The sequence below is a fragment of the Electrophorus electricus genome, chromosome 2 (genome assembly GCF_041902795.1).
Source record: "Electrophorus electricus isolate QZ-2024a chromosome 2, ASM4190279v1, whole genome shotgun sequence".
NCBI lineage: Eukaryota > Metazoa > Chordata > Actinopteri > Gymnotiformes > Gymnotidae > Electrophorus > Electrophorus electricus.
Window position 1 is genome coordinate 17,251,621 of NC_137498.1, and position 144,179 is coordinate 17,395,799.

The 144,179-nt window shown below is 40.6% G+C and overlaps 2 protein-coding genes and 3 long non-coding RNA genes across 5 annotated transcripts; 2 read left to right on the plus strand and 3 right to left on the minus strand.

The window, feature by feature from the left end:
* Nucleotides 1-15,648: 15,648 nt before the first annotated feature.
* LOC145653184 (matrix remodeling-associated protein 8-like) lies at nucleotides 15,649-116,419 on the minus strand. Its single transcript, XM_081706079.1, has 4 exons — nucleotides 116,250-116,419; nucleotides 110,747-111,058; nucleotides 16,474-16,791; nucleotides 15,649-15,653 (listed from the first exon to the last, which is right to left on the minus strand). Exons 1-4 carry the CDS (start codon nucleotides 116,293-116,295, stop codon nucleotides 15,649-15,651), a joined length of 681 nt encoding a protein of 226 aa, XP_081562205.1. The 5' UTR covers nucleotides 116,296-116,419.
* On the minus strand, nucleotides 23,427-24,677 carry LOC145643485 (uncharacterized). Its single transcript, XR_014115921.1, has 3 exons — nucleotides 24,579-24,677; nucleotides 23,729-23,839; nucleotides 23,427-23,513 (listed from the first exon to the last, which is right to left on the minus strand). It is a non-coding gene; the product is annotated as an uncharacterized LOC145643485 (long non-coding RNA).
* LOC145660346 (alpha-1-antitrypsin homolog) lies at nucleotides 32,361-33,606 on the minus strand. Its single transcript, XM_081724899.1, has 2 exons — nucleotides 32,916-33,606; nucleotides 32,361-32,820 (listed from the first exon to the last, which is right to left on the minus strand). The coding sequence occupies exons 1-2, from the start codon at nucleotides 33,592-33,594 to the stop codon at nucleotides 32,546-32,548; spliced, it is 954 nt and encodes a 317-aa protein (XP_081581025.1). The 5' UTR covers nucleotides 33,595-33,606; the 3' UTR covers nucleotides 32,361-32,545.
* On the plus strand, nucleotides 76,840-80,002 carry LOC145660347 (uncharacterized). Its single transcript, XR_014126608.1, has 3 exons — nucleotides 76,840-77,600; nucleotides 77,732-77,799; nucleotides 79,137-80,002. It is a non-coding gene; the product is annotated as an uncharacterized LOC145660347 (long non-coding RNA).
* On the plus strand, nucleotides 86,709-92,186 carry LOC145660351 (uncharacterized). Its single transcript, XR_014126610.1, has 5 exons — nucleotides 86,709-86,764; nucleotides 86,851-87,049; nucleotides 87,124-87,196; nucleotides 88,695-88,878; nucleotides 91,947-92,186. It is a non-coding gene; the product is annotated as an uncharacterized LOC145660351 (long non-coding RNA).
* Nucleotides 116,420-144,179: the final 27,760 nt, after the last annotated feature.

A 144,179-nucleotide genomic window follows, 5' to 3' on the forward strand; every position in this document is an offset into this window, starting at 1 on the left:
ACACGTCCATGCTTCTTTTTTGGTTTTGTGGGCTTTAGGTTCTGTTGTGATCCAGCTATGAACTTTGTGTTTTAATCAATCAATCACTACTGTCTCAGGCAGTATGGTTTCTGTCACATTCACTCCAGTTTAAAGTTTTCTTAAGCAGTCTTAATTTTTTTTTCTTTTGTCTCTGTTTTCAAAGCAATGAGTTTACAAATGTGAAAATTCCCAGCATGCCTGTCTTTCACCTCCCATAAGTATTGCCACAGCAATTGGTCAACAACTCTGAACATGTTTTACTAAAGGCTATCCTTATTCAGTCCTTTTACTGATATCTACATCTCAAGGTGCAAACTTCATGATTAAACCTCCATGTCATCTCTTGGAAAGACTAAAACAAAAACACTGAATGAATGATAGAACTTTTAAAAAAAATGTTATTCTCTATACATTTGTCCCAGTCAAAAAGTCATCTGCACAGAATATAACACAAAGAAGTAGGAATTAGACATGTTGAGACGGTACAGTGTAATAGAGTTTGTGGAGAAGCATCATCCATCTTGGTTCTCCAAGTCAGTTTCTCCCAAAGGATGGCAGTGCCATCCTGGAGTGATAAAGGCAACATGAGTCAGAGGGAAACACCTGATAGCCAGAGTCCAGTCAGTGGGAGGAAGTGGACTGCAGTGTTTACACAGGTATGGTGGACACTCCCCCATCCTCCTCAGTCAGGGGTGATATGAGTAGAGAGAGATTTCCTGGAGAATCTTTAAGATGCTGAGCTTTGCCTGTGTAACCCTGAGTCTGGTAAGTGGGGTAGATTTCTTTCTCTCTGAAGATCCATTTAACAGTGTGTGGTATGTGATGTTCACTCCAGGAGCAGGTCAGTAGAACAGACCCTCCCACATCAACCTTTTGGTTCCCCCAGTTAATGTGTAGTCTGTGAAAAACACCTGATGGAAACAGTTCAAAATTCCCAGGATGAGGATCTCTGCCATCCATTTTGAATATCAAACAGGCCTTGACCTCCATAGTAACCTACAGTAACATACACACTCTTTAGAAACATAGTCTACTGAATGTTCTACACTTACAGTGGAAAGGAAGTGTATTCAAATGAAATTTTGACAAACTTCTAACCCCAACATGCACGCCAAATATTTTTACCACCCTGTTTTGTCATTTCATTTCACTATCGGTTCAAAGGCATCTTTTCTTCTTATTAATGAAAATAGCACATGAAATTAGAGCAGCTAAAGAATTGGCTTCCTGAGACTTTTAAAAAGTGTTGAACAGATGTTAAGGAGCATTTTAAATTCAGAGCATTCTTATTACCCGCAATGCAGTGTGTTAAGCATTTGGATGGTCAACCCTCAGTGAGGAGTCCGGTTTCATCTTTGTGAACCTCAGGTGCCTGGAGAGAAGTCCTGAGTTGCACACAGGACACTGAGTCAGCAAGCACTCAGAAGTGCTCCAGCTTATTGTCACACAGAGCTTAGAATATATAGACAGCATGAGTGACAAAAAAGAGGAAAAATGTAGTTTTGGCAGACAACAAACATAGAAAACCTGCTTGACAACATTATAAAGTAACTAAAATGTCTATAGAATCTCTGCTTGGCAACAGAGCAAAGATAAATGATTTAAAAATAGCTATTATACTGTTTTTAAATGGAACCATTTGTCAGAGGATATTTGAAGATCCTGACAATGGTGTGCAGCCTAGCATTGAAAGGTCATGGAAATACCAACCTGTTCATTGTACAGTTGTGGCGTCCTCCAGTGTTGTTAATTGATGTGATGTTGGTTAAGTAACAGGTGGCTCGCCAGTTCACAGCTACCAGAGGGAGGCCACAAGCCGGGAGCTAATCAGGGTTTGTTAGCCGGATCTCCTTCAGGTGGCATCACCCTACATAACAGCTTCACAAAGGCCCCTCTTAGAAAAGTCTTGTTGTGACATACGTATGTTACATCTGTCAGGGTGCCTCACCCCTGATCAACCTGACAGTCACAGGTTACATATTGAAATTGTGATTGGTGGGATGTGGGATTGGTGGGTTGTGGGAGTTGTGCATGCAGACAAAACCACACCGAGGCACATGGTGCATTGCATTGCTCCTCCATGTTTTCCTCAGTGTCGGTTGGCAGTTGGTTTATGGGGCAGAGTTGGTGGCTCTTAATGAGGGTACAACCTAATCAGAGTGTGCCAAACAGCTAGCAGGGGGCCTGGTTGGCTCAAATGGTCTTCCCATCAAAACTTCGAAAGGGGCCACTTTTGTGGTTGCACTAGGAGTCATATGCATTTCACATAGAACTGCAGCTAGCAGTTTTTTGATCATGTAGTGTGTTCATTCCACTATGCCTGACGACCGAGGGTAATAGCGGATGTGAAATTTTGATGCTCAGATATCTACAGAGATGATGAGTCATGCAAAACATCAAAGCACTCATACAGGCAACATTCAGGATGGTAGAGAAAAACAGAAGATGTATTTATTGACACCAGTATGGTTTACAACAAAGGAGTTGCCTCGAGAACAACTGCAGACCTTACATTTGGGATCTTCTTTTACCCTTTTTGATCCTCCCCGACCAAAGTAGAGTGTCACCCTCCAAGGACGCCATTTCTTATTGTCTTGTGTCTCAGTGAAATGTTGTCTCTCCAGTCTTAGCCCTCCATTACTTTTTCACACTTATCTGTACCATCTTTGCATTAGAAAAATCATCGTTGTGTGTTAATATCTGCTTTGGTCATTATTTATATTCCAGCATTCAGCCGATATGTGTCATTTCGCCCGATTCCTCCTCACAGTACAGCACCCAGCAGACTGTTTGTCACCCAACCCAGGACTCCACCAATCATGAACTTCACGTCAGATCGTCATTACCGGAATATTGAACTCCCCTGTGTACTTGATTATTTAAGCCTGTCTCGAACATTAGGACACTGTGAAGTATTGCCTCTAGAGTCCTATGCATACCGAACGTTCTTTGGATTGTTTTTCTGTGTACCGACCCTTGACTTTCTAACAATGTTATGGCCATCTGGTGGTGCTACCACTGCAGTAGGACTACAAGTTCAAATGTAGCCAGTTGTGCTGTTTTGAGTCTGGGCCTATACTTCACTATGTAGTACTGTGCACAGTGGCTTGGTGGTTAGCATGTCTGCGTTTCAGAATTGGTGTCTCAGGAGTTTCTGCATGTCTGCGTAGGTTTCCTCTTTGTTTCCTGGGTGCTTTCTCCCACACGCCAAAAACATGGAGGTTAGGTTGATTGGTTACTCTAGAATGTCCTGGTGTTAATGACTGCGAACTCAGTGGTGGATGGTGCACTGTCCTGGGTGTTGTCCTCTCGCTCCCCTTCCTGTACATGATGCAGTCCCCCGGGTGGCTGTGGTTTCCAGTTGACTGAAGATTGGGCACAATTGACTGCCGATTGCTCTTGTGTACTGAGAAAGGCGCTATATAAGGGTAAAGTCATATCATAGAAAACTCTAGCAATAAATAGACTTGAAACAAAAAAACTTGTGTGTGACCACTGCTCCACCACAGCAGTGCAGAAACAGTTGCTGTTTCTGGTCTAAAATGGGCTTTAGACTCTGATCTGGTGGACGCCCACTGCGTGAAACCTTGAGAAATGAAACCACAACAGACGTCAGACACCTTGATCTCTCAGACCAGAACAGATACACTTTATTCTGGGGCATTCACAAGATGCTTTGAGATCATCGTTAAACATGGGCGTCCAAACCACAAAAATTAAACATACCATTTTGCATTTTATATATAACAAATGACGTTTAGACTACATTTGTCTAATGAGCTAGCACTGACACTGAAGCGTAGATTTTACCAGATTAAAGCCAGAGCCCTTTTTAGACCATAAGCAGCAACTGTTTCTGCACTGTTGGGGTGAAGCAGTGATCACACACAGTTTTTTTGTTTTGTTTCGAGTCTATTTATTGCTAGAAATTATGATTTTACCCTTATATAGTGCCTTTCTCAGTACCCAGGAATGCTTTACAATCAACACACTGTACCATGTTTTTATATCCTGTCAACACAATCAGCAGTCAATTGTGTACAGCATACTCTCGTCTGGAAACCACAGCCCCCTGGGGGACTGCATCGTGTGCAGGAAGGGAAGAGAGAAGATAACACCCAAGACAAAGCACCATCCACCACTGAGCATGCAGTCATTAACACCTGGACAATCCAGAGTAACTTGCGTATCTTGAATATGGTTTCACAGAAGCAGTCGTTTGGGCAGTGTGGGTGTTTGTATCATGAAGCATCGTGTCACAGAACAGGAAATGACAGCAAGATTTCTCAGCAGTCAGAGGATGATGTAGCACCATGTCTGTTCGGGGAAGTCTAAAAAGAACCGCTAATGATAAAATGAAAAGAAGAAATAAGAGCTCTGGCCAAGTTCATTTGTTCCCAGTTCCTCTCTGCTGGGTGGACATTAGGGTCAGGTGGACTGAAGTACTGCTGAGAGACTGCTGGAGTCAGTGTGTGTCCACAGTGGTAGTGGAGTTCTGGGTGTAGAGTTGTCAGTGTGTGCTGGGAGGTCAGTGGTGTTTCCATAGTGACAATGCTGCTGAGTTTGTGTCTTCTCTTCACTAAAGGTGAGTGTGAAATTCTCTTTTAATGCTGAATTCCATTAAATTGTACATTTATTTGTTAATATAAAATGTTATTTAAGCAAGCTGACTTTCTCAGGTAGAACTGGAAAAATATTTTGCTTAAAAAATAATTATTAAATATTTCTGCATATCTTATGATTCCATCTTATGAAGTCTGTGTACTTTTTAATATAGTTAAAATATAATTTATTGGTCTGAGAGCTCAGGATGTCTGACGTCTGCTGCGGTTTCATTTCTCACAGTTCCAACCAGTGGGCAGTGGGTACCAGATCAGAGTCTAAAGCCCATTTTAGACCAGAAGTGACAACCGTGTTGCTTCTGTCCCTCTGCAGCTGAACTGTGGTCACACACTCACAAGCTCAGTTTCCTTCTAGTCTATTTCTTGCCTTATGCCATGACAGGCTTATCAGTGGTTTCTAGCTAGAAATAGTACAAAATACTACTTTTATTCGGTAAAGTGTAGTTTAATAATCAAAACAGCACAACTCTGACTGCTGGGTCTATTCTAACGTGAAATTGGGATAAAGGATGATGCTTTAAACAAAGACTAAAACTAGGACTAGGCTCCAGTGTGTTCTCAATGGCAGGTCTAGTTTGAATTTAATTTAGTACAAAACAGGTTTAGTATGTGTAGGACTGGTATGGTTACTGATAATTTGGGGAATATTGTGTACTGTGAGAAGAGATGTCAGTACTTCACTGAGAAAAGGGACTGCTCATGTACTACCCAAACCATGTCTATGTTCAAAGGCTGATTTACAGAGTTTATCAAAGTTCAAATAGGTTCTTATTGTGAGTAATGCAGGTTTTTGTTGTTTGTTTTTGACTCATTCAGTAAATTCAGAACTTCATATTACTCACAAAAAATCTTAAAGAACTTTTCTACATAAGCAATGGTCCACAAGAAATTATTGTGATGTGGAAACTGAAATACCAAACAAAAAGCAGGTCCTCTCACTATCTATAAATTCTTAAATGTGTGTGTGTGTGTGTGTGTGTGTGTGTGTGTGTGTGTGTGTGTGTTTGCATGCTTATAGACTCTGAAGACAAAGCACACAGCATTCTGTAGTGACAGTGCATAATAGTTCAAAGTATATTTACCAATAAAACAAATTTGATACAATGAATGAAACATTAAGTACACAGGACATCATAAGACAGTGCAAACATAAAATATATCAAGCTATGAAAAAGTAATGCAAAAATTTGTATGTGCGCAAGCTTTGTGGTGATTAACTCTATAAACTGCATTTTAAAACTATAAACTTAGAAAGAGGAGTTTGAGAATAAGAGTGAGGGGATAGTATGTCTGTTTGTTTCTCTCCTCTACATCAGACTCCACCCCCTTTGCTTTATAATGAGCATGTGTGTCTCCTATATGGTTTCACAGATGCAGCATCATGGTCAGTGTGGGGTTGTGGGATACATTACAAAAGAAGAAACAACCAGAGTCCTCACAGGTCAAAGGACATGATGGCACTGTGTGTGGTTTTGTATGTCTCTGTAAAGCTGGTGATGTGAAATTGAAAAGAAACATAAGAGCTCTGGCCAAGTTCATTTGTTCCCAGTTCCTCTCTGCTGGGTGGACATTAGGGTCTGGAGTACTGAAGTAATGCTGTGAGAGTTCTGGAGTCAGTGTGTGTCCACAGTGGTAGTGGAGATCTGGGTGTAGAGTTGTCAGTGTGTGCTGGGAGGTCAGTGGTGTTTCCATAGAGACAAGGATGCTCAGTTTGTGTTTTCCCTTTACTGTACTTCCTCTCACTAAAGGTGAGTGACATGAAACTGTACATATATGTGCTAATCTAAAAATGTTATTAAAGTGAGTTGAATCATTCAAGATTTATTTGGCTGAATTAGAATCATAACCTGGCTGGTCTTAGAATGAAAAAATATGATTAAATGGTCCAGAATGCAAACAGACTATATCTTTGCATGAATTAAAGTTTATTAATCAAAAATAAATCAAAAAGTCAAAAGATGTTATTTCAGAAAATGAAAAGACAGGTTGGGGAAAATGAAGGGAAAAAAGAAATACAAAATAAATTGGTAAAAAGAGCTGGGAAAAGTTAAAGAGTAGGGCTAATTTTGTTGGAGCGCTTGGCACAGGACAAGGTGCTTTTTATAGCCTGCCATGCTCGTCTGAAGAAGATGCGTACTCTCTTCAACCTCTTGCATTCTGAGCCTTTATATTTGAAATAAAAGTAGAATTTTTAAGCTGGTGTCCATGGAGAGGATGTATGTAAACTCTGATTATTGATGTGGTGCTTTGATGCTACTCACCAGCTGGGGTGTTCTCCACTTTGACTGCCTCTGTAATAGATTCCCCTACTCCACCCAGATCCTCTCTTACATCTACAGATGTTTATTTTTCCCAAAAATCAATACAAATGCAATTACATAATAAAGTACAGGCACATATTTAATGTGAACAAATATCATATCCTACTGTGTGTTCTTAATGGAAAGCTAGATTTATGCAAGAAAGTACATCTGCACCTTCTACATGGGCGCTGTGGTCCAAAGAGCAAATCTCTTCCGTTGACTCTATGATCATAAAGTGTTCAGCAGTTCTGCTCCGGATGGTACGAACCTCCTTACAGTCCTGCTGTTTCTTGGGTGAGAAATGAGAAATAATCACTGATTAATTGTAACGGAAAGGAATCATCCATTGACCCCACCTGGGCAGTGGAAACTCCACTAATGGACAGCATATTTTGGATTGCCATCTGTACAAGTCAGGGAAATGTGAAGGCAAAATAAATAAAACTGTGGATGCATTAAAAAGATGTAGACACTTACACTTTCTCCCAGATTGGCACAGTAATGTTGCTTAAACCAAGCAATAGGAGCAGGGTATCTATGACTCTTCTTGCTTCTGGTGATAATATTAGTAATTAAGTTGTCTCTTGGCATCTAGAAAGGGCAGAAGAAAGCTCTATTGTCACTGAACGATAATAAAGCTGTTTACTTTCTTTTAAAAAGTTTGCATGTTTTTGGACATTAAAAAAAAAACTTTAATTTTTAAGAATTAAAGATTTATTCCTAAAAAGTAATTGAATTTGAAATGAAAATTAGGCTTTGATTACAACACCATTTTCTATAAAACAAGGCTTATTTTACATGCATTTGTGCACAGGATTACCTTTGTACCCCAGTTTCATATCTCTATATGGAAATGAAAAATCAGAGCCTGTATACTTTAAATATGTATATACAGTTATTATGTAACAGAACAAATGGCCACCCGTAGCTCAATTTCTTCTACAAATGTTAATAAATGTGAAACAAAGGTTGTCTGTTGTGCGACAGTGCATAATGGCCACACTCGTGGTCTTGCAGAGGTTTTTCTAAAACAAGCCCATAAGTCACTTTCCCTTGTCTCAGTCAACGTATTTCATCTAATGGAGTTCGGTTACCAGAATATTTTCAGCTACGTCCCCTTTTATTTATCAAGGTTTCCTTTTGTTAGTTCACTCTCTACTCACTTATTCCGCATTGAAAATATTTGTGCGGTCTGTGAAATTAAACAGCTGTGAGGGCCCGAGTGCCGCAGGTCCCACAAACTCCCTTGACGTAGACAGACGTTTATTAGACGAACACGAATAACGAACACAGTGGCGCTCACACCAAAAAGGCAAGATGAACATGTGCAGCATTGAACACAGCTTACAAACATAAAGTGCACCACGTACGTGAACATTAGCGAACACAGACCGACAGGGATACACACACCAACCGGGGTTTAAACACACACAGACATTAGGAGAATAACGCGGTGCAGGTGTGTGACTACATAGTCGTGGTTTCACACAAGACCATGAACTCCCACTGCAGGCGGCGGGCCGTACCACGTGACTAGTGGGACGGGGAGCTCACTATCAGCCCACTAATTAGTTCTCCGTTCAGTCAAAAGTTCTCCATCATTAAAATGTGTGTTCTCTTTTTAAATTCGCATATTGGCTACTTGTTTATAATACGATTCCGTTATCAAATATTTAGTATCTGCCTTTGTAGATAAAATTAAATTCTACTTACGTTTTGTTTTCGTTTCTCAGTACCTCTTATGCGTGAAGAATTGTTTGTAGTCTCTGTTGATGTTTTGTCTAAAATGATCGTCATCGGCAAATCCACTCAATAAACTGATCTGGGGTCAGAAATAGAATGACACACATTATGACATAATCGAGCGCTAAATTCTGTTCAGTGGTTGTTTAGAACAATGACAGAAGTGCAGCTGAAATGACATTATAGTCTCATATTATAAATCACATTTTAAAATCATTTCCCCCTCTTTACGCTATCATTTTGTTATCAGGCTCAGATTAAAAAATCTAAATAAAGTAAATATAACCTATACATGTAAACTATATATTAATTAATTAGTAATCATTCCACATAGGTACAGTTCACTCACTCTGTATTCGTTATAATCCAAAGTCATTTGAACACTCATTAAGGATCAAAATGCAACCTAAACAACAACAATAATAAATTCTTAAGAAATTATACAATTTTAACTGAAAATTAGGCTAATTGATCACAATACAATGTTCAACAAAACAAGGCTTATCTTTACTCGGGTGTTTCAGTACCAAGGCTACACAGTTATGCAAACACTTTCTTGCATAATATATGCTTATATTATGAAATTGAGCAACTGGAGAAACAGAATTAAATGCTCCATTCATTACCGCTTCAAATGGTTTATTATTTTTTAAAAATATATTTTTTAAAAGTGCAGGATTGTAGCCCCAAAATATATCCTATATGAAGTGACCTGCATTAAGAAATTAATTGTTGATGTCACTTACTATTATTATTGTTATAGTAGTAGTATTTAGTGGGGAATCATTTTATGGTGTTGATTGGAGAATACTACTAAACAAATTAATCTTACCATCAGTAGTAGTTGATGAAATTAATAACTTCTAACCATTTGGAGGTGTCATTGTTGTAGTAGGTTTAGTTGAAGCTGTTGGACTTGATGTGTCAGTGTCCACTGGAGTAAGATTTACAGGTTTATATGGAGCCTCTGCAAGAATAGAAAAGTGTGGTCAGTTCTAAGTATGAACTCTGTTTCTGTACTGTTCACTCTCACTGGAGATCACTTCCCATGTGTTTCTGTTTGTGTTGTATTTATACCAGGTGAAGCTCTCAGCTTTGGTGTGTATATCAGTGCAGGAACAGGGCAGCAGCCTGAGTGCTGCAGCTGATATGCATGAGATTTAACTGCACCACAATAATACATTGATTTCAAGATTTGGTTTTATGACTGATGGCAGTCTAAAAAGTAAATCGTAATTGTTCAAATTCTACCTTATATGTTCAGATAACATGGAGTGCCTCTTATACATTATCAGAAATATATGACATGTCGTCTCTAACTGGACTCCTACTAGATGTTTTCAGTGTTTCTTATAAAGTAGCTACTGAGAAGATATTTGATGATCTACAGATGTAGAGAGAAAGTCAACTCACCATCAGCAGCAAGGAGCAGATAAACACACACCTGCATTCTTACTGAGTTCCACACACTACACACGGCTACAGCAGGACTGCTGATACACACCATACACACTCTTCAATACAGTCTACTGAATGTTCTGATAACTACAGTTACAGTGGAGATGAAGTGTATTCAAATGAAGCTTTGACAAACTTCTATCCCCAACACACACAACAAATATAGGGAGGCAGTAGGGTTTTATAAGTTTTTAAAAGTCATTTGGTGTGTCCTCTTTCTTCCTTAACAGTCTCACATTATAAGTGAAAATGTCATCATTCTTACTTAAGTTGGCTCAGTCCGTTGTCACAGAGATGTGGCGGCCCAGTGGGACAGACCCAAAATGACTCCCTAAGTGCTGTTAGTTCAGTCTAGCACACCTGCCCCTTTGTACATGCATCATTTATGAACGTATTTAAATCCCTCTGTCACCGGAGTGGTTGTCGGTCTTTGTTCGTACTCAGGTTGGTGTTAATGGTCGTTTAATAAATGCATGTCTTCGTCAAGAGACGTCTGCGCTTCCTGCGCCTTGCCTTGCGGCACTTGGGCCATCACAACAAACAAAATATTTGTATTTTCTTATACCTGCATGCAGGGGGTGGCATAACGTGAATAAGTGAATAAATCATATAAAAGCAGACATTGTGTTCACTTTGTTTTCAGTAGGCTACACCAAAAGTGAGGAGAAGGCCTTCAGTATTTTGAGGAGTTCCCTTCAGTATTCTGGGAAGAGTCTCATATATAGTCAGGGCCATTGGACCTGGACTTCACCATCTCTCACACCAATCTTATTCCCACTTCCTAAAAAAAGAGAGAAGCCTGCAGCCAAGGGATCAGTTAAGATGAGACAAAGAGCAAACGTAAAAATAATGTATATGTAACATGCTGCAACCGTCCCTGATCTGGGCTGAGACCTTCCCCAAGGTCGGGGTCAGTTGCAACATCTGACTTCTTCGATTCAAATAAATAAGTGGATGTCATGTGTAATCATTTACCATTTTTTCTTCACAAACTCAAATATTTACTGTATAAACTGAAAAATCTTTAGGATTTAGCGTTGTTGTGCATCACTAAACTAATATTTAGTTGTATAACTACTGTTTCTGAGAACTGCTTCACATCTGTGTTGCATGGAGTCGACCAACTTCTGGCTGCTGTAAACAGGTATTCCAGCCCAGGATGCTTTGACAACTTTCCACAGTTCCTCTCCATTTCTTGGTTTTGCCTCAGAAACAGAATTTTTTATGTCCCCCTCAAGTTTTCTATCGGATTAAAGTCCGGGGATTGGGCTGGCCACTCTGTAACTTTAATTTTGTTGGTCTGGAACCAAGATGCTGCTCGCTTACTGGTGTGTTTTGGGTCGTTGTCTTGTTGAAACATCCATTTCAAGGGCATTTCCTCTTCAGCATAAGGCAACATGACCTCTTCAAGTATTTTGATATATGCAAACTGATCCATGATCCCTGGTATGCGATAAATAGGCCCGACACCATAATAAGAGAAACATCCCCATATCATGATGCGTGCACCACCATGCTTCACTGTCTTCAGAGTGTACTGTGGCTTGAATTCAGTGTTTGCGGGTCATCTGACAAACTGTCTGCGGCTCTTGGATCCAAAAAGAACAATCTTACTTTCATCAGTCCACAAAACGTTTCTTCATTTCTCTTTAGGCCAGTCCATGTGTTCTTTGGCAAATTGTAACCTCTTCAGCACATGTCTTCTTTTTAACAGTGGGACTTTGCGGGGGCTTCTTGCTGATAGATTAGCTTCACACAGGCGTCTTCTAATTGTCACAGTACTCACAGGTAACTTCAGACTGTCTTTGATCACCCTGGAGCTGATCATTGGCTGAGTCTTTGCCATACTGGTTATTCTTCAATCCATTCAAACGGTATTCTTCCATTTTCTTCCACATCTCTCTGGTTTTGTTTTCTATTTTAAAGCATTGGGGATCATTTTAGCTGAGCAGCCTATCATTTTCTTTATATCATTTTCACTTCTTTACATGTTTTCCCCTCTCCAATCAAAGTTTTAGTCAAAGTATGCTGTTCTTCTGAACAATGTCTGGAACGACCCATTTTTCTCAGATTTTCAGAGAGAAATGCATGTACATGTGTTGGCTTCATCTTTAAATAAAGGCCACCTGATTGACATCTGTTTTTTCACAGAAGGAATGACCTCACTAATTGAACTCCACAGTTATTATTTTGAACACACCCATTTCAATTAATTATTCAATTACACACCTACTGGTAAATTATTTACCATGTAGTAATATAATTTCTACCAAAAACAGTGATTGATATGATTAGTCATGTTGGACTGCTATTATTTCATCTCCCTTTGTAACTCAGTACAGTAAGTGATGTGGAGTCTGAGCTTCCTAGACACCACCATCTCCACTGATTTCAAACTAGAGATCACAACAGCCATAATCAAAAACGTTCATCAGTGTATCAGGAGCTGCTTTGTATCAGAAACTCACCATGGACCCCACACAACTAGGGAACGCCACACACTATCTGTATAAAACCCTCTGCTCAGGTATTTGTTACTGCTTCAACAAAACCTGAACTTCACAACTTGTGTTTCCCAAAGATGGTTTTCCTTTAAAAAAAATTTAAAACCATAAAAAAGTGCTATATGTGATATATGTGATCCTTTATTTTAACTATATTGTACTAATTGTATTGTATCATCTGAACCCCCCTCAGATACAAAGTAGCACTCACTTGAACATGTGAACAAAGCACAGCAAAACAATCCTGTAAACAAACACACACACACACACACACACACACACACACACACACACACACACACACACACACACACACACACACACACACACACACACACACACACATACACACACACACCATGGAAGATTTGACCTTGAAGGACATGTGCCAGTAATGATGTGGAGGTTGTTTTTCTTATGTTACAGTGGATGGTATGTGAGCATTCACCTGTGTCTCCTGCTCTCTCTTCTCTTCTGTTTGCCCCTTTCTTAGCCTCGTTTGTCCATGTCTCTGGACTACATTAGAAAACCAGACAGTGTGACCCACAACTTGTATGCATGCATGCGTGTGTGTGTGTGTGTGTGTGTGTGTACCTTTGTATCTCCAGCACAAGACCCCCACGAGACCCAGCAGCAGGAGGAGGACAGCTCCCACAACAGTAGTCATGAGGATATATGATAGATCACCAGCAGGGTTTTGGACATCTGAAGGCAAACGTTATACAAATGTTATGTGTATTTGTGTGCGTGTTAGTGTTTGTGTTTTTACACAGCATGCATTTTAATTGCTTTTTAAGATATTAGGAGACCATGTTGATATGCAGTAAATGCATGTTACCGTCAGTCAGAGTCTTTGCACTGTCAGTAGTGGAAGCGTCAGCTGGAGCCTTTGCACTTGTTTTGCCATCAAATCTTGATGTAAATTCTGTTGTTGAGATTCCTGGAGAGGGAGATGTGTTTGTTAGCATAAGATGGTGTACTGCTTTAGTACTAGCAGTACTAGGGTAGCAGTACTGAGTCTCCTGTGTGTGCAGTGATGTGTTTTGTCTCCCTGTTGTTTTTTAATTGCTCAATTTAATACTGATTTAATACTCAACCTGTAGAAACACACCCTACTGTCATACTCCATCACATTTGCTTGTTAAATTAATAAATATTTACTCTAATATTATATGATTTTTAGCATTGTTCTAATGACATTCACTATCCTTATAACAATGATAGTTATAAGGTGTAACTGAGCAAATTGGTTGCTCCATTTAGGTAACAATTTGAGCTTTGTTTGATATTAAGTACCAATTTAACAATTTTTTAATATTTGATCAGAATCTACATTTCAAATTTACTAACATGTTTGTTAAGAGTGGTCTTCATAAGTCCTTCATAACAGCTAACACAAACCTAAATACACTTTTATAAAGGCTGATTCTGACAGACAGCTGTCATACAGTCTTCTCTTCATAACACAATACTATCAGTTGATTAGTTGACATAACACTTCATTCAAGGGCTATAGGTTGTTTTTTTGTTTGTTTTGTTTTTTTACCTAAGTTTTAAATATGATTCCAGTTAAAATAACATAACGGGACCCCCCAGCAGACAGAGTCGGCTGAGAATGAGGATGGCCACTATAGCCACCCCAATACCCCCAGAGAAAAATCGGGGCTGATGACCAATACCGTTTGTTCATCTTATGTAGCCCAGTTCTGTGTTGTTCCCGTTTGTCTGTCTTTATGCTCACTGTTATGTTTTATTATTGTTGTTCTCCGTTAGTCTTCCCTTAATGTTGTATTCCCTTGTTGCTCATTTCTCGCCCTCATCCTGTTCTCATATTATTATTCTTCTGTTAGCCTGTTTGTTCTTCATTCTATAATGTGTTGTTAGTCTTTGTTGATTATTAAACTTATTATTCATTCTATTCAATCAGTTTGGTTCGTTATGGCGTCGTCACTTCACACGAGTGTTCACTCTCCACCCCTCCCACGTTACAATTAGTTGTTGCTTACCAAGTGAGGGGTGACATCTTAGAACAGGCCAGACGCTTGTGGACAGCCGAGTTTTATTTGTAGCGGAATAAGCAACAATTGTAAAGTGAAACAGGCGAGGGTAATGGCCAGATATACACACACCAGGGAATTGCTCAGTACATGCTGATAGACCAGCGATAACACTTTGCAGGGAGTGAACGAAACCAGAGAGAATAAATAGTGTAGCAAAGATGAGACACAGATGACACTAGTAAACTGGTGATGAGGATCTGGTGAGGTTGTGCCGGGGAAGACGGGAGTTGCAATCACGGACTGAGGGCGGTTGCGGGACATGAGGTTACTAGGAAAACTGAGCAGATGTGAACACCTCAAACCACGTAGTACCTTTCTGTTCTTGACACTGGCTGGAGAGGCTGAAATGAAAACTCCCATATGACTGTGATAAATGAACGCTTTGACAATGATTGTCATGACACTCAATTGAAAGTGTTCTGGCCTGGTCTATAAATAAGGTGTTTTATTTTGTTACTAATAAAATGTAGTTTGATCTCTAATGCCACACCATTCTACCAGTCACAGAAAGATCAAACAATATATGTATAACTCTGTGATAGAGCATCAGTGTGGAAGCACTAGAAATCTTAATATCAAGCCAAGTGCCACATACAACACATGCTACTGATCACATTCTTGAACTACCAAGTTGCCACTGTTGGGCCCCTGAACAAGGCCCTTAACCTTAAATTGCTCAAGTTATACTCAGTCATAATTATAAGTAGCATTGGATAAAATCAATTTGTTATTTTAGCATTCTGTTTCTAATGTTTGATCATTCATGATCACATATGTAATTTTTTCATTAGGCTACTTATGTTTATTACAGTAAAGGATCCAATACTGCCTCTTGCATTGTGATTTTAACACTGCCAGAATGCAATGTAGACAGAATAGGTAGGTTACATAAAGGATCCAATCTCTGCACCGCACATTTAGTAGGTTAAACCCAAAGCTAGGCTAAGAGAATGGTAAAACCCTGAGAAAGCAGTATAGTTTTGTATCAAGTTTTCACATAAAAAGGGAAACAATGATTTTAAACAAATTATTGCAGAATTGAATTACTAAACATCATTACTGATCATCCATTTTTTTTAATGACATATGAAGGCGGTGGAGTGTTGTATTATTTATAATGCTGTGCAGTTTTGAATCTAAAGCAGCTATAATTTCTGAGAACTACCAGGTGTCACTGTTTTGTCACCAGCTTTCAATGCTCCCAAGCTTCGAATCCTTCAGCAGTAAAATAAGGAAGAACCTAAAATGCTTCACAGGACTTCGTCTGCACATCATTACCAAGAAGGAAGTTAAACAGTAAACACTTGAATAACGAGCAGGCTAATAACGTTACCAAACAACAATAAACTCACGGGAGGACGAGAGAAAGCACATTCAAAGACCCACAACCAAGACGCTAAAACAAGGGATATTTATACAAAGATTAACGAATGCAAACTAGACAAAGATGAAAACAGTGACAGGAAAACCAAACGAGGGGTCGGAACAGAAAAACCAAAACAAAGAAGCATGTGTGTTAAAAACCTGAGACATTCTTACTTGAACTGCCCAAGATATTTGTTACAATTAAAGGAGTATTTGACCATCACTGAACTAAACGTTACTGGTAATGTGCACAGATGACAGCACAACAACAAATATGACAGCAGAAAGTCTACAAGTAACTCAGACAACCAAGACTTTGCTAGTGTGGATACATAAGAAAACCTTAAAGCTGGATTTATCATTTGCAGTTGGATTTGGATCAAAAACAGTGTTTTACCTTTAATGGTGAGTCTGATGTATTTATATTGCTGGTTTGTAAGATAACAGCTGTAGTCTCCCTCATCCTCTTCAGTCAGGTGTGATATGAGTAGAGAGAGATTTCCTGGAGAGGGAACAGTACCCAGCTGAACTCTGTTTCTGTACTGTTCACTCGCACTGGAGATCACATCCCATGCGTCTCTGCTTGTGTTGTGTTTCTTCCAGGTGAAACTCTCAGGTTTGGCGTGTGGGTCAGTACAGGAGCAGGGCAGCAGTACTGAGTCTCCTGTGTATGCAGTGATGACGTCTGTCTTCTGATTCTCTGCCAAACTGCAGCCTGCAGAAACACACGAGATAAAGGCCTAATTAATATTTAATATGACATACTCCGTTATTATTATTATATATGACATACTTAATTATTATATATGACATACTTAATTGCTCCAGGTCCAGTCACCTGATGGTACTGATGGTACCAGCCAACTGATGATGGTACTGGAAATCATTAAGAGATTTCCCAATATATGCTGGTATGATGGATGCATGACCATCAAGTTATATGATTTAAATGTCTGATTATATTGATTATAGATTGTCTCTCTCCCTCCCCTCCCTCTCTGCCTCCCTCACTCCCTCCATCCCTCTCTCAATCACTCTCTCTCTCCCTCATTCCCTCCCTCCCTCTCACTCACTCTACCTCTCCACTCCCTCCCTCCTTCCTTCTCCTCCCCTCCCCTCCCACTAAAGTTACTATTACCACTAAAGTTACTAATAACATGTGACTAATCATGTTTGAAGCTTCAAACATCACAGATACACAGGATGAGCTTGAGACTGTTTCATAAGTTTGGCACTGTCCTATAACTTGGAAGCTTTATCATTTTACTAAAAAATTGGAAATGTGCAAATTATAGAAGCCAAAAGTAAATGTTTCATAATGTCAACCTGTTGTCTCCCAGTATAGTTTTGTATTATGTTTTCACATAAAAAGGGAAACAATGATTCTAAACTAATTATTGCAGAATTTAATTACTAAACATCATTACTGATCATTTTTTTAAATGAAATATGAAGGCGGTGGAGTGTTGTATTGCGCAGTTTTGAATCTATGGCTGCTATAATTTCTGAAAACCGCCAGGAGTCGCTGTTTTGTCACCAGCTTTCAATGCTCCAAAGCTTCGAATCCTTCAGCAGTACAATAAGGAAGAACCTCAAACGCTTCACAGGACTTCGTATGCACATCATTACCAAAAAGGAAGTAAAAACACATCTGCAGATAAAAACACACCTGCATTCCACAACACACTACATACAGCGACAGCAGTAACGCTGCTACAGATCTTATACACTCTACAAAACTACAGTGTACTGAACACTCTGAAAACTGCAGCCCAGACTACAGTCTGTCTGTGGGAATCACCACACAACTATGACCTGGAACTCTACAACTCTCTCAGTAAAACTCCACTGAAATTCACCACCCACTAATATCCACAGTAGAGAGGAAGTGTGTTCAAGTGCAAAATAAATTATTCCTCCACTTCTTTCTCTCTCACATACAGACTAAATCTAACAGTGAAACAGTGTCTTTCTAGTGTCATAAATTCCTCCTGAGCTTCCCAGTGTTCAGTCCCCATCCTCAGTAAAGTGATCCTGCAGTAAGAAGTAGTGCTACACAGTGATCCCCCTCAGCACTGTTTGGTCACATCATTTCACTCCTGCACTTAATGATCAGAGGACCAAACTGAATGTGTAGCTTAGCAAATATTATACAGATCAGACAGGAAGAGCTCTAGACTACATGCTGATCAAAATAAACATTGATCATTTAATCAGGTAAACATGAGGATGGTCTGATATTCATATTATTCATAAAGTACAGGTGGAATGCAGCAGTCTATGTTGTAGCTTTCATACTATTAAGAAAAAACTACTTAAGAGAAGTTGTGAAACAGAACCACTAAAGGAGTCACCAAAGTAAAGACCACTTTGGATGTAAACAGTACAATGTCATCACAACCCAACAGTTATCACAGGAAGTAGAAACATTCTCACCTTTTCTCTTAGTTACTTTGTTCTTTTTGTTGTTAAAGCTGCCAAAAGCTGTTTGATGATGGTGGATATCTATAAAGTAACTAACTGAGGCTGTAGGCTAGTGTGCACTGCACTGTAACAACAACAACAACAAAATAAAATTAAAACTGTAAAAAGACAAAAACCCCAGCATGGGCTGTCTAAGCCTCCTGGCCAATTGATGTACAAATGAGGAATAAATAACACAAACAGAAATAAACAAGTGAGCACATTTCACACGTAGCACCCAGTGCAACCAGATTAGCAATACATATGTCAGGAGGAAGAGGTGCATACTGGGAATTCTCACATCTGTAAACTGGTAGCTATGACTATGGTGGCATCAGAATAACTTGGGACTAAATAAGAAAAGTCTTTAAACTGGAGTCACTGGAGTGAATTTATGCTGCCAGAGTCAGTTAGTGTTTGACTGATTAAACCATGAAGTTCAAAGCTGGATGACTGTCACTGATGAGGATTTGGAGACTGTTTGACAATCTTCGTGGGTGTGTGAAAGAAGTAAACATTTTGCTCACACACCACTCTGAGGAACAGCACAGCAGAATTTCAAGATCACGAACCCAAAAAGGAAGCATGCGCATATGCATGTCTGTGTGTGTGTGTGTGTGTGTGTGTGTGTGTGTGTGTTATGTATTGCTAAAGTGCACCAAGTTTAGCAATACATATGTGAGAAGGAAGAGGTGCATACTGGCAAACTGTACTGTCTCTATGGTTTTAGTTTTTTCTTATTTGTTCATTTTTTATTTGTAAATTTTTGTAAGAGAGAGAGAGAGAGAGAGAGAGAGAGAGAGAGAGAGAGAGAGTGTGTGTGTGTGTGTGTGTGTGTGTGAGAGAGAGAGAGAGAGCAGGGCAGGCCGTGGGAGGGGGTGTTTTTGCAGCTACAAGTATCACTTTGAATGTACATTTACTGTGTGTGTAAAATTGTCTTTCTCCAAGTCCTTCAGATGTGGATCTGGCCATCCTGCAACAGCTGTGCATGTTTTGTGTGTGTGTGTGTGTGTGTGTGTGTGTGTGTGTGTGTGTGTGTGTGTGTGTGTGTGTGTGTGTGTGTGTGTGTGTGTGTGTGTGTGTGAGTGAGAGAGCGAAAGAGAGAAAGAGAGAGAGAGAGAAAGAAAGAGAGAGACAGTGTTAGTTATGTATTGTTAAACTGATAAACAGTGCTCCAAGTTTGCTAGGAGGAAGAGGTGCTTGCTGGGAAACTGGACTGTCTTTGTGATATTACAGTTTTTTGCAAGACAAAAACTGGGACATGTGACACAATAATTGAAACCACTAACTCATGTAGCCCATCTCCTGACCTGTTATACTAAACCAAAAGCACCTTTCCTTTACACTCATTTTGTATTTCTAAAACACATTTTTTCAATACATTAAACACAATTCTCTATATTGGACATATCATTCAACAGCACAGATTTCAGTGCCACTTAACGGGACAAGTCGGCGAAGAAACAAACTTACTTTATTCTCCCTTAACCCGGGTGGACAAGACATGTTTGGAGTCCGTATTTTGCTCCTTTAGAACAAAAGCTGCTAACATTGCTAACAAACACTGGAAGCCAACAGCAATGATAGCTAATAGGATTTGTAAATAAGTCAGATAGCGAGCTACATGTCCTCAAACCTCATCCAGGTCACTTCCCGGTGACGTGTTTCTTCACTTGTCTAGTTCACAGTGAGTTATACGACACACCGACTAGTCTGGGAGATATTTATTAACACTTGGATGCTGTTTGACCGGCTTGAGAGAAGTTTGTGGACATGTATTTACGAAGAAAATATTTTAGTTGCTGTTAACTTCCAGTGTTTGTTAGCAACGTTAGCATTTAACATCTTTTGTTCTAAACTAGAGGCAAAATTTATTGGTCAATAGACCGAATCTGGGGTAAGTGGTTAGCTGCTGCTCTCTGCTGATCCCAGATATAAATACCTTTGTGTAAATGAATGTGTGAGGATGACAACACCTGTAGAGAGAAGGTAACACTCACCATCAGCAGCGTGGAGCACAAGGAGCAGATAAACACACACCTGCATTCTTACTGAGTTACACACACTACACACAGCTACAGCAGGACTGCTGATACACACCATACACACTCTTCAATACAGTCTACTGAATGACTTCACAAGAACACTTATAGTGGAGAGGAAGTGTATTCAAATGAAACTCTGACAAACTAACCTCAACACAACACACACACCAAATATAGAGATGCGGTCGGTTTTGTAAGTTGTCATGTGGTATGTCCTCTTTCTTCCTTATCAGTCAGTGATCTATCAGATATTCTCACATTGTGAGTGAGGACGGTCTCATTCTTAGTTAAGCGGCTCCGTCCTTTGCCATAGACACACGATGTAGAAGCTCAGGGGGTGAGACCCAACATGACCTCCCTCAGTGTTGTTTGGTCATTTCATTTCACTACGACAAGTGTATAGCATCTTAATGTGAATATGTGCAGTTTTTAAAGTTAATAAACATTTTGGTCTCAAAACAGCTTATGAACGCCCCAGAAGAAGGAGGAGACTGTTCTGGTCTGAGAGCTCAGGATGTCTGACGTCTGCTGTGGTTTCATTTCTCACAGTTCCAACCAGTGGGCAGTGGGTACCAGATCAGAGTCTAAAGCCCATTTTAGACCAGAAGTGACAATCGTGCTGCTTCTGCACCTCTGCAGCTGAGCTGTGGTCACACACTCACAAGCTCAACTTTCTTCTAGTGTATTTTTTGCCTTAAGCCATGACAGGCTTATCAGTGGTTTCTAGCTAGAAATAGTACAAAATACTACATTTATTCTGTAAAGTGTAGTGTAATAATCAAAACAGCACAACTCTGACTGCTGGGTCTATTCTAATGTGAAATTGGGACAAAGGATGATGTTTTAAACACAGACTAAAACTAGGACTAGGCTCCAGGGTCTAGGCTCAATGGCAGGTCCAGTTTGAATTTAATTTAGTACAAAACAGGTTTAGTATGAGTAGGACTGGTTTGGTTACTGATAATTTGGGGAACTTCACTGAGAAAAGGGACTGCTCATGTACTACCAAACCATGTCTATGTTCAAAGGCTGATTAACAGAGTTTATCAAAGTTCAAATAGGTTCTTATTGTGAGTAATGCAGGTTTTTGTTGTTTGTTTTTGACTCATTCAGTAAATCCAGAAATTCATATTACTCTCAAAAAATCTTAAAGAACTTTTCTGCATAAGCAATGGTCCACAACAAATTATTGTGATGTGGAAACTGAAAAAGCAAACAAAAAGCAGGTCCTCTCACTATCTAGAAATTCTTGAATGTGTGTGTGTGTGTGTGTGTGTGTGTGTGTGTGTGTGTGTGTGTGTGTGTGTGTGTGTGTGTTTGCATGCTTATAGACTCTGGAGACATAAAGCAGACAGCATTCTGTAGTGACAGTGCATAATAGTTCAAAGTATATTTACCAATAAAACAAATTTGATACAATGAATAAAATATTAAGTACACAGGACATCATAAGGTAGTGCAAACATAAAATATATCAAGCCATGAAAAAGTAATGCAAAAATGTGTATGTACGCAAGCTTTGAGGTGATTAACTCTATAAACTGCATTTTAAAACTATAAACTTAGAAGGAAGAGTTTGAGAATAAGAGTGAGGGGATAATATATCTGTTTGTTTCTCTCCTCTACATCAGACTCCACCCCCTTTGCTTTATAATGAGCATGTGTGTCTCCTGTGTCTTTCACAGATGCAGCATCATGGTCAGTGTGGGGTTGTGGGATACATTACAAAAGAAGAAACAACCAGAGTCCTCACAGGTCAAAGGACATGATGGCACTGTGTGTGGTTTTGTATGTCTCCGTAAAGCTGGTGATGTGAACTTGAAAAGAAACATAAGAGCTCTGGCCAAGTTCATTTGTTCCCAGTTCCTCTCTGCTGGGTGGACATTAGGGTCTGGAGTACTGAAGTAATGCTGTGAGAGTTCTGGAATCAGTGTGTGTCCACAGTGGTAGTGGAGATCTGGGTGTAGAGTTGTCAGTGTGTGCTGGGAGTTCAGTGGTGTTTCCATAGAGACAAGGATCCTCAGTTTGTGTTTTCTCTTTACTGTACTTCCTCTCACTAAAGGTGAGTGTGAAATTCTCTCTTAATGCTGAGTGACATGAAACTGTACATATATGTGATAATCTAAAAATGTTATTAAAGTGAGTTGAATCATTCAAGATGTATTTGGCCGAATTAGAATTATAACCTGGCTGGTCTTAGAATGAAAAATATGATTAAACGGTCCAGAATGCAAACAGACTATATCTTTGCATGAAGTAAAGTTTATTAATCAAAAATAAATGAAAAAGTCAAAAAATATTTCAGAAAATGAAAAGACAGGTTGGGGAAAATGAAGGGAAAAAAGAAATACAAAATAAATTGGTAAAAAGAGCTGGGAACATTTAAAGAGTAGGGCTAATTTTGTTGGAGCGCTTGGCACAGGACAAAGTGCTTTTTATAGCCTGCCATGTTCGTCTGAAGAAGATGCGTACTCTCTTCAACTTCTTGCATTCTGAGCCTTTATATTTGAAATAAAAGTAGAATTTTTAAACTGGTGTCCATGGAGTGGATGTATGTAAACTCTGATTATTAATATGGTGCTTTGATGCTACTCACCAGCTGGGGTGTTCTCCACTTTAACTGCCTCTGTAATAGATTCTGCTACTCCACCCAGATCCTCTCTTACATCTACAGATGTTTTTTTTCCCCAAAAAAATTAATACAAATGCAATTACATAATAAAGTACAGGCACATATTTAAAGTGAACAAACATCATGTCCTACTGTGTGTTCTTAATGGAAAGCTAGATTTTTGCAAGAAAATACATCTGCACCTTCTACATGGGCACTGTGGTCCAAAGAGCAAATCTCTCCCGTTGACTCTGTGATCATAAAGTGTTCAGCAGTTCTGCTCGGGATGGTACGAACCTCCTTACAGTCCTCCCGTTTCTTGGGTGAGAAGTGATAAATAATCAGTGATGAATTGTAAAGGAAATTAATCATCCATTGACCCCACCTGGGCAGTGGAAACTCCACTAATGGACAGCATATTTTGGACTACCATCTGTACAAGTCAGGAAAGTGTGAAGGCTAAATAAATAAAACTGTGGATACAGTCTATATAAATCATTAAAATTATAGTATAAAATGATCTAGACACTTACACTTTCTCCCAGATTGGCTGAGTAATGCTGCTTAAACCCAGCAATGGTAGCAGGGTCTCTATGACTCTTGTGTCTTCTGGTAATGATATTAATGAACTTGTCCCTTGGCATCTAGAACGGGCAGAAGAAAGCTCTATTGTATTGAACAATAATAAAGCTGTTTACTTTCTTTTAAAAAGTCATAACAGTTTGCATGTGTTTTTGGACAACAACAAAAAAACCTTTAATTTTTAAGAATTAAAGCTTTATTCCTAAGAAGTAATTGCATTTGAAATGAATATTAGGCTTTGACTACAACACAATTTTCTACAAACAAAACTTATTTTACATGCTGCATTTGTGCGCAAGATTACTTTTGTATCCCAGTTTCATATCTCTATATGGAAATGAGCAATCAACGCCTGTAGACTTTGTTTTATATACAGTTATTATGTAACAGAACAAATGGCCACCCGTAGCTCAATTTCTTCTACAAATGTTAATAAATGTGAAACAAAGGTTGTCTGTTGTCCGACAGTGCATAATGGCCACACTCGTGGTCTTACAGAGGCTTTTCTAAAACAAGCGCAGAAGTCACTTTCCCTTGTCTCAGTCAACGTATTTCATCTAATGGAGTTCGGTTACGCGAATATTTTCAGCTACGTCCCATTTATTTAGTTCATTCTCTATTCACTTATTCCGCATTTATAAAATATTTGTGCGGTCCGTTAAATTAAACAAACTCGCTTGACGTAGACAGACGTTTATTAGAAGAACACGAATAACGAACACAGTGGCGCTCACACGAAACAGGCAAGATGAACATGAGCAACGTTGAACACAGCTTACAAACATAAAGTGCACCACGTACCTAAACATTAGCGAGAACACAGACCGACAAGGACGCACACACCAACATTAGGAGAATAATCCGGTGCAGGTGTGTGTGACTACATAGTCGTGGTTTCACACAAGACCATGAACTCCCACTGCAGGCGGCGGGCCGTACCACGTGACTAGTGGGGCGGGGAGCTCACTATCAGCCCACTAATTAGTTCTCCGTTCAGTCAAAAGTTCTCTATCATAAAAATGTGTTCTCATTTTAAATTCGCATATTGGCTACTTGTTTATAATACGATTCCGTTATCAAATATTTAGTATCTGCTTTTGTAGATAAAATTAAATTCTACTTACGTTTTGTTTTCGTTTCTCAGTACCTCTTATGCGTGAAGAATTGTTTGTAGTCTCTGTTGATGTTTTGTCTAAAATGATCGTCATCAGCAAATCCTCTCAATAAACTGATCTGGGGTCAGAAATAGAATGACACACATTATGGCATAATGGAGCGCTAAATTCTGTTCAGTGGCTGTTTAGAACAATGACAGAAGTGCAGCTGAAATGACATTATAGTCTCATATCAGATATCACATTTTAAAATCATTTCCCCCTCTTTATGCTATCATTTTGTTATCTGGCTCAGATTAAAAAATCTCAATAAATAAAGTAAATATAACATATACATGTAAACTATATATTCATTAATTAGTAATCCTTCCATGTAGGTACAATTCACTCGCTCTGTGTTCGTTATAATCCAAAGTCATTTGAACACTCATTAAGGATCAAAATGCAACCTAAGCAACAACAACAATAATACATTCTTAAGAAATTATATAATTGTAACTGAAAATTAGGCTTATTGATCACAATACAATGTTCAACAAAACAGCTTATCTTTACTCTGGTGTTTTAGTACTAAGGCTATGCAGTTATGCAAACACTTTCTTGCATATTATTTTTTAAATATAGATTTTTTAAAAGTGCAGAATTGTAGCCCCAATATAACCTGCATGTGGTTTTACAGGGGCTATTCCAAAATGTGTTTTATAACACAATGTTTTGATCGCATCTTCACAAAGGTTACTTACTGCCGAAAAGAAAAAAGGTTAGCATACATTTTAAAAATTTTCTTATAGCCTATAAAGAACACCCAACCAAACAACCTAGCTACAAAGAGACAAGGATAAAAACGTCATTACATGTATTATATAGGCATACAGATTTCAAATAAATGTGGTAAGTGCAGTGGACAGGATGGAGTCTAGAATTCATCATCTGTTGAGGCATCCGTGGCAACATCCTCATATGGGTCTTCAATGTCTTCATCAGTCTCACCATAACCTGCCACCTTTAGGTGGTGTGTTTCTTTCACAGCTACCAGGTCTGTCTTCAGCTCCTCAAGCTTTGGGAATACAACACTGTGCAGGCCACGGTAAGCTTGAGCAGAAATTCCTGAAGGGTAGTTTAACAAATCAAACTGGGTAATAAAAGCACCATGAAAAAACAATACAAAACAATCTACAATCTAACAACCAAACATCACACCTCATCAAAAATAAACACAAACAAGCTGTAAACACAACATGAATAATTAACTGATCATATTAATAGGGCTTTGAAAAGTAGGATCTAGTGTAGAATCAGGTATGAATGCTGGGAAGCATTTATAAAGTATCTATGAGTATGGCCCTTTCTAGGAAAGATCATCTGTAAAGCAGTTCAAGAATGTATCTGTAACATGAGATCTAACCCAGGACAGCTAAGTGATGACACCACTAGCCTACTGGGTGAGCAACCACACTCTAACAAGGGTGAGTCCCTGTGCAGAAGAGTTAGATCTTGGATCAGGTAAAACAAAAGAAAAAAAAAACTAAACACCACGTTGAGCGTGGAAAAAGGGAGAACAAAGGACATGGCGGGAGGAAATGGCAACACCCATGCACTGAGGAAAACCAAACTAAAACTTCCCAAACAAACCAGAAAACAGGGAGGAACTTTAATGGCTAAGAAGAACCTTGGGAGAGAGACAGACTAGAGAGGGGAAAACTGGAGAGGGGAGGGGATGTGTAAAAACACAGACACCCTTGCAGGGAAGAAATGAGGTGTAGCACAGGGACTCACAGTCATCAATACCTGAAGTTATCAGCTAGGAGCTTTGCTCAAAACCTTAGCAAAGACCCAGCACTGAGTGACTGGGTCACTGGGCTTATATAAGGTCTAGCCCAGCTGTTGGGCATCAAGCCTGATTAGTAGTGTGGTTGACTCAAGGCCTCCCTCTGGTGGCCGGAGGGGGCCTCGGCCTGGTCCAACCCTTACAGTATTCCCCCCGGAAGGGGCAGCTCCGGATGTCCCAAGGCCAGCCGCACGATCCTGCCGAAAAGCCTAAATGAGTTCACGGTCCAGGATGTGACAGGAGGGGACCCAGGACTGCTCCTCGGGCCCGTATCCCTCCCAGTCCACCAAATACTGGACTCCACCATGAACCTGCCGGACATCCAAGAGATGCTTGACCGTGTACGCCAGTGCACCGTCCACCATGCGCGGACCCGACGGGTCGGAGGAGCCCACCGAACACAATACAGGCCTAATGCGAGATATGTGGAAAGTGGGGTGAGGGAAGGGCAAGGTGATAAGAAACAGGGTTTACGCGGAGAAGAACCTTGAATGGCCCGATGTAGCGAGGGGTGAGTTTGCAGGTATAACCACACAAAGGCAGGTCCTTGGCCGATAGCCAAACCCGCTGTCCCAGCCGATAAGTCGGCATAACGATTTTGAGCAGCTGTAGCAGATAAGAGAGCCCTGCATGCCCTCTGCCAGGCCAAGCAGTAGCGCCTGACCGTCTGCTCAGCCTCCTGGTCGGCAAACATGGGCAGAGCATAACCGTACTGGCACTCGAATGGTGACATGTCTAAGGAGGAGTGCCACAGGGTGTTGTGGGTGAACTCTGCCCAAAATAGGTGCTCAGACCAAGGGGATGTGCAGGAAGAGGCCAGATAGTGAAGGGTGCGTTCCAGGTCCTGGTTAACTCTCTCAGTCTGGCCATTGGATTGGGAATGGAAGCCAGAGGACAAGCTGGCACTCTCACTGAGCATTACACTCCACGTGCTTCTGGCTGAATTGTGCCAGTGTAAACTCTCAGGTCTGGCGTGCGGGTCAGTGCAGAAGCAGGGCAGCAGGACCGAGACTCCTGTGTAAGCAGTGACGTTCTCCATCTCCACGTTCCCTGCCAGAGTGCAGACTGAACCACCACAGGCACCCTCTATAAGCTTATGTAGACCCAAAAGGAGGCCTTGCTAGTTTGGGGTAGGTTTTGCTGATTTTGATTTCAGATAAAAAGCTAAATGACACCACCTAAATGCTTTGACGCAGATGCTTCATCTGGAGTGATTTTCTGCAGTGATCACTACACTCTCAGAATGGAGAAGTGAGAGAAGTTTGTTCAGAGAGAGTTTTATGTATTACGTGTGTTAACGGCTCAAATAAATCTCATGTTCATAGCTGCAGTTTTAATCTAAAATTAAAATTGGCATCTACTACCTCAGTGCTGACTGCTTGCAACCCTAATGGCATTCATTACAACATGGTGGTGCATTTGAGTAACATCTGGTTAAAGTACTGCTCTAAACATGGCTTAACACAGAAGGTCTGGAACAGTCAAAAGTTGTGGGTTCAGTCTAATGATGACAGTATCACTGTGCTTGATAGAGATTTAATGGTGAGTATGGTGTCTTTATATTCTCTCCATTTAAGATAACACCTTTACACTCCCCCATCCCCTTCAGTCAGGTGTGATATGAGGAGAGAGAGATTTCCTGGTGAGTGAGCAGTACCCAGCTGAACTCTGTTTCTGTACTGTTCACTCTCACTGGAGATCAAACATGTGTGTGTTTTGTAAACATGTGTGTGTGTGCATGTGTGTGTTTGTGTTATATTAGTTGTTAATGTGTTATTCCTACAGGATGATGTCACTTACTCCACTGTAGTACACAGTCGGAAAAGCAAACCAGCATCCACTCCAATGGATAATGCAGATTACACAGAATATGCCAGCATCAAATGAAATTCAAATTAAGCACACACACACACACACACACACACACACACACACACACACACACACACACACACACATACAGACACACACACACACACACACACATACACACACATACACACAAACACACACAAATGCAATCAAGCAAATGGAAAAAAAAACAATATAGACAGCATGAGTGACAAAAAAGAGGAAGAATGTAGTTTTGACAGACAACAAACATAGAAAACCTGCTTGGCAACATTATAAAGTAACTAAAATGTCTATAGAATCTCTGCTTGGCAACAGAGCAAAGATAAATGATTTAAAAATAGCTATTATACTGTTTTTAAATGGAACCATTTGTCAGAGGATATTTGAAGATCCTGACAATGGTGTGCAGCCTAGCATTGAAAAGTCATGGAAATACCAACCTGTTCATTGAACAGTTGTGGCGTCCTCCAGTGTTGTTAATTGATGTGATGTTGGTTAAGTAACAGGTGGCTCGCCAGTTCACAGCTACCAGAGGGAGGCCACAAGCCGGGAGCTAATCAGGGTTTGTTAGCTGGATCTCCTTCAGGTGGCATCACCCTACATAACAGCTTCACAAAGGCCCCTCTTAGAAAAGTCTTGTTGTGACACACGTATGTTACATCTGTCAGGGTGCCTCACCCCTGATCAACCTGAATTAATTTCACACTCACCTTTAGTGAAGAGAAGACACAAACTCAGCAGCATTGTCACTATGGAAACAATAGCACACACTGACAACTCTACACCCATAACTCCACTACCACTGTGGACACACACTGACTCCAGAGATCAGTCCAGAAATCTCTCAGCAGTACTTCATTGAAGTCCACAAGGATGCCACTACAGTAAAGTAGTGTCTTGTGAGTCCTGAGAACACCTGAGGTCTGTTTTTTCATTGTGTAGTTTCACAGAGCCCATGGGGCCCCTGGTGCCTTTGTGAACTAGACATGCATGTTGTGGTTTCAGTGTGTGGGGGAAGAAAGACGAGGCTTGAGAAACCACCAGAAGGCTGAAAAAGCCTCCTTGTTGACAACTTGCCATTAAAGCAGCCATGTAACACAGCCAGTCTACTGGTGGACAAAATCTGCATATGCTACTTATAGTGTAGCCATGACACTTTATAAACATAAAATACATAAATACATAAAATCAGCAATAGAGTGTAAATATAAAGTGTATACACAGCAAACATCACAGAGCATAAATACATAAAATCAGCAATAGTGTGGGTTGTTTTTTGGTAATGAATGGTGTTTCAAACTTTGGATGTTTATGTCCCCTCCACCACAAATCCTTTTTTCTTGTATTAAAGTGTAAACATTTGTATTATTCTATTTATTGTGTATTTGAAAGATATTTGACAAGCCAGTTAAACAGAGCCTGGGTGATCAGTTATAATTAGACTCTGCCTTTGATATGAGCCGTTACACTTAATACTAAAAATTGCTGGTTAAAACCTGAAGGACCAAAACCATGACTAACAGCTCGCTCAGATCACGTGTTTCTTTTTAAAAACAGCTCAGCTAGCACAGAGGTTTAAATCCAGTCATTGCGGCCCCCAGTAACATTATTTATCATGTTCCTGTGTCTCATACACCTTCACTTGGGCCCAATCACATTTCACCCCTTGACCCTACCACTTAGCACTGGCCCTCCATATGCAGTGTTCATGAGTAGGGGTTGGGTGTCTGATAGAGGGCTAGGGTGAGGTCTTAGGGCTAAATGGCCCTCCAAACTGAGGGTTTTCAGAGTCACACTTCTCCATTAGGAGAAATTTCTCAGAATCCCTTGTGAATCATTGAAAAATGGATGCAGAAGCAAGGGGGAAGATTTCAACCACTACCCTTTGTAACTCAGTCCCAAGGAGCAAGATGACACTTGAAAACAAGGAGTAGGAGGAAAAATGAGAGGGGATTGGGCCTTGGCAAAAATCTAAGCACTAAATCTAAGAATAAAATGGTTTAAAACATATTACTTTTAATATGCATGGTTTTACCTTATCCTAGAGATATATAATAAAGTTATCTGTTACAGGACAAGGGGGTTTTCAGATCCAGTACAGACATTAAATCCTATAAGATCAAATACATTTGAAAAAAAGAACTAAAATTCTTACTCTCTAATGCAGATCCCCTCTAAAATCCTCAATGTCAGATCTAGCTACCATACATTGTACATTCTTAAAATGGAGAACAGCATTTTAAAGTCTGATTTCTGACTCAGTTACTGTTCAAATGGACAAACTACAACTGTATACATATTTTTAAAATATGGCCCATCCAGTTACTGGCTTAGACACAGCGTTAGTGTAATTCCTTTTACTTTATCTGACACCAAATCAAAGGTGATAAATCTGATTTTGAACTCTGACAGACTCAGAGGGGCCTGGATGTTGCACCAACTGCTGTGATCAGATCATCATAGTGAATCAACATACAAGACAACACACTGGGAAAGAACTCAAAACTGATTTATAAATGAATCACAGGACAGTTAGAGAGTTTGGAGCTTAATGTACGTCTGTCACATCGCTATGTCTGTTTTAGAATTACATAGTTCCATATGACTTAAGTAATACGTGTATGAAACACTGATACATATGACAAACATCCCTAATGTTATAACTGCCCCTGATTTGTGTGCTACAGACTGCCATGATTGGTTTGTCAAAACAAATGAAGACCCATTCAAATATCACTCAACAACTTTATTTCCATTCACATACCTGGGTTTGTGTACATCTGTATTCACTATGCCATCAGAAATAATCCAACAGTCTGTTACTTTTTCTCATATCTGGTGTAAGGGAACTGGACTAAGTCTGAAAGGAGCATTTAATTTTAAGTTTAATTATAGCTAAATGAAGTCCCTTCTATATGTAGCTCACTAAACTAGCACAACCTTTAGCCTTTCATTGCTCTGAGATAATACAGAGACGTGACTATATTTGTTGCTAATTGATATGAGAGAGAATTCAGTAGCACTCCCATCATACTGCTGACTAGACTGTGTGGGAGACGTCTACCACTACACAGTGGGGTTGGTTATCTTTCCCATGAACAGGATACTCCTGGTGTTCTTCTCCACAATGAAAACTAGGAACGGTCTGTTGACTTCTGTTTTGAAAAGCAATGACAAGGGCATGAATTCAAGAGTAGTTGCAGCTGTAGCCTGAGTGCCCTGCTCATCCACGCTGAGGACGGCCTTGTGCAGGACCTGTGGGGAAGGACCAGCCTGGGCAGTCATTGAATGACACTTTAATGTATGTAAGCAGTAGATGCATTAACTTCTGAACAGTCCTTGGTGGACAACAGATGGAATTTGCCTGCTGCATCTCACCAGTGTGTTGACTGGGTGTAAAAGCATTGTGCAGTGTGTTGATTGTAAAGTGTCCTTGGGTACTTGAAAGGCACTATACAAATGTAACTTTATATTGTGTCATATCAAGAGAGGCAAACCTAGAAATTCACTTTTTTTTTTTTTTTAAATTTGAGGCTCAGAGTGCAGTCAAAATTCTACTGGATATTTAAGATGGGCAGTCTATTAACAATATTTCCCACACTCATAATGTGACACTCTAGACATGACAGCATTTCTCCACATACCTTGGAAACTGCCACCTTGGCCCCCTTACTGATTCCAGAGAAGTCTGCACTGTCTGAGAATGCATTAACCATTCCCATGTCCTTCAGAGTGTCCCCAAGACAGGAGGAAGCAGACACTGAGAACTTGGGCATATACAAGTCCAAAGTGCTGGAGAACAGACATGGTCAGTCATGCAAACGCACTCTTACATGGAATAGCATAAGCAAAAATATTTATTTAATACTTTTTTGTCATTGGTAACCTTGTCAGGGAGTAAAGGTTTTACTTTGTGGTAGTACTTAATATGTATAAATTAAAGTATATTTTAAAAAGCATTTCATGATACATTACATTTTGTGGACTTTGTCCTTCCAGTACTTGAGGTGATCCTTACTGATGTGTTTCTCCACCTCCTCCATTTTTCCCTGGTCAGGCAGGACGATCATCATGGAGGCGTTTCCATTATATGGCAGCATGATAACAGACGTAAAGTTGCCCTGGTCATAGTAGAAGTCATATTCACCATTTCTGTTCATCATATCCACAGACACTGTGGTGTTCTCATCCACATGAAAGTCACCTTTGCTGGTGTCCTCCACTTTAAAAGCCTCTTGCCATTTACCTGACAGAGTGAAATACAAAACTGGTTACTGCAGTTCAGGTGAAATACATGAAAAATTATTTAATCTCTAGTGGGATCTACTTGTCTACTCTTACCTTTGAAATACATATAGTTGATGAGCATCATCACAGTGGCAGCATCCAGACTCTTGACCATATCAGTGATCATGTTCTTGGTCTTTTTGGCAATTAACTTGTTGATCTCCTGCACAGCGACTTCAGGTATGGAAAAGTCCACACTGAAGGCTTCACCTTTGTAGAAGTGCTGGATATCTTTCAGAAACTTGTCTTCAGGCTTGAAGCCTTTTTGTACAGCTGCAGCTCCTCCTATCTCCAACAGTAGGGCATCCTGGCTGTGGTCCAGCATGTGGAGAAGGTGCTCATAGCCTTCATTGACCTGATCAGCTGTGAGAGCACTGTAGTCCAGGGTGCTGAAGATTTGTGAATGGGTATCACCTTTGGCCCCCAGGGCCAGCATGGATAGAGCCATGAAGATACTCAGAGGAGAGAAGAAGATATTCTTGCCCTGGGTGTCAGGACGGCTGGCCAGCTTCTTGTAGAGGGAGAAGGCAAAGTCTGCATTGTGGGGTGAGAGTTTGTGGCAGGGTTTGTCTTCTCCATCGTGGTGGGGGTGGGCTGCATCGTTGCCATGATGGAGATGTTGATGGTGATCTGCTGAATGGTCATGATCATGATCCTGGTCCTTGATGCCTACAGTCCAGTCCACTGACAGTATGAGGACAACAATCAAACAGCACTGGACCTTTCCCCACATTTTAACACCTGCAGAAGCACTGCACAGATTTAAAATGTGTCACATTCAGGTTCATTTAAACAAAACTATTACATTAGAAAATAGTCAACACATGGATTTTCATAAGAGAGGTATATACGTGATAGCCTTCATGGAGACTACTTCTGAGTCTAGTCTTTAATTCAGTTTTTACATTTTTAAAGATGTAATAGATCACTGTTGAAGTGTTTGCCATTTAGTTCAAACAAGATCTGAGGAAATAATTACTTGTATCTCCAGAATATCAGTCATCTTACAGTACATTTACTTACCATCCACGTCCTGTCAGCAGTAAACTATTGGGATTGAGTTCATACATTTTATAGCCTGTTTGGTGTAATCTGAGGTCAGTCCTTTAAACATTAACCACTGAGGGGCTGTTTCAAATAGAGCAGGAACATTGCACAGCATTTATCCTTTAGTTAACATTACTGATGCCAAAACCGTGTACGCTGGCATCGTTACCTCTGGTATTGATTCCTGTGAGGCTGTGTAGTCTCATTCCAAACTCAGCTGCTGCGGTCTTCGAATACACTAACTGATCTGTGTACATAAGTGCAGTTCTTTTTATCAGCTATACAGGATGGCAGTCTTTTTTCATATTAGCTAACATGTACTTAGTACTTTCAGAGCTCTTTGTATTCTCGGTACCACTGACCTCTCTGAGAACCTTCACACAACTTGAATGATTCCTCGCCATCGCAAGTTTTGAAAGCTTTTTGAAAGCACACATTTGGCCACAAAGCACATTTCAGTCTCAGGTGTATGCATTTTTATTTTAGTTATTTACCTCATATTTCAATTTAAGCCTGTATCATTAGCTCTGCTGTCATCATTTGTCATCGGGATCAGCTGCAAACTCTCTCTGAGCCTTTATGTGGTTTAAATGCATAGACGTACTGTAGCATGAGCTGATGGTGTAACATTTATTTGCCTTTACAGAGAAAAAATGCATATAATTATATATTAAGATAATTAAGACAATATTTTCTGTTTTATTAACTCCAAACATCTTTCACTGGTTAATGCTGGTTATAATTTTGCTTCTTGAATAAAGTGCATAGATCTTGTTGCATTTCTAGAATCATGCAAGGCAGATGCATGACGCACCAAACCCTCCACTGAGTCACCAATGTAAAGAGAAAGATCGAGACTCTACGGATCCACCTCGTTTGATACGAGGAATTCCTGATATGCCCAACGTAACTTAGCGTGTAAATCACACATAAGGTTAGAGTGACAATAGTAAGACATCTTAAGTGACATCACATTAATATCAATCCAAATGTCGTGGAAAGGGAGATATGTTTTACAAACGGTTGGTTGTCCACATGTATTTTTTTTACTGCATCTCCTCACATCCCTCCTCTAATCAAGCCCTTAATACAGTTCTGGATTTCAAAATATGACTAAACGTGCGTAACGCGAGGAAGGTGGAGGGCGAACACACGTGCGTAGTACCATCGTCTCTGACATGCGAGTGAGCGGAATCAAAAACAGGAGAAAACAAACTATAGACAGAACAGTGAAAAGGAACAAGTTTAATAAACACCAGGAGAACACAATACAGGACAAAACCAAGGAACAAACAAAAGAAGAACAGGCTAATCAGGGTGAGGATGAACACTACGTAAATTAGGGAAATAAATATTTAAGGAAAGACAAACGGGAAAACAACGAAACATAAAACTAAGACAAGCGGGGGAAGAAGAAACAAGGAAGGGGAGCAAACAGACCAGGCTACTTTAGCGAGACTAAAGATAAGAGACAAACACAGGTAACAGAACTAAAAGGAAAAGCACACAACACTATCGTATATGAAAATGCTAAAGAAACCTAAACAGAAACGAAGCAACGGGACAACACCTGACGCGAAAAGAGAAAGCAACGTAGACGAGAGAACAGTGAGAAAGTACAACGGACGAGGGAACAGAATAAAACAGAGAGAGAGAGAGAGAGAAAGAGAGAGAGAGAGAGAGAGAGAGAGAGAGAGAGAGAGAGAGAGAGAGAGAAAACAAGTAAGTGGTTAGGTAGTCATGGAAACGGGCTGCGCTCCGGTCCGTGAGCATGACATGCCAACCCATTATGTTTTACTGCCCCTCAAAGAAAGCAATCTAGATGTGGAGCTGTTGAAGTATATTGTTAATTTTATTCCAAAAGGGAGAACAGCATTGTGCACGCAGTGAATTTTGATTTTCAGTTCAGTTCCAGCTCACATGGAATTAAACCCCTTATATGTTTTATTTAGCACATGATTCTATTGGTAAGGTTATGAAGCTTGTCTCTGCAGTGCCTGGCATGCCAGTATTACTGAGATTTCTTATGATCATGTTCTTTGCTAACCTACATACAAAGAGTGAAATGTTCAAATGTTGTGTCCAGTGTTCATTTGATCCCAAAGTTAGCTGAAGAGTATTTGTACTTTTTCTGCTATTCTAACAAGATAAGGAAAGCAGACTTAAGCTTGTGAGATTTTTTATTGACTTAGTAGATTTGGTTTGGCACAAGTTCAGGACATGAGCTGAATAAACTGTTTTGTGAACTCTGATAGAATAAGAGGTCTGAGAGTTGGTACCAACTTCTGTGGAAAGTTCTTCATGGTCAGCCAGCATGCATGAAGAGCAAACAAACTGGAAGCTTGTATCATTACATATGTCTCCTTGCCATGTCTGTTTTGTATATTTTCCAGTTCCGAAGGATTCAGTGAGACATGTATGAAATGATTGATTAAGAATTTGAGCAGGATTGCTAATGTTACATGTGACTCTAATTTACATATTACAGACCTCCCAGTGGAGCTGATGAGTGACTGATGGAGCTGATGTCTACCTGGTGGAGTTATGGTGTACCTGGTGAAGATGAGGTCTGCCTGGTGGAGGTCCACCTGATGGAGATGAGGTACACATGGTGGATTTGAGGTGTGCCTTAATACTACTTAATTGAAGCGCACACAAATTGTCACAGCATGTTTATATTTCCCCCTAGGATAATATAAGAGAAATGATAAACATTAACTTCCTGTCACACACTTCACCTTTTAGTTAACTATTGGAAAATCTACTTATATTGTAAAACATTCCTTGATGACACTAAGCAGTAAGTAGGAATCTTTTTTTTTCTTTCCCATCCTGAAGGTACTAAGACGATTAATCACACTATTTGTCTTTTTTTTTCCCTAATTCACAGCCCCAATCCACAGGAAAATTTCCCCAGTACAATTTTAGCTTCAACAGTTTTTTTTGGGAAGGATCAATCTGGCATTCTCTTGATTTTTGTTTAAGGTAACATTAGCTAATGTTACTCCCAGAGTGTCCTTTTTAGCAAGAGGAACCATATGAATCAAAATAATGATAACTCAGGATATGACATCATACACATCATAACTGATAATGTAACATCAAACTAATGACATCATCACATAATGTAAAGGCAACCTGGTGAATTTTATGTAGAATGTAACATATAGAATAAGAACTCTGAGTTGTGTTAATTGTGTAACATTGACTTAAACTTTTTGAGATGTTGAGAGAGACACCTTGAGAGAAATGTTAGCACTGAATATATGTTTAGCACACAATCTTTAGTAAATCCTTCATACAAAACTGGAAACTGAACAGCAACCTCAACAAAAAAAGAACTAAGATTTACTAAATGGCTCCATTTGTGTTTGTCTATGGTGCTGAAACTAACTCTGTAATTTCAGCACCATGGGCAGCAGGTAGGCTGTCTATGACTTCAGAACTATCTCAGAAGTGCTTTGCTTTACTTAATAATACCTTTGTGCACAGGGGACTCAGGCTCTCTTACAGAGTAACTGTAAGGAGAGTGAGCCCTCTGAGTGAGCCCATGGTCACACACACTTTCTTTAGTTCCACTACACCCTTGTGGTTTCCCTGACCCCCCTGCTGTTCCTGAAGTACTCCTTTCCTGGACGACAGCCAACTCACTCTTTCCATTTGACAGCTGTAATCACGCACATGGTTCCTGTTATTCAGCTCTTGTGTTCTGTCCTCTCAGAGCAAGAGACACACTAAAGTTTAGCAATTATAAAACTCAGACAGATGGATAAAGGGTTCAGGAAAGTGAGAACAGGTTTGTGCTGTGTCAACACTGGGCACAGTGGACTTAAATAAAACGTTGAAATATCTTCTGCCCGAGCTGTGACTGATTTCCAGAGCTGCACCACAACCATGAATACAGATGCATGCGTTCTTTCACAGGTGAAGAATGTACAAAAAAGGGAGGAAGTGCCAGTTTCTGTCTGAAGAGTCAGATAAAGCAAACAAAGAGAAACTAAGAATGGGCACAGAAGACAATGAAAGAAACTCAACGTAACAATAACTGTTACAGCACTTAAAAACGGTGGTTTTAAAGGAAAGAAAGAAACACATAACGACACAGGTGGCACAGTGACTGAGACGGAGCACACGCGACCTGTGCGTGGCATGGCACAACAGCAAAACACAAAGATCCTTTAAACAAAAGACACAGTATAAACAAAAGCCACGTGGTAGCTGCCACCGTAGCCAGACGGAGGGCACCGTTACAGTCTTCCCCACCAAAGACACGCCTCCCAGTGGTCATGGACACAGACTCGGAAGGTGGAGCAGGGAAACATGGCCACACCAGTTTGTTTCAAGTGCTAATAAAATTTCACTAGTCCAGTTGATACATGTACATATTTAAGAGTCAGGTAACATGTAAGACATGATCAGGTGTTGTCCTGTTTACCAATTATGAATTATGACAATTAATTTTATTTCACAATTCCCTTTGGATTCATATATAAAACATTAAATCAGATGCATTTGTTTTTGTCTACAAACTCACAGACCCTGTGTCCCAAGTTGTCTCTCTGTAAAGTGGGTTGTGAGTATATAAAAGTATGTGTGTTATTTAGAAACCATGCTGTAGCATTGTAGCATTAGATATGATCTGAAAACGTATTGTAAAAGTTGATAAATTTGATAAAGATTGGTTATTAGGCTACCAATTTATCAATTTATCATTCTGGCAGTTATTTTTATCAGGTGGATTTTACAGTTTATATATATATATATATATATATATATATATATATATATATATATATATATATATATATATATATATGCACAGATATCTATGCACTAAGACAAATAAGCAAATAATCATAGTTAGTAATCATTACCTGGTGACAGTAAATGTTACTTCTTTAACCAAATAAATCTTGGCGGTAACAGTACAGTACAATTTACATTAGTGCAATAGATCATTATGCCTTTGTAGGAATAGGCACTGTATTTACTCATAATCAAGAGAATAGAGTCAAAATGTAGGATAATCAACTGAGTTCTTATGAGTTTACATGTAAAAAAAAAAAAATTCAAACCAACAATTTACAATCTAGTAAAAGCTGCAATCTAACTTTTTACCACTAGGTGGACCCATGCTACAATTTTATGTAAATCATATGGCAACACTGGGATTATAACATTACAAATTTCTTATCAAGACTTATAATTTATTTGTAAAAAGTCCAATTTTCTATAAGACTGATGTTTTTTATTGACTTACATAATTCATACCTTTAGCCTGTACGTTATTGCATGGACCAGGAAAAGGCTTTTGATATGCAGAAGCTGAAAGCAACAGTACATTTGTGGTGTGAGTAGAGTTCACATCTCTAGTGGTGGAGTGACATTCTTACAGAGTGAAGACCAGTTTTTGTCCAACAAACACGTTACTCCTGCAAACAAATTCCATATCAAATTTGAAACTGAATCACACTACTCGAGATGAACATGTGCAATTAAAATCCACCCTGACTTATGTTTCATGCACTGCACTGTGTATAAAAATAATGTTCTGAAATTAAATACTCCTTTAAACATCTGTTCAAACATTTTTAAAAGTCTCAGGTAGCCAGTTCTGTGGCTGCTGTAATTCCACCTGCTGTTGTAACAGACACAGTTGTGTGTAATGTCACGAGAGTGAGGGGGGGGGGGGCGACCGTCACCTTTCTGCTCATCTTCTCAACACTCCTTTTTCTTTGGTAACGCTGTACGGTGATTTTTACTGTTTTCTTTACGTGTAAATACAATGATGGTAGCCGTGTGACCTGGCTTGAAGTGATCCAGGAGAGAATAAAAGTCTTTCAGATTGTCCACACCAGTGTGTGTGTCACTCCATGATAACTCCACGCATCGCGGTTACCCCGTAGCACCTTTTCCTCATTCCAAGTAAGAAGCGTTACACTGTTTTCATTAATAAGCCTCTGAAGTACTTTGGGGGTCGTAGTGAATTGAAATGACCAAACAGCAGTGAGGGAGGTTATGTTGGGTCTCACCCCCTGAGCTTCTACATCATGTCTCTATGACAAAGGACGGAGCCACTTAACTAAGAATGAGACCGTCCTCACTGACAATGTGAGAATATCTGATAGATCACTGACTGATAAGGAAGAAAGAGGACGTACCACATGACAACTTACAAAACCTACTGCATCTCTATATTTGGTGTGTGTGTGTGTGGTGGTTAGTTTGTCAGAGTTTCATCTGAATACACTTCTTCTCCACTATAAGTGTTCTTGTGAAGTCATTCAGTAGACTGTATTGAAGAGTGTGTATGGTGTGTATCAGCAGTCCTGCTGTAGCTGTGTGCAGTGTGTGTAACTCAGTAAGAATGCAGGTGTGTGTTTATCTGCTCCTTGTGCTCCACGCTGCTGACGGTGAGTGTTACCTTCTCACTACAGGTGTTGTCATGGACCCAGACTCGGGAGGTGGAGCAGGGAAACACGGCCACACCAGCACAGTTCACTGAACAGTGCATGACCACACCATCCTGTGGGATGGATGCAGCAGAGCCCAGGCACGAAACACAGCGCCACCTAGAGCCTGGGGCATGTTAAACACCACATCACCCAGGGGCAGAGCATGGTAAACATCGCTCCACCAGAGCGTAGGGCACAATAAACACAATGCCATGTAGGCCCAGGGCACAGTAAGTCCTCAAGATGACACTGTTTCTCATGGTGAGACCAAGGTTTCTGTCCTATAGTGTAGTGGACAGCATACAATCTACATAGTGCAGCTTTCACTTTATTTGGAGAATTCAGTCCATGATTGTAGACATTTAGTTAATAATCTATAGACTGTCAACTTGTTTATTTTAGCTTTCACTTTAATTGGACATTCCAGTCTATGGCTGTATATGTTTAGTCGATAGTCTATATAACATCAGTTTGTTTGACCAACAAACACGTTACTCCTGCAAACAAATTCCACATCAAATTTGAAACTGAATCACACTACTCAAACTGAACACATGCAATTAAAATACACTCTGACTTATGTTTCATGCACTGTGGGTAAAAAAAAACAAACAATGCTCTGAAATTAAAAGCTCCTTTAAACACTTTTCACACTTTTTTTTTTAAAGTCTCAGGTAGCCAGTTCTGTGGCTGCCGTAATTCCACCTGCTGTTGTAACAGACACAGTTGTACAATTTTTTTTTCCAATTTTTTAGTAAAAAGATACATTATAGGACAGTGCCAAACTTATGAAACACTCTCACCCTCATCCTGTGGTTCGGTGACGTTTGAAGCTTCAAGCATCATTAGTCACGTGTTATTAGTAACTTTAGTGCTAACATTAGTGGTAACAGTAACTGATACAATCTTCGGGACACTGTGTGATACAAGCTTCGATGTCTTAGTATCAAACGTTCCATCACAGTTTTATTGCTTCTGCACAGTTCCTGTATCGTTGTTCTCCTTTTTTGGTGTTCTGTTTAGTCAGTGTTTAGTTTGCATCATTTTGTTACTTCTGACGTTATGTCTACCTGTTTTGGAAATGAAGAACTTTTGTTTACACATGTGCGTCTGCCCAGAGAACAGAGACTCTGTCAGCAAAAAAAAATCTGGGACGGTCCACCCCAACTTTAAGTGTCTGTCTAACACTGACAAACTGCCCATCCTACTGGGCGAAAAGAAGAAAAGCAGCGCTTTAGCTGGGTGATGCATATCTGCCTCCCATAAGATGAGGGACAGTGATTAACCCACCCAAACACACACACACACATACACACACACACACACACAGACTATATTACCCAGTTTATAAAAGTTACCTAACTATTTATCATTATTAACTATTTATTATTATTAACTATTTGTTATTATTAAGTATTTATTATCAATTTTTTATTATTATTAACTATTTATTATTTTTCATCCTTATTATTTATTTATTTTCCTTTCTTTTCACTTCTTCCCTTTTACTTCTTCTAATTATTATTATTTCAGACCAATTATTGTTTCTCTTCAAGTTCTTTTATAACAGAATTCTTAATTTCCATGATTGCAAAGGTTGTAATGTTGTGTAATGTTCATGTTGTAATACCGCTTTGGCAATACTATAGTTGTATATGGTCATGCCAATAAAGCTTACTGAACTGAAATGAGAGAGAGAGAGAGACAGAGAGACAGAGAGACTCGACCCAGGAGCCCCTAATTCATTCACTCTCAGAAAACGACTGAAGGACACACTGCACCTACAGAGCCCTGCAGCTTCAGACGTAGCCAACGTATCACCACCGCTGACACACAGAGAACTGAACACATCTGCTTGGCCAAACTGTACATACATCAGTTCTGTAGTAGAAAATCTAAACTTGTTAAATACATAACAGCCCTGAACCCTCATTACTTATAACTGATCACACTTTTCTAATCTTGCAGAGGCTCCATATAAACCTGTAAATCCTCCTCCAGTGGACACTGATACAACAAGTCCAACAGCTTCAACTAAACCTACTACTACAATGACATCTCCAACAGGTTAGAAGACATTCAGTACATCATCTACCAATGGAGGTAACACGCATCGGTTTAACGAGTGTGGGGCAGGATGCAAGCATGAGTTATCTTTGATGTGGTTTTTAATGAAAATGAAAGCACACGTGAACATACCCACCCCAACGTGCAGCTCCTGAAGTGCGTACCAGCTGACAAGCGAACCCGAGGCCAGTGTAACATGGCAGGGTCTGGCCTGGGGACAGAAACCTTGACAGGGACATCTGGAAAAAGAGAAAAAAAGTCGGTTGGGTGAGGGGTGGAAACAGGACCCTGTGCTGCAACCAGAAACCTGACAGCAGGCTGGACAGGAAACTGACACCAGGACTCAGGGACAGGAGAGGACAGGATTCCAGGCTGGACAGTGGGATGGACTGGAGGTCGTCTGAAAGGAGGTGCAGGAACCTCTACAGGATCAGAATGGGAGATGGGCTAGACAGGGGCGGGACAACAGGAACTGGAACCACAACTGTAATTGGGACAGTTACACAGACAGTAATGGGGACAGACAAAGACAGACACTGACATTGGTAGGGTAACAATGAAAGGTCATGACAGTCCCAGTACAACAGAGACGTGACAGGAGGTGGCCAAGCCACACACATAAAAACACATGCACCCGCATCCATGCACATTCATACAAACAAAAACATACACACACACACAGCTGCTTCAGGATGGCCAGACCCACATTTGAAGGACCTGGAGAAAAACATCATTTTACACACACCCTAAATGTACATAGTGATACCCCCCCCCCCCCCCCCCCCCCATGGTTTTGTGGGCTTTAGGTTCTCCTGTGATCCAGCTATAAACTTCATATTTCAATCAGTCAGTCACTGACTCTGGCAGCATGGATGTGGGTGATGTTGATGACATCAAGCAGGTCAGTAGAACAGACCCTCCCACATGACCCTTTTGGTTCCCCCAGTTAATGTGCAGTCTGTGAAAAACACCCGATGGAAACAGTTCAAAATTCCCAGGATGAGGGCCTCTGCCATCCTTTTTGAGTATCAAACAGGCCTTGACATCCATAGTAACCCACAGTAACATGCACACTCTTTAGAAATATAGTCTACTGAATGTTCTACACTTACAGTGGAGAGGAAGTGTATTCAAATGAAATTTTGACAAACTTCTGACCCCAACAGACACACCAAATATTTTTACTACCCTGTTTGGTCAGTTCATTTAACTATCAGTTCAAAGGGATCTTTTCTTCTTATTAATGAAAATAGCAGGTGGAATTAAAGCAGCTAAAGAATTGGCTACCTGAGACTTTTAAAAAGTGTTGAACAGATGTTAAGGAGCATTTTAATTTCAGAGCATTCTTATTACCCTCAAAGCAGTTTGTTAAGCATCTGGATGGTCAACCCCCAGTGAGGAGTCCGGTTTCATCTTTGTGAACCTCAGGTGCCTGGAGAGAAGTCCTGAGCTGCACACAGGACACTGGAACCATTTATCAGAGGATATTTGAAGAGTACCAACAATGGTGTGCAGCTTAGCATTGAAAAGTCATGGAAATACCTACCTGTTCATTGAACATTTGTGGCATCCTCCAGTGTTGTTAATTGAGATGATGTTGGTTAAGTAATGGGTGGCTTGCAACGGCAGTTCACGGCTACCAGAGCGAAGCCACAAGCCGGGGGCTAATCAAGGTTGGTTAGCCTGATCTCCTTCAGGTGGCATCACCCTACATATCAGCTTCACAGAAGCCCCTCTTAAAAAAGTCTTTTTGTGACACACATGTGTTCCATCTGTCAGGGTGCCTCACCCCTGATCAACCTGACAGTCACAGGTTACATGTTGAAATTGTGATTGGTGGGTTGTGGGAGTTGTGGATGCAGTCAAAACCACACCGGGGCACTTGGTGTATTGCATTGCTCCTCCATGCTTTCCTCAGTGTCAGTTAGGAGTTGGTTTATGGGGCAGAGTTGGTGGCTCTTAATGAGGGCACAACCTGATCAGAGTGTGCCAAACAGCTAGCAGGAGGTTGGCTCAAATGGTCTTCCCATCAAAACTTTGAAAGGGGACACTTTTGTGGTTGCACTAGGAATCATATGCATTTCACAAAGAACTGCAGCTAGCAGATTTTTGATCATGTAGTCTGTGATTTCCACTATGGCTGATGACTGATGGTAATAGCGGATGTGAAACTTTGATGCTCAGATATTTACAGAGCTGATGAGTCATGCAAAACATCAAAGCACTGAAACAGGCAATGAGAGTCAACGTTCAGGATGGTAGATAAAAACAGATGTATTTATTGACACCAGTATGGTTTACAACAAAGGAGTTGCCTCCACCACCACCAAAATAGAGTGTCACCCTCCAAGGATGCCATTTTTTATTTTCTTATGCCTCAGTGAAATGTCGCCTCTCCAGTCTGAGCTCTCCATTATCTTTTCACACTTATCTGCACCATCTTTGCATTGGCAAAAGTACCATTGTGTGTTAATATCTGCTTTGGTCATTATTTACATTCCAGCATTCAGCCCATATGTGTCATATCGCCCGATTCCTCATCACACTATAACACTCAGCAGGCTGTTCTTCACCCAACCCAGGACTCCACCAATTATGAACTTCACGTCAGATCGTCATCACCGGAATATTGAACTCCCCTGTGTACTTGATTATTTAAGCCTGTCTCGAACATTAGGACACTGTGAAATATTGCCTCTAGAGTCCTATGCATACCAAACGCTCTTGTGGATTGTTTTTCTGTGTACCGAACATTGACTTAATGTTTCCCGTTTCTGATTTTTGCCTGCCCCTTTTGGAGTCTGATGCCTGGATTATTTGATGGTCTTTATGGTTTTTTGACACAGACTGTTTTCCCTACTTTTGAGTTAGTAATTATTTTGTGACTGTTTCCATTACCTGTTACTTGTTTATCCGTGAGCGTCTGATTTTGCCTGGTCCACATAAAACAGAATACTTCGCCTCCATGCAGACCGCAGCCTCAGATGCTTTGAAGGAAGCTTTGACCAACCAGGGTCAACTAATCCACCAACAGCACCAGTTGCTTGAGGGTTTCACACAGTCAATGGATACTATAGGCAAGCAACAAGCAGACCAACAAATTCAAATGTTGGAACTAGGACAAAGTCTCAGAGAACTTACATCCCAGCTACAAATGATGACTACTCCTTCTTAGTTCAGTCCCACGCCTGCACCTACTACCGCCATGAGCAGTATCCAACCAACCCTCCCTGTGAGTAAACCCAAAAATTATGGCTCCCCAGACAAGTGGTTTCATGTTGCAATGTTCATTGTATTTCAATATCCTTCCAATCAAGATAAAATTTTCTTCATTACCTCTCGTCTAACTGACAAAGCTCTTACCTGGCGGACTACCATCTGGGCTAATGTATAACTGGCATCTTATGACAATTTTATTGAGCAATTCAAGGCTGTGTTCGATCACCCACATGAGGAAAAAGCCTGTGGGGAGATACTTACCAAATTACACCAAGGCAATCCTTCTGTGGCCAACTACGGATGAGAATTCCGTACAGTTGCTGCTGGCAGTGGATGGAATGAGGCGGCGTTGATCGTCACTTTCTGTAACGGTCTCAGTGAAGAGGTTTTACATGAAATGGCTTGCTGAGATGAAAAGTTAGATTTAAGTTGGCTTATACCTCTTTCTATACATCTGGATCATTTCATCCAAGAACAAAAACCATGTAGAACTAGTAGTTCTCGCCATACCTATCCCTCTCCCAGTTATAGACCAGAGCTCAGACGAGAGCAGACAGCGGAACCAATGCAATGTGACTCCAAGATGGTCTCTGTTTTTACTGCGGCTACTTAGAACATGTTATCAGGGATTGTAGTCTTCGACCTAATCGAGCATCACTGAGCCATAGATGCATCAGGCAACCCACGTCAGAAAACAAGATAGAGATCTTGCCACCAAGAAAGATGATCGTTAAGTCATTTTTTAAAACTGTTTATGTTGGGCCTCCTGCACCATCTTCTGTGTTTGCAGCCTTAGTTGATTCAGGAGCTGAGGGAAACTTCATACACACACGTTGTACAGGAATTGGGACATCCCAGTGGAGCTATTACCCAAGCCTCTTCGCCTGGCGGCTCTGAACGGATCACCAGTAGGAGCCGGTTCCATTACACTCTGCACTACATCCATAAAACTTACCACAAACGTACACCACTCAGAGATCATATAAGGGTTGGCACCAGGCCGAGGCCCCCTCCGGCCACCAGAGGGAGGCCCCGAGTCAGACACGCTACTAATCAGGCTTGATGCCCAACAGCTGGGGAGAGATCTATATAAGCCCAGTAATTCAGTGCTGGGTGTTTGCTAAAGTTTTGAGCCAAGCTCCTAGCCTGTAACTATGGGTATCGATGTCTGTGAGCCCTTGTGCTACACTGCTCTTCTACTGTGGGTGTCTGTGTTTTTACACGTCCCCTCCCTTCTGCAGTTTTCCCCTCTCGAGTCTGTCTCTCTCCCGAGGCTCCCCTTAGCCACTAAAGTACTGCCCTGTTTTCTGTTTTTGTTTGGGAAGTTTCAGAGTTTGGTTTTCCCCAGTGCATCGGGGCTGCCATTCTTCCTGTGGCATCCTTTGTTTTCCCTTTTTCCACACTCAGCTCCCAACTTGCAACTGATTTTGGGGTACCCCTGGCTTCAGCGACATAATCCTCATGTAGACTGACTGAGCTGGTCAGTGCTGTCTTGGGGGTTTGACATGTTTTGTTATCTTCCATTGCTTTGAAGTGCAATATAAGGGGAGGATACTTTATGTCTGCTGTAGTCTTGCGGGAGCTTGTTTGCCTCGCAACAAAGTGGTTTGCTTCCCCACCATTGGGTTTTTACTTTTCTTGTTTTCTGTTCTAAGATCTAACTGTTTTGCACATGGGCCCACCTTCATTAAAGTGTGGTAGCTCACCCAGCCAAGTGTTGGGGTCATTAGCTATCTGTCCTGGATTTGAGCCCCATTACAGATTATCTAATTTCTTGTCATAGAAGATGCCTCATTTCCAGTCATTTTAGGTCTACCTTGGCTAGAACAACATGACCCAATTATATCATAGTCACGTAAGGAAATCACTCAGTGGTCATCTCAATGCCTAAGAAATTGTTTGATATTACCAGTTGTCCAGTTATATTCCACCACTGTTGAGAGCCCTGCTGATACACAAGCCTTTTCCCTCACTCCGGAATACCAGGGTCTCTCTTTGGTCTTTAGTAAGAAAAAAGCAACCCTGTTACCTCCCCATCTTCCCTACGACTGTGCTATTGAGCTCCTGGAGGTAGCCGTGTTTCCCAAGGCTCGTATTTATCCTCTCTCCCAAGAAGAAGAGAGGATCAAGGAGGAATATATAGATGAAGCATTAAGTCAAGGTTTTATTCAGAAATCCACTTCCCCCATGGTATCAGGATTTTTCTTTGTAAAAAAGAAGGACGGAGGTCTTCGTCCCTGTATTGACTACCGAAATCACATTTCCAAGAAATATTCATACCCGTTACCTCTCATTCCTGTCACTCTGGAACTACTACAAGTAGACAAGATCTTCACCAAATTAGACCTCTGTAGTGCATTTAATTTGATAAGGATCAAGAAAGGTGATGAATGGAAAACCACCTTTTATTGTACTTTCACAAGGACAAGATAAGTCCAAGTTACATCCAGTAGCTTATTGTTCCCGTAAGTTATCACCAGTGGAACGTAATTACTGAATAGGAGAACCTGAACTGTTGTCCATTAAACTGGCCTTAGAAGAATGAAGGTGTTGGTTAGATGGGCGACTCATCCCTTTCTTGTTATCACTGACCACAGGAATCTGGAATACATGCGTACAGCTAAACAACTCGAGATTTGATTTTAAGATTGTGTACCATCCCGGGACCCGGAATACTAAAGCTGATACCTTATTCTGTGTTTTCTTGGAGGAGACAGGAGATGGAAACCATCCTTCCTAGCTGGATACACCTGTCATCTATACAATGGGAAATAGATGATGAAACAGAACAGGCCATGCAAGACACAGTCATTCCAAAGGTGTGTCCGTCAGGGAAACAGTATGTTCCTATCTCGTGCCGTGACCGCCTGTTGACGTGGGCTCATTCCTCGCTGGTTTCAGGGCATGCTGAGAAGACATGTACTCCACAGCTTCTGGCTAACTGGTACTGGTGGGAGACCATGACGGGCGATGTTCATAAATATGTTTCTTCATGTTCAGTTTGCAGTCAGAGTATAACACCTAAGACCCTACCCACAGGAAAGCTCATGCCACTTCCCATACCAGACAGACCTTGGTCTCACATCGCTTTAGATTTCCTTACAGACCTCCCATGTTCTGAAGGTAACACTACGGTCCTCACTGTAGTTGAAAAAGTATGGAAGGAGACACACCTGTGTATTGAACAGAACCAAATATATAAGGAGGTGGTGGACAGACATGGGAGGGAGACCCTGCTGTACCAACCTGGTGACAGAGTGTGGCTCTCTACACATGACTTCCACAAGCCAGGGTCATGTCGCAAGCTGGGTCCCAAATTTATAGGTCTGAATTAAATTACAAAGCACATGAATGAAGTCACATATCAACTCAACTTACCTGCTCACTTTTGTGTTTCAAGGTCGTTTCATTTGGTCCTTCTGAAGCCTGTGATTCCAGGGCCCTTGGATGAGGTCTCTCCCGAGGCCACTCCTCCACAGCTCTGAATGTGCCCCGATCTATGAAGTGCGCCATATTCTGGACTCTAGGAGGCAGGGTGGTTCGATGCAGTACTTGGTCGACTTGTCACCATCTCTCTGCTAAGGAAGAAAAAAACGTGAGACTGAGAACTTCTCATAGCTCTGATTGTATAATGTGTGCGTGTAGTTATTGATGTGTATACATGTATTTGTGTGTGTGTGTGTGTGTATTGGTGTATGTAAAAAACTATTTTCATACAGTAGGATGAGTCCCAGCAGCAGAAGGAGAACAGGATTGAGGATAGAGTAGTACTGCCTGTGAGAGGCATTTTGGGAAATATTGCCACTTGTATTGTATTGCATTCAGTGTGTTATGCAGTGGTAGTTCAGTGGTTAAAGTAATCAGAAGGTTGCCCATTCAAACCCCACTGCTACCAAGTTGCCACTGTTGGGCCTCTGAGCAAGACCCTTAATTCTCAATGGATCTAATTGTATTTGGTCATAATTGTAAGTTGCTTCGGAAAAAAAGTGCTTTATGAATGTTATATATTGTGTTTCTTATTTCTGTTTTTTGCCCATCTTGTATTTGTCTGCCTGAATATTTTGTCTCTCTAGATTTCGACCTGGACTGTAGTTCCTCTCTGTGATGCTCCCTGGCTCTGTTTATCCCATAGTACTGGTTCTGTCCCTTGCCTGTGTTTTGACTGTGTTGGATTATCCTTTTCTGATTAAAACCACATTTCATTTTATCCTCGAGCATCTGACTTTCTCTGAAACATCACAGTGTCACTGGAGTGAATGTGACATTGTTCCTCAGAATCCCTCCTGAGTCAGTTAGTGATTTATTGATTATACTATGAAGTTCAGAGCTGAATCACAGCAGAACCTAAAGCCCATGAATCTCCAAAAGTATCATGGTCTTGTGTATGTGTGTGTGTGTGTGTGTGTGTGTGTGTGTGTGTGTGTGTGTGTGTGCACATTTCACACATTGCACCCAGTGCACCCACATTAGCAATACATATATGAGGAGGCCCAACAGTGGCAACTTGGTAGCAGTGGGGTTTGAATGGGCAACCTTCTGATTACTTTAACCACTGAACTACCACTGCATAACACACTGAATGCAATACAATACAAAAGTATCATGGTCTTGTGCATGTGTGTGTGTGTGTGTGTGTGTGTGTGTGTGCACATTTCACACATTGCACCCAGTGCACCCACATTAGCAATACATATATGAGGAGGAAGAGATGCATCCTGGGAACTGTCACATCTGTAAACCAGTAGCTGTTGCCACAGTGATAGTGTGTGCACGGGAGCATGCATGTATTTGTGAGTGTGGGAGCATGTGTGTGTATTTTGGGGTGGGCGGTGGTGTATCACTTTAGCAGATTTTTATCACTTTGAACGTACATTTAGGGTGTGTATAATGATGTCTTTCTCCAGGTCCTTCAAATGTGGGTCTGGCCATATTGCAGCAGTTGTGTGTGTGCGTGTGTGTGTGTGTGTGTGTGTGTGTGTGTGTGTGTGTGTGTGTGTGTGTGTGTGTGTGTGTGTGTGTGCATGTGTGTCAATTTCCCCCCAGCTAGACACATTACAAATTCAGTAATGCTAAACTAATTATAATTGTAATATAAGTTCATTTTAACAAGAGTTACAAGTTTGTAGTAAGAATGATCCAAGGATTACTAATAACCGCCTGAGAAATAAATATATCTGAAGAAGATTCCAAGTTCCACTTCACCAGAAGCACTTTGATTGTAAGATATCCATCACATCCCAGTTTAGATATCACTGTGTGGTACAACGGGACAAAAGCAACAAACACATCTGGGTGATGCTGTTGAATTTGCATGTTCATGTGTTTTTGCCCACAGACTCTACAACACCAACACACTGTCCTCGTCCACCACTCAGGTCACTGGGAAACTTTCCCACACAGGTGATTTGAAAGAAACAGGTCATAGTATTAATGATTCAGTAAATGTCGCTAATGTGCTTGAGTTAAATCCAGCCTAGCATGTTGCTAGCTTTTTTTGGTGTCGAATTTGCGAGTGTGAAATTAGATTCCACATTACATTCATCAGCCTTCACATTTAGACTACCACATACTCTCCATATGACTGCATACACAGAACTGTAATGTGTATGTGGTGATTTGGGATGAATACATGTACCATTACACTCCTAATCTTTATATTTTAGTATAACTATATAGTTAATATGTCAACAGCAAAATAAATTCACTTTGCAGAACCTTTTCAATGCTGCTCTACTGCCCTAAGCAACCACCTTCTATGACCAGCCTACATATGAACCCTTTCACACCAAACACTGAACCAGAGTTGCCTGTTTGGGATACAAGATGATTTTCACATTTGGTGTTTTTTCTTGAATCTGAGTGAGTCTGTTTCCATGTCACTGATCTGGTTTCATATTGTGTACAAATTTGCAGAACCATCTGCTCTACTTTGGTGTTCAGCCCTCCTGATCAAGCTTGTCTGTCCAATGCCCTGAATTTGTACACCAGTAATGTGTACATTTGAGCCCAACCACAGCTCAGAATGGTTTCCACTCTAAGGTCCTAAAAAGAAAGTAACAAACAGTGGCGTCCAACTGCTGTCAGTGAACTGCACTCTACACACATTCTGCTGTCAAACTGCACTACGCACACCTACATGATGTATGTGGTCATCCGTTGGTGTAAACAGAAACCACAACTCTCTGTCTTGCTTTGGCTCTTTATTTATGAAACAGCAATAGACTCTCACAGTGGAAGTGATGCGTACAGCCAACGCTTTGGCATTTGACCTTAAAAGACATGATTAATAACAGAAAAAAATATGCTGCTATTTAAAGGTCAAATATCAAAAAATCCTAGAGATACACACATAAAATGCAGAAAAATGATTCCTCAGGAAAAATAGCATAATGTAGTAATAAAATGCAATACATTTTTTTACAGAAACATAGAGCAAAATGATGGTTGTTGGAGTTAGAATTTAGTTCTAGATTGACAATATTTAAATTGACATTTACAGCATTTAACATTTTGATTTAGCAGTTAGCCTCTTTTCTCAAGTGTACCAAAAACAAACAAAAAACCCCACAAGTCCTCTAGTTCTATATTTTGTCAGTCTTAGTCTTGTCCCTACAATTTCTACTTTATGCTAGTATCTAATTAGCAATTAGCAAATAATTAGCACTGCTTCCTATTTTCTGGACTGAACCACAGTGCAGATTTCAGTGCCACTTAACGGAACAGGTCAGCAAAGAAGCAAATTTATTTTATTTTCCCTTAACCCAGGTGGACAAGACATGTTTGGAGTCTAAACTGAAGGAGCACATTTTGGTCATTTAATTTAGAACAAAAGCTGCTAAATGTTGCTAACAGACCATGCTTTTACTCAATAAATGTACACAATGTCATTTTAGACATTTCTTAGACATTTTAATATTACTTTATTCATGTATTTCACTACTTTGGTGAACCTGTTTCAATCACCAAACAGGTCCACACGAGTAAAGGTATTTTTTCATATGAGATGAAAAATTTCCATATTCCATAATATTACTTTATACAGTGATCTATGTCAAATTCTACCTCATTAGGAAGATAGCTGAGATTGTTCTGAACACTGTGATATCAAACATGTAAGTACCTTTAAGGTGAATTTAAGAATATATTCAGAAACGGACATTGCTCTGAGCCATCAGATGGTTAAATGATGGTGTTACACCAAAATCTGTGACCACCAAATTCTGTCACTGTACAACCTGGAGCACACAGATCACCATTTCTGACAGCTGTGACCGCACTGTACTGTCATAATAAATGAGTTAAACACCAATTGTGTTGTGATGGCTGGGTGCTGCTGCTCTCTGCTTATCCCAGATATAAATACCTTTGTGTAAATTAATATATGAGGATGACAACACCTGTAGAGAGATGGTAACACTCACCATCAGCAGCGTGGAGCACAAGGAGCAGATAAACACACACCTGCGTTCTTACTGAGTTACATACACACACACACACACACAGCTACAGCAGGACTGCTGATACACACCATACACACTCTTCAATACAGTCTACTGAATGACTTCACAACTACACTTATAGTGGAGAGGAAGTGTATTCAGATGAAACTGACAAACTAAGCTCAACACAACACACACCAAATATAGAGATGCGGTAGGTTTTGTAAGATGTCATATGGTACGTCCTCTTTCTTCCTTATCAGTCAGTGATCTATCAGATATTCTCACATTGTCAGTGAGGACGGTCTCGTTCTTAGTTAAGTGGCTCCGTCCTTTGTCACAGAGAAACGATGTAGAAGCTCAGGGGGTGAGACCCAACATAACTTCCCTCACTGCTGTTTGGTCAGTTCATTTCACTACGACACCCAAAGTACTTCAAAGGCTTATTAATGAAAACAGTGTAACGCTTCTTACCTGGAGTGAGGAACAGGTGCTACGGGGTAACCGCGATGCGTGGAGTTAACATGGAGTGACACACACACTGGTGTGGACAATCTGAAAGACTTTTTTTCTCTCCTGGACCACTTCAAGCCAGGTCACACGGCTACCTTCATTGTATTTACACGTAAAGGAAATAGAGAAGGCGAGCAGAAAGGTGACGGTTCTCCCTTCACACAAACACACACACACACACACACACACACACACACACACACACACACTCTCTCTCAGTTACTCAATTCACATTACCATAAAGCTCCCTCTTAAAGACGCAGTACAACTGTGTCTGTTACAAGAGCATGTGGAATTACAGCAGCCACAGTGCTGGCTACCTGAGACTTTCAAAAAGTTTGAACAGATATTTAAAGGAGCATTTAATTTCAGAGCATTATTTTTTATTTATTTATACATAATGCAGTGCATGAAACATAAGTCAGGGTGTATTTTAATTGCACATGTTCAGTTTGATTAGTGTGGTTCAGTTTCAAATTTGATATGGAATTTGTTTGCAGGAGTAACGTGTTTGTTGGCCAAAAAACTGGTCCTCCTTCTGTAAGAATGTCACTCCACCACTAGAGATGTGAACTCTACTCACACCACAAATGTACTGTTGCTTTCAGACTGGACTGTCCAATTAAAATGAAAGCTAAAATAACCAATTTGACAGTCTATAGACTATTAAATAAATGTCTACAATCATGGACTTAATTCTCCAAATAAAGTGAAAGCTGCACTATGTAGAATGTATGTTGTCCACTACACTATCTGACAGAAACCTTGGCCTCACCATTAAGAAACAATGTCATCGTAAGGACTTACTGTGCCCTGGGCCTACATGGCACTGTGTTTACCGTCCCCTCTGCCCTGGTGGCACAATGTTTACCATGCCCTGGGCCCTGGGTGGTGCTGTGTTTACTGTCAACAAACTCAGGCATCTGAATGGTAATAAAGGTTTTCAGTGAGACTTGAATGGGTCTTCATTTGTTTTGACAGACCAATCATAGCAGTCTCTAACACACAAATCAGGGGCAGTTATAACATTAGGCATGTTGGTGATATTTGTCATTGTTTCATACACATATTACTTAAATTATGGAAACTATGTAATTCTAAAACAAATGTGGCAATGTGACAAATATACATTAACCTCGAAACTCTCTGACTTACCTGTGACTCATTTATAAATGAGTTCTTTCAAATCAAAGTGTATTTATATAACGCTTTTTACAACAGATGTTGTCACAAGACAGCTTTACAAATGATCAAGTCCAAGCTCTCAGGGAGCAAGCCAAGGGCAACAGTTCTAGACAAATCTCTCTAGAAGAAGAAATAAGGGGAAGAAACTTTGAGAGGAAGCAAGACTCAAAAGGGGGGCCCATCCTCCTCTACTCAACAATGGTCACCACAATAATAACAATTTAAAAAGAAAAATAAATGTAACAAATTAAAAAATAAGCAATTAATGTCTAGTCCAACTTTCTAGAGGTCCTGTTCTTGTCCCAAGGTGTGCATTCCCGGTGTGTTGTCTTGTATGTTGATTCACTATGATGATCTGATCACAGCAGTTGGTGAAAACATCCAGGCCCCTCTGAGTCTGTCAGGGTTCAAAATCAGATTTATCACCTCTGGTTTGGTGTCAGATAAAGTAATAAGAATCACAGTAACACTGCTACTAAGCCAGTAAGTGGAGGGGCCATAATTGTAAAAATATGTATACAGTTCTGGTTTGACCATTTGAGCAGTAACTGAGTCAGAAATCAGACTTCAAAATGCTGTTCTCAATTTAAAGAATGTACGATGTATGGTAGCTAGGTCTGACATTGAGGATTTTAGAGGGGATCTCATTTTTTTAACATGGTGAATTAGAGAGTAAGAATTTTAGTTCTTTTTTTCAAATGTATTTGATCTTATATGACTTAATGTCTGTACTGGATCTGAAAACCCCCTTGTCCTGTAACAGATAACTTTATTATATATCTCTAGGATTAGGTAAAACCATGCATATTAAAAGTAATATGTTTTAAACCATTTTATTCTTAGATTTAGTGCTTAGATTTTTGCCAAGGCCCAATCCCCTCTCATTTTTCCTCCTACCCCTTGTTTTCAAGTGTCATCTTGCCCCTTGGGACTGAGTTACAAAGGGTAGTGGTTGAAATCTTCCCCCTTGCTTCTGCATCCATTTTTCAATGAATCATGAGGGATTCTGAGAAATTTCACACTCAATTTGGAGTGTGACTCTGAAAACCTTCAGTTTGGAGGGCCATTTAGCACTAACAGTGCACCCTAGCCCTCTATCGGACACCCAACCCTTACTTATGAGCACCGCATATAGAGGGCCAGGGCTAAGTGGTAGGGTCAAGGGGTGAAATGTGATTGGGCCCAAGTGATGGTTTAGAACATCTGTGCTAGCTGAGCTGTTTTTAAAAAGAAACACACGTGGCCTGAGCGAGCTGTTAGTCGTGGTTTTGGTCCTTGTGGTTTTAACCAGCGCTTTTTAGTATTAAGTGTAACGGCTCTTAGCAAAGGCAGAGTCTAATTATAACTGATCACCCAGGCTCTGTTTAACTGGCTTGTCAAATGTCTTTCAAATATATAATAAATAGAATAATACAAATATTTACACTTTATTACAAGAAAAAAGGATTTGTGCTGGAGGGGACATCCGTAGTTTAAAACACCATTCATTACAAAAAAAACAACCCACTCTATTGCTGATTTTATGTATTTATGCTGTATGATGTTTGCTGTATTTATGTATTTTATGTTTATAAAGTGTTATGGCTACACTATAAGTAGTGTATTCAGTTTTTGTCCACCAGTAGACTGACTGTGTTACATGGCTGCTTTAACGGCAAGTTGTCAACAAGGAGGCTTTTTCAGCCTTCAGGTGGCTTCTCAAGCCTCCTCTTTCTTCCTCCACAGACACCCCCACACTGAAACCACAACATGCATGTCTGGTTCACAGCGGAACCAGGGGCCCTGTGGGCTCAGCATGGTGACAATGCTGCTGAGTTTGTGTATTCTCTTCACTGAAAGTGAGTGTAAAATTCTCTTTTAATGCTGAATTGCATGAAATTGTACATTTATTTGTTAATATAAAAATGTTATTTAAGCGAGCTGACTTTTCAGGGAACTGGAAAAATATTTTACTTAACAAATAATTATTAAATATTTCTGCATATCTTATGATTCCATCTTATGAAGTCTGTGTACTTTTTAATATAGTTAAAATATAATTATATATTTTCTGGTATACGTTTCTATAGACTACACTGTAGTAAAGTGTAGAAGACAATTACATGTTATTGCTTTAGTATGTCTTTGTCTCCATGTGCTTTTGTATGTTTTAGTTTGTAGCTCCTCCCCTGCTCTGCCCCTTGACATGTGTCTCATGTGAGTTTTGTCTCTTACCCCTCCCACTAATTGTTCCCAGATATTCTCTGTTTGTCTCCTGCTGTATAAATATCCTAATGCAGTCTGCAGTCATGGTCAGTGTATGACCCTACTTTCATGTAAATACTTGTGTCATGAAATAACTCAGCTCAGTGAATACATCAAATATAACATACAAGCAGTGTTCTTAATTTTAGTGGTGTGAGAAAAATATGGTTTGTGGACTAAATCGTGGTAGAAATGTATTTGATAAGTGTATGGCATCTTAATGTGAATATGTGCAGTTTTTAAAATCAGTAAACATTTTGCTCTCCATACACCTTATGAACGCCCCAGAAGAAGGAGGAGACTGTTCTGGTCTGAGAGCTCAGGATGTCTGACGTCTGCTGTGGTTTCATTTCTCACAGTTCCAAGCAGTGGGCAGTGGGTACCAGAGCAGAATCTAAAGCCCATTTTAGACCAGAAGTGACAACCGTGCTGCTTCTGCACCTCTGCAGCTAAGCTGTGGTCACACACTCACAAGCTCAATTTTGTTCTAGTGTATTTCTTGCCTTATACCATGACAGGCTTATCAGTGGTTTCTAGCTAGAAATAATACGAAATACTACATTTATTCTGTAATGTGTAGTTTAATAATCAAAACAGCACAACTCTGACTGCTGGGTCTATACTAGTGTAAAATTGGGATAAAGGATTATGAAACACAGACTAAAACTAGGACTAGGCTCCAATGGCAGGTCCAGTTTGACTGTAATTTAGTACAAAATAGGTTTAGTATGAGTAGGACTGGTATGGTTACTGATAATTTGGGAAATATTGTGTACTGTGAGGAGAGATGTCAGTACTTCACTGAGAAAAGGGACTGCTCATGTACTACCCAAACCATGCCTATGTTCAAAGGGTGATTAATAGAGTTTATCAAAATTCAAATAGGGTCTTATTGTGAGTAATGCAGGTTTTTGTTGTTTGTTTTCGACTCATTCAGTAAATCCAGAACTTCATATTACTCACAAAAAATCTTAAAGAACCTTTCTACATAAGCAATGGTCCACAACAAATTATTGTGAAGCGGAAACTGAAAAATCACCAAACAAAAAGCAGGTCTGTAAACTACATTTTAAAACTATAAACTTAGAAATAGGAGTTTGAGAGTAGAGTGACAGGATAATACTGTTTGTTTCTCTCCTCTACATCAGACTCCACCCCCTTTGCTTTATAATGAGCATGTGTGTCTCCTATATGGTTTCACAGATGCAGCATCATAGTCAATGTGGGGTTGCAAGTAAGTAAGTAAAGCACATTTCACACATTGCACCCAGTGTACCCAGATTAGCAATACATATGTGAGGAGGAAGAGATGTATGCTGGGAACTCTCACATCTGTAAACTGGTAGCTGTTTCCACAGTGACATCAGTGACAGTGTGTGTGTGTGCGTGTGTGCGTGTATGAGAGCATGTATTTGTGAGTGTGTGTGTGTGTGTTTTGGGGTGGGCAGGGGTGTATCACTTTTGCAGGTTTATCACTTTGTACATTTACTATGTTTGTAAAATTATGTCTTTCTCCAAGTGCTTCAAATGTGGTTCTGGCCATCACACACAGCAGTGTGTGTGTGTGTGTTGCGGATAGAAGTTTGTCAGAGTTTCATTTGAATACACTTCCTCTCCACTATAAGTGTTCTTGTGAAGTCATTCAGTAGACTGTATTGAAGAGTGTGTACAGTGTGTATCAGCAGTCCTGCTGTAGCTGTGTGTAGTGTGTGTGTAAGTCAGTAAGAATGCAGGTGTGTGTTTATCTGCTCCTTGTGCTCCACGCTGCTGATGGTGAGTGTTACCTTCTCTCTACAGGTGTTGTCATCCTCATACATTCATTTGCACAAAGGAATTTATATCTGGGATCAGCAGAGAGCAATAGCTCACCACTTATCCCAGATTCGGTCTATCGACCAAGATATGTTTGAAGTCCAAATTTTGCCTCTTTAGTTTAGAACAAAAGCTGTTAAATGTTAACGTTGCTAACAAACACTGTAAGTCAACAGCAGCTCAAATATAGCCTTCGTAAATACATGCCCACAGACTTCTCTCGAGCCGGTCAAACCGCATCCAAGTGTTAATAAATGTCTCCCAGACTAGTCGGTGTGTTGTATAACTCACTGTGAACTAGACAAGTGAAGAAACACGTCACCGGGAAGCAACCTGGATGAGGTTTGAGGACATGTAGCTCGATATCTGACTTATTTACAAATCCTATTAGCTATCGTTGTGTTTGTTAGTAATGTTAGCAGCTTTTGTTCTAAACTAAAGGAGCAAAATACCGTCTCCAAACATGTTTTGTCCACCCGGGTTAAGGGAGAATAAAGTAAATTTGATTATTCGCCGACCTGACCCGTTAAGTGGCACTGAAATCTGCGCTGTGGTTCGGTCCGGTACAGAGTAACCGGTGCTAATTACTTGCTAATTGCTAATTAGTTACTTCAGACCAGCATAAGGTTCCTACCTTATTGTAGGGACATTACTAAGACTGACAAAATTAAGAAACAGAGTACAGAGTATTGTCACTCTTACAAGAATTATTTTGCTCTATAAGTCTATGCATTGTTTTTATAAATGTATTAGTTTTTTTCTTTTTCTTTGTAATGTGGTATGTGAAATGTGCTCACTTGTTTATGTTATTTATTCCTCATTTGTTCATCAATTGGTCAGGAGGCTTGGACAGCCCATGCTGCTGCGTGCGCACACAGACATACACACACACACACACACACACACACACACACACACACACACACACACACACACACACACACACACACTGTTTCTGTTAGTGGTATTTTTTCCTCACTTGTTCATTCTGTATATGATGCAGTTCTTGTCCACTACCCACTTCTGTATCCAGCTGCCTGTGACAGAGGTCACAACTCATTGTGGTTGACTGTATATATGGTGCAGTCCATTACATGTGGTGTATGATGTGTGTGTTTGGTGCCTCTGTTTGTTTGCCCAAGGTGGGGGGTGGGGGTGGATTTGGGGGAGACAGTGAGTTTTGATCTCATGAATTTTTACATACAAAATGTCACATGCTTCCTGAAAAAGCAAACACTTCATCCAAACGATTTCAACTCTTTCCAAAATGATATTTTTGCGACAAGCGTCTACACTAATATAACATTAATGGCTTTTTGTACATGGCAACTAGCTTGTCATAGTACTCATACATACACGTATTTTCACAAATATACAGACTATGTATGCATATTCAGTACACATACACCATAAAGTAAAACACAATTACAAGGGGAAAGTTCAATTTTTTGCATGATCATTACTGCAAGACACATGCTGTATATACTGTAATACATAGAAGATAACAAAATAGGCTTGTAACAATGAAACAAAAATTAGGTTGCATCTTGTCTCCTGCATGGGTTTGGCTACAAGATCTTATCAACATCACAGGTGATGTGTCTGGCCAGACAGTCAGGGGAAGTGCCATCTGGAGTGACGTATCCACCCCTGACATGCTCCATCATCAATGTCACCACAAGCTTCCTCCGTCACCTGGAGAAGGCATATGTGTGGTTGGTGATCATGGACCTTCCATGCTGAAAAGGAACTCCTCAATAGAATTTAGGAATGGAGGGTGTGGTGGAGCGTGATGCACAACAAATCAGGAGTGTTCAGTGTGGAGCAGAGCAGCCTGGTGGAAACTTACCTTGTTGCAGATGACAACAAACCTGGACTGCTCTGGTGCAGTCCCCTAGTGATGGGGAAAGAGTCTGTTGTGTAGTGTGTGGAGGAAGGTGATCATGTGGGCAGTGTTGTAGGGACCAAGAGTGACATGATAATGAATGCCATCACTCTGGCTAATGGCTGCACACATTGTGATATCACTCCCACGCTGCTCAGGGACCCTGACTATAGTTGAGTGACTCAGATTAGGCTGGACCCCTGCTGAGCTTTCCTGAAACACAACACATGCTTAACCATATGATCAACCAAAGTGTCCCAGATCTCATCCGTGATGGTTCCTTGTCTTCATCCGCTTCCTCATCCTCTCTGTCAAATACTGGCCTCCATTGATATCCAACCAATATAGCTAACCTGTGGCCTCTTTATATTGCTCAGGCTCTGATGTCTAATGGTACAAATCAATCATAAGTGTCTTCACTTATGAGTCCTGGGTTTGGTTAATTGATACATCCATTTATCATTTGCATTTGAGGCTTTTCTATAAGAAACAGGTATTTCTGTTTTAAAGTAGGTGTTTAATATAGAGAATTGTGTTTAGCATATTGGAAAAACGTGTTTTAGAATTACAAAATGAATGTAAATCAGAGAAGGTACTTGTTTTTGTATAGCAGGTCAGTAGACAGGCTACATGAGTTATTGGTTTGTGTCTTGCAAAAAACTATAATACCATAAAGACAGTGTAGTTTCCCAGCATGTATGTCTTCCTCCTCGCATATGTACTGCTACACTTGGTGCGCTGTTTAACAATTTAGCAATACATAACTAACACACCTAACACAAACATGCGCACGCGCACACACGCATGTGCATGCACACACACACACAAACATGCACTGCTGCTGCAGTGACCCACATATGAAGGACTTGGGAAAAAGACATCATTTTACACACACAGTAAATGTCCATTCAAAATAATACTTGTAAATACAAGAACCCCCACCCAGATACACTCTCACACACGCATGTACATGCTTCCTTTTTGGGTTAGTGGGCTTACAATTCTGCTGTTTTGTTCCTCTCTAAGCATGTGAACAACATGAACGCCCATGAAGACACACATCCATGTGTTATTTATTCCTCACTTGTTCATTCTGTGTACGATGCAGCTCTTGTCCACTACCCACTTCTGTATCCAGCTGCCTGTGTCAGAGGTCACACCTCATTGTGGTTGATGGTGGTACAGTCCTTTACATGTGGTGTATGATGTATGTGTTTGGTGCTTCTGTGCGTTTTCCCAAATACGGAGTGGGTGTGGGTTTGGGGGAGAGACTACAGTGAGTTCTGATCTCATGAATTCTGACATACCCATCAAATCCAAGACAGTACTACGCTATACTACCATGGAGACCTCAGGAGGGGCGGAGCTCACTACCTAAAGGATAAAGAGTTGGATTAGTTTTGAATAAATACATTTGGTAAGACAAGTGGTCCAGATCCCATTCCTTATGGTCCATATTTGGAATCTAATCTATAAAATATCCCATTTTGAAATCACTGCTTCTCTGATGTCATGATAACCAGCTCATTTACATATCTCCACCTCTTCGGCCTACAGCAGTTTAACCTCTACCACCTACATTGCAGTTCTCAGACATATTTCAGATCTTAGTGCTTTTTAAATGAAGCACAGGGTAGCCAATCAGAACAGAGCTAATTTATCTTGCATTCTAAAGGTACAGCAACAGAAATGGGCTGTTTAATTCTTAGGGATAAGATGATGTTAGAAAATAGTTGTGTAAAGCTGAATTATTATCTGACTTTTGCTGGAAGATCAAGCCACACAAACATTGTAAGAGGACACCAAAGAAAACTATAAAAGAAAGGATAAATGTAGGATATGCGCCCCCTCTAAAGGCGTTTAGTATTTGGTGAGATGGGAAGGTGAGTGGCTACAGCTACAGCTGAGGAAGCACCAGGGCCTCCTGTCTGGGTCTCACTGGGCAGCCATATGCAGGGCAGCTGTGTACAGCACAGGTTCTGAACTTGGCTGAAGGGTGCAGTTTCAGTACCTTGGACAGCAGTCAGACTGTCCTGGAGCTGAAAGATGTTTGGTCTGTGGTATTGGTCTACAACTCTGAACACGTTTTACTAAAGTCCGTCCTTATTCAATCCTTTTTATGAAATCTGCATCTCTAAGTACAAACCCCATCTCTAGGGAAACATTGAAACAAAAAATGACAAAAAAAAAATTAGCAAAGCATTAGTCATTAGATTAGAACATATTCCATCACTGATACACCCTGATCAAACTGATTTCATCAAAGGTGACACTCAACCATTAACATGCGTAGACTACTTTACCAAATGCATTACACTTCACTCTACATATTACAAACTGCTATAGTCACACTGGATGCAGAGAAGGCTTTCGAAAAAGGAAACTGGAAGTTTTTCTCCTCACATTGTGTAAACTCCTTTATACCACACCAAAGGTCAGTACTAATGCAATAACATCAAATGTCACAGAGGCACTAGGCAAGGAAGCCCACTCTCTATTCCTGTTCTCAATTTTTACATTTATACATTTTTTTAAATTTTTTAGTATGTTTGCTGTTTTTGGCCCTTTTTTTCAGTTTTTATTTTATTTTGTTGTTGTTACATTGTAGTGCACACTAGCCCACAGCCTAAATTAGTTATGCTACAGATATTCATCATCAAACAGTCTACCTCTAAAGTGATCTTTAGATGGTTGCCATTATCAGAAACTCTTGTAATTAGCAAATGTGTTTAGTGATGGTCCAAACAGTCACAAAGGAGCCATAGAGCCACCCTGGACATGGAGCACAAGCCCCTGCTGACTGCTTTAGTGATTCTGTCTCAATGGTAGATCTCTCAGCTTCTCTTAAGTAGTTTTTACTTCATCGTATGACAAATTACATGATCATAGATGGCTGCATTCCACCTGTACTTTATGAATAATATGAAAGTTATCAGACAATCCTCAGGTTTACCTGATTAAATGAGCAATGTTTATTTTGAGCAGCATGTAGTCTAGAGATCTTCTTGTCTGATATCTCTAATATTTGCTAAGCTATACATTCAGTTTGGCCTTCTGATCACTAAGTGCAGGTGTGAAATGATGTGACCACATCACTGTGTAGCACTACTTCTTACTACAGGATCACTTTACTGAGGATGGGGACTGAACACTGGGCAGCAAAGGAGGAAGTGATGACACTAGAAAGACACTGTTAGATTTAGTCTGTATGTAAAAAGGAAGAGGAGGATTAATTTGTTTTGCACTTGAACACACTTCCCCTCTACTATGGACATTAGTGGGTGGTGAATTTCATTGGAGTTCTACAGAGAGCTGTAGAGTTCCAGGTCATAGTTGTGTGGTGATTCCCACAGACAGACTGTAGTCTGATCTGCAGTTTTCAGAGCGTTCAGTACACTGTAGTTTTGTAGAGTGTATAAGATGTGTAGCAGCGTTACTGCTGTAGCTGTGTTTTTATCGGCAATGATGTGCAGACGAAGTCCTGTGAAGCGTTTGAGGTTCTTCCTTATTGTACTGCTAAAGGATTCGAAGCATCGAAAGCTTTTGACAAAACAGCGACACCTTGTGGTTTTCAGAAGTTATAGCAGCCATAGATTCAAAACTGCGCAGCACTATAAATAACACTGCACCGCCATCATATTTAATTTTTTTATAGGTTTTTTGATGATCAGTAATGATGTTTAGACATACAATTTCTGAATTAACTTGTTTAAAATCATTTTTCCTTTTTATATGAAAACGCAGCATAGTAAAATGTTGCAAGCTACACAGGGAGAGAACGGGTTGACGGTATGAAACATTTGTTCTCCCTTTTGGCCTCTATATTTTCCACATTTCCAATTTGTTTTATAGCTTATAGAACAGTACCAAACTTAGGAAACAGTCTCACCCTCATCCTTGCGTAGACGGCAAACACAGAGACTACAAATGAGATCTAAACAAACAAAACAGGAGTAAGGAGCAACACAGGTTCTTATCACAAACTAAATGAAAGACAAACACTCTTACCATGACAAAGCGCAACTAACGCCGTCGCGAACTAACCAACAACCGAGAGAACCATATTAACAAAGGCGCGATGAGAAACAATAGCAGACGAACAAGACACGTAGGGACGGGGTTTTATAAGACTATAATCAGTGATAAATTAGAAACAGCTGGAGACAAAGGGGAGGAGACAGGGACCCATAGAGAATGACGAAACCCGGAAGTTACTAGGTTGCCTGGGAAACGGGGAATGCTCCGGTCTGTAGACGCGACAAACTGATACAAGCTCCGCGACGCTGTGTGATCTGAGTTTCGATGCCTTAGTATCAAACGTTATATCACTCTTTGGTTTCTGCACAGTTCTTAGATCGTTCTTCTGCCATTTTGTGGTGTTCCGTTTAGTTTGCATCATTTAGTAACGTTTGACGTTATGTCTACCTGTTTTGGAAATAAAGAATTTCGTTTACACATGTGCGTCAAGTCCTGCCTCCGCTTCACATTATCGTTCTGAAAACTGCACAGTGTGCAGATCATTGAGAGAGAGAGAGAGAGAGAGAGAGAGAGAGAGAGAACATGGATATGACAGAAGATGAAGTGGGTGGCCAGGGCAGGAATGGGAGGGAGGGAGAGAGAGAACAAGAACAAGCCTAAGGGAGAGATTTCTCCAAATGTACCTCTTCAGCCCATCAACTCTGCTCCAGCTCCACTCTCAGCTCTGCTCCAGCATTAACGCCACACGGTTCAGAATTTCTTTAGTCTGATCTTGATTGTTCAACAGCAGAGTTTGTCCACCACTGACCAATCAAAGAGTGACCACATACGAGCAGCATCCCTGTCATACCACATCCAAGAGGAACCCACAGCTCATAGAAGAGTGATTTGCAGTCCTGAATAACAACTGATAAATAACAATATGTATGCAAGAGACCACAGATGACCACAGCAGTTGGGGCAAACAAGAACAAGACTTCATAGATGAGAGTTTGGCCTACATATATGAATATGTTATACTATGTCATTTCAACCAAGAAAATCATGTCATGATAAATGAAGTTGTAGCTCAGTCTCTCTCAGTGTGTACATTTCTCAGCTACCTTTATGAGTGCGTTATGGAATTTGTAGTTCATGAAGCATTTATGTACAAAGTCTTGTAAGTTTGCTTTTAAATTAGAATTTTCTGTAATGTCTATGGAAGTGCTGACCAATATGCTTCCAGATCCAAGACCACTGAATAAATGTGTGGTCACTGTTCATCCCCTATTTAGGTTAAATTTAAAGGCAGCATCAGACACTGAATTTTCAGTGTAAAGTGTCAGTCACACCGCACATGAGTAAAATCTGCCTGGCAAAAAAGTTCATTCACTTGAACAGACAAGAATGCAAAAAATGTGGAAATTTGCTTCCGGTAGTGAGTAATCAGGAGGCAGACAGATAGACTATTAGACACAATTTACCTGCCATTGACTAATTAGATTAGATTAAGAGTGAACTCATGCAAGATGTTTCTTTTCACATTTTAAGAGTAAAACTAACAGGAACAGGCCTTTGGTAATATGTAGATGCTGAAAGCAACAGTACATCTGTGGTGTGAGTAGAGTTCACATTCCTAGAGGTGGAATGATATTCTTACAATGCCGGCTCCAGTTTTGGCTACTAAGCACAAGACATCAATCATGCAGACAAATTGCCCACCAAATATGGAAAGATCCAGTACTCAATTTGAACATGAATGGAACAAATCCTCACTAAGTTCTCATGGACTGCATTGTGGGTAATAAAAATGCTCTGAAAGTAAAATACTCCTTTAATCATCTGTTAAAGTCTTCTTGTTCTAAAGCCTCATGCAGCCTGTTTTAGGCCCCTCTCCACTGCAGTCTAGCTCTTCAGTCTCCACCAGCAGGGCTTTAGTGAACTCTGCTCATAATATGGCAGGTTTAGCTTCACCTGCTATTTTCATTAGTAATAGAAAAGATCCCTTTGACCCGTTGAAGTAGTTTGGGTGTTATAGAGAAATGAACTGACCAAACAGCACTGAGGGAGGTCATTTTAGGTCACTCCCACTGGCAATCACATTTTGTCTCTATGACAACGGACTGAAACGTTCAAGTTACAATGATGACGTTCTCACTGATGATGTGAAACTATCTGCTAGATCACTGACTGATAAAGAAGAAAGAGGACATACCAAATGACAATGTATTAAACCCTACAGGATCACTATATATGTGAGTGAGAATGTTGTCATTCTTACTTATGTGTGTCTGTGTTGGGGATAGACGTTGGTCAGAACTTCATCTGAATGCACTTCCTCTCCACTATAACTGTAGTTGTCATATTATTCAGTAGAGTGTAGTTCTGAAGAGTGTGTGTATGGTGTGTATCAGCAGTCCTGCTGTAGCTGTGTGTAGTGTGTGTGTAACTCAGTAAGAATGCAGGTGTGTGTTTATCTGCTCCTTGTGCTCCATGCTGCTGATGGTGAGTGTTACCTTCTCTCTACTTCTGTAGATCATCAAATATCTACTCAGTAGCTACTTTATAAGAAACACTGAAAACATCTATAGGAGTTCAGTTAGAGACGACATCTCTGACCACGTATAAAAGGCACTTTAAAGGCACATGTGGACACTAGTGCCAATGGGTGATGTTACTGTTTCTAATAAAGTAGGTGGTGAGAATAAAATTGTGCGTGTGTATGTATGTGTGTGTGTGTGTGTGTGTGTGTGTGTGTGTGTGTGCGCGTGTGTGTGTTGTATATTACCTGAACATGTAAGGTAGAATTTAAGATTTGGTTATTGGGCTGCTTTCAGTTGTAAACCAAACCTTGAACACAATGTGTCATTGTGGTGCAGTTATATCTAATTACATATAACCCATGCATATCGGATTCAGTGCTCAGACTAGAGCATAATAATCAGAGTAAAGTAAGTAGTCAGTACATGGTTGTATAGTAAATGTTACTCTGAACAATCACAAATCTCTGTGTGCTTGAGATAGTTAAGCCATGTTAAAGAGAAAAGAGATGAAAAGAGTAAAGAGATGAAACTCAAATGTTGGGACATGTACATGAGGGGATTGATAGTGAAGGTCTTCTACTGGTGTGTTTCTGCAGGCTGTATACTGGAACATCAGAAGATCACAGACATCACTGCATACGCAGGAGACTCAGTACTACTGCCCTGTTCCTGCACAGACCCACAAATCAGACCTGAGAGTTTCACCTGGCAGAAACACCAAAACTCCAGTTATACAGACCTCTCCAGTGAGAGTGAACAGTACAGAAACAGACTTCAGCTGGGTACTGCTCACGCTCCAGGAAATCTCTCTCTACTCATATCACACCTGACTGAGGAGGATGAGGGAGACTACAGGTGTCAATCTAAAGGGAATAAACACAAAGACATCAAACTTTATGTTTCAGGTAAAATATTATTCAGAAACACAGACAAATTAAAATCTCCTAAGTAGATTTCGCCTGGTGGATCTCCATCATGAACTTCGCTTTTCAAACATACATATAAATGTAATATAAATACATTCACCACACACTTTATTAGACACACATACATCACATTTTACTAAAATTCAAAAACAGGACATTTAAAAATAGAGAAACACCATTACATATTTATCTATCTAACATGTGGACCACATTATCCTTAGATATTAGTCACCAGACATCCTCTGTCACCAGTCTAGAAGAGTTAAACACAACTAACATACATTTCACCTGCCCTCACTGAACACTTTCAGTACCTCTAATAAGTGAATGTGTAGGTATAATTACAGACTGTGTCCACCTGGTGTCTTACACAGTTTGTGTGTCACCCTGCACCCAGGACATCACTGGTCAGTTTCTGACCACAGATGTCCCAGTATATGTGGATACTGAACCATTCTCCACACATCAATCCCACTACAGTGCTGGAGGCTTGGTAGTGGGTGTTGTGCTGGTATGAGTGGTTCAGGTACAGCAGTGTTACTGGATTCAGTGCTACTGGTAGGTTGAGAGTGTTCTGACAGTGAAAGATATCCAGCCAGCAGTGGTTCAGTGGTCAGACAATGACCATGACTGGAGTTGGAGGATGGTTAACACTAACTGTGTAATAGACCAGATGGGCTAGAACCACTGACTCTACAAGATTCTTCTAATCCATTTATATTTTAATGCATGTGACAGAGAGCATAAACTTGCATAAATTCTGTAACAAAAGGATGTTAAACATTTCACAAATGGATTTGTTTTGTCTTCATATGATGGTTCACAGAATAATGTCACTGGTTGTACAGGTTACTTCATAACAGTAGTGTAACATGTCAGTGTTTCTGCTCTCTCTAGTCTGCAAGGATGTTGTGAATCCTCCCATAGTGCTGAGTGGATACGTGGGAGGGTCTGTCCTGCTGCCCTGTTACTGCACTGAACTGCTGGCCAAGCCAAAAACCGTCAGATGGAGTTTTATAGAAGAATCTAATGTCATCTACCCAACTGACCAGACAAACCGTTACACTGATAGAATTAAGCTGGTTGCTGCTCCAGGAAATTTCTCTCTATTCATATCTGGTCTGACTAAAGAGGACGGGGGACAGTACAGGTGTCGCATCAGCAGTCATCATCTTGTAGAGGTCAAACTCCAAGTAACAGGTTAACCAACCTCTTGTATATTTAATGTATGAAATGTTGTTGACTGCATATAGCGACTGGTCTGTATCAATAACTACTGTACTACATAAAACAAAAAATCTATCCAGCAGCAGGATCTGCAGTTCTACTTCTGTCTGTTTCTAGTTACAGCTTCTGTTTGTATTTGTATTTCATGCCTGTAGTTAATGACTCTTGTCTTCTGTCCTGTTTAGATTCTAGTCAGTTATATACCCATATTACACACGACTTGTTTAGTTTCCTTATTTAGTTACTACTGTTCTCATTTGCTCTAGAGAGAGGGGGAGAAAGAGAAAGAGGGAGAGAGAGAGGGAGAGAGAGAGAGAGAGAGAGAGAGAGAGAGAAAGAGGGAGAGAGAGAGGGAGAGAGAGAGAGAGAGAGAGAGAGAGAGAGAGAGAGAGGAAGAGACTCGACCCAGGAGCCCCTAATTCATTCACTCCCAAAAAGAGAGAGAGAGAGAGAGAGAAAGGGATAAATGGAGAGAGAAGGAGGGAGGGGGAGAGGGAGAGATAGAAAGAAAAAGAAAAATAAGAGCAGAGAAGAGTCTCCTCTCACAGCTGGTGCTGTTCATTAACACACACTAACACTAACACATCAGGACCAGTCCGAAGTACAAACAGACCAAACCAAATTATTACACTTCACAAACTAAACTACATCACCCACTGGAACACAAACACAAGCACAAAGCAAAATGCAACGTTATCTGGCCCTAAAACGTCAGTACACTGTAGCAGACGACCTGTACACAGTGACTGACATTAAACACAGAACCACGTTGACAAAGTCCAGACTCAGAGAACACAGCCTGGCCGTCCAAACCAGCCGATATAAATGTCATGGCTGCCCAGAGAACAGAGACTCTGTCAGCAATGTAAATATGACACTGTAGAGACAGAGCTGCACTTCCTCACTGAATGTGAAAAATTCATCCAAATATGGCAAATTTACTTTACAAAATCTGAGACGATCCACCCCAACTTTAAGTGTCTGTCTAACACTGACAAACTGCCCATCCTACTGGGCGAAAAGAAGGAAAGCAGCGCTTTAGCTGGGTGATGCATATCTGCCTGCCATAAGATGAGGGTCAGTGACTAACCCACCCAAACACACACACACACACACACACACACACACACACACACACACACACACACAGTTTATAAAAGTTACCTAACTATTTATTTTTAATAAGTATTTATTATTTTCCATCCTTATTAGTTTTTTTTTTCCTTTCTTTTCACTTCTTCCCTTTTACTTCTTCCAATTATTATTATTTCAGAACAATTACAGTTCTTCAAGTTCTTTATCGTAACAGAATTCTTAATTTCCATAATTGCAAAGGTTGTAATGTTGTGTAATGTTCATGTTGTAATACCGCTTTGGCAATACTAGAATACTATAGTGGTATATGGTCATGCCAATAAAGCTTACTGAACTGAAATGAACACAGAGAGAGAGAGAGAGAGAGAGAGAGAGAGAGAGAGAGAGAGAGAGAGAGAGAGAGAGAGAGAGAGACTCGACCCAGGAGCCCCTAATTCATTCACTCTCAGAAAATGACTGAAGGACACACTGCACCTACAGAGCCCTGCAGCTTCAGACTTAGTCAACGTATCACCACCACTGACACACAGAGAACTGAACACGTCTGCTTGGCCAAACTGTACATACATCAGTTCTGTAGTACAAAATCTAAACATGTTAAATACATAACAGCCCTGAACCCTCATTACTTATAATTGATCACACTTTTCTATTCTTGCAGAGGCTCCATATAAACCTGTAAATCCTTCTCCAGTGGACACTGACACATCAAGTCCAACAGCTTCAACTAAACCTACTACTACAATGACGTCTCCAAAAGGTTATAAGACATTCAGTCCATCAACTACCAATGGAGGTAACACACATTGGTTTAACGAGTGTGGGGCAGGATGCAAGCGTGACTTAGCCTGGTTTGATGCGTTTTTGTTTTTAATGAAAATGAAAGCGCACATGAACGTACTGTGCTAATGTTGCATACACAATGTCATACAAGCGATTAAGGCAAAATAACACATTAGGGGTTGTACTGGATTGGGCTTTATAGGGTAAATAATGAGGGTGAGACTAGACCCAGGTGACGGGGGTAAGTGAAAGGGGAAACACAGGACCCCTGTGTGAGGGCATGAACAACACAAAGCATGTGGAGGAACAAAAACAAACAAAGGAGCACATGGGGAGGAGGATGGTGGTGAGAGGTGTTACAGTAGCACCCACACCCCCCTTAACACGGGGCTCCTGTGTGATGGTGGTGAGGGGTGTTACAGTAGCACCCACACCCTCCTTAACACGGGGCTCCTGTGTGATGGTGGTGAGGGGTGTTACAGTAGCACCCACACCCCCCTTAACACGGGGCTCCTGTGTGATGGTGGTGAGAGGTGTTACAGTAGCACCCACACCCTCCTTAACACGGGGCTCCTGTGTGATGGTGGTGAGGGGTGTTACAGTAGCACCCACACCCTCCTTAACACGGGGCTCCTGTGTGATGGTGGTGAGAGGTGTTACAGTAGCACCCACACCCCCCTTAACACGGGGCTCCTGTGTGATGGTGGTGAGGGGTGTTACAGTAGCACCCACACCCCCCTTAACACGGGGCTCCTGTGTGATGGTGGTGAGGGGTGTTACAGTAGCACCCACACCCTCCTTAACACGGGGCTCCTGTGTGATGGTGGTGAGGGGTGTTACAGTAGCACCCACACCCCCCTTAACACGGGGCTCCTGTGTGATGGTGGTGAGGGGTGTTACAGTAGCACCCACACCCTCCTTAACACGGGGCTCCTGACGTGCATAACAGTTGACAAGGGAGCCCGAGCCCGGCATCACACAGCAGGGTCTGGGGAATCTGGACAAGGACAGGTGGGAAAGGAGGAAAAAAAAGGGGAAAGTCCATCGGGTGAGGGGTGGAAACAGGACTTTGTACCACAACCAGAGACCTGACAGCAGGCTGGACAAGGGACGAGTGGGTTCCAGCTTGGGCAGCGGGATGGACGGGAGCCCGGCTGAGAGTAGGAGCACAGGATACGGGATAACAGGAACCCAAACCACAGCTGGGATTGGGACAGTTACAAAGATATGAATGGGAACAGACAAAGGCAGACACTGGGATTGGTAGAATAACAATGAAAGATTGTCAATTCCAGTACAACAGAGATGTTACAGGAGGTGAAGTGGGTGGCTAGGCCGGGAATGAGGGAAAGAGAGAGAGAGATAGAGATAGATAGAGAGAGAGAGAGAGACACTAACAAATGCCTGGAACTCAAGCGCACACTGATGAGGGAGACTACAGGTGTCAATCTAAAGGGAATAAACACAAAGACATCAAACTTTATGTTTCAGGTAAAATATTATTCAGAAACACAGACAAATTAAAATCTCCTAAGTAGATTTCGCCTGGTGGATCTCCATCATGAACTTCGCTTTTCAAACATACATATAAATGTAATATAAATACATTCACCACACACTTTATTAGACACACATACATCACATTTTACTAAAATTCAAAAACAGGACATTTAAAAATAGAGAAACACCATTACATATTTATCTATCTAACATGTGGACCACATTATCCTCAGATATTAGTCACCAGACATCCTCTGTCACCAGTCTAGAAGAGTTAAACACAACTAACATACATTTCACCTGCCCTCACTGAACACTTTCAGTACCTCTAATAAGTGAATGTGTAGGTATAATTACAGACTGTGTCCACCTGGTGTCTTACACAGTTTGTGTGTCACCCTGCACCCAGGACATCACTGGTCAGTTTCTGACCACAGATGTCCCAGTATATGTGGATACTGAACCATTCTCCACACATCAATCCCACTACAGTGCTGGAGGCTTGGTAGTGGGTGTTGTGCTGGTATGAGTGGTTCAGGTACAGCAGTGTTACTGGATTCAGTGCTACTGGTAGGTTGAGAGTGTTCTGACAGTGAAAGATATCCAGCCAGCAGTGGTTCAGTGGTCAGACAATGACCATGACTGGAGTTGGAGGATGGTTAACACTAACTGTGTAATAGACCAGATGGGCTAGAACCACTGACTCTACAAGATTCTTCTAATCCATTTATATTTTAATGCATGTGACAGAGAGCATAAACTTGCATAAATTCTGTAACAAAAGGATGTTAAACATTTCACAAATGGATTTGTTTTGTCTTCATATGATGGTTCACAGAATAATGTCACTGGTTGTACAGGTTACTTCATAACAGTAGTGTAACATGTCAGTGTTTCTGCTCTCTCTAGTCTGCAAGGATGTTGTGAATCCTCCCACAGTGCTGAGTGGATACGTGGGAGGGTCTGTCCTGCTGCCCTGTTACTGCACTGAACTGCTGGCCGAGCCAAAAACCATCAGATGGAGTTTTATAGAAGAATCTAATGTCATCTACCCAACTGACCAGACAAACCGTTACACTGATAGAATTAAGCTGGTTGCTGCTCCAGGAAATTTCTCTCTATTCATATCTGGTCTGACTAAAGAGGACGGGGGACAGTACAGGTGTCGCATCAGCAGTCATCATCTTGTAGAGGTCAAACTCCAAGTAACAGGTTAACCAACCTCTTGTATATTTAATGTATGAAATGTTGTTGACTGCATATAGCGACTGGTCTGTATCAATAACTACTGTACTACATAAAACAAAAAATCTATCCAGCAGCAGGATCTGCAGTTCTACTTCTGTCTGTTTCTAGTTACAGCTTCTGTTTGTATTTGTATTTCATGCCTGTAGTTAATGACTCTTGTCTTCTGTCCTGTTTAGATTCTAGTCAGTTATATACCCATATTACACACGACTTGTTTAGTTTCCTTATTTAGTTACTACTGTTCTCATTTGCTCTAGAGAGAGGGGGAGAAAGAGAAAGAGGGAGAGAGAGAGGGAGAGAGAGAGAGAGAGAGAGAGAGAGAGAGAGAGAGAAAGAGGGAGAGAGAGAGGGAGAGAGAGAGAGAGAGAGAGAGAGAGAGAGAGAGAGAGAGAGGAAGAGACTCGACCCAGGAGCCCCTAATTCATTCACTCCCAAAAAGAGAGAGAGAGAGAGAGAAAGGGATAAATGGAGAGAGAAGGAGGGAGGGGGAGAGGGAGAGATAGAAAGAAAAAGAAAAATAAGAGCAGAGAAGAGTCTCCTCTCACAGCTGGTGCTGTTCATTAACACACACTAACACTAACACATCAGGACCAGTCCGAAGTACAAACAGACCAAACCAAATTATTACACTTCACAAACTAAACTACATCACCCACTGGAACACAAACACAAGCACAAAGCAAAATGCAACGTTATCTGGCCCTAAAACGTCAGTACACTGTAGCAGACGACCTGTACACAGTGACTGACATTAAACACAGAACCACGTTGACAAAGTCCAGACTCAGAGAACACAGCCTGGCCGTCCAAACCAGCCGATATAAATGTCATGGCTGCCCAGAGAACAGAGACTCTGTCAGCAATGTAAATATGACACTGTAGAGACAGAGCTGCACTTCCTCACTGAATGTGAAAAATTCATCCAAATATGGCAAATTTACTTTACAAAATCTGAGACGATCCACCCCAACTTTAAGTGTCTGTCTAACACTGACAAACTGCCCATCCTACTGGGCGAAAAGAAGGAAAGCAGCGCTTTAGCTGGGTGATGCATATCTGCCTCCCATAAGATGAGGGACAGTGATTAACCCACCCAAACACACACACACACACACACACACACACACACACACACACACACACACACACACACACACACACACACAGTTTATAAAAGTTACCTAACTATTTATTTTTAATAAGTATTTATTATTTTCCATCCTTATTAGTTTTTTTTTCCTTTCTTTTCACTTCTTCCCTTTTACTTCTTCCAATTATTATTATTTCAGAACAATTACAGTTCTTCAAGTTCTTTATCGTAACAGAATTCTTAATTTCCATAATTGCAAAGGTTGTAATGTTGTGTAATGTTCATGTTGTAATACCGCTTTGGCAATACTAGAATACTATAGTGGTATATGCTCATGCCAATAAAGCTTACTGAACTGAAATGAACACAGAGAGAGAGAGAGAGAGAGAGAGAGAGAGAGAGAGAGAGAGAGAGAGACTCGACCCAGGAGCCCCTAATTCATTCACTCTCAGAAAATGACTGAAGGACACACTGCACCTACAGAGCCCTGCAGCTTCAGACTTAGTCAACGTATCACCACCACTGACACACAGAGAACTGAACACGTCTGCTTGGCCAAACTGTACATACATCAGTTCTGTAGTACAAAATCTAAACATGTTAAATACATAACAGCCCTGAACCCTCATTACTTATAATTGATCACACTTTTCTATTCTTGCAGAGGCTCCATATAAACCTGTAAATCCTTCTCCAGTGGACACTGACACATCAAGTCCAACAGCTTCAACTAAACCTACTACTACAATGACGTCTCCAAAAGGTTATAAGACATTCAGTCCATCCACTTCCAATGGAGGTAACACGCATTGGTTTAACGAGTGTGGGGCAGGATGCAAGCGTGACTTAGCCTGGTTTGATGCGTTTTTGTTTTTAATGAAAATGAAAGCGCACATGAACTTACTGTGCTAATGTTGCATACACAATGTCATACAAGCGATTAAGGCAAAATAACACATTAGTGGTTGTACAGGATTGGGCTTTATAGGGTAAATAATGAGGGTGAGACTAGACCCAGGCGACGGGGGTAAGTGAAAGGGGAAACACAGGACCCCTGTGTGAGGGCATGAACCACACAAAGCATGTGGAGGAATAAAAACAAACAAAGGAGCACATGGGGAGGAGGATGGTGGTGAGAGGTGTTACAGTAGCCCCCACACCCCCCTTAACACGGGGCTCCTGTGTGATGGTGGTGAGGGGTGTTACAGTAGCACCCACACCCCCCTTAACACGGGGCTCCTGTGTGATGGTGGTGAGGGGTGTTACAGTAGCACCCACACCCTCCTTAACACTGGGCTCCTGTGTGATGGTGGTGAGAGGTGTTACAGTAGCACCCACACCCCCCTTAACACGGGGCTCCTGTGTGATGGTGGTGAGGGGTGTTACAGTAGCACCCACACCCCCCTTAACACGGGGCTCCTGTGTGATGGTGGTGAGGGGTGTTACAGTAGCACCCACACCCCCCTTAACACGGGGCTCCTGTGTGATGGTGGTGAGGGGTGTTACAGTAGCACCCACACCCTCCTTAACACGGGGCTCCTGACGTGCATAACAGTTGACAAGGGAGCCCGAGCCCGGCGTCACACAGCAGGGTCTGGAGAACCTGGACAAGGACAGGTGGGAAAGGAGGAAAAAAAGGGGCAAGTCCATCGGGTGAGGGGTGGAAACAGGACTTTGTACCACAACCAGAGACCTGACAGCAGGCTGGACAGGAGACGACTGGGTTCCAGCTTGGGCAGTGGGATGGACGGGAGCCCGGCTGAGAGTAGGAGCACGGGATACGGGATAACAGGAACCCGAACCACAGCTGGGATTGGGACAGTTACAAAGACAGGAATGGGGACAGACAAAGGCAGACACTGGGATAGGTAGGACAAGAAAGAAAGATTGTCAGTTCCAGTACAACAGAGATGTTACAGGAGGTGAAGTGGGCAGCTATGCCGGGAATGAGGGAAAGAGAGAGAGAGAGAGAGAGAGAGAGAGAGAGAGAGAGAGACACTAACAAATGCCTGGAACTCAAGCGCACACTGACAAAACAAGTCCAACAGCTTCATTCTAAACCTACTACTACAATAACATTTGAAAATGGTTAAAGGTTTTTTTCCGAGAACAAATGTAGTCTTAATGACATTGACAATGTCAACTTTTATTAATTACTAATAATATTATCAATATTAATCAATATCAATATTGTCAACTCTCAGTCAAGTATAATGCCAAAATTTGTAATTTCAGATTGTAGCAATACAGAGACTCATTCATGCTCCATCCTCTTTGTTTTTGTGCCAAAAAAACATTTGCATTGAATGCTTGTTATGAAATTCATACAATATAATATTAAAAGTGACAAATAACACATCAAATTTTAATTCTGCTTCCTACATTCCCACATGCAGGAAATGCAGACAATTCTCCAGTATACACACGTCATGTCATCTTAGCTGGTGTGGGGGGTTTACTGCTGTTGATGGGATTAGGAGGAGTCATCTGCTGGAGATACAGAGGTACACACACACACACACACACACACACACACATACACATACATATATACATACATACATACATACATACTTACATACATACATACATACATATCTATCCACATCCATCTCACACTGAGTTCATTTTGTAGTTCAGAGATGTGAACAGACGGTGAGCAGAGAGGGACAAACAGGACAGAGGAGAGATCAGCAGACACAGGTGAGTGTCACACATCCATGTTATAATATCAGTGAACTCTGATTCAGTACACAGATCTGTTCTACAGTGCCAAAGCTTGGATCAGGAATCTGACTGTTTCTGCATGAATGTTAAACCCAATGAAAAAGTCATGCAGGTACTGGTGAGAGGTTGTGTGTATCTGAGAGTATAGAAGAACTTTAAGGGTTCTTGTGTACACAGAGAACTTCACTACAGTCTCTATGCACACAGTTGATTCCGAATACTAAATTGTGATGAACAGTTTGACATCATCCAATATGCAGTAGTTCAGCAGAGCAGTTATTATTTGTTTAATATTCTGTAGTTTAACAGAGCAGTTATTATTTGTTTAATATTCTGTAGTTTAACTGTTATTTGTCTAATGTGCTGTGGTTCACCAGCATGACAGTTATTCACTTAAGACTTTTGCAGCATGTGGCTCTGCTAGAGATGATGGGCACTGCATCATTCAAACAGGGTTATCCTGGCCATCTGGTATAAGGGAAAATAATGAACATTTTATTTTGTGCCGACCCATCCCTTTAAGTGGCACCAGAACGAGGCAAGAAACCTTCGGTCTGACTAATTTTCGAGATCTCGCCAGTAAAAACTCATTAATTAAAGAAAAAGTGATCCACGTACATTTATCATTTGTATTTAAAAAGGGCAGGTGATGTATGTAGGTGGTTACTCTCCTCAGCCACTTTATTAGGATCACCTTTACACTACATCATTATCTTCTAGCTGCGTGTAGTTCCTCAGGCTTGTTTAAAAACTCCAGACACACTGCTGTTCTTGTTACACACTCATACATGCCCTAAAGACACTACCACTGCAGAGACACTTGTTTCTTGACAGTGGTCCACCATCCAGGTAGGATCCACTCAGCAGTGCTCCAGTGGTCACCCAATAAACAGTGGTGCACACCTGTAAGATAGGTGCACATATTACAGTAAAGACTGACTTCAGGTGAATGCTGGTTATTCCTTTTTATAGTGGCTAGTGATTGATTACATGTTTGTGAATGAATATAAATCAGATTAAATGGAAGCCTATTATGTGTAGGTATAGAGCAGGGGTCTAGGTGTAAACACATTTGCATATGTGGATGTGTTTTAATGTGTACATAAGTTGTCTCATTTGCCTTGTTTGGTTTTCTACAGGAACACTGTAATGTAGTTTATTATAAACCCAAGTATTGTATTATAATGTATTTTACTGTTGTATAAATGCAACATATTTTTTCAATATGTTATGTATTAATAACCACACAACAGTGTGTGCATTATTCTGTATGTATGTGTGTTAACATTTTGTAATTGTGATATTTTCTGCAGGATGATGTGATGTATTCTACTGTAGCCCATATTAACACCACCAGACCAGCACCCAGAGAAATGGATAATGGAGATAATACAGAATACGCCAGGATCAAACTAAATTAACAAACTTAAATTCACACACGAGTATACGTGCACACACACACACACACACACACACACACACACACACACATACATATATACATACATACATACATACATACATATCTATCCACATCCACACACACAGGGACTTTTATTGTATGGTATCTAGCCAATGAACTGTTATGTTCTTCTGTCTTGGTTTCAGTGCTGTCTTTGTATAATTTGCTGTATCTATTGGTAATTGCTAATTAACTGCTAATTAGTTACTCCAGGTGTGGTTTCAGACTGGCATAAGTTAGGAATTGTAGGGGGAGGACTAACAGTGACAGGGGCAGGACTAAGACTGATAACATTACAGTGTAGCCACTCCAAGAACCAGAGTACTTGGGTTTTATTCCTCTTGATTTCATCTTCTACTTGGGAAAGGAGGCTAACTACTAAATCTAAATGTTAAACGCTATAAACATCAATTAAAATTTTCTCAGTCTGCAACTATAATTGTGACTCCTACAAGTATCATTTCCTACAAGTATCATATGTCTGTACAATAATAAAAACAATTTATTATGTTTTATTACATTATAGATTTTTTCAGCAGAATGCTTTTTCTTCATTTTATTTGTGTATCTCTGTTGAAGCATTTTTGGATATTTAATCTTTAAATTGTAGCACATTTTTATGTTAAGCAGGTCATTTTATAATCAAATGTCGTCCGTTGTCTGTACGCATCACTTCCACTGTGAGAGTCTATTGCTGTTTCGTAAATAAAGAGCCAAAGCAGGACAGAGAGTTGTGGTTTCTGTTTATACCCACTGATAACCATATACATCATGAAGGTGTGTGTGGTGCAGTTCACTGACAGCAGTTGGATGTCACTGTCTGTTAGTTTCTCTTTAGGACCGGGGTTGAACTCCAAAGTAAAGCAGATGGTTCTGCAGAATTGTACAGTGTGAAACCAGATCAGTGACATGGATACGGTCTCACTCAGACTTGAGCAAAAACACCAAATGTGAAAATCACCTTTTATTCCAAACAGGTGACTCTGGTCCAGTTCTTGGTGTGAAAGGGTTCATATGTAGGCTGGTCATAGAAGGTGGTTGCTTAGGGCAGTAGAGCTGCGTTGAAAAGGTTCTGCAAAGTGAATTTTTTTTGCTGTTGTAGCTGAGGCAGTTGGCTTGCTACAGCTTTATATGACATTATTACCAATATAGTTATACTAAAATATAAATATTAGGAGTGTAATGGTATGTGTTTTCATCCCAAATCACCCCATACACATTACAGTTCACTGTACGCAGTCATACGGAGAGTACACGGTAGCCTAAGTGTGAAGGCTGATGAACATAATGTGCAATCAAACTTCACATCTGCGATTTCCACTCCAAACCTTAAGATGTAAGCTATTAGCAAGGTAGCAACATGCTAGGCTAAATGTAGCTCAAGCTTGTTAGTGAAATTTACTGAATCATTAACACTATGACCTGTTTCTTTCAAATCACCTGTGTGGGAAAGTTTCCCAGTGACCTGAATGGTGGACGAGGACAGTTTGTTGGTGTTGTAGAGTGTGTGTGCTAAAACACATGAACTTGCAAATTCAGCAGCATCGCCCAGATGTGGTGATGTCATTGGTGGGCGGAGTTTGATAAATGCTAATGTATTATCTGCACACTGCTTATGTCTGTTTAAGATGGAGATTATGTAGGTATGGCAGGTGCTGGAGTCTCAGTTAGAAACTCCATAAGTTTATAGCTAAATTTATGTACGCTTGTTTTGTGAAATTCATAGAATGGTGAATGATTAGTTTTCTTTGAGCTGTTAGTCACAGTTTCAGTTCACACTGCTTCAACAAGTGATGGCTGCAGAGCTCCATTTTTTAAGGCCTGCTTTTGTGATGCGAGGAGGTAAAGCAGGATGCGAGGAAGAGTCATGTTACACACAACAAACATTTATTGTGATACACAAAAGACATCTAAGTGGTTAGCAGGCTAACCGGGTTTAAACATCGACAATACTTATACTCAGACACAAGACTTATATACATGCATACTAATGACACACAATAAGGAGCAGGTGTGAAACACAGGGAGGGCATAGCCATACGGATAAACACACACACACACACACACACACACACACACACACACACACACACACACACACACACACACGGGGGCGAACAAAGGTTCACCAACCCCAGGAAAGAGGCAGGACGCAGGAAGTGTTTATCTGGGCAAACCAATAATTAGAGTTATAACATTAGTGTAGTTCAAATCACTTGCAGATTTACAATGAACCCACTTACACAAATATGGTAGTCAGAAAATGTAAACTGTGCACAAAAACTGTAAACTGTAAACTTGTACAGCACTTTCTTAAACCCAGTTTATAAAGAGCTTTACAGGGAATAGAATGAATATTAAAGCTTATTACATCCTGGGATCTATCATCTTATTTGCAAAAATGAAAAAGGAAAATAAATGAAAGTTGAACAATTTAAATAATACAATGCAAAATTAAATTAGGAATTAATAATTTAAAGTAAAAGGCAATTTACATGATTAAGTGATTATAAATAGACATAGCACATTATAAATAAGAAAAGGGAAGACCTTTCATACAAAGCACTTAACACATTATGAATGTTCAGAACATTTTGCATCCATCAAGTCTTTATGGGCACTTGTAATACCTTATAGCATTATTTAAAAAATATTTTGTAGTCTACTTTGAGTACATGATTTAAAGGATTAAAGGGTTAAAGGTTATGATTTGAAGCTTCAGTGTCTCACTCTGTCTGGATCAGAGCTGCTCTTTAAGGATAAATCCTGCATGAGTTCACATGCCAGCGTTTCTCCAGGATCGCTCTGATGTGCTGCACTCGTCTGTAATAATAAAACAAAGTGACAGAGCAGTGCAAGAACAGGTGACTCGAGCACTAGATAATGCTTCATATCAAAAAGTCAAAGATGAATGCTCATTGGTGGTGTGATTTTGTGCAGTAATACATTTAATCTGTTTTGTGAAAATAAGATAAGGCATTAAAAAACAAAAGTAATAAATCAGCGAAGGTTTAACAAGGATACACATTGTCACTGATGCAAAATGCCACCGTCACAGTATCCCTACTGTATTTCTTTCTCAGTAGCTCCACCTAGTGGAGACTTTAGTGCTGGGTAACCTTGAATGAGTACGTGCAAATACAAATACAAGATTTTTATAATCCATTCATATTTTAATAAAACTGATGAAGATCTTAAACTGAACTGCTGGCCGAGCCAAAGACTGTCAGATGGAGTTTTTAAAAAATGTTTTTTATAAAGAATCTAAAGTCATCTAGTCAACTGACCAGACAAACCGTTACACTGATAGAATTCAGCTGGTTACTGCTCCAGGAAATTTTTCTCTGTTCATATCTGGTCTGACTAAAGAGGACTGGGGACAGTACAGGTGTTGCATTAGCAGTCATCATCTTATAGAGGTCCAACTCAAAGTAACAGGTAAACCAACCTCTTGTATATTTATAGTATGCATGAAATGTTGACTACCCTTAGTGGCTGGTCTGTACCAATAACTATCATACTATGAATAAAAATACAGTCAACTAGTCAAATATGGAATGCTATTCTCATCTAAAATATGAATCTGAACCCACTGATGCAACACTAATAGATCACAGACCTAAAATATGACGTTCTGTTTATGCTTTATTTTAATCTCCCCATATTTAGTCCAAGGTGCCTGGGTCATGTGGTCAGAAACTGACCAGTGATAAAATAGTGGATCTCTAACACAAAATATTCATCGCCACAGATAGGCTGTACTTTCTAACTGTGGACATACTAGGTGTTTCTTTTAGAATATAAACACCCTGGAATTGTGGCTGACATGAGGCATATAAAGACATTTAGATTTCAGCTCTGGTTGTTTGAGCACCAAGTTTCAAGAATCATTGAGAAAATACACTGCCTGACCAAAAAAAAGGTCACACACTCTAATATTTCATTGGGCCGCCTTTAGCTTTGATTATGGCATGCGTTCGCTGTGACATCATTTCCACAAGCAAGTCACAACATTTATTTCTGTCCAGAGTTGCATCAATTTTTCCCCAAGATCTTGTATTGATGATGTGAGATTTGGACCACTGTGCAAAGTCTTCTCCAGCACATCCCAAAAATTCTCAATGGGGTTCAGGTCTGGACTCTGTGGTGGCCAATCCATGTGGGAAAATGATGTCTCATGCTGGTGAACCACTCTTTCACAATTTGAGCCTGATGAATCCTGGCATTGTCATCTTGGAATATGCCCATGCCATCAGGGAAGAAAAAAATCCATTGATGGAATAACCTGGTCATTCAGTATATTCAGATAGTCAGCTGACCTCATTCTTTGGGCACATAACGTTGTTGAACCTAAACCTGACCAACTCCAGCAACCCCAGATCATAGCACTGCCCCCACAGGCTTGTACGGTAGGCACTAGGCATGATGGATGCATCATTTCAGCCGCCTCTCTTCTTATCCTGATGCACCCATCACTCTGGAACAGGGTAAATCTAGACTCATCAGACCAAATGACCTTCTTCCATTGCTCCAGAGTCCAATATTTATGCTCCCTAGCAAACTGAAGCCATTTTTGCCGGTTAGCCTCACTGACAAGTGGTTTTCTTAAGGCTACACAGCTGTTTAGTCCCAATCCCTTGAGTTCACTTCGCATTGTGTGTGTGTAAATGCTCCTACTTTCACTATTAAACATATCCATGAGTTCTACTGTTGTTTTTCTATGATTTGATTTCACTACACATTTAAGTGATCGCCGAGCATGATCATTCAAGATTTCTTTCTGACCACATTCCTTCTTCGAAGATGATGTTTCCCCACTGTCCTTTCACTTTTTAATAAGGCATTGGCCAATTCTTAACCTGATTCTAGTAGTTTCAGCATCTCCTTAGATGTTTTCTCTGCTTGATGTATGCCAATAATTTGACACTTCTGAAACAGATTAACATCTTTTCCACGACCACAGGATGTGTCTTTCGACATGGTTGTTTAACAACTGAGAAGGTACTCACTGCATCAGTTAGGATTAAATAACTTGTTTCCAGCTGAAACATAATCACCTATGCAGTAATTATCCAATGGGAGGCTCTTACCTATTTGCTTAGTTAAATCCAGGTGGTGACCTTTTTTTTTTTGGACATGATTCACAGTATTAAGTCCCACCTCTTTGTATCTGCAATTATTTGATTATCTCACAGAAAATGATTGATTTGTATTTAAAAGAAAAGGCAATTTGCTTGCTTCAGAAAGGAAACACTGCACCTACAGAGCCCTGTAGCCTCAGACTAAGCTGTTGTATTACCACCACTGACACACAGCAAACTGACACACAGGAAACTGAACATTTCTGCTTGTACAAATTGTAAATCCATCAGTTCTGTAGTATAAAATCTAAAGCTAAATGTACAAAATACATAACAGCCCTGAACCCTCATTACTTATAACTGATCACACTTTGCTATTCTTGCAGAGCCTCCATATAAACCTAGAAACCCTAAGAGAGAGTAATGGAATTTACAAACTGTCAAAAAAATGATTTATTGCTTGATTTGTTTTGACCCTCCATATATATATATATATATATATATATATATATATATATATATATATATAATAATTATATATATATATATATATATATATATATATATATATATATATATATATATATATAATTATTATTATTATTGTTATTATTATTATTATTATATGATTTCTGATGTGACAATATTATATGAAAATAAATTAAAACACAATGAGGGATCCTCAAAATACTTTTATTGACTTAAAAAAAATATGTAATTGTGAAATATTCAAGTGATTAAAGTAAATAAAACTTCCGAGTCTTAAACGAATACGTACCACCCATACGTGTGTGTGTGTGTGTGTGTGTGTGTGTGTGTGTGCGTGTGTGTCTCTCTCTCTCTCACTCACCCACTCATTCACCCCTCCCGCTCCCTCCCATTGGTTGATTCTCTAGAGGTTACACCTCCTCACCCCCCCTCCCCCCAACATGCAGGAAAAACTTTCTGACAAAATATGATATAAGGTGAAAAAAAAAAAACCTCCTCCCAGGGTCAGAAATACACTCCTCATTTGACTCCTCAATTTTGCCGCCTTTTCTTTCTACCCAACCACCCGGTCTGACCAATCCCGTGCAGCGTGCAACTCCTCCCACAAAACCAGACCCTCGTACCCGCTCATTTAAATTTAGTTGTACCCCAGATGTTTGAGTAGGAATCATTGAAATAATTATTTAATAGTGAAATAATGTGATTAACGAAAATAACATTTTTTAGTCTCATACTACACCAGTTTGTCTCCACTTTCTCTATCTGTTCAGTGTCCTCTCTGACACACACTCTGCAGTCAGAGGTCATTGACACTCTCTCTCTCTCTCTCTCTCACACACACACACACACACACACACATCTCCCACGACACCTCTTCACATCTTATTTGCCAGATGTATTCAAACAAGGCAATAAGCAAACTTTTCAGAAAACATCACAAAGTTTTAATTAATTTATTTTTTGTCTGATCTCTAACCATTGTGGTTACTCTATACGTTTTATCACACAAGGTTTTTGTCCGTTATCACACGTTGTACTCTTACCACTTTCAGTGCATTCCACAACTGAGAGAGGTGTTGGGGGAGGGACGTAATTTACAACTTCTTTCCGAAAACCATTTCTATCCCCACCGACTTTTTCTTAAAGCCGTGTTTTCGGTATTTCACTCCTTTAGTTCACAACAGGTAAGCAATTCAGTAATGCTTAACTAATTCATGCTATACCTTATATTCGTATAAGTTACTAAAAAGGTTGACGTGTATTTAGCTATTTATTTAGCTAATGGATGAAATACTTTATCGTGCGTTGTATGATTTAACTCAGTGGGGCTTAGCGTCGTAATTAATTTCAGGTCTAGATAAAACATACATTTTAACAATCAATGCGTATTATCTACAAGCTATCGTAAGTATTCTTTTGCGAGCTATCTAGGAAAGGATATTGTCAATGTCTTTATTCTGATGATTAATGGTCAATATGTAATATGTCCGCTATGCCATAGAGTACGTGAAATATTTTGATCGACTAAAACTCTTTTGATCGACGGCTATTCTTATTCTCAGGGCTAGCTAAATAGAAAAACTTTAGCTTCGAAGTGGGTGAATCTATTTACTTAAATTAACCAGTACATGACCTGACATAAATGCGGTTTTGGTATAAAGGATATCATTATGGTGATCTTTTCTACTCATGGTCTATAATTCTGTTCTATGTATTTCCATAGTTTCCGACGTTCACGACTTTCTTGACTCTGTGGAGAGAATTGCCGACCAAGGTAATTTCTTATTTGTGAACTTTTATAAATTTTAATTTTATGCATTTGTTTTGTTTACATTTTTGTTACTTTTATTTGCAGATATAAGGACACAAGCTGATGAAACAGTTCATATATTGAAAGAGTTGTTACAAGGTAATCTTTTCTAGAGTGCGTCTACCATATGTTAAAAGATCGCTTTATGTCTAAAAGTTTATGCAGTGCGTTAATTTGTCACACAGGCAGAGGGGGTGAATCCCTCTACTGTCATCCACTATTCATCGAGCCCTCTGGCGGAGCTCACAAATATTTCACCTCTTACAACCGGCAACGTTTACAGAAACGTATACAGAGGTCACTGTGGCTTATAACATACGTCTAAATAATTCTAGGCCTATTCACGCTGTTCAACCACACTAACCTGTAGGCCACCATCTCCACGTAAGTATAATTTTAAAAGCATGTTTATTAATCACATTTATACTAGAATAATTGGATCAACTTTCTTTTCTAAGATGACTCGGACGACGAGGATGATTAACAGCTGTCAAATCAACCAATCAAATCAAGCAATAAATCATTTTGACGGTTAGTAAATACCATTACTCTCTCTGTTCACAAATAGCTGCCATTTTATGCAAATGTCGTGGGTATGTTGGATGGCCTAAAATGTGTTTTACGAGCAGATGTACCTAAAATTTAAATGGTTTACAATTCTAATTTTTGAGAAATATCTGATTCAAAGTTGCAGAAAAAAATGCTGCTTTCCAGCATTTGCTCATTTTTGGGGCTTGAAAATCATAGTTTTAAATCTGGCTAAGCAGTATGACTTCTCAAGCATTAGGATGCAAAATTCAGACAACCCCACCAAAGTTCTCTTGTTGCTTACCCTTCGAGAAACAGACTGTTGCTAACTGGGCATAATATGAAGAGTTTTACTTTATCTCTGTAGTTCTCTCATTGGCATTTAGAGCATAACTTATTGCACAAATTCTGTATGCTTGACATTGCCTTGCAAGGATTTTTTCTTTGCCATAGACTTGAAGAAAGTAACTTTTAAAATTGAGCTAATTAGCATAAACCTTTTTAGGAAACAAAATAAGGACACACTCACTAAAGTTTATACTTCCTGTACTAATGTTTGAAAGTCTTGAATTAGCATAGACATTATGCTACGAGTTTTAATTCATCAGTTTGGTGATTAGTTAAGGAGCCTGACTTTGCTCTGTGAAGAACAGCCCTCCATTCAACTGTAAGGACAGCAGTTACACATTTACCAAGAAAAGTGTTTTAGCCTGGTATTGAACCAGGTACTTTCTGCTTGTAAAGCAAACATGATAACCACTACACTACAGAAACCATACAGCAAGGGGACTTCTGGATCCTTCCAGCATTTCCTCCTTTTTGGTGCCTGAAAGGCATAGTTTACAAACTGGCTTGAATTGTCTTCTCCCCATTAGGATGCAAAATTCAATCCCACCAACCAACGTTTTCTTGTTTCATTGCCTTTGAGGGACAGAATGTTACTCTCTAGGAATAATATGATGAGCTTTACGTGATCACTGTAGGCTGTTGCCTGCAGTGTTTACTCTGCTCACTAAAGCCATACATTTCTAGCTGCATGCGACTCCCATCTTGCCTGCTTCTCAAAACTAACATTATGGTTTAATATATATTTGAAGTACAGTTGTTTTCTATTGATTTTGATTAATCAGCATTTCAAGAATGCTGTTGTACTGCGTTTATTTCACCATCGTCTCAACAACATATCAGCAAGAATGTGTTCTGATTGTCATTAAGAACATAATATGATTAGATTTATAGATCAAAACAACAATTAATCAAATTATATTTATCAAATGGAGCAAAATGAAGCTTGTGAAGAAAATACTAATATTTTCTTAATACACTTTGAAGAAGTAGTGGGGACAATGTAACGCAGTTCAGAAATTGATGGGGACAGGGTAAATTGCATCTGGCAGTTGTCTCGGGTATTTCCAATGCTGTGCCTCATGAGCTGAAAACTAACTTTGTGGTGTACCATGTTACGCAGGTTTTAAACTAACATGGATTTTCGCTGAAACAGAATCCATCCTTATAACCAACGACATAGACATCGGCACCATTCCCCCACATCACAGTGTCACACCTTTCCACATGGACACCACAAGGCGGCAGATGAGGAGATGATGGGAGAGTGGCTGAGGAAGATGAGGGAGGAGCAGCAGACACTGAAGGAGGAGAGAGACATGGCAGGTTCTCCTGCAGATGTGAGTAAATGTATCTATTTTCATCTAGCATTCATTTTATGCATCATCTATAGGTTTTCTGTTTATCTGTCTGGAGTTGGCATTCTCAAAGCATTCCATTCTTAATATCATGGTAACCAGAATGAAGTCATTTTAATGACTTAACATGTCAGAATAATCTTGGCTCTGCAATGGGAAGCACTAATTTTTGTGTTAGATATGCAGGTAGCAGTCTATAGCAGACTATAAACTTAAGAGAACTCGAATGAATAGTGAATCTGAGAAGATATGGTAGTAGGAATAACACACTTTAATAGCAAAAGCAAATCCATTCACAGCCACTTATAAAAACATCTGTTTTCCTCAACACACAATCAGCTTTTTCATTCAAAAGCAAAGTGATGGGAATCAGGAACCAGTTCCAAATTGCCCAATCCATCAGAATTATACGACACCGAGATGAAGACTTTTTTTTAGCATTGCTTGTGCATTTTTCTGAATTAGGCATTGTGCAAAACTAACATTGAGTGTCATGATTTCAATCTCTTACAAACATGTGTCATGGAGGAGAGGCGTGGCTTCTTTTCATGAAAAAAAGATAACAGAGGTGCATGGATTGTCTGGAATATGACCATTTCAAGTAAGAGTGGAATCACAAGACGTATGTCGAAACATCTTTCGATGCAACTTGGTCCAACATTCCAGAAATACCATGTGCTGCTGCTTCCCAGTCGAGCAGGATGTCCCATCCCCCAGATAAATATGCTGCATTAGAATAAAGTTAACACTATGCTGCCAGGCTTAGCAGGTTATTTCTTTGATTAAATGAAAATGAACACTGTACAAACCTCCTCTACTTTCATGCATATTAGATGAGGATGGACAGACTGTTGCTCCAGCCAGCTGGAAGACTCAACATCAGCCCCCAGCTGAAAGCTCCATCTCATGCTTGCTGCACAGTGATGGAGAGTGAGCATAGCAGGGGTGAATGCATCACTGTGCCAGACAGGCAGGCAGGGAGGCAGACAGGCAAGTAAACTGGGCAGGCAGGTGGGCAGGTGGCAGGGTAAGCAGAGAGGCTGGGGAGGCAGGGAGGCAGGGAGGCAGGGAGGGTGCACAGGCAGGCAGGCAGGCAGGGAGGGTGGTAGGCTGGGGAGGCAGGGAGGGAGGGCGGGAGTCTGGGGAGACAAGCAGGCTGGCAGACAAGCAGGGAGAGATGGAGGGAGGGAGGGGGCTGAGGAGTGAGGGAGACAGGTAAACAGGGAGGGAGGCAGACTGGCACATAAGCTGGGCAGGCAGGCAAGTGGGTGGGCAGGAGGGTAAGCAGAGAGGCTGGGGAGGCAGGCAGGCAGGGAGGGAGAGAGAGGCACTGGGGAGGCAGGTGGGGAAGGCAGGAAGGGAGGGAGGCTTTGGAGGTAAGCAGGTAGGCAGGCAGGCAAGCTGGGTGGGCAGAGAGGCTGGAGTGAGGCTGGGGAGTCAGGCAAGCAGGCTTGGATGGAGGGAGGCAGGGAGGGTGGGGAGGCAAGCAGGCAGGGAGAGAGCAAGAACACTGGGTACACTGGGGAGGAAAGGAGGGAGGCAGGAAGGGAGGGAGGGAGTCTGGGGTTACATGTGGCCAGATGAACAGAATGTATTCCAAACCTCCCCCAGGAGTCTGCGTCTCCATTCAGATCTACCGGCCATGGGTAGCCCCAGCCTCCCCTCGGTGTCTGGGTCTCGATTCTAATCATGTGGCCACATGTATTCCCAGCCTCCCCTGGAGTATGGGTCACATGCTGCTTGTCTGGCCTCATGTATCCCCAGCCTCCCTCCCTCCCAGCCTGGCTGCCTACCTGCCTCACTGCCTCCTGAGCCTCCCTCACTCCCTCCCTCCCTGTCAGCCTCCCTGCCTCCTTCTCTCCCCAGCCTCCCTCCCTCCGTGCCTGCCTGCCTCCCCAGCCTTTTTCTCTCTGGCCTGCCTGCCTACGCTCCTCCCAGTGCCGCGCCTGCAAACCTCCCACGCCTTCCATCGCTGAGTGCAGCCGCACCTCCAGACCTCCTGAGCCTGCCATCGCTGAACGCAACCATGACTCGGCACCCACATCGGACATGCAGGTGGACGCTCAGGACACGTCAGACGTGCTCGTGAACGCTCAGCTCATGCTCCACTGGTGCCCACGCCCTACGACACTTCTGTAACTGCATCTACATAATGTATCTATACCTGTTTGTGTGAACTTGGTAAAAACCTGTTACCCTGCCTTGTGGCATCGGTGTTCCTTTACCTGTTCCAGTAGCTGCACTCATGCCTGTTGTTTATTTTGTTGCTGTGCCTGTCTCAGTTTTGTTTAACATAATTACGTCTGCCTTTGCTTCTGTGCCTGTCCCTGTCCCTGTTCCCGCAGCTATCCCAGTTTTTCTCCTCTCCTGTCTCTGTGCTCGCCTCCTGTTCTAGCCATGTTGCCAGTCCCACTCCTTTTCCCTCAGTCTGTCCCAATTCCTGTGCCTGTCCATGGTTTACAGTCTCGTCTAGCATAAGTAACCTGGTTCTGTGCTTCATCGTTGTTCTCCTGTTAGCCGTTCCTTAGTGTTAAGTTTCCTTAGTTGCCTTGTTATCAGCCTTGCCCTGTTAGCCTGCTTAGTCTTCTGATTCTTTCCCTCATTCTATTCTGTGTTGTTTTTCTTGTTCATTTTTTTATATTAAACTTCTTATTTATTTGTTAATCCTGTCTGTTCGTTTACTCATTCTCATTAGGGTTTGCCTAGTCATTGTTCCAGTTCACTCTCACATCCGAGGCATTGTTACTTTGTATATGTGTTCACCCTCAGCCTCCCAACCATTACACTCATGTGGTTCCTTATTTCCCAAAATCCAGATGTATTATTAAGTACATTTTAAATAGAAAAATAAAGATGCAGACTTGAGAATTAATTGAAGAGAATAGCAGGCCCTGTGTTTTTGCTGTTCAATATAACATACAAACAAGGCATATGGTAAATATGCTGCGTTAGAGTAATGTGAACACCACACAGGCAGGTTTAGCAGGTTATTTCTTTGACTAAATTAAAATGAACGCTGTGCAAACATTCTCTGCTTTCATCCATTTTAGATGAGGATGGACAGACGGTTGTTCCAGCCAGCTGCAAGACTCACCGTCCCCCCCCAGCTGAAAGCTCCATCTCATGCTTGCTGTGAGTGTGGCAACGGTGAACACGTCACTGTGCCCATCACTGCATCACGGAAGAGACACTGAGACACTGTGATGAAGAGGAGGAAGAGGACTACACTCAGATCATTATTATGATCATGTGGCATGGTTTAAAACATGAAGCTTCAATAAAGCCATTAAACTAAACCATTTGGTGGTACTAATATAATAATAATAATAGTAAACTTTAGTTGTATACAACTTTTTAAAATTGTAGTACAAGATAAGAGTACACACAATCAAGATTAAAAAAAAACAATGATAAAAACCTGGATAATAAAATCATAGAACATAAAATCTGTTCAATATAAACTGTATAATATAAACAGTGAAATAAATTTGGTAAGAGAGATTAAACTAGACAGATTTACAATATAATTTTTTTTTTACGTTCCATGTAATTTTCATACGCCCAAACTGTGATGGAGTTTGCAGATCGGTGCCCTTCAAAACTATTTAGAATGAAAGAGCTCAATAGCATTTATGGCAGACCCCAACCACCAGGCTCCACCCACCAGGCCCCACCCCACAATCTTTACATTCACTGTATATAAAAGATAAGTAATATTAGATTCTATGTTATATATGTAAAGTATAATAATGCTATAAGGATGGATGAAATAAAGGGTCAGTATCACTGCCCAGACAGAACACATATTGCATCTGAGAAAGAAAGGTCAGACTACATCAGGAATCCACCAGAGCCAAACTGTAATATGGACATTGTGTGGTCCAGCTGTGGCCATGCAGATGATGGTCATGACTAAGGTAACTACTGTCATCCACTGCTTGAAGCTCACCTAACTTCGTGGTAAGCTACCATCAGACAGTATGCTCACAAATGTAAATACAGCAATAAGCACAATACCAACAACCTGTATAACTGAAACCAACAAACTGGTATATACCACTGTAGTAGTTAAGCTCAAGATCCTAGCATACAGAATGCAAGCAACAGGCCACTTCCACTATGCCCCCTGGAAACAGAGGCTTGAAACCAATATAAAGCCAACTTGAAGTCAGCTAATTGACAGATCTTCAGAAGGAGATAAAGACCAAATATGTGGCCTGGTTACAGAAGAAATACAATGGGTGGCCCATAACTTAGGATCTAGAGTCTGGTAAACAGAGGTCAAAAGAGTGGTCAAGAGGCTTTTTATTGTCTTTCTGTGACGGTGGCAGGTGAATGGAAGCGAGAGGCGGGTCAGCAGCGAGGTAATCTTTATTCTCCATAGGTTGTCCGTGATGGACGCATGGAACCTCAAATATAAATACAGAGGAGCTAGTCTTACTCTATACAATTGATCATGCATGGTTCGACTCAACGTAGTAGGACCACTAATGTGCAGCTCCATCTCCTTGGATCTGGGGGTTAAAATAGAGCAGGGAGTGAATGTGGAATGGGTGAAAGTAATTAGTAATCAGGGGATTGTGAACGGGGCAGGTGCAATGAGTAGTCCTTAGAATGGGTGCGTGTGTCTCCCCTGCTAACTGGCTGACCAACTGTGACACTTTCTAGCTATAAACAGGTAATTAAATAATGCTCCTACAGTACCATGATGCAACACAAAAGGAGAACATGTGTAAACAATAAATATGAAATACAGCACAAATATTAACATATAGGCAACTTCAACCAGTGCACCATACTGTGACATATAAACAAATACGCTTATAGCATACAGCAGTTACTGAGGTAACAGTACCTAACTGCTGTTCTTACTATTCTCCTCAGGGTTTTGCGGTCTGAGTCAGTTCCTAAACCAGGCAGTGAAGCAGCTGCTCAGGATGCTGTCTATTGTGGAACATGGTGAGGATATTGGCAGGGGATGAGCTAGAAGTAGAAGTTACTGCTGGGCTTTCTTGGCTATGGAGCTGGTATTGAGGGTCCAGGTGAGGTTCTCTGCTAGGTGGACACCAAAGAACTTGGTGCTTGTAATGATTTTTCACAGAGGAGCTGTCGATATTGATCGGAGAGTGAAAACTACATACTTTCCTGAAGTCAACCACCATCTTTTTTGTTTTTTTCCACATTTAGTGACTGACAGGTTCTGAGACATCCTCTCTGAACGCTGACTCATCATCACTGCTGATGAGACCCCACAGTCTTGCCATTAGTGAATTTGATGTGGTTCAAGCTGTGCATTGCTGCACAATTTTGGGTCAGCAATGTGAACAACAGTGGACTGAGCACACAACACTGGGGAAGCTCAGTGCTCAGTGTGGTGGTGCTGGAGACAGTGATCCTGATCCAGACTGATGGGGCTTTCCCACCAAGAAAGTCCTGGATCCAGCTGCAGAGAGAGGAGTTCAGACCCAGCAGTCTCTTTTCAACCAGACACTGAGGAATGATGGTGTTGAATTCTGAGCTGCAGTCTATGAACAGAATTCTATCGTATGTGTCTTTGTTCAGCTGGATAAGGGTCAGATGAAGAGTGGGGGCAATTGCATCATCTATTGAATGGTTGGGACGATATGTGAACTGTAGGTAAAAAGCACTGGTGTCCAGTCTGCAGAGCTACACAAAAGAAGAAGCAGCCAAAAGTAATGCCTTTGTTTGTAACCACACCCACCTTGATTTCATCATAAGTCATCACACCTGATCCTTGTTACACACATCGTTTATGTATATATGTATTTAAACCCCTGTGTTTGAGAGTTAGTTGTCGGTCATTGTTAGTGTTAATATTCATGCGTATTTTCAGAGTTCATAGTATTTGATCCTGTCATTAATTGTGTTTATGTCTATGTGTTAATATCGTGCTGCCCTGTTTGTTATGCGTGAGTGCCTTTAGTGTTTATTGTTAATCCATGTTTCATCTTATTTAATAAATGTCTGCCTGCAGTTGCCACTGCAGGTGAGATAGCAGAGCATGATGAGATTTCGATCAATGTAACACTCTGCATGTCATCTGTTAAAGAGATAAGTTAAGATGTTTGTAAAACATTTTATATAATAACAATACTATTTATGATTTATTTAATAACGATATGCCCACAGTCCTCCTTGCCAAATCCTCTGTGTGAACACTGATTTATATATTTCTCAGTTCCTAAACACTGAACATCTTCCAGCCATGCTGGTTCTTGTCCCTGACCACAGTGGCCAGTGAGAGCTGGGCCACATCGCAGATGTCTGCACACCACCTCTTCATGTTCCAGTGATCATCAGACACTGTTCCCCACTGACCATTACGGTAGATCTCCACTCTACCACAGCAGGCGTTACTGCCCCCAATGTTAAGGCCCTCTATTAGGAAAGAAACATAATAAACAGTTTTATTAACTATAGGCTACTAATAGTCACATATTTCTGTAGAACTAAGCAAAGCATTTTCTGTGTATCCTAATGTGTCTTGCAAAACATTTCTGCAAAGGATGTCTGAAGAATAAAGATGCATGTTGATATATAGGAGATACTATAGCCATTCATTGGCATATGAATTGGCTCATATCAATCCAATATTTATATCTGAACCAGAAACGTACCAGCAAGCATGAAAACACTAAAGTTACTGGCTACTGAAAGAAAGATATTTGTTACTAAACCCATGATAAGTCACAGCTGTTCATGGTCACACTAACTTCACATGATTGGAGGATGTGTGGGAGCTGGCATGGCTGGATGCCTACCAGCACATGATATAGCTTAATTTCCAAGCCGCAATCTCAATTAGTAATTAATTAATTATTATTTTTATTATTCAGATACTTGTGTTCAAAGATGCTTTCAGAAACAATGTTCCCCATATGGATTTGGGCAGAGATTTTAATTTTCTTCAATCAGGAAAACTGAAGAAAAGATTATGCATATTGAAATAATAAAACATTTGCAAATCATCAAGTGTTCTCATGAGTGGTCTAATATGAGCGTGGCGCTCCCAGCCTGCAGTTAGTACTGGTTCTATAAAAAAATATATTTAAAAAATAGGGTGGGGGGATGTTATGTGTGAATGTTAGGTATGAATGCTAAGTATGAAAATACATATGACTGTCACTTAAGCAGCAAGTGAACAGTCAGTTCTCTGAGTGACATGGGCCAAACTGAGATGGCAAGATGACTGAGTCAAAGCATTTGCCAAACAGCTGGTCTTATAGAATTCATTTAGCACACACCAACAGGGGTTTAAATACATACTGACATAACGACACTAAATCAGGTGCAGGTGTGTGCTAAACAACATGGGTGTGGTTACAAACAAGTTAAGTCACAGTAAACGAGAAACACCCACTGAACACAGTGGGCCGTACCACGTGATCAGCAGGAAGGGGAGCGTTCCGTGACATCATTCCAAAGTACTGTATGGAAATCCAGAAAGGCCATATGTGACATCTGGGGTTGGTTGCGTGACATCATAAGTTAACTATTGTTTGTCTCGCCTTATGAACTATCTAACCTAGGTTAAAATTACTCTTAACTAAAATAAGTAATTAAAGACAAAGTACAGTACTTAATTAATTAAAGAAAAATACTTTTGAATAAAATCAAGAAGTCAGACTTGATTATGGAAAAGTAATAAAAGATTACGGAAGAACTGAGTGACGGGAAATGAATAATGTTTAAACCAAGAATAGGCCTACATAAGTTTGTGTTCCATGTTCCTAAGTTGAAGTGGAGGAGACTGAAGAACAGAATACACATTTTGGCCATTAGGGTAAAAACAAAGGAACAGTTAGATAATGAAAGTAAAAAGGTGATTAGGAATGGTGTCCTAGCCCTACACATACTCGGCTGCAGTATATATGAAGCTAAAGTCATTAAATATATCTAAAAAAAATGTTTTTCATAAATGACCCCTTTTAAGTTTCATCCATGCTTGAACAATTGCAATTGACTAATTCATTGTGTTGCTGTAGCTACAGGGGATGCATGTGCATATGTCTGTAATGTTTGTGAGCTTGAGGGCAAACACACGTGCGGAGTATAATTATCTCGTATGAGAGAGTATAGAAAGTCAGAGTCTGATATATGATATTGTATGATATATATAGAGTCTGATATATGACATTGGACAATTTTGGGGGGGTCCTGAGTGTGGTCCAGGATCGGACTCTGCGGAGTCCTATAGACCGCATCCGGACTCTGAGGATTGGCATGCGGAAGTGGACTTCTCTGGGTCCTACAACCCCTAGATGGACTTCTACGAGGGTTAGGCGGATTATGGAGACAACGGGGAGTGCAGCGACGTTAGTCTACAGTCAGACTTGGGTTTCGACTATGGGGAGGACCTGTCTATGGAGGTGGGGATCGTCCCAACATCAGTGACGTAGAGTCTGCAGACTCTGAGAGCGATGAGCCTCCAGCACTTAAGATACCGCCCAATGCTCCACCTAGGAGGTGCCACTCGGGATCGAGCAAACCATCCGGTGCGGCACAAAGAGGGGCGACCTCGTTCGAGGAGGAAACTCCCTCCACTAGGGCATACAGCCCCAGAATTCATGCGCTGGTACCTAAGTCTCGTAGAGGCAAGGGGGAGGTGTCACCAGTGCCCACCCCAGAGACAGGCAAAGCAACTTCTGTGCCTCCTGTATTCCCCATAGGGGAAGTGGATGGCTGAATAAAGCCTTGATTTAATGCTTCATCTATATATTCCTCTCTTCTTCTTGGGAGAGAGGATAAATACGATCCTTGGGAAACACGGATACCTCCAGGAGCTCAATAGCACAGTTGTAGGGATGATGGGGAGGTAACAGGGTTGCTTTTTTCTTACTAAAGACCAAAGTGAGATCCTGATATTCCGGATGGAGGGAAAAGGCTTGTGTATCAGCAGGGCTCTCAACAGTGGTGGAACATAACTGGACAACTGGTAATGTCAAACAATTTCTTAGGCATTGAGATGACCACTGAGTGATTTCCTTACGTGACCATGATATAATTGGGTCATGTTGTTCTAGCCAAGGTAGACTTAAAATGACTGGTAATGAGGCATCTTCTATGGCGAGAAATTAGATGATCTCTGAGTGGAGTGTGCTTGTGGTAAGTTTTATGAGTGTAGTGCGGAGTGTAATATAACCGGCTCCTACTGGTGATCCTTCCAGACCCGCCAGGTGAAGAGACTTGGTTAATAGCTGGGATGTCCATTTCCCATAAAAGATTCATGTATGAAGTGTCCCTCAGCTCCTGAATCAACTAAGGCTGTAAATGTAGAAGATGGTGTACGAGACCCAATAAAAACACTTTAAAATGTCTTAGTGATCATCTTTCTTTCTCTGGCAAGATCTCTACCTTGTTTTCTGACATGGGTGGCCTGATCTGTCTATGGCTCAGTGATGCTCGATTAGGTCGAAGACAACAATCCCTGATAAAATGTTCTGAGGATCCATAGTAAAAACAGAGACCATATTGGAATCGGTGCTGCCTCTCCTCTTCAGTGAAGCATGAAGAATCATATTGCACTGGTTCCACTGGTCTATAACTGGGAGAGGGATAGCTATGGTGAGAACTACTAGTTCTACGTGGTTTTCGTTCCTGGATGAAGTGATCCAGATGTATAGAAAGAGCTATAAGCCGATTCAAATATAACTTATCATCTCGGCAAGCCAGTTCATGTAAAATCTCTGCATTGAAACCATTCCAGAAAGTGACGATCAACGCCACCTAATTTCATCCACTGCCAGCAGTGACTGTACGGAATTCTCATGGGTAGTCGGCCACAGAATGATTGCATTGGTGTAATTTAGTAAGTATCTCCACACAGGCTCTTCCCTCATGTGGGTGATCGAACACAGCCTTGAATTGCTCAATAAAGTCGTCATAAGACGCCAGTTGTACGTTAGCCCAAATGGCTGTCGCCCAGTTAAGAGCTTTGTCAGTTAGACGAGAGGTAATGAAGGTAATTTTATCTTGATTGGGACAGGTTGGAAGACTATTGAAATACAATGAATATTGCAACAAAAAACGTTGACACTTGGGTAGCCATCATATTTTTCAGGTTTCTCAGAGGGAGGGTTGGTTGGATACTGCTTGTGGCGGTAGTAGGTGCAGGTGTGGGACTGAACTGAGAAGGAGTAGTCATCATTTATAGCTGGGATGTAAGTTCTCTGAGACTTTGTCCTAGTTCCAACATTTGAGTTTGTTGGTCTGCTTGTTGCTTGCCTATAGTATCCATTGACTGTGTGAAACCCTCAAGCAACTGGTGCTGTTGGTGGATTAGTTGACCCTGGTTGTTCAAAGCTTCCTTCAAAGCATCTGAGTCCACCATCTGCATGGAGGTGAAGTATGGGCCAGGCAAAAATCGCATGCAGATAAAAAAAATAGGGATTTATTGTAGTAACAGGTAGTGGAAACGGTCACAGAAATAAATGAGTAACTCGAAAGTAGGGAAAACAGTCCGTGTCAAAAAATCATAAAGACCAACCAATAATCCAGGCATCAGAATCCAAAAGGAGCAGGCAAAAGTCCGAAACGGGAAACATTAAGTCAAAGTTCGGTACACAGGAAAACAATCCAAAGCACGTTCGGTATGCATAGGACTCTAGAGGCAATACTTCACAGTGTCCTAATGTTCGAGACAGGCTTAAATAATCAAGTACACAGGGGAGTTCAATATTCCGGTAATGACGATCTGACGTGAAGTTCATGATTGGTGGAGCCCTGGGTTGGGTGACAAACAGCCTGCTGGGTGCTGTACTGTGAGGAGGAATCGGGCGAAATGACACATATGGGCTGAATGCTGGAATATAAATAATGACCAAAGCAGATATTAACACACAAAGATGATTTTTCTAATGCAAAGATGGTACAGATAAGTGTGAAAAAGTAATGGAGGGCTAAGACTGGAGAGACAACATTTCACTGAGACATAAGACAATAAGAAATGGCGTCCTTGGAGGGTGACACTCTACTTTGGTGGGGCGGTGTAGCAAGAAAGATAAAAGAAGATCCCAAATGTAAGGTCTGCAGTTGTTCTCGAGGCAACTCCTTTGTTGTAAACCATACTGGTGTCAATAAAGACATCTGTTTTTCTCTACCATCCTGAACATTGCCTGTTTGAGTGCTTTGATGTTTTGCATGACTCATCAGCTCTGTAAACATCTGAGCATCAAAGTTTCACATCCACTATTACCCTCGGTCGTCAGGCATAGTGGAATGAACAGACTACATGATCAAAAAACTGCTAGCTGCAGTTCTATGTGAAATGCATATGACTCCTAGTGCAACCACAAAAGTGGGAAGACCATTTGAACCAACCAGGCCTCCTGCTAGCTGTTTGGCACACTCTGATTAGGTTGTACCCTCATTAAGAGCCACCAACTGTGCCCCATAAACCAACAGCCAACTGACACTGAGGAAAACATGGAGGAGCAATGCAATGCACCACATGCCCCGGTCTGGTTTTGTCTGCATGCACAACTCCCACAACCCACCAATCACAATTTCAATATGTAACCTGTGACGGTCAGGTTGATCAGGGGTGAGGCACCCTGACAGACGTAACACGTGTGTCACAACAAGATTTTCTAAGAGGGGCCTTTATGAAGCTGTTATGTAGGGTGATGCCACCTGAAGGAGATCAGGCTAACCAACCCTGACTAGCTCCCGGCTTGTGGCCTCCCTCTGGTAGCCGTGAACTTGCGTTATAAGCCACACGTTACTTAACCAACATCACCTCAATTATCAACACTGGTGGATGCCACAACTGTTCAATGAACAGGTTGGTATTTCCATGACTTTTCAATGCTAAGCTGCACACTGTTGTCAGCACTCTTCAAATATCCTCTGACAAACGGTTCCATTTAAAAACAGTATAATAGCTATTTTTAAATCATTTATCTTTGCTCTGTTGCCAAGCAGAGATTCTATAGTTGTTTTAGTCACTTTATATTGTTGCCAAGCAGGTTTTCTACGTTTGTTGTGATAGCAGTCTGCCAAAACTACATTCTTCCTCTTTTTTGTCACTCATGCTGTCTATATATTCTAAGCCCTGTGTGAGAATAAGCTGGAGCACTTCTGAGTGCTTGCTGACTCAGTGTCTTGTGTGCAGCTCAGGACTTCTTTCCAGGCACCTGAGGTTCACAAAGATGAAACCGGTCTCCTCACTGAGGGTTGACCATACAAATACTTAACACACTGCATTGCGGGTAATAAGAATGTTCTGAATTTAAAATGCTCCTTAACATCCGTTCAACACTTTTTAAAAGTCTCAGCTAGCCAATTCTTTAGCTGCTCTAATTGCATGTGCTATTTTCATTAATAAGAAGAAACGATCCCTTTGAACCGATAGTAAAATGAACTGACCACACATGGTGGTAAAAATATTTGGTGTGTGTGTTGGGGTTAGATGTTTGTCAAAAGTTCATTTGAATATATTTCCTCTCCACTGTAAGTGTAGAACATTCAGTAGACTATGTTTCTAAAGAGTGTTTATGTTACTGTGGGTTACTATGGAGGTCAAGGCCTGTTTGATACTCAAAAAGGATGGCAGAGATCCTCATCCTGGGAATTTTGAACTGTTTCCATCAGGTGTTTTTCACAGACTGCACATTAATTTGGGGAACCAAAAGGTTCATGTGGGAGGGTCTGTTCTACTGACCTGCTCCTAGACTGAACATCACATACCACACACTCTTAAATGAATCTTCAGAGAAAAAGAAATCGTCCCCACTGACCAGACTCAGGGTTACACAGGCAGAGTTCAGCATCTTAAAGATACTCCAGGAAATAACTCTCTACTCATATCACCCCCCACTGAGGAGGATGGGGGAGTGTCCACCATACCTGTGTAAACACTGCAGTCCACTTCCTCCCACTGTCTGGACTCTGGCTATCAGGTGTTTCCCTCTGACTCATGTTGCCTTTATCACTCCAGGACGGCACTGCCATCCTGTGGGAGAAACTGACTTGGAGAACCGAGATGGATGATGCTTGTCCACAAACTCTACTACACTGTGTAGTAGTGTTATATTCTGTGCAGATGACTTTTTGACTGGGACATATGTATAGAGAATAACATTTTTTTTTTTTAATTTCCATCAGTCATTCAGTGTTTTTGTTTAAATCTTTCCAAGAGATGACATGGGGGTTTAATCATGAAGTTTGGGAATTTTCACATTTGTAAACTAATTGCTTTGAGCACAAAGACAAAAACAAACAAAAAAGACTAATTAAGAAAACCAGTCTTTAAACTGGAGTCACTGGAGTGAATGTGACAGAATCCATGCTGCCAGTCAGTTAGTGATTGACTGATTAAAACATGAAGTTGATATTTGGATCACAGCAGAACCTAAAGCCCACAAAACCAAAAAAGAAGCATGGACGCACGTGTGTGTGTGTGTGTGTGTGTGTGTGTGTGTCTGTGTGTGTGTGTGCGCGAGCAAGCATGCATGAATGTGTTAGTGTAGGCGTGAATGTGTGTATGTGTTTGTGTGCATCAGCATTGGCTGTCCTTTCTTCTTGACCAAGTGTGTAGCGACCAAAGAGCTGCATCACAAACAATAAAACAGTGAGGAATAAATAACACAAACAGAAATAAAGAAGTGAGTACAATTCTCACAACTGTAAACTGGTAGCTACATACGCATGTACGGGAGCAGGCATATATTTGTGAGTGTGTGTGTGTGTGGGGGGGGTGGGGGGGGAGGTGTGTATCACTTTGTACATTTAGTGTGTGTGTAAAATTATGTTTTTTTCTCCAGGTCCTTCAAATGTGGGTCTGGCCATCCTGAAGCAGCCGTATGTGTGTGTATGTATGTGTGTGTATGTTTTTGTTTGTATGAATGTGCATGGGTGTGGGTGCATGTGTTTTTATGTGTGTGTATGTATGTGTGTGCCAATTCCCCCCCAGCTAGACACATCACAGATAGTGATGTCCAACAGATAGTGGCATGTCCAACTGCTGTCAATGAACTGCACTCTACACACATTCTGCTGTCAAACTGCACCACACACACCTTCATGATGTGTGTGGTTATCAGTGGGTGTAAACAGAAACCACAACTCTCTGTCCTGCTTTGGCTCTTTATTTATGAAACAACAATAGATACACAGTGGAAGTGATGCGTACAGCCAAAAGTTTGGCATTTGACTTTAAAAGACATGATTAAGAACAGAAAAAAAATATGATGCTATTTAAAATTCAAATTTCAAAAAATCCTTCAATAGAAATACACACATAAAATGCAGAAAAAAATATTCTTTGGGAAAAATACGATAATGTAATAATAAAACGCAATACATTTTTTACAGACGCAATACATTTTTTACAGACAAGCAAAAATGATGCTTGTTGGAGTCAGAATTTAGTTCTAGATTGTCCTGCCCCTACAAGTCCTACTTTATGCTAGTATCTAATTAGCAATTAGCAAGTAATTAGCACCGGTTCCTCTCTACCGGACCGAACCACAACGCAGATTTCAGTGCCACTTAACGCTGATCAGATGTGTGTGGCAGGTCTGTTAAACAGGTGTGTAGGTCTGTAGCTGGTCTGTTGATTTCTCTTGGTTTTCTTCTCTACTGCAGACTAGCTGTTTCATCTCCACCAGCAGTGTTATAGTGAACTCTGCTCATTTCTGACAATGAAGCAGGTCACATGAACAAGAACAACTCAGTTCATTCAGGATCTGACTCTGCACATGGTAAAATGGATGTTAATGGACACAATGAGAAAACAATCTGATTATAAAAGCTTGCTAATGAGATTTTTACCTTTTTTTTTTTTAATCTTTTGGTGTAATAAACCACAGCCACGATAATGTGGAGGAAGATCACAGTGACCAAAGCAAAGGGGATGTAGGGCAGAGTCTGAGGAGAGACTGTAACAACACAACAAACACTGACCCCAGTCTTACACAGCAGCAGAATACATTTATTTAGCACAGCTGTGAACTGTTTACTCTTCCAAACACTCCCTCTTAAACTAAATGTTAAACTAAATGTCATTTACTACTATTATTATTATTAGTATTCGTAGTAGTAGTATATAGTGGGGAATCATTTTATGGAGTTGATGGGAGAATATTATTAGACAAATGCATCTTAAATTCAGTGGTAGTTGATGAACAGAATGAATGTGGGGCCTCTGCAAGAATAGAAAATATGATGAGTTGAAAGTACTGAAGGTTCTGTGCTTTCATGCGTTTTACATGTTTACATTTATATTTTGTACTACAAAACTGATGTATGTACAGTTTGTAAAAGCAAAAGTCTTCGGTTCACTGTGTTACTGGTGGTTAATAGGATGGCTAAGTGTGAGGTTACAGGTTCTGTAGGTGCAGTGTGTCCTTCAGTCATTTTCTGTGAGTGAATGAAACAGGGACTGCTGGGTCAAGTCCTCATGGAGTGGATTAGTCTTCACCTGAGCAGAATAGCTGTCCCGGGGGGGGTCTCTCTCTCTCTCTCGCTCTCTCTCTCTCTCTCTCTCTCTGCAGACATGCTCCCTCATTCCTGGCCTGGCCACCTCCTGTCACATCTCTGTTGTGCTTGGACTGACACGACTTTTCATTGTTACCCTACCAGTCCCAGTGTCTGCCTTTGTCTGTTCCCATTCATATCTTTGTAACTGTCCCAATCCCAGCTGTGGTTCGGGTTCCTGTTATCTCGTATCCCGTGCTCCTACTCTCAGCCGGGCTCCCGTCCATCCCGCTGCCCAAGCTGGAACCCAGTCGTCTCCTGTCCAGCCTGCTGTCAGGTCTCTGGTTGTGGTACAAAGTCCTGTTTCCACCCCTCACCCGATGGACTTGCCCCTTTTTTTCCTCCTTTTCCACCTGTCCTTGTCCAGGTTCTCCAGACCCTGCTGTGTGACGCCGGGCTCGGGCTCCCTTGTCAACTGTTATGCACGTCAGGAGCCCCGTGTTAAGGGGGGTGTGGGTGCTACTGTAACACCCCTCACCACCATCACACAGGAGCCCCGTGTTAAGGAGGGTGTGGGTGCTACTGTAACACCCCTCACCACCATCACACAGGAGCCCCATGTTAAGGGGGGTGTGGGTGCTACTGTAACACCCCTCACCACCATCACACAGGAGCCCCGTGTTAAGGGGGGTGTGGGTGCTACTGTAACACCCCTCACCACCATCACACAGGAGCCCCGTGTTAAGGGGGGTGTGGGTGCTACTGTAACACCCCTCACCACCATCACACAGGAGCCCCGTGTTAAGGGGGGTGTGGGTGCTACCATAATACCCCTCACCACCATCACACAGGAGCCCCGTGTTAAGGGGGGTGTGGGTGCTACCGTAATACCCCTCACCACCATCACACAGGAGCCCCGTGTTAAGGGGGGTGTGGGTGCTACCGTAATACCCCTCACCACCATCACACAGGGGTCCTGTGTTTCCTCTTTCACTTAGCTGTCCATAGGGTCTAGTCTCACCCTCATTATTTCCCATATAAAGCCTGAACCTTTCCAAACACTAATGTCAGTTATTTTGCATTAATCGCATGTATTACTCTGTGTATGCGACGTTCACACGGTATGTTCATGTGTGCTTTCATTTTCATTTAAAACCGCATCAAAGATAAATCACGCTTGCATCCTGCCCCGCACTCGTTAAACCAATGTGTGTTACCTCCATTGGTAGATGATGGACTGAATGTCTTCTAACCTGTTGGAGACGTCATTGTAGTAGTAGGTTTAGTTGAAGCTGTTGGACTTGTTGTGTCAGTGTCCAATGCAGTAAGATTTACAGGTTTATATGGAGCCTCTGCAAGATTAGAAAAGTGTGATCAGTTATAATTAATGAGGGTTCAGGGCTGTTATGTATTTAACATGTTTAGATTTTGTACTACAGAACTGATGTATGTACAGTTTGGCCAAGCAGACTTGAAGAGAAACTGTAATTGGTCTGAAATAATAATAATTGGAAGAAGTAAAAGGGAAGAAGTGAAAAGAAAGATAAATAAATAAATAATAAGGATGTAAAATAATAAATAGTTAATAATAATAAATAGTTAGGTAACTTTTATAAACTGTGTGTGTATGCGTGTGTGTGTGTGTGTGTGTGTGTGTGTGTGTGTGTGTGTGTGTGTGTGTGTATGCATGTGTGTGTGTGTGTGTTTGGGTGGGTTAATCACTGTCCCTCATCTTATGGCAGGCAGATATGCATCACCCAGCTAAAGCGCTGCTTTCCTTCTTTTCGCCCAGTAGGATGGGCAGTTTCAGTGTTAGACAGACACTTAAAGTTGGGGTGGATCGTCTCAGATTTTGTAAAGTAAATTTTCCGTATTTGGATGAATTTTTCACATTCAGTGAGGAAGTGCAGCTCTGTCTCTACAGTGTCATATTTACATTGCTGACAGAGTCTCTGGGCAGCCATGACATTTATATCAGCTGGTCTGGACGGCCAGGCTGTGTTCTCTGAGTCTGGACTTTGTCAACGTGGTTCTGTGTTTAATGTCAGTCACTGTGTACAGGTCGTCTGCTACAGTGTACTGACGTTTTAGGGCCAGATAACGCTGCATTTTGCTTTGTGCTTGTGTTTGTGTTCCAGTGGGTGATGTAGTTTAGTTTGTGAAGTGTAATAATTTGGTTTGGTCTGATTGTACTTCGGACTGGTCCTGATGTGTTAGTGTTAGTGTGTGTTAATGAACAGCACCAGCTGTGAGAGGAGACTCTTCTCTGCTCTTATTTTTCTTTTTCTTTCTATCTCTCCCTCTCCCCCTCCCTCCTTTTCTCTCTCTCCCCCTCCCTCCTTCACTCTCCATTTCTCCCTTTCTCTCTCTCTCTCTCTTTTTGGGAGTGAATGAATTAGGGGCTCCTGGGTCGAGTCTCTTCCTCTCTCCCTCCTTCCCTCCCTCCCTCCCTTTTTCTCTCCTCCCCTCTCTCTCTCCCTCTTTCTCTTTCTCCCCCTCTCTCTAGAGCAAATGAGAACAGTAGTAACTAAATAAGGAAACTAAACAAGTCGTGTGTAATATGGGTATACAACTGACTAGAACCTAAACAGGACAGAAGACAAGAGTCATTAACTACAGGCATGAAATACAAATACAAACAGAAGATGTAACTAGAAACAGACAGAAGTAGAACTGCAGATCCTGCCGCTGGATAGATTTTTTGTTTTATGTAGTACAGTAGTTATTGGTACAGATCAGTCACTATATGCAGTCAACAACATTTCATACATTAAATACACAAGAGGTTGGTTTACCTGTTACTTGGAGTTTGACCTCTATAAGATAATCACTGCTGATGATACACCTGTACTGTCCCCCGTCCTCTTTAGTCAGACCAGATATGAATAGAGAGAAATTTCCTGGAGCAGCAACCAGCTTAATTCTATCAGTGTAACGGTTTGTCTGGTCAGTTGGGTAGATGACATTAGATTCTTCTATAAAACTCCATCTGATGGTTTTTGGCTCGGCCAGCAGTTCAGTGCAGTAACACGGCAGCAGGACAGACCCTCCCACGTATCCACTCAGCACTGTGGGAGGATTCACAACATCCTTGCAGACTAGAGAGAGCAGAAACACTGACATGTTACACTACTGTTATGAAGTAACCTGTACAACCAGTGACATTATTCTTTGAACCATCATATGAAGACAAAACAAATACATTTGGGAAATGTTTAACATCCTTTTGTTACAGAATTTATGCAAGTTTATGCTCTCTGTCACATGCATTAAAATATAAATGGATTAGAAGAATCTTGTAGAGTCAGTGGTTCTAGCCCATCTGGTGTAATACACAGTTAGTGTTAACCATCCTCCAACTCCAGTCATGGTCAGTGTCTGACCACTGAACCACTGCTGGCTGGATATCTTTCACTGGCAGAACACTCTCAACCTACCAGTAGCACTGAATCCAGTAACACTGCTGTACCTGAACCAGTCATACCAGTACAACACCCACTACCAAGCCTCCAGCACTGTACGTGTGCAGAGGACTGACGTGTGCAGAATGGTTCAGTATCCACATATACTGGGACATCTGTGGTCAGAAAATGACCAGTGATGTCCTGGGTGCCGGGTGACACACAAACTGTGTAAGACACCAGGTGGACACAGTCTATAATTATACCTACACATTCACTTATTAGAGGTACTGAAAGTGTTCAGTGAGGGCAGGTGAAATGTATGTTAGTTGTGTTTAACTTTTCTAGACTGGTGACAGAGGATGTCTGGTGACTAATATCTGAGGATAATGTGGTCCACATGATAGATACATAAATATGTAATGGTGTTTCTCTATTTTTAAATGTGCTGTTTTTGAATTTTAGTAAAATGTGAGGTATGTGTGTCTAATAAAGTGTGTGGTGAACGTATTTATATTACATTTATTTGTATGTTTAAAAAGTAAGTTCATGGTGGAGAGCCAGGCTAAATCGACTTACGAGGTTTTCAATGGTATTAGGAATGTGGTTGCTAATAATGTTTTACCTGAAATATAAAGTCTTAGGTATGTGTATTCATTGTCTTTAATATAACACCTGTAGTCTCCCTCATCCTCTTCAGTCAGCTGTGATATGAGTAGAGAGAGATTTCCTGGCGAATGAACAGTACCCAGCAGAACTCTGTTTCTATACTGTTCACTCTCACTGGAGATCACATTCCATGAGTTTCTGTTTGTGTTGCATTTCCTCCAGGTGAAACTCTCAGGTTTGGTGTGTAGGTCAGTGCAGGAACAAGGCAGCAGTACTGAGTCTCCTGTGTATGCAGTGATTTCGGAGTTCCTGTGATGTTCTAGTATACAGCCTACAGAACCACACCAATAGAAGACATTCGGTATGTGATAATAATGATCAGATGTCGCTTAGCAAGTGAGGCAACTAGTAAAACTAAACAGATGTGAGCACCTCAAACCATGCAGTACCTTCCTGTTCTTGAAACTGGATGATGAAGCTGAAATGAAACTCCCATATGACTCTGTTGTAAATTACTTTGTACTGAAAGTGATGCGTTTGCCCTGGTCCTGAAATAAAGTGTTCCATTTTGATGTTTATATGATTGTGAATGTCTTAAGTAATGCCACAAAACTAACAGTTAAATAAAGGTCAGAGACAATATATGTAACTCTGATAGAGCATCAGTGTGGAAGCCTTCACTAGAATTCTTTATATTAAGTCAGCAATTGTCACGGAACGCTCCCCTCGCCACTGGTCACGTGGTACGGCCCACCGCCTGCAGTTGAAGTCACTTTTTGTTCTGTAATCACGCCCCCATGATGGCACACACCTGCCCCTGGTTTAATGTTGTGTGTGTCTGTGTGTAGTTAAACCCCTGTTGGTGTGTGCATTAGTGTTGGTCATTGTTTGTGTTGCTAGTCCTACGTGTATTCATGTTAAACGTATATGTTCATGTTGCCGTCATGTTCCTGCCAGTGTTACATGTATTCGTGTTATCTGTTTATGTTGTGTGAGTGCCGTCGTCGTAAGTGTTATGTGTTAATAAATGTGTGTCAAAGTCGAGGGATGTTTCAAATCAAAAAGCTAAAATAAGAACACATTAGTGATTTTGATCCAGCTGGTCCACCTACATTAATGATCTGCACACTGTGCAGTTTTCAGAACGATAATGTAACGCAGAAGCAGACAGGACTTGACGCACATGTGTAAACGAAAGTTCTTCATTTGCAAAACAGGTGGACACAACAGCAAAATTAACCAAATGATGCAAATTAAACACTGATTAAATGGAACACCAAAAAGGGAGAAAAACGATACAGGAACTGTGCAGAAACAATAAAATTGTGATGTAACATTTAATACTAAGGCATCAAAGCTCGTATCGCACTGTGTACCGAAGCCTGTATCAGTTACTATTAGCACTAAAGTGAATAATACCATTAATATTACCACTAAAGTTACTAACAACACGTGACTAATGAAGGTCAAAGCTTCAGATGTCACTGAAGCACAGGATGAGGGTGAGACTGTTTCATAAGTTTGGCACTGTCCTATAACTTGGAAGCTTTATCTTTTTACTAAAAAAAATGGAAATGCGCTAATTATAGAAGGTAAAAGTGAGAGTAAACGTTTCATAACGCCAACCTGTTGTTTTTACATAAAAGGGAAACAATGATTTTACACAAATTATTTCAGAATTTAATTACTAAACATCATTACTGATCATCCGTTTTTTTTATGACATATGAAGGCGGTGCAGTGTTGTATTATTTATAGTGCTGCGCCGTTTTGAATCTATGGCTGCTATAATTTCTGAAAACCACCAGGTGTCGCTGTTTTGTCACCAGCTTTCAATGCTCCAAAGCTTCGAGTCCTTCAGCAGTACAATAAGGAAGAACCTCAAACGCTTCACAGGACTTCGTCTGCACATCATTACCAAGAAGGAAGTTAAACAGTAAACACTAGAATAACGAGCAGACTAATAACGTTACCAAACAACAATAAACTCACGGGAGGACGAGACCGCGCACGTTCAAAGACCCACAGCCAAGACGATAAAACAAGGGATATTTATACAAAGACTAACGAATGCAAAGTAGACAAAGATGAAAACAGTGACAGGAAAACCAAACGAGGGGTCGGAACAGAAAATCCAAAACAAAGAAGCATGTGTGTTAAAAACCTGAGAAATTCTTACTTGAACTGCACAAGATATTTGTTACAATTAAAGGAGTATTTGACCATCACTGAACTAAACGTTACTGGTAATGTGCACAGATGACAGCACAACAACAAATATAACAGCAGAAAGTCTACAAGTAACTCAGACAACCAAGACTTTGCTAGTGTGGATACCTAAGAAAACCTTAAAGCTGGATTTATCGTTTGCAGTTGGATTTGGATCAAAAACAGTGTTTTACCTTTAACGGTGAGTCTGATGTCTTTATATTTCTGGTTTGTAAGATAACACCTGTAGACTCCCTCATCCTCTTCAGTCAGGTGTGATATGAGTAGAGAGAGATTTCCTGGAGAGTGAACAGTACCCAGCTGAACTCTGTTTCTGTACTGTTTACTCTCAGTGGAGATCACAGTGTGACTGAAGTCTTGGAATTTCTCCCAGGTGAAACTCTCAGGTTTGGCGTGTGGTTCAGTACAGGAGCAGGGCAGCAGTACTGAGTCTCCTGCGTATGCAGTGATGTCGTCTGTCCTCAAATTCCCTACCAACATGCAACCTGCAGAAACACACCAGATAAAGGCCTTCACTATTAAACATGGCTGCACATGTACATGTAAAATGGTTATTATTACATATGACATAATTAATTATTATTATATGACATACTCCATTATTATTATATATGACATACTTAACTATTATATATGGCATACTTAATTGCTGCAGGTCCAGTCACCTGATGGTACTGATGGTACCAGCCAACTGATGATGGTACTGGAAATCACTAAGAGATTTCCCAATAGATGTTGGTATGATGGATGCATGACCATCAAGTTATAAGATGTAAATGTCTGATTATATTGATTATAGATTGTCTCTGCCTCCCTCTCTCTCTCTCTCTCTCTCGCTCTCCCTCCTTCCTTCTCTCCCTCTCCCTTCCCACTAAAGTTATTACCACTAAAGTTACTAATAACATGAGACTAATCTTCTTTGAAGCTTCAAACATCACAGATCACAGGATGAAGTTGAGACTGTTTCATAAGTTTGGCACTGTCCTATAACTTGGAAGCTTTATCTTTTTATTAAAAAATTGGAAATGTGCAAATTATAGAACCCAAAAGGGAGGGTAAATGTTTCATAACGTCAACCTGTTGTCTCCCAGTATAGTTTTGTACTATGTTTTCACATAAAAAGGGAAACAATGATTTTAAACAAATTACTGCAGAATTTAATTACTAAACATCATTACTGATCATCATTTTTTTGATGATGGAGTGTTGTATAGTTCATAGTTCTGCGCAGTTTTGAATCAATGGCTGCAGTAATTTCTGAGAACCACCAGGTGTCGTTGTTTTGTCACCAGCTTTCAATGCTCCAAAGCTTCGAATCATTCAGCAGTACAATAAGGAAGAACCCCAAAGGCTTCACAGGACTTCGTCTGCACATCATTACCAAAAAGGAAGTAAAGACACATCTGCAGATAAAAAAACAGCTGCATTCCACAACACACTACACACAACTCCAGCAGTAACGCTGCTACACATCTTATACACTCTACAAAACTACAGTGTACTGAACGCTCCAAAAACTGCAGCGCAGACTACAGTCTGCCTGTGGGAATCACCACACAACTATGACCTGGAACTCTACAACTCTCTCAGTAGAACTCCACTGAAATTCTCCACCCACTAATGTCCACAGTAGAGGGGAAGTGTGTTCAAGTGCAAACTAAATTATTCCTCCCCATCTTTCTCCCTCACATACAGACTAAATATAACAGTGAAACAGTGTCTTATATTTTTCCTTTATTTTATAATTTTCTTTGGTGTCCTCTCACAATGTTTTTGTGGCGTTATCTTCCAAAAAGAGTCATAATTCAGTTTTACACAGCTATTTTCCAACCTCTCTTTATCCCTTGGAATTAAACAGGCAGTTTCTGTAGCTGTTCCTTTAAGATGTAAGATAAATGAGCTCTGTTCTGATTGGCTGCCCTGTATTGTGCTTCATTTAAAAAGCACTAAGAGCTGAAATATGTCTGAGAACTGCAATGTAGGTGTTAGGGGTTAAACTGCTGTAGGCCAAAGAGGCAGAGATAAGTAAATGAGCTGGTTCTCATGACATCAGAGAAACAGTGATTTCAAAACAGGCTATTTTTACAGATTATATTCCATATATGGACTGTAAGAAATGGGAGAGTAAACAATGTGTTTTAAAAATGTAACAATAATTACATATTACTTAAAAATTATTTATTTCAATAAAGTGAGTGACATTCAGTTTTTCATGGTAGGGGCCCAGATATGACTTTGGCAAAACCAATAATCAGAGTCAGTCTGCACTGTTTGTATTTGGTACCTTTCGTGGTGCTGTGGTTGTTAAGGTGCAGTTCCATCTCTGAATCAGTGTCTCACCTACTTCACCTTCACTCTTGTTGCTACACTTGTATTCCACATTATGTTTGATTTACTGTTTCTTTTCAAGAACACAGAAGGTAAACACACATGCTACAGATTACAAACTTGATCCAAATTCATGAACGCTCTACAAATTCAGAAAACACTTTTCCAAAATATAGCACACATCATTTTGAATAATGTGATGCAACTTCAGAAAACAGTTCCATTGTGTTGTGACTGAGTTTGCAGCATTTCTGAAGTTGCACTTCATTTCGGAACTGTAGCACACGCGTTTCCATTCTAATGAATTTGCTTTTTTTTTTATTTTTGCATTTTCTGCACAATGGGTCTTCACACCCATCATAAAGCTGGACCTGGATACCTCACTTGTCTTGCCAAATGTATTTATTCATCACTAGTCCAACTCTTTATCCTGTAGGTAGTGAGTTCTGCCCCTCCTCTGGTCTCCATGGTAACACAGAGTAGTATCGTCTTGGATATGATGAGCTTGTCAGAATTCATGAGATCAGAACTCACTGTAGCCTCTCCCTGAAACCCACCCCCACTGCCCACTTAGTAAAACACACAGAAGCACCAAACACATACATCATACACCACACGTAAAGGACTGTACCACATATACAATCAACCACAATGAGGTGTGACCTCTGTCACAGGCAGCTGGATACAGAAGTGGGTAGTGGACAAGAACTGCATCATACACAGAATGAACAAGTGAGGAAAAAATACCACTAACAGAAACAGTGTGTGTTTTGTGTGTGTGTGTGTGTGTGTGCAGCAGCAGCATGGGCTGTCCAAGCCTCCTGACCAATTGATGAACAAATGAGCAATAAATAACACAACCAGAAATAAACAAGTGAGCACATTTCACACGTAGCACCCAGTGTACACAGATTAGCAATACATATGTGAGGAGGAAGCGGTGCATGCTGGGAATTCTCACATCTGTAAACTGGTAGCTATGACTATGGTGACATCAGAACAACTTGGGACTAAATAAGAAAACAGTCACTGGAGTGAATTTATGCTGCCAGAGTCAGTTAGTGAGTGACTGATTAAACCATGAAGTTTAGAGCTGAATCTCTGTCACTGATGTGGATTTGATGACTTTGACCGTCTTCATGCGTGAGTGAAAGAAGTAAACATGTCGTTCACACACCACTCAGAGGAACAGCACAGCAGAATTTTAAGCTCACGAACCCAAAACGAAGCATGCGCATATGCATGTCTGTGTGTGTGTTATTTATGTATTGCTAAAGTGCACCAAGTTTAGTAATACATATGTGAGGAGGAAGAAGTGCATGCTGGGAAATTGTACTGTCTTTATGGTTTTAGTTTTTTTCTCATTTGTTCATTTTTTATTTGTAAATTTTTCTAAGCATCTAAGATAAGAGGAACAACATAGGAGAACTCGAAGCCCAAGCACCCAACAAGGAGAGAGAGTGTGTGTGTGTCTGTGTGTGTGTGTGTGTATGTGTGTGAGAGAGAGAGAACAGGGCAGGGTGGGGGAGGGGGTGTTTTTGCATCTACAAGTATCCCTTTGAATGTACATTTACTGTGTGGGTAAAATTGTCTCTTTCTCCAAGTACTTCAGATGTGGATCTGGCCATCATACAGCAGCTGTGCATGTTTTTGTTTGTGTGTTTGTGTGTGTGTGTGTTTGTGTGAGTTATGTATTGTTAAATTGTTAAACAGTGCTCAAAGGAGGAAGAGGTCCTTGCTGGGAAACGGTACTGTTTTTGTGATATTACAGGTTTTTTGCAAGACACAAAAACGGGGGCATGAGACACAATAATTGAAACCACTAACTCACGTAGCCCATTTCCTGACCTGTTATACTAAACCAAAAGCACCTTCTCTGATTTACACTCATTTTGTATATCTAAAACACATTTTTTTTCAATACGCTAAACACAATTCTCTATATTGGACACATCATTCAACAGAAATACGTGTTTCTTATGGAAAACCCTCAAATGCAAATGATGCATCCATTTATCAATTAATCAAACCCAGTACTCATAGGTGAAGACATTTGACAAATTTTACTAATGACACTTAGAAATCAGAACCTGAGCACTATAAAGAGGCCACAGGCTCGATATCTTGGTTGGATATCAATGGAGGTCAGTACTGGAGAGCGAGGATGAGGAAGAGGATGAGGGGGAGGAAGAGCAACCATCACGGATGAGATCTGGGCCACTTTAGTTGACCATGTGGTTAAGCATGGGTTGTGTTTCAGGAAAGCTGAGCAGGACTCTAGCCTAATTGGAGTCACTACACTGTAGGAAGTGTCAGCAAGTACTATAGTCAGTGTCCCTGAGCAGCACGGGGGTAAACCATAATAAACAGGTAAAAAACTGTCTTCACAGTGGGAGACAGCTGTCTGGCTGAAACCCTCTGGGAAGTCCTGATAGCGGAGACCTGCTAATGGAAATGGATTTATTCAGTACCAGTCCAACTCTTTAACCTGCAGCTAGGGAGCTCTGCCCCTCCTCTGGTCTCCACAGTAAAATAGAATAATACCATCTTGTTTGACTGCTAGCTCAATAAGGGATATTATGGGTAGGTCAAAATTCATGAGATCAGAATTCTCTTTAGTCTCTCCCCCAAACCCACCCACACTCCCCACTTGGGCAAACACACAGAAGCACCAAACACATACATCACACACCACATGTACAGGACTGTACCACATACACAATCAACCACAATGAGGTGTGACCTCGGTCACAGGTAGCTGGATACAGAAGTGGGTAGTGGACAAGAGCTGCATCATACACAGAATGAACAAGCGAGGAATAAATAACACAAACAGAAATAAACAAGTGAGCACATTTCACATACCACACCATGATAAAAAAAACAAACAAATTGTTTTTGTAAATGTACAGAGTTATAGGGCAAAAATGATGCTTGTAAGAGTCACAATACTCTTAATTTCATCAGTTTTAGTAATGTCCCTACAATTCCTATCGTATGCTGGTCTGAAGTAACTAATTAGCAAGTAATTAGCAGCGGTTCCTCTCTACCGGACCGAACCACAGCGCAGATTTCAGTGCCACTTAACAAATAAAGTCAACAAAATGACTTCATTCTCCCTTAACCCAGGTGGACAAGATATGTTTGGAGTCCATATTTTTCTCCTTTAGTTTAGAACAAAAGCTGCTAACATTGCTAACAAACACTGGAAGCCAACAGCAACGATAGCTAATAGGATTTGTAAATAAGTCAGATATCGAGCTACATGTCCTCAAACCTCATCCAGGTCGCTTCCCGGTGACGTGTTTCTTCACTTGTCTACACCTGTAGAGAGAAGGTAACACTCACCATCAGCAGCGTGAAGCACAAGGAGCAGATAAACACACACCTGCATTCTTACTGAGTTACACACACACTACACACAGCTACAGCAGGACTGCTGATACACACCGTACACACTCTTCAATACAGTCTACTGAATGACTTCACAGCTACACTTATAGTGGAGAGGAAGTGTATTCAGATGAAACTCTGACGAACTTTTATTCGCATCTCTCTCACACTCACATTCACACACACACACAGATATATTTGGTACAGCCTCTTGGTACTGTTGCTTTCAGCATCTGCATAACAAAATCCTTTTCTTACCTGCAATAATGTGCTGGTTAAAAGTATGACTGTCTTTATCTCAGTAAAATATACATCAATCTTATAAAAGGAATGCTTGCCTTTTTACTTTTTAGAAATTATATCAGTCTTATCTACCGTTTTTTTTTTGTTTGTTTTTTTTTTTAATTCGTGTTTCCATATAATTTAAGTGTAGTATAGGTCCACCTAGTGGATTGCGGTTTTGACAGGATTTTATCAGTGTAAAATGCACTTGGAAAAAATACCTGCCAGTATGTTAAACTGAATACGTTTTGGTTTGAAATTTTAATTACACGTAAACTCATAAGAGTTTACTGAGTTGTGCACCCAGTCACACGTCCACACCGTCACGGAACGCTCCGCCCCCCACGAGTCACGTGTGTTTTGTAACCACGCCCTCCGGGACTGCACACACCTGCGCAGGGTTTACTGTTTGTCTATTTAAACCTGTGAGTATGTGCACCGCTGTTGGTTATTGTCGCTACATGTGTGTTAATTTCGAGCTCTGTAGCCGCAACGTTAGTTTGTGTAGTCACGTGTTAATGTATATCTGTTCATTGTTTAATGTTAAGTGTAGAGTCATGTTTATTGTGTTATGTGTGAGTGCTTCCTGTGTCGTATGTGTTTAATGTTAATAAATGTCTTGCACCGTCAAGGAAGTCTGTACGTCCTGCTGCACTCGGGCCAGCAACATTACACACACACACACAGGTCTGCAGTGCATGTGTATATTTGCCTTGAGTACCCCCACACACACTCGTCTGTTGTACGTGTGTGTATGTTGTGTGCTGTCCTCCTCTATCCTCTTTAGTGCTGATCTGTGACTGTCTTACTGTACGTGTGATCTCCCTGCAGCAGGAGTGAGACATTACTGACCACATGAAGAACTATCTGACTGCTCCTCAACAAAGCCCAACATACCTAAACACACTGTTTTTAGGACTGTGGGGTGTGAGTGTTTGAGCATGTGAGAACTGAAACCATGACAAATACTTCAGCTCACACACACTTCTCTCTTTCTACTTTTAGTGGTTCATATTTGTCCTCCCTCCCTCCTTTGGTCTGTGGTATTCTGACTTGTTCCTGCATGCAGATTGTCACCAGGCTGAATATTCATGTTCACAGGAGCAAATAAGCACAATGAATTCATGCAGAATCTAAACTCTAAACAATGAATTACAAATTTTCAGTTGTATACATTTCAAGTGCTTGTGTGTGTGTGTTAATCTGATACTAGCGTGTTGTGTTTTATCTCCATGAGCGATCTACAATGGACAGTAAAGTACATTACATCATCTTGTTGTCACACGATACCAACATACACGTCTCCAACTTCCTAACAGACAGATCACAATCAGTACGGGTGGGCAACTGTGTCTCATCCACCCTCACCCTCAGTACTGGAGCTCCCCAGGGTTGTGTCCTAAGCCCCCTGCTCTACTCACTCTACACATAAGACTGCGTGGCCACTTCCAGCTCTACCATCATTGCCAAGTTTGCTGGCGATACCGTCGTCATGGTTCTGATCTCGCACAACAACGAGAGGGCCTACCTGGAGAACTGGTGCCAGGAAAATAGTCTCCTCCTAAACGTCAGCAAGACAAAGGAGCTGCAGCAAGAAGCAGGAATGGCACTACCAGCCTGTTAGGATTAATGGAACCACAGTGGAGAGAGTAGACAGTCCTGGTCCCGCCACACCAACTCCCTGGCAAAGAAGGCTCGTCAGCGTCTTTACCGCCTCAAACATCAAAGCGACTTCAGACCGCCCTCTAAGGTGCTGCGAACCTTCTACACATGCACTATTGAGAGCATCTTTACAGGAAACATCACAGTCTGGTTTGGGAACTGCACCAAGCAGGAGAGACAAGCACTCCAGAGCATGGTGCGTTGAGCAGAGCGGAACTTCATATGGAACTTCTTGACCTACAGACCACCTACTACAAGTGTTGCCAGACCAAGGCCAGGAGGATTGTGAAGGACTGTCCCAACAATAGGCCACCTATCCCAACAATAGGCTCTTCTCTTTGTTGAGGTCAGGGAAGCGCTTTCGCTCCCTGAAGACCAACACGGAGAGACTGAAGAGGAGCTTCTTCTCGCAGGCCATTTGGGCCCTGAATCAGGCCAACTGATGGAACTGAAGGGACTACTCTGTGTATGATGTCCACAAACATCATAAAAAAAAAAAAAAAAAAAAAAAACTGTGAATTTTAAATTGTAAAAACTGGAAATTGTACATTGTATATATGCATAGTATACATCCTGTCTTCATTCATCATAACATATTTATTTATTCATTAAACCACTCTCCATTACCCTGTATCTCTCCTCAGCCACGGACAGAGCAGTTACATAAAGCATTTCACTGCCAGTTATAGCATGTATGACTATGTACGTGACAAAGAAACTTTGAAATTTGACAGAGTCTGAGGCCTCTGCTACCAGGCCAGTGTTGAGAGGTCATTCCTGAACCCCCCCCCCCCCCCCAAATTAAATTAAATAAATAAACATATTTAATAAGGCCATATGTGCAGAGCATGACTAACCTGACTGTGTACTGCTTTCCCAGTGGGTTTTTGCATTACACACACATACTTACACACTCACACAGTGACTATGTTTTCACTGGCTTTTCGTCAAGGGAAAAAGGATGTGAGTTTTGCCTGCCACATGCCCAATGTCTCCATCGAGGGTTGGCCAGATAACCTCAGATAACCTCAACCAAAGCCCTAGTACCACGCTATTCTTAATCAGTTCAATAGCAGTGTTTTTATGAGGCACTCCATTCTTAAAAATTATATTGTAGCCTTGCATTATTCAATTCCATAGAAATGTATTTGTATAATGCGCTTCTCAGCAGTTGTTATCACAAGGCAACATTACATAAATTAGCTTTAAGAGATCAAGAATCCAGGCTCATCCTCTTCTGTTCGACACGGGATGGTATGCATATTATAGTTCCCTAATTTACACACCCTTGTACGTGGACATGCCTAATAATTTAGTCTCTCTTTCTGCTGAGGTTCACCTATCCCTGATGTCATGATGTTACTGAGCCTACACCCGCCTCATCTGCCATGGCTCCTCCCTCCACCCCCTGATGTACCCTGCTGTAGCCCAAACAAACAAACAAACAAACAAACAAACAAAAACCCCACATGCACTCTAGTTTTATATTGTGTCAGTCTTAGTAATGTCCCTATAAGTCCTACTTTATGTTAGTATCTAATTAGCAGTTAGCAGGTAATTAGCACCGGTTCCTCTCTACCGGACCAAACCACAGCGCAGATTTCAGTGCCACTTAACGGGACAGGTCGGCAAAGAATCAAATTTACTTTATTTTCCCTTAACCCGAGTGGACGAGACATGTTTGGAGTCTAAACTAAAGGAGCACATTTTGGTCCTTTAATTTAGAACAAAAGCTGTTAATGTTGCTAACAGACCATGCTTTTACTCAATATATGTACAAAATTTCATTTTAGACATTTATTATATATTTCAATATTACTTTATTCATGTATTGCACTACTGTGAACCACAGAATTTGGTAAACCTATTTCAAACACCAAAACAGTTCCCAATTAGTAAAGGGATTTTTTTCACATGAGATGAAAAATGTCCATAATCAATAATATTACTTTATACAGTGATCTATGTCAGATTCTACCTTATTAGGAAGATAGCTGAGATTGTTCTGAACACTATGATATCAAACATGTTATTACCTTTAAGGTGAATTTAGGAATATATGCAGAAACAGACATTGCTCTGAGCCATCAGATGTTTAAATGATGGTGCTACACCAAAATCTGTGACCACTGAATTCTGTCACTGTAGAACCTGCAGCACACATATCACCATTTCTGACAGCTGTGACCGCACTGTACCGTCATAATAAATAAGTTTAACACCAATCAGAATGTTTTTTAGGTGTTGTGATTTCTGATGGCTGGGTGCTGCTGCTCTCTGCTGATCAAAAAAATTAATTGTGTTTTATTATTACGTTTATGTATTTTTCCCAAGGAATCATTTTTCTGCATTTTATGTGTATATCTCTGTTGAAGGATTTTTTGATATTTGACCTTTAAATAGCAGCATATTTTTTCTGTTATTAATCATGTCTTTTAAGGTCAAATGCCAACCGTTGTCTGTACACATCACTTCCACTGTGAGAGTCTATTGCTGTTTCATAAGTAAAGAGCCAAAGCAGGACAGAGAGTTGTGGTTTCTGTTTATACCCACTGATAACCAAGAACATCATGAAGGTGTGTGGTGCAGTTTGACAGCAGAATGTGTGTAGAGTGCAGTTCACTGACAGCAGTTGGATGCCACTATCTGTTGGACATCACTATCTGTGATGTGTCGAGCTGGGGGGAATTGGCACACACACACGAGAAACATGCACCCACACCCATGCACATTCATTCATACATACATACATACATACATACATACACATACATACACATACATACACACACACACACACACACACACACACACACACACACACACACACACACACACACACACACACACAGACACACGGCTGCTTCAGGATGAACAGACCCACATTGAAGGACCTGGAGAAAAAACATAATTTTACACACACCCTAAATATACAAAGTGATACACAACTACTACCCCACCCACACACCCACACCCACACTCACAAATACATGCATGCTCCTGTATACGCATATATGCATATATAGCTACCAGTTGACAGATGTGAAAATTCGCGGCATGCATCTCTTCTTCCTCACATATGCTTCCTCCTCACATATGCTCCTCCAATGCTGATGCACACAAACACATACACACATTCATGCCTATTCTAACACAGTCATGCATGCTTGCACACACACACACACACACACACACACACACACACACACACACACACACACACACACACACACACACACACACACACACACACACACACGTCCATGCTTCTTTTCTGGTTTTGTGGACTTTAGGTTCTGTTGTGATCCAGCTATGAGCTTTGTGTTTTAATCAATCAATCACTAACTGTCTCAGGCAGTATGGTTTCTGTCACATTCACTCCAGTTTAAAGTTTTCTTAAGCAGTCTTAATTTTTTTTTCTTTTGTCTCTGTTTTCAAAGCAATGAGTTTACAAATGTGAAAATTCCCAGCATGCATGTCTTTCACCTCCCATAAGTATTGCCACAGCAATTGGTCAACAACTCTGAACATGTTTTACTAAAGGCCATCCTTATTCAGTCCTTTTACTGATATCTACATCTCAAGGTGCAAACCATGATTAAACCTCTATGTCATCTCTTGGAAAGACTGAAACAAAAACACTGAATGAATGATGGAACTTTTTTTAAAAAATGTTATTCTCTATACATTTGTCCCAGTCAAAAAGTCATCTGCACAGAATATAACACAAAGAAGTAGGAATTAGACATGCTGAGACGGTACAGTGTAGTAGAGTTTGTGGACAAGCATCATCCATCTCGGTTCTCCAAGTCAGTTTCTCCCACAGGATGGCAGTGCCGTCCTGGAGTGATAAAGGCAACATGAGTCAGAGGGAAACACCTGATAGTCAGAGTCCAGTCAGTGGGAGGAAGTGGACTGCAGTGTTTACACAGGTATGGTGGACACTCCCCCATCCTCCTCAGTCGGGGGTGATATGTGTAGAGAGATATTTCCTGGAGTATCTTTAAGATGCTGAACTCTTCCTGTGTAACCCTGAGTCTGGTCAGTGAGGTAGATTTCTTCCTCTCTGAAGATCCATTTAAGAGTGTGTGGTATGTGACATTCAGTCCAGGAGCAGGTCAGTAGAACAGACCCTCCCACATGACCCTTTTGGTTCCCCCAGCTAATGTGCAGTCTGTGAAAATCACCTGATGGAAACAGTTCAAATTTCCCAGGATGAGGACCTCTGCCATCCTTTTTGAGTATCAAACAGGCCTTGACCTCCATAGTAACCTACAGTAACATACACACTCTTTAGAAACATAGTCTACTGAATGTTCTACACTTACAGTGGAAAGGAAGTGTATTCAAATGAAATTTTGACAAACTTCTAACCCCAACACGCACACCAAATATTTTTACCACCCTGTTTTGTCATTTCATTTCACTATCGGTTCAAAGGCATCTTTTCTTCTTATTAATGAAAATATCACATGAAATTAGAACAGCTAAAGAATTGGCTTCCTGAGACTTTTAAAAAGTGTTGAACAGATGTTAAGGAGCATTTTAAATACAGAGCATTCTTATTACCCGCAATGCAGTGTGTTAAGCATTTGGATGGACAACCCTCAGTGAGGAGTCCGGTTTCATCTTTGTGAACCTCAGGTGCCTGGAGAGAAGTCCTGAGTTGCACACAGGACACTGAGTCAGCAAGCACTCCGAAGTGCTCCAGCTTATTGTCACACAGGGCTTAGAATATATAGACAGCATGAGTGACAAAAAAGAGGAAGAATGTAGTTTTGGCAGACAATAAACATAGAAAACCTGCTTGGCAACATTATAAAGTAACTAAAATGTCTATAGAATCTCTGCTTGGCAACAGACCAAAGATAAATGATTTAAAAATAGCTATTATACTGTTTTTAAATGGAACCATTTGTCAGAGGATATTTGAAGATCCTGACAACGGTGTGCAGCCTAGCATTGAAAAGTCATGGAAATACCAACCTGTTCATTGAACAGTTGTGGCGTCCTCCAGTGTTGTTAATTGATGTGATGTTGGTTAAGTAACAGGTGGCTCGCCAGTTCACAGCTACCAGAGGGAGGCCACAAGCCGGGAGCTAATCAGGGTTTGTTAGCCGGATCTCCTTCGGGTGGCATCACCCTACATAACAGCTTCACAATGGCCCCTCTTAGAAAAGTCTTGTTGTGACACACGTATGTTACATCTGTCAGGGTGCCTCACCCCTGATCAACCTGACAGTCACAGGTTACATATTGAAATTGTGATTGGTGGGTTGTGGGAGTTGTGCATGCAGACAAAACCACACCGAGGCACATGGTGCATTGCATTGCTCCTCCATGTTTTCCTCAGTGTCGGTTGGCAGTTGGTTTATGGGGCAGAGTTGGTGGCTCTTAATGAGGGTACAACCTAATCAGAGTGTGCCAAACAGCTAGCAGGAGGCCTGGTTGGCTCAAATGGTCTTCCCATCAAAACTTCGAAAGGGGCCACTTTTGTGGTTGCACTAGGAGTCATATGCATTTCACATAGAACTGCAGCTAGCAGTTTTTTGATCATGTAGTCTGTTCATTCCACTATGCCTGACGACCGAGGGTAATAGCGGATGTGAAATTTTGATGCTCAGATATTTACAGAGATGATGAGTCATGCAAAACATCAAAGCACTCATACAGGCAACATTCAGGATGGTAGAGAAAAACAGAAGATGTATTTATTGACACCAGTATGGTTTACAACAAAGGAGTTGCCTCGAGAACAACTGCAGACCTTACATTTTGGATCTTCTTTTATCCTTCTTCATCCCCCCCGACCAAAGTAGAATGTCACCCTCCAAGGACGCCATTTCTTATTGTCTTATGTCTCAGTGAAATGTTGTCTCTCCAGTCTTAGCCCTCCATTAACTTTTCACACTTATCTGTACCATCTTTGCATTAGAAAAATCATCTTTGTGTTTTAATATCTGCTTTGGTCATTATTTATATTCCAGCATTCAGCCGATATGTGTCATTTCGCCCGATTCCTCCTCACGGTACAGCACCCAGCAGACTGTTTGTCACCCAACCCAGGACTCCACCAATCATGAACTTCACGTCAGATCGTCATTACCGGAATATTGAACTCCCCTGTGTACTTGATTATTTAAGCATGTCTCGAACATTAGAACACTGTGAAGTATTGCCTCTAGAGTCCTATGCATACCGAACGTTCTTTGGATTGTTTTTCTGTGTACCGAACCTTGACTTTCTAACAATGTTATGGCCATCTGGTGGTGCTACCACTGCAGTAGGACTACAAGTTCAAATGTAGCCAGTTGTGCTGTTTTGAGTCTGGGCCTACACTGCACTATGTAGTACTGTGCACAGTGGCTTGGTGGTTAGCATGTCTGCGTTTCAGAATTGGTGTCTCAGGAGTTTCTGCATGTCTGCGTAGGTTTCCTCTTTGTTTCCTGGGTGCTTTCTCCCACACGCCAAAAACATGGAGGTTAGGTTGATTGGTTACTCTAGAATGTCCTGGTGTTAATGACTGCGAACCCAGTGGTGGATGGTGCACTGTCCTGGGTGTTGTCCTCTCTCTCCCCTTCCTGTACATGATGCAGTCCCCCGGGGGGCTGTGGTTTCCAGTTGACTGAAGATTGGGCACAATTGACTGCCGATTGCTCTTGTGTACTGAGAAAGGCGCTATATAAGGGTAAAGTCATATCATAGAAAACTCTAGCAATAAATAGACTTGAAACAAAAAAACTTGTGTGTGACCACTGCTTCACCACAGCAGTGCAGAAACAGTTGCTGTTTCTGGTCCAAAATGGGCTTTAGACTCTGATCTGGTGGACGCCCACTGCGTGAAACCTTGAGAAATGAAACCACAACAGACGTCAGACACCTTGATCTCTCAGACCAGAACAGACACACTTTATTCTGGGGCATTCACAAGATGCTTTGAGATCATCGTTAAACATGGGCGTCCAAACCACAAAAATTAAACATAGCATTTTGCGTTTTATATATAACAAATGACGTTTAGACTTCATTTGTCTAATGAGCTAGCACTGACACTGAAGCGTAGATTTTACCAGATTAAAGCCAGAGCCCTTTTTAGACCATAAGCAGCAACTGTTTCTGCACTGTTGGGGTGAAGCAGTGGTCACACACAGTTTTTTTTGTTTTGTTTCGAGTCTATTTATTGCTAGAGATTATTATTTTACCCTTATATAGTGCCTTTCTCAGTACCCAGGAATGCTTTACAATCAACACACTGCACCATGTTTTTATATCCTGTCAACACAATCAGCAGTCAATTGTGTACAGCATACTCTCAACTGGAAACCACAGCCCCCTGGGGGACTGCATCGTGTGCAGGAAGGGAAGAGAGAAGATAACACCCAAGACAAAGCACCATCCACCACTGAGCATGCAGTCATTAACACCTGGACAATCCAGAGTAACTTGCGTATCTTGAATATGGTTTCACAGAAGCAGTCGTTTGGTCAGTGTGGGTGTTTGTATCATGAAGCATCGTGTCACAGAACAGGAAATGACAGCAAGAGTTCTCAGCAGTCAGAGGATGATGTAGCACCATGTGTGTTCGGGGAAGTCTAAAAAGAACCGCTAATGATAAAATGAAAAGAAGAAATAAGAGCTCTGGCCAAGTTCATTTGTTCTCAGTTCCTCTCTGCTGGGTGCACATTAGGGTCAGGTGGACTGAAGTACTGCTGAGAGACTGCTGGAGTCAGTGTGTGTCCACAGTGGTAGTGGAGTTCTGGGTGTAGAGTTGTCAGTGTGTGATGGGAGGTCAGTGGTGTTTCCATAGTGACAATGCTGCTGAGTTTGTGTCTTCTCTTCACTGAAGGTGAGTGTGAAATTCTCTTTTAATGCTGAATTGCATTAAATTGTACATTTATTTGTTAATATAAAATGTTATTTAAGCAAGCTGACTTTCTCAGGTAGAACTGGAAAAATATTTTGCTTAACAAATAATTATTAAATATTTCTGCATATCTTATGACTCCATCTTATGAAGTCTGTGTACTTTTTAATATAGTTAAAATATAATTGTCCTATATTTCCTGGTATACGTTTCTATAGGCTACACTGTAGTAAAGAGTAGAAGACAATTACATGTTATTGCCTTAGTACGTCTTTGTCTCCATGTGCTTTTGTATGTTTTAGTTTGTAGCTCCTCCCCTGCTCTGCCCCTTGACATGTGTCTCATGAGTTTTGTCTCTTACCCCTCCCAGTAATTGTTCCCAGATATTCCCTGTTTGTCTCCTGCTGTATAAATACACTAATGCTAATGTCTGCAGTCATGGTAGTGTATGACCCTACTTTCATGTAAATACTTGTCGTGAAATAACTCAGCTCAGTGAATACATCAAATATAACATCCAGGCTCCACTTTTACAGCAGTGTTCTTAATCTATTAGTGGTGTGAGAAAAATATGGTTTGTGGACTAAATTGTGGTAGAAAAGTATTAGATATGTGTATGCATTTTAATGTGGTCTGAGAGCTCAGGATGTCTGACGTCTGCTGCGGTTTCATTTCTCACAGTTCCAAGCAGTGGGTACCAGATCAGAGTCTAAAGTCAATTTTAGACCAGAAGTGACAACCGTGTTGCTTCTGTGCCTCTGCAGCTGAACTGTGGTCACACACTCACAAGCTTAGTTTCCTTCTAGTCTATTTCTTGCCTTATGCCATGACAGGCTTATCAGTGGTTTCTAGCTAGAAATAGTACAAAATACTACTTTTATTCGGTAAAGTGTAGTTTAATACTCAAAACAGCACAACTCTGACTGCTGGGTCTATTCTAACGTGAAATTGGGATAAAGGATGATGTTTTAAACAAAGACTAAAACTAGAACTAGGCTCCAGTGTGTTCTCAATGGCAGGTCTAGTTTGAATTTAATTTAGTACAAAACAGGTTTAGTATGTGTAGGACTGGTATGGTTACTGATAATTTGGGGAATATTGTGTACTGTGAGAAGAGATGTCAGTACTTCACTGAGAAAAGGGACTGCTCATGTACTACCCAAACCATGTCTATGTTCAAAAGCTGATTTACAGAGTTTATCAAAGTTTAAATAGGTTCTTATTGTGAGTAATGCAGGTTTTTGTTGTTTGTTTTTAACTCATTCAGTAAATTCAGAACTTCATATTACTCACAAAAAATCTTAAAGAACTTTTCTACATAAGCAATGGTCCGCAAGAAATTATTGTGATGTGGAAACTGAAAAACCAAACAAAAAGCAGGTCCTCTCACTATATATAAATTCTTAAATGTGTGTGTGTGTGTGTGTGTTTGCATGCTTATAGACTCTGAAGACAAAGCACACAGCATTCTGTAGTGACAGTGCATAATAGTTCAAAGTATATTTACCAATAAAACAAATTTGATACAATGAATAAAATATTAAGTACACAGGACATCATAAGACAGTGCAAACCTACAATATATCAAGCTATGAAAAAGTAATGCAAAAATTTGTATGTGCGCAAGCTTTGAGGTGATTAACTCTATAAACTGCATTTTAAAACTATAAACTTAGAAAGAGGAGTTTGAGAATAAGAGCGATGGGATAATATGTCTGTTTGTTTCTCTCCTCTACATCAGACTCCACCCCCTTTGCTTTATAATGAGCATGTGTGTCTCCTATATGGTTTCACACATGCAGCATCATGGTCAGTGTGGGGTTGTGGGATACATCACAAAAGAAGAAACAACCAGAGTCCTCACAGTCAAAGGACATGATGGCACTGTGTGTGGTTTTGTATGTCTCTGTAAAGCTGGTGATGTGAACTTGAAAAGAAACATAAGAGCTCTGGCCAAGTTCATTTGCTCCCAGTTCCTCTCTGCTGGGTGGACATTAGGGTCTGGAGTACTGAAGTAATGCTGTGAGAGTTCTGGAGTCAGTGTGTGTCCACAGTGGTAGTGGAGATCTGGGTGTAGAGTTATCAGTGTGTGCTGGGAGGTCAATGGTGTTTCCATAGAGACAAGGATGCTCAGTTTGTGTTTTCCCTTTACTGTACTTCCTCTCACTAAAGGTGAGTGACATGAAACTGTACATATATGTGCTAATCTAAAAATGTTATTAAAGTGAGTTGAATCATTCAATATTTATTTGGCTGAATTAGAAATATAACCTGGTTGGTCTTGGAATGAAAAATATGATTAAAAGGTCCAGAATGCAAACAGACAAAATCTTTGCATGAATAAAGTTTATTAATCAAAAATAAATCAAAAAGTCAAAAGATGTTATTTCAGAAAATGAAAAGACAGGTTGGGGAAAATGAAGGGAAAAAAGAAATACAAAATAAATTGGTAAAAAGAGCTGGGAAAAGTTAAAGAATAGGGCTAATTTTGTTGGAGCGCGTGGCACAGGACAAGGTGCTTTTTATAGCCTGCCATGCTCGTCTGAAGAAGATGCATACTCTCTTCAACTTCTTGCATTCTGAGCCTTTATATTTGAAATAAAAGTAGAATTTTTAAACTGGTGTCCATGGAGTGGATGTATGTAAACTCTGATTATTGATGTGGTGCTTTGATGCTACTCACCAGCTGGGGTGTTCTCCACTTTGACTGCCTCTGTAATAGATTCTGCTACTCCACCCAGATCCTCTCTTACATCTACAGATGTTTTTTTTTTTCCCAACAATCAATACAAATGCAATTACATAATAAAGTACAGGCACATATTTAAAGTGAACAAAGATCATATCCTACTGTGTGTTCTTAATGGAAAGCTAGATTTATGCAAGAAAGTACATCTGCACCTTCTACATGGGCGCTGTGGTCTAAATAGCAAATCTCTTCCGTTGACTCTGTGATCATACAGTGTTCAGCAGTTCTGCTCCGGATGGTATGAACCTCCTTACAGTCCTCCTGTTTCTTGGGTGAGAAGTGATAAATAATCAGTGATGAATTGTAAAGGAAATTAATCATCCATTGACCCCACCTGGGCAGTGGAAACTCCACTAATGGACAGCATATTTTGGACTACCATCTGTACAAGTCAGGAAAGTGTGAAGGCTAAATAAATAAAACTGTGGATACAGTCTATATAAATCATTAAAATTATAGTATAAAATGATCTAGACACTTACACTTTCTCCCAGAGTGGCCGAGTAATGCTGCTTAAACCCAGCAATGGTAGCAGGGTCTCTATGACTCTTGTGTCTTCTGGTAATGATATTAATGAACTTGTACCTTGGCATCTAGAAAGGGCAGAAGAAATCTCTATTGTACTGAACAATAATAAAGCTGTTTCATTTCTTTTAAAAGTCAAAACAGTTTGCATGTGTTTTTGGACAACAACAAAAAAAAAACTTTAATTTTTAAGAATTAAAGATTTATTTCTTAGAAGTAATTGAATTTGAAATGAAAATTAGGCTTTGATTACAACACAGTTTTCTACAAACAAGACTTATTTAACATGCTGCATTTGTGCGCAAGATTACTTTTGTACCCCAGTTTCATATCTCTATATAGAAATGAGAAATCAACGCCTGTAGACTTTGTTTTATATACAGTTATTATGTAACAGAACAAATGGCCACCCGTAGCTCAATTTCTTCTACAAATGTTAATAAATGTGAAACAAAGGTTGTCCGACAGTGCATAATGGCCACACTCGTGGTCTTACAGAGGCTTTTCTAAAACAAGCGCAGAAGTCACTTTCCCTTGTCTCAGTCAACGTATTTAATCTAATGGAGTTCGGTTACGCGAATATTTTCAGCTACTTCCCCTTTATTTAGTTCATTCTCTATTCACTTATTCCGCATTTATAAAATATTTATGCGGTCCGTTAAATTAAACAAACTCGCTTGACGTAGACAGATGTTTATTAGACGAACACGAATAACGAACACAGTGGCGCTCACACGAAACAGGCTAAATGAACATGAGCAACGTTGAAGACAGCATACAAACAAAGTGGACCACGTACCTAAACATTAGCGACAACACAGACCGACAAGGATGCACACACCAACCGGGGTTTAAACACACACAGACATTAGGAGAATAACCCGCTGCAGGTGTGTGTGACTACATAGTCGTGGTTTCACACAAGACCATGAACTCCCACTGCAGGCGGCGGGCCGTACCACGTGACTAGTGGGGCGGGGAGCTCACCATCAGCCCGCTAATTAGTTCTCCGTTCAGTCAAAAGTTCTCCATCATTAAAATGTGTGTTCTCATTTTAAATTCGCATATTGGCTACTTGTTTATAATACGATTCCGTTATCAAATATTTAGTATCCGCTTTTGTAGATAAAACTAAATTCTACTTACATTTTGTTTTCGTTCCTCAGTACCTCTTATGCGTGAAGAATTGTTTGTAGTCTCTGTTGATGTTTTGTCTAAAATGATCGTCATTGGCAAATCCACCCAATAAACTGATCTGGGGTCAAAAATAGAATGACACACATTATGACATAATCGAGCGCTAAATTCTGTTCAGTGGTTGTTTAGAACAATGACAGAAGTGCAGCTGAAGTGACATTATAGTCTCATATTATAAATCACATTTTAAAATCATTTCCTCCTCTTTATGCTATCATTTTGTTATCTGGCTCAGATTAAAAAAATCTCAATAAATAAAGTAAATATAACCTATACATGTAAACTATATATTAATTAATTAGTAATCCTTCCATGTAGGTACAATTCACTCGCTCTGTGTTCCTTATAATCCAAAGTTATTTGAACACTCATTAAGGATCAAAATGCAACCTAAACAACAACAACAACAATAATACATTCTTAAGAAATTATATAATTTTAACTGAAAATTAGGCTTATTGATCACAATACAATGTTCAACAAAACAGCTTATCTTTACTCTGGTGTTTTAGTACTAAGGCTATGCAGTTATACAAACACTTTCTTGCATATTATTTTTTTAATATATATTTTTTAAAAGTGCAGAATTGTAGCCCCAAAATAACCTGCATGTGGTTTTACAGGGGCTATTCCAATATGTGTTTTATAACAGAATGTTTTGATCGCCTCTTCACAAAGGTTACTTACTGCTGAAAAGAAATAAGGTTAGCATACATTTTTATAATTTTCTTATAGCCTATAAAGAACACCCAACCAAACAACCTAGCTACAAAGAGACAAGGATAAAAATGTCATTACATGTATTATATAGGCATACAGATTTGAAATTAATGTGGTAAATGCAGTGGACAGGATGGAGTCTAGAATTCATCATCTGTTGAAGTATCTGTGGTGACATCCTCATATGGCTCTTCAGTGTCTTCATCAGTTTCACCATAACATGCCACCATTAGGTGGTGTGTTTCTTTCACAGCTACCAGCTCTGTCTTCAGCTCCTCAAGCTTTGGGAATACAACACTGTGCAGGCCACGGTAAGCTTGAGCAGAAATTCCTGAAGGGTAGTTAAAAAAATAAATAAATCAAACTGGGTAATAAAAGCACCATGAAAAAAACAACACAAAACAATCTACAATCCAACAACCAAACATCACACCTCATCAAAAATAAACAAACAAGCTGTAAACACAACATGAATAATTAACTGATCATATTAATAGGGCTTTGAAAAGTAGGATCTAGTGTAGAATCAGGTATGAATGCTGGGAAGCATTTATAAATTATCTATGAGTATGGCTCTTTCTAGGAAAGATCATCTGTAAAGCAGTTCAAGAATGTATCTGTAACAAGAGACCGAACCCAGGACAGCTAAGTGATGACACCACTAGCCTACTGGGTGAGCAACCACACTAACAAGGGTGAATCCCTGTGCAGAAGAGTTAGATCTAGGATCAGGTAAAACAAAAGGAGAAAAACTAAACACCATGCCGAGCGTGGAAAAAGGGAGCATAAAGGACGTAACGGGAAGAAATGGCAACCCCGATGCACTGAGGAAAACCAAACTAAACTTTCCCAAACAAGACCAGAAAACAGGGAACAACTTGAATGGCTAAGGGAAGCCTTGGGAGAGAGACAGACTCAAGAGGGAAAACTGGAGAGGGGAGGTGTAAAAACACAAACACCCTCACAGATAAGAAGTGAGGTGTAGCAGGAAGGCTCACAGACCTCAATACCTGAAGTTACCAGCTCGGCGCTCAGCTCAAATGTTTAGCAAACACCCAGCACTGAATGACTGGGTCACTGGGCTTTTATTAGGTCTAACCCAGCTGTTGGGTGTTAAACCTGATTAGTGATGTGGTTGACTCGCCTCCCTCTGGTGGTCGGAGGGGCCTTGGCCTGGTGCCAACCCTTACAGTATCCTATATGAAGTGAACTGCATTAACAAACAAAGCTCAAATTGTTACCTAAATGGAGCAACCAAATTGCTCAGTTATAACTATCATTGTTATAAGGATAGTGAATGTCATTAGAACAATGCTAAAAATCATATAATATTAAAGTAAATATTTATTAATCTAACAAGCAAATGTGGTGGAGTCTGACAGTGGGGTGTGTTTCTACAGGTTGCGTATTGGAACACAACAGTGAGACAAAACACATCACTGCACACACAGGAGACTCAGTACTGCTACCCTGCAGTTGCATAGACTTGCTTGCCAAACCTGAGAGTATCACCTGGAAGAAATACCACCCAAAAAGAAAAACATGGGATGTGATCTCCAGTGAGAGTGAACAGTACAGAAACAGAGTTCAGCTAGGTACTGCTCACGCTCCAGGAAATCTCTCTCTACTCATATCACACCTGACGGATGAAGATGAGGGAGATTACGATTGTATGCATAAGGAATATGAACAACTATACATCAAACTCACTTGTAAAGATAAGTAACTTAGATCCGTATTCTTAGTGCCTTGATAATCTCATAAATAAACTGAACTTTAGCAAACTAGTGTTACATTATACCTGTAGCACCTGTTACACCTAAAGAGCACTCTTAGACCATCAAAGGCTGATATACTGGACATAGTATGAATGCTACAGATCACTGGAGTGGTGTTTTCTCACTGATGTGGCTTGGTAGGTGTTTGTTTGCAAAAGGACAGCTAAAACAAGTCCAGGGTAAATATACATTTCATCCATTTTTATAGGGGTGTATTTGTGGTTAAAGTGGTCTTGTACTTTAAAAATACTTGACTGGGATTTAAATTATGACTTAATCTTCTGGAAACAATCCATAATGTCACTGACCTTCATTTTGTCTTTCATGTTATTTATAAAGTGTATAGTTGGACTATGACAGTATCAATAAACTGCCAGTGTAAAATTGTTTCCCAGGCACATACATCTTATACACCCAAAGTGACAGAAATGTCCTGTTTTTGATTCATTGCTTAGTACTAGATGTGTTCAGTTGTCCAAATAACTATTTTATCTATTTTACCTCATTGACATTTTGATTAAATAGTCATGTGTCCTAACTATGACCATCCACAAACAGTAAGTAGGAACCGTGTGAACTGAAACCTCAAACTACTGTGGTTGGGGAAATACTGTTTTGCACTGGCACTTTGATATTGTCATAGTCAGGACATACAATTTTGATGTAAAATGTTTTACTTCACAATACTTCACAAAATGACAGAAATCCACTGTTTTTGACTTATCACCTTGTACAAGATGTGCTCCCAGTTGTCCAAATGTTTTACCTAAAAATGTTATATTTTTTTATAAACTTTCATGAGTCCAAAATCATGTCTCCTAAGAAAATACCAGCATAAAACTGTTTCTCAGTCACACTAGTTTGACAAAGGCTTTACCCAAAATAATAGAAGTGATCTGTTTTTGACTCCTTACCTAGTACTAGATGTTTTCCCAATTGTCCAAAGACACATTTTACCTGAAAATGGCATTTTTCTTCATGTGTCCTGACTATGACACTGTCAATAAAATAATAAACTGTATTTCCCAACCACAGAAGTCTAATTACAGGCTATACACCCAAATTGACAGCTTTTGGTCAACATACACAACAAATTTAAAATATATATTTTAAATACTTTTAATACTTCATTGGTGATTTTATTTTGACATAATTTGATTTATTTTGTGGCTGTATCACGATGCTCAAGAGGGATAATTCCATTGCATTAGTGCTGACTCTAATAAAACATCATTACTTGGAAAGTCTTCATTATAAAATTCATTATAAAATTAGTTTTTAAATAAACTTTTAAACATGCACTGATGAGCTTGTTCACCTGCCCCCCCCTCAGGTACAATCACATGTCTACTAGTGTCACGAATGTAAACCATCCTGAATGTTCCTATACACATTTATAATGGGTCAGTACTGTAGCCAAACTTGCAAACACAAGTAGTACTAAAGCAGTACACCATCTTATGCTAACAAACACATCTCCCTCTCCAGGAATCTCAACAACAGAATTTACATCAAGATTTGATGGCAAAACAAGTGCAAAGGCTCCAGCTGACGCTTCCACTACTGACAGTGCAAAGACTCTGACTGACGGTAACATGCATTTACTGCATATCAACATGGTCTCCTAATATCTTAAAAAGCAATTAAAATGCATGCTGTGTAAAAACACAAACACTAACACGCACACAAATACACATAACATTTGTATAACGTTTGCCTTCAGATGTCCAAAACCCTGCTGGTGATCTATTATATATCCTCATGACTACTGCTGTGGGAGCTGTCCTCCTCCTGCTGCTGGGTCTCGTGGGGGTCTTGTGCTGGAGATACAAAGGTACACACACACACACACACACACACACGCATGCATGCATACAAGTTGTGGGTCACACTGTCTGGTTTTCTAATGTAGTCCAGAGACATGGACAAAAGAGGCTAAGAAAGGGGCAAACAGAAGAGAAGAGAGAGCAGGAGACACAGGTGAATGCTCACATACCATCCACTGTAACATAAGAAAAACAACCTCCACATCATTACTGGCACACATCCTTCAAGGTCAAATCTTCCATGGTGTGTGTGTGTGTGTGTTTACAGGATTGTTCTGCTGTGCTTTGTTCACCTGTTCAAGTGAGTGCTACTTTGTATCTGAATACTGGATACTGGGGGGGGGGGGGGGGTTCAGATGATACAATGCAATTAGTACCATACAGTTCAAATAAGGGATCACATATCACATACATTACATACATTACACACATCACATACAGCACTTTTTTCATGTTTTGTTTTTTTTTAAGTTAAACCATCTTTGGGAAAACACAGGTTGTGAAGTTCAGGTTTTGTTGAAGCAGTACCAAATACCTGAGCAGAGGGTTTTATACAGATAGTGTGTGGGTTTCCCTAGTTGTGTGGGGTCCATGTTGAGTTTCTAATATAAAGAGCTCCTGATACACTGATGACTGTTTTTTATGATGGCTGTTGTGATTTCCAGTTTGAAATCAGTGGAGATGGTGGTGTGTAGAAAGCTCAGACTCCACATCACTTACTGTACTGAGTTACAAAGGGAGATGGACAGTTGTCTTATTTCAGAAATGTATCATCCATCTCTACTGCTTTTTGCATGTTGACCTCCAAGTTGTTTTCAGTGCACCACAAAGCCAGACGAGCCACTTGACTCCACTAGCAGTCCCGTCAGTGTTGCTAACGAGTCCTGTTAGGGTCATTTGCTTGATGATAGCTGGAGATGCACTTGTTGGTGTAGCATCAGAAGAGGAGGACTGAGAGTGTCCAGCCTTGAGGAACCCCAGTGCTGATGGATAGGGGCTCTGACAGATAAGGTTCCAGGCACACAAGCTACTTTCTATCTGACAGGTAGATGAAAATGCCCTGACAGATACAGGGTTCCACTCTCAGTTGTGTTGAAAGCAGAGCTGAAGTCTACAAACATGACTCTGTTATAGGATCCTAGAAGGTCCAGATGAGTACAGACATAGCGTTGATTGTGACTGTGCATAGTGCAGATTGCTCTGTATGCAAACTATATCAGTCCAAGGAGGTGAGAGTGATAGACTTGACGTAAAACAGAACCAGCTTCTCGAAGCATTTCATGACTACTGATGTTAAAGCTTCAGACCTGTAGGCATTAAGGCTGGTTATATTGTTCTCCTTTGGACAAGGATTATTTACCATTAAATTCTACCTGTGTTTCACCTCACCTGTGTCCTTATGGAGCACAGCTCTTATCACTGCATTCATATGAAAACGGGTCTTCTGGACATGTACCAGTGATTTCACACCACATATAGCATATTGTTGTTGCCTTTTGCATGATGGTCACAGGTGCATAAAGGTAATTGGTGCATTTGAATTGTGCATTTGTGTGTTTTGTAAATGTGTGTGTGTGTGTGTGTGTGTGTGTGTGTGTGTGTGTGTGTGTGTTATAACAATTGTTAATGTGTTATTCCTACAGGATGATGTCACTTACTCCACTGTAATACACAGTCAGAAAACCAAACCAGCATCCACTCCAATGGATAATGCAGATTATACAGAATATGCCAGCATCAAATTAAATTCAAATTAAGCACACATGCACACACACACACACACACACACAAACAAATCCAATCAAGCAAATGGACAAAAAATAAACATACAAAAACATGTATGGTAGCCAGTAAATAGCATGTATTTTATTTGTTTCTTCACTGTAAATGCCTCATTAGGGGTTAATTCGCTGAAACATGATTTGAATACTTCTGTGAATTATTAGCGTTTTTGCATGTAATTTATTAGTAGTAGTGCTTTTGGCTTTAATGAAATAAAAAATGATGTGTAGATGTTCACGGTACCGCACCTCCTCCCAGACGTCTTTCTCTGTGTCTGTGTGTGTGTGTGTGTGTGTGTGTGTGTGTGTGTATGTGTGTGCGCACGCGTGTTCGTTCATATGGCCACGCCCTCTCTGTGTTTCACAGCTGCTCCTCATTTTGTGTCATTACTGTGCGTGAGTATAACTCTCCTGTTTAGTAGTGTATGTTGTCGGTGATTGACCATGTATTAGCCTATGTGCTACATTGTCTGTTGTCTGGTGTTAATAAACGTAACTTTTGTCGACTCATTCGTGCGTCCTGCCTAGCCTCCATCGTTACATAAATGTGCATATCATTTTATGTCAAGTGCTTTATTGTTGACTGTAGCCATTACTTCACTGTGAGAATTTATTTCTGTTTTAAAAATAAAGAGCAAAAGCCAGATGAGTGTGGTTTCTATTTTTACCTGCTTAAAATGACACATTACACCTTTATAGAGGTGAGGCACTAAAATGAGTTTAGACTGTGTACTGAGTTACCTGTCTATATGTAAACCTGCTCCATAGCTATGACTGTAGAATTAGTTTAGGCTATAAGACATGACACTGTTTCATGGGTTTCTACATCTCTGAAAGTGTAGGTGGGATGTTTTTCATCAAATTATCTAAATTATTGCAATATCCATCAGCATTAAAATGTCTTGCCACTGGAAATGACAAATCCTTAATTCTGATGGTCCAAAGGTGTTCAACAAAACAATCAGCAAACATTCTCTTGGTTCCTCCAATATACAGATGAATACATCTCTTGCAAAAGATAAAATAGACCACTACTGTAATAATGCATGAGGAGGAAGAGGTGATAAAAATAGATCTTTTTGTTCTAGTTATTTTATTGTCTTTGTTAATAAGGTTTTATGAAGCACATCTAGAGCAGGCTACAGTACCAGTTATTATTAATATTATTATTATTATTCAACGGGTCATTTACCTCAGTCTTTAAGGGCATGCCTGTTTGTTAGTTTACTAACTGTAGTGACATATATATATATATATATATATATATATATATAGAGAGAGAGAGAGAGAGAGAGAGAGAGAGAGAGAGAGATACAGAGAAATTTCAGACAGTGACCCTTTATTAGCTGTGCAAGCAAAGTGCTTAAGAAGTTGTATATTTTTCTGTAGATATCCACTTGACATCTTTACAGTACCTTGCAGCTGCTTCCCAAGAATCTTCAAGTGCACAAGTGCTTCAAATTTCCAGAATAAATGTTTATTAGAAGTATCTAGATAACACTTCCCCTTTGGTCAAACACACGTCACTTATGAAAAGCAAGACAATATAATTTGGTACAACACCTTTCATACACAATAGCAATTCAAAGTGCTAATAAAAAGGACCCCGTATATACAAGGTACAGGATGGCAACACTGTCAGTGAAACGATAGATAGATAGATAGATAGATAGATAGATAGATAGATAGATAGATAGATAGATAGATAGATAGATAGATAGATAGATAGATAGATAGATAGATAGATAGATAGATAGATAGACAGACAGACAGACTTTGGCAATAGTATTTGGAAAGAGCTGATTACATGTGACTGTGATGTATCACTTTAAGTAGTGTGTTAAACCGTCCAAAATGAGCTAAGCTTTAAAAATACATGATGCAATCGGGTTTATGAGAATACATTAGAATTATTTGGTTCAGTTAACCAACTGCTGTCAGGGAACACTCGCCTTCCCCGAGTCATGTGGTTGGGCCTGCAGCGTACAGTGGGACGGCTGTTCTATTTGTAACCACACATGCACACACCTGCACCTCATCTGTCTAAATGTATATAAACCTGTGGCAAAGAGTGCAAGGTGTTGGTTATTGCTGACGTAGCGTGTGGATGTAACGTGTTGATGTTTCGTGGTAATGTTACATGTTTTCGATATTGTTAACTGTGTTCATGTTTGTTTACTGTCAACTGTTTCATGTTTGTATTGACATTTGTAATGCTTGTGAGTGCCGTTATCATTCCGTGTCTATCTGTAAATAAATATACATCCCAGTCACTGGTGTGGAAATGATCTCCATTCAAAGTGAACAGCACAGAAACAGAGTTCAGCTGGGTACTGTTCATGCTCCAGGAAATCTCTCTCTCCTCATATCACAAACCTACCCCAAACTAGCATGGCCTCCTGTTGGGTCTACATGAGCTTATGGAGGGTGTCTGTGGTGGTTCACTCTGCAGTCTGGCAGGGAACGTGGAGATGGAGAACGTCACTGCTTACTCGGTCCTGCTGCCCTGCTCCTGACTCGGTCCTGCTGCCCTGCTCCTGCACTGACCCACACACCAGACCTGAGAGGTTACACTGTGCCATGCACAATTCAACCAGAAACACGTGGATTGAGAGTGAACAGTACAGAAACAGAATTCACCTGTACTGCACACTCTCTAAGAAATCTCTCTCTACTCATATCACACCTGACCAAGGAGGATGGCGGGCTGTACTTATGCAATCATAAAGGAGCTCAAAACAGATACATCAGGCTCAATGTACAACGTAAAACATTACATGATATATATCAGTGGGCTTGTATGTTTAAAAATGCCCATAAAAAGTATAACTTTTTAAACATAGCATAGCTTTTAAATAACGACTAGAGATAATGTGTGCAATATGGCTCAGGGACAACTGTCTCCTAAATGAGTAAAAGGATTATTTCATCTTCATTTTCAACATTCAGAGTGGTCTTTGTGCTGCACCACCCCTCACTCCTCACTGTTGTTACAGTCTCTCCTCAGACTCTGCCCTACATCCTCTTTGCTTTGGTCACCGTGATCTTCCACCACATCATCGTGGCTGTGGTCTACTGTACCAAGAGGACCAAAGATACAAACAACATAAACAAGCTGTTGTAGTATCACTACGCCTCCTGAAATTAAGAATTTATCATCCATTTTACCTCAGCATCAGTTCCTGCCACACTTATCAACTAAAAGCAAGGAATTATAGTATAGATAGGATAGGTGAATAGATGTTGCGAATAACCATCAAACTATCTGTGGAGATTGTATAGCCTGCACTGTATAGATGAACAACTGTTCAATTAATTTTTATTGAAATTTAAAGTTCAGTTACATTACATTGTAAAGCTATAAATGAGACATTGCAGTTCCTGAGGAGTATTATAATTATTAACATTTTTACCTTCTCTGGTAAAGTACTGTTTTGATAGTTCCTCTTTTGTTTATATACTGTTTATAAACTATGTTTAAACATGTATTAAGCATTGTTAGATTAATAGTCCATCAAAATGAAATTCTCTTTTAGTCCTCCAGATGGCACTGTTTCTGCGTGGTGAGGCCAAGGTTTCTGACAGAGTGTAGAGGACAACATAGTCACCTGGAACATACTGCCGCTTTAACTTTATTCGGACAATTCAGTCTGTCGTTGTAGACATTTAGTTAGTAGTCTATAGACTGTCAACTTAGTCGTTTTAGCTTTGATTTTAGTGCTCGATGCACTGCTTATGGTGTGAAATGAGCTTAAGTTGTTGGCCTATGTTGTGGTAAAAATGTCTTTATTAGATCAACTTGATGCAAGTTCAGATGTAATACTTTGCAGATGTAAGTTCAGAGGTAATACTTTTAAAGTCTCTTAGCTCTTCAGAAAATCCTCCCCTTCCCCCCAGCAATGGTCAAAGTGCGTTTGGTTCAACTTATCTGAAGAAAAGTTTTACTTATCATAATAAACATAAGCAATCTTACCTGTGGACTTCAAGGACTTTTCCTAATGAATAGTGTTTCTCGTCATTTCTTGTCATAGCATGTACAGGTAGAATGAGATGAGTGCAACACTTTTTTTCTCTCAGTTACTCAGAGACTCTTTGGACTAGACCAACCACTTCTTTACATATAAAGCTTACATCTGTCTTCTAATTAGTCATGCCTTTTAAAAATGATTACACATGACATCCACTTATTTAGTTGAATAGAAGAAGTCAGATGTTGCAACTGACCTCAATCCTGGGGACGGTCTCAGCACAGATCAGGGACGGTTGCAGCATGTTACATATACATTATTTTTACTTTTGCCTCATCTTAACTGATCCCTTGGCTGCAGGCTTCTCTCTTTTTTTAGGAAGTGGGAATAAGATTGGTGTGAGAGACGGTGAAGTCCAGGTCCAATGGCCCTGACTATATATGAGACTCTTCTCAGAATACTGAAGGGAACTCCTCAGAATACTGAAGGCCTCCTCCTCACTTTTGGTGTAGCCTACTGAAAACAAAGTGAACACAACGTCTGCTTTTATATGATTTATTCACTTATTCACGTTATGCCACCCCCCGCACGCAGGTATAAGAAAATACAAATATTTTGTTTGTTGTGACAGCCCAAGTGCCACAAGGCAAGGAGCAGGAAGCACAGACGTCTCTTGACGAAGACATGCATTTATTAAATGACCATTAACGCCAACCTGAGCACAAACAAAGACCGACAACCACTCCAGTAACAGATGGGTTTAAATACGTTCATAAATGATGCATGTACAAAGGGGCAGGTGTGCTGGACTGAACTAACAGCACTTAGGGAGTCATTTTGGGTCTCTCCCACTGGGCCGCCACATCTCTGTGACAATGGACTGAGCCAATGATGACATTCTCACCTATAATGTGAGACTGTTAAGGAAGAAAGAGGAAACACCAAATGACTTTTAAAAACTTATAAAACCCTACTGCCTCCCTATATTTGTTGTGTGTGTTGGGGATAGAAGTTTGTCAGAGCTTCATTTGAATACACTTCATCTCCACTATAACTGTAGTTGTCAGAACATTCAGTAGACTGTATTGAAGAGTGTGTACGGTGTGTATCAGCAGTCCTGCTGTAGCCATGTGTAGTGTGTGGAACTCAGTAAGAATGCAGGTGTGTGTTTATCTGCTCCTTGCTGCTGATGGTGAATGTGACTTTCCCTCTACTTCTGTAGATCATCAAATATCTACACAGTAGCTACTTTGTTAAGAAACACTGAAAACATCTAGTAGGAGTCCAGTTAGAGACGACATCTCATATATTTCTGATAACGTATAACACTCCATGTTATCTGAATATATAAGGTAGAATTTGAACAATTACGATTTGCTTTTTAGACTGCCATCAGTCATAAATCTTGAAATCAATGTATTATTGCGGTGCAGTTAAATCTCATGCATATCAGCTGCAGCACTCAGGCTAGAGTATAATAGAGCAAAGTAAGCAATCGTTATACTGTGATGGAGTAAATCTTACTCTCAACAATCCCTCTACTAGATAAAGGAAGTAACAGTATAGTGTAACTTACAAGTATGTAAAAGATAATTAGGCTTTCTGCATATAATAATGTGCTTAAAGCAATTCACTGCGTGCTTGAGATAGTTAAGCCATGTCAAAAAGAAAATCAATGTTGAATTTTTAATTTGAAACACACATGTGCTGAAGACATTGATAGTGAAGGACTTCAACTGGTGTAGCTGAAGGCTGTACACTGGAACATCACAGGATCACAGAGATCACTGTATACGCAGGAGATCCAGTACTGCTGCCCTGTTCCTGCACTGATATACACACCAGACCTGAGAGCTTCACCTGGTATAAATACAACACAAACAGAAAAACATGGGAAGTGATCTCCAGTGAGAGTGAACAGTACACAAACAGAGTTCATACTTAGAACTGACCACACTTTTCTATTCTTGCAGAGGCTCCATATAAACCTGTAACTCTTACTCCAGTGGACACTGACACATCAAGTCCAACAGCTTCAACTAAACCTACTACAACAATGACATCTCCAGATGGTTATAAGTTATTAATTTCATCAACTACTAATGATGGTAAGATTAATTTATTTAATAGTACTCTCCAATCAACACCATAAAATGATTCCCCACTAAATACTACTACTACTAACAATAATAATAGTAAGTGACATCAACAATTAATTTCTTAATGCAGTTCACTTCATATAGGATACTGTAAGGGTTGGCACCAGGCCAAATCCCCCTCCGGCCACCAGAGGGAGGCCTCAAGTCAACCACACCACTAATCAGGTTTAACACCCAACAGCTGGGTTAGACCTAATAAAAGCCCCGTGACCCAGTCATTCAGTGCTGGGTGTTTGTTAAATATTTGAGCCAAGCTCCTAGCTGGTAACTTCAGGTATTGAGGTCTGTGAGCCTTCCTGCTACACCTCACTTCTTATCTGTGAGGGTGTTTGTGTTTTTATACCTCCCCTCTCCAGTTTTCCCTCTCTAGTCTGTCTCTCTCCCAAGGCTTCCCTTAGCCATTCAAATTCTTCCCTGTTTTCTGGTCTTGTTTGGGAAATTTTAGTTTGGTTTTCCTCAGTGCATCGGGGTTGCCATTTCTTCCCGTGACGTCCTTTGTTCTTCCTTTTTCCATGCTTGGCATGGTGTTTAGTTTTTTTCATTTTGTTTTACTTGATCCAAGATCTAACTGTTTTGCACAGGGGCCCAACCTTTGATAGAGTGTGGTTGCTCACCCAGTAGGCTATTGGTGTCATCACTTAGCTGACCTGGGTTCAAGTCTGCCTTACATATTGTGGGGTTTCATAAATTAAATGAATGCTAAGCTTACACTAATAGAGAATAATGCGCAGAATGGAATAGGACTAATGCTTGAATTAATAAAATAATTACTGTATGTCCAGACATAAAAGGAAATGCCCTAGACATGCATATGTGTGATTACACAAGAAGACATGTGTAGGAGACGGTCAAACAGAGGTGACGGCTGAGATGGAAAAACACAAAAGCAGAAGTGGTGCAAGGCCAGCAAAACTATAAGTCTGTCTGCTGCAAAGTTATGCTTTAGATCTCACTCGCACTGCGTTGTGAAGTGACATCTCCAGAGCTCTGCATTAATAAAAGGCCACAGGGTAACACACTGGTTCCCTTCTCTTCTTTCCTGCATCAACGGACACGACAATATACGTTCTTGAACTGTTTTACAGATGATCTTTCCTACAAAGGGCCATACTGATAGATACTTTGTTTCCCAGCATTCATACGTGACTCTACACTGGATCCTACTTTTCAAAGCCCTATTAATATGATCAGTTAATTATTCATGTTGTGTTTATGACCTGATTATATATAATCTTGCATTCAGAATGTGATTGTGTTTATTTTTGATAGGGTGTGATGTTTGGTTGTTAGATTGTAGATTGTGTTGTGGTGATTTTTAATGGTGCTTTTATTACACAGTTTGATTTTATTTTTTTTTTAACTACCCTTCAGGAA

Coding starts and splice junctions, on each gene's coding strand:
- LOC145660346 (XM_081724899.1), bottom strand. CDS start 33,594: ATGTGGGGAAAGGTCCAGTGCTGTTTGATTGTTGTCCTCATACTGTCA. Junction 32,821..32,915: donor CAACTATATGTATTTCAAAG/GTAAGAGTAGAC, acceptor TCACTCTGTCAG/GTAAATGGCAAGAGGCTTTT.
- LOC145653184 (XM_081706079.1), bottom strand. CDS start 116,295: ATGCAGGTGTGTGTTTATCTGCTCCTTGTGCTTCACGCTGCTGATG. Junction 111,059..116,249: donor TGTGCTTCACGCTGCTGATG/GTGAGTGTTACC, acceptor GTGTTTCTGCAG/GTTGCATGTTGGTAGGGAAT. Junction 16,792..110,746: donor CATCAGACTCACCGTTAAAG/GTAAAACACTGT, acceptor GTGTTTCTGCAG/GCTGCAGTTTGGCAGAGAAT.